General features: G+C 42.3%; 6 protein-coding genes across 16 annotated transcripts in view; 3 read left to right on the forward strand and 3 right to left on the reverse strand.

The window, feature by feature from the left end:
* ndc1 (NDC1 transmembrane nucleoporin) overlaps window positions 1-14,283 on the forward strand; it is a 28,488-nt gene extending 14,205 nt beyond the window's left edge. For 2 of the 4 annotated variants that reach the window (XM_055642226.1, XM_055642229.1), the window contains 6 exons: window positions 463-578; window positions 2,675-2,725; window positions 6,195-6,258; window positions 11,694-11,794; window positions 13,513-13,673; window positions 13,867-14,283. In XM_055642226.1, coding sequence (XP_055498201.1) covers window positions 463-578; window positions 2,675-2,725; window positions 6,195-6,258; window positions 11,694-11,794; window positions 13,513-13,673; window positions 13,867-13,930 — 557 coding nt within the window. In that variant the 3' untranslated portion in view covers window positions 13,931-14,283. The remainder of the gene's footprint in view (window positions 1-462; window positions 579-2,674; window positions 2,726-6,194; window positions 6,259-11,693; window positions 11,795-13,512; window positions 13,674-13,866) is intronic. The other 2 variants (XM_055642227.1, XM_055642228.1) reach the window with 2 other exon arrangements.
* Window positions 14,284-16,791: 2,508 nt separating this feature from the next.
* On the reverse strand, window positions 16,792-19,722 carry LOC129700677 (uncharacterized). 2 transcript variants are annotated; one of them, XM_055641257.1, is made up of 2 exons: window positions 18,506-19,722; window positions 16,792-17,841 (listed from the first exon to the last, which is right to left on the reverse strand). In XM_055641257.1, exons 1-2 carry the CDS (start codon window positions 18,959-18,961, stop codon window positions 17,791-17,793), a joined length of 507 nt encoding a protein of 168 aa, XP_055497232.1. In that variant the 5' UTR covers window positions 18,962-19,722; the 3' UTR covers window positions 16,792-17,790. The 2 variants fall into 2 exon arrangements, with proteins under 2 accessions (XP_055497232.1, XP_055497231.1); XM_055641256.1 differs by having other exon boundaries at window positions 16,792-17,844.
* A 12,578-nt stretch (window positions 19,723-32,300) lies between these two features.
* On the reverse strand, window positions 32,301-59,957 carry yipf1 (Yip1 domain family, member 1). 4 transcript variants are annotated; one of them, XM_055642238.1, is made up of 10 exons: window positions 53,724-53,806; window positions 50,651-50,809; window positions 50,295-50,299; window positions 47,532-47,612; window positions 46,884-46,971; window positions 44,113-44,229; window positions 41,174-41,340; window positions 38,909-39,091; window positions 37,286-37,395; window positions 32,301-32,824 (listed from the first exon to the last, which is right to left on the reverse strand). In XM_055642238.1, the coding sequence occupies exons 1-9, from the start codon at window positions 53,752-53,754 to the stop codon at window positions 37,294-37,296; spliced, it is 933 nt and encodes a 310-aa protein (XP_055498213.1). In that variant the 5' UTR covers window positions 53,755-53,806; the 3' UTR covers window positions 32,301-32,824; window positions 37,286-37,293. The 4 variants fall into 4 exon arrangements, with proteins under 4 accessions (XP_055498213.1, XP_055498210.1, XP_055498211.1 ...); XM_055642235.1 differs by lacking the exons at window positions 50,295-50,299; window positions 50,651-50,809 and adding an exon at window positions 59,803-59,957 and having other exon boundaries at window positions 53,724-53,800; XM_055642236.1 differs by lacking the exons at window positions 50,295-50,299; window positions 50,651-50,809 and adding an exon at window positions 59,799-59,910 and having other exon boundaries at window positions 53,724-53,800.
* A 236-nt stretch (window positions 59,958-60,193) lies between these two features.
* On the forward strand, window positions 60,194-70,572 carry dio1 (iodothyronine deiodinase 1). Its single transcript, XM_055642239.1, has 4 exons — window positions 60,194-60,804; window positions 66,317-66,460; window positions 67,492-67,691; window positions 68,552-70,572. The coding sequence occupies exons 1-4, from the start codon at window positions 60,474-60,476 to the stop codon at window positions 68,615-68,617; spliced, it is 741 nt and encodes a 246-aa protein (XP_055498214.1). The 5' UTR covers window positions 60,194-60,473; the 3' UTR covers window positions 68,618-70,572.
* Window positions 70,573-70,637: 65 nt separating this feature from the next.
* On the reverse strand, window positions 70,638-80,605 carry hspb11 (heat shock protein, alpha-crystallin-related, b11). 2 transcript variants are annotated; one of them, XM_055642241.1, is made up of 5 exons: window positions 80,374-80,605; window positions 77,208-77,314; window positions 71,894-71,962; window positions 71,750-71,793; window positions 70,638-70,857 (listed from the first exon to the last, which is right to left on the reverse strand). In XM_055642241.1, exons 1-5 carry the CDS (start codon window positions 80,469-80,471, stop codon window positions 70,750-70,752), a joined length of 426 nt encoding a protein of 141 aa, XP_055498216.1. In that variant the 5' UTR covers window positions 80,472-80,605; the 3' UTR covers window positions 70,638-70,749. The 2 variants fall into 2 exon arrangements, with proteins under 2 accessions (XP_055498216.1, XP_055498217.1); XM_055642242.1 differs by lacking the exons at window positions 70,638-70,857; window positions 71,750-71,793; window positions 71,894-71,962 and adding an exon at window positions 72,565-75,199 and having other exon boundaries at window positions 80,374-80,504.
* On the forward strand, window positions 80,535-102,467 carry lrrc42 (leucine rich repeat containing 42). 3 transcript variants are annotated; one of them, XM_055642230.1, is made up of 8 exons: window positions 80,535-80,675; window positions 83,709-84,186; window positions 88,633-88,764; window positions 90,654-90,772; window positions 95,144-95,232; window positions 96,382-96,495; window positions 98,115-98,190; window positions 101,600-102,467. In XM_055642230.1, exons 2-8 carry the CDS (start codon window positions 83,720-83,722, stop codon window positions 101,851-101,853), a joined length of 1,251 nt encoding a protein of 416 aa, XP_055498205.1. In that variant the 5' UTR covers window positions 80,535-80,675; window positions 83,709-83,719; the 3' UTR covers window positions 101,854-102,467. The 3 variants fall into 3 exon arrangements, with proteins under 3 accessions (XP_055498205.1, XP_055498207.1, XP_055498206.1); XM_055642232.1 differs by having other exon boundaries at window positions 80,535-80,657; XM_055642231.1 differs by lacking the exon at window positions 80,535-80,675 and adding an exon at window positions 81,788-81,978.
* Window positions 102,468-102,791: the final 324 nt, after the last annotated feature.

Consider the following 102,791-nt stretch of genomic DNA (forward strand, 5'->3'; position numbering starts at 1 on the left):
CATTTAATTTTACATTTGGAACCATTATTTAAATAAACAAGCGAGGAAAAAACAGAACCCGAGTAATTTCAGTGGTTTATGATTTAGAAACATAGAAAATAGGTGCAGGAGGAGGCCATTCAGCCCTTCGAGCCAACACCGCCATTCATTGTGATCTTGGCTGATCGTCCCGTGCCTGCCTTCTCCCCTTGATTCCACTAGCCCCTAGAGCTCTATCTAACTAATCCAGTGATGGTCCACTGGATTTGATCCAGTGTTTCTAATTCTTAAGAACTTCAATTTTACATACAGCTTCGCTAAGGGCAGTTTGACCCCTCAAGGCTGTTCTGTCACTTAAAAATATCATGGCTGATCTGTTTACATCCCACTCTACATATTTTTGTAGTTTGACTGAATTGCTGATGTTATTGAGGGTTAACATTGCTTATGTTTTCAGAGTATTAACAGTGCTTATGTTTTCAGAGTATGTGGCAAACACAAGTCAATTTGCTGGTCAGGCTGCAAAGGTTGACAGCAGATCTCCTGAAGTAACCAAGCACAGTCCTATTTCAGAATGGATACTTCAAAGACAAGAACAGGTAAAGGAGCTCTATTTATTTGCAAAAATATTAGGACTATGCTTCTTGTGGTCGGTCATCAAATGAAGACATTGCATTTGTCAACCGCACTAATTCAATCTGCACTTTATGCTAAGTTAACTGGTACAACCTGCAGCAGCTGTTAATCTTTTGCAATCCAGTAATTTTGTACGTTTTACAAAAGGTACTGTATTGTAGGTTTTACAAAATGTACTGTATTTTTCTTCAATTGAAGCTGGGTTCCCTGTTATGAGAATACTTTGCTCGTAGATTTAGACTAATTAGTGTTATGCAAAACTTTCAAATGAAACACTACCTGGAATGCAATGTGACGCTGAATTGCTGGACAAGTGGCCACTTGGAAAGGAAAACAATGTCGGAGGAGCTTTGGTTTTACCAGTACCAAAGTTGTACTGATAACTACAAGTAATACTGATAACACATTAATTTCCATCATTACAGTAATAACATAACTCCTAATCTGTGCATAATTGTGGGTATAATTTACAAACACCCTACTTATAACTACTTAATAATCTCCTTGAAACTGCCCATTGCTGTCTGGCTCAAACCATTCTGTTCAAGTTCAAGTCACATTTATTGTCACATGCACGAATTGGTACAATGAGATTTGAGTTACCATACAGCCATACAATAAAAAGAACACAATACACGATATAGTTTAACATAAACATCCCCACACAGCGGAATCAACGTTCCCATTGTGAGGGAAGGCAATAACGTTCAGTCAAATTTCTAGCATTTTACATGAGCATTTCAGCTCGCCATTGTGTGCCATATTTTATTTTTGCTTTCTTTCTTAGAATAGTTTGAACTCCAACTCTGTGTTAAATTATCAAGTCTGTGTTGGCAATCTATTAGAGTTGATCTGTTCATATATTAAAACAAGCCTGCACAGACAAATCTTAACCAAGGAAACAGACCGACCAGTTGGCAATGGCCATATTGTCCTTGACTCAATACGATGAAGATGAATTTTCATAGAATTACTGATGAGAAACACTGAAGTTGTCCATGTGAATGTTTGGTGTCTCCAGTGAATTATTGTCGCCTGACGCCACCATTCTCCTTTCTCACCCCACTCCCACAATCAAACCATTTATATTCTTCCTTATCAAATATATATTCTATCCCTTTGGAAATGAAGCACCTTGGTCACTGTCAGATTAAGAGCTCCTCTTCCCCGCCAACCACTTTTTTTGCTTCTTCCAGTGCAAATTTTTATTAACCATTTACTCGGTAGTGGAGATAATTTTGATTAATTTATTTAGTAATACCCATAAGTTCTTACACTCCTTTCCCTAGCTGCTCCGCTTTCAGACTATCATTACTTTAGCAGCTTTATTTCTGAGAGAAATTATCCTATAATTTCTATTTGCATATGTTTTTTAATATGTCAATAACATATCCTTTCTCCTCCCCCCCCCCACCTCAAATTCCCCTCTGGCTCTTGTATCTAATTGCTTAGTACATCTCTTCACCTTAGTCTACTTCCCCATTCTGTCATCTTGTAAACGGGTGACTAGTCTCCGCTGTTGCTCCTCCAGCTTTTCACTCCATCAAATGTGCTCTCATACTCTGGTAACAGTCGGGTAACATTACCAAACCTTGGGCTTTAACAGCAGCAACTGGTGATGTAGCAAGGAAAATGTATTTAGACTAAAAATCAAAAGCAGATAGAAGAGCATATTTTAAGAGATATGATGCTAATTAGGGAAGCACCTGGTCATTCTGTGAAGATTAATTGCATGGTTGCTGTCATGCATGTTAACGTTTTCAAAAGGGAATAGGGCTTGGGTTGCTTAGTGGGGACTTGTTTTGCAGGGTTCATACAATAGAGATATGGGTGGGGGGCGGGGATGATGAAGTCCCAGTGGTGTGTGTCCATTGACCTCAGAATGCTTTCTTGTGTTATTTGGTTTGTCTCATTTTATATTCTTATTCCTTATATTCTCATATGAACTGCAATTGTATCTCAACTAGGAACCAAACTCTAAGGACTAACCTAAAATCCTAAGCATGAGTTCCATACCACAAGATGTATTAATGTTGCTTTGAAATGTTTATTCATTTAGGTCAAAACTTTTGTGTTGAAGCGGGGCCTGGTAATGTATTTATTTAACAAGGTACTGTGTTGAATGTCATTTTTAAACCACATCAACAGCATGTCAGATTATGCCTTGTTGAAAATCTTGCTCATTGCTTGATGCTTTGCTCACCTGCTAGTTTTTTTATGTTGAGCTCTTATCCTTTTGCTTCTGCAGCATTTTAAGTAAGAAGCCTCTTGCATCGGTTAGATATATCTGGCAGACTTGGTTGCACTGTTCTTAGGATCTTTTCTTGGGATTGGCTTACTAAGGGCGAGCTCTTTTTCTTTTCAATTAATACTGGATGGTGTGTGTGTCCAGCTTATTTCATTGGGGGTGAAGTAGATTCAGGAACATGACCTGCAATTGTTTATTTGTGTAATGTCATTTTGGAACAAAATGATAAATACAAATCTCATATTGTGCATTGTCAGAACAGCTTTTGTTCACATTTCATTCTTTATAATAATCAATTGTTGTGATATAATATTGCTATCTCTTCTGCGTTATTGCATTGGTTTCTCAAGGATGAAATAAAATCTAAAATGGCCTTCATGCAATAAACACTAAATTTCAGATTTGTTTGATGGGTTGTTAAAATTGACCTGGAGTTTGCATTGAGAATGGCATTATGGAGCAAAACTGATGGCAAATTCTGAGATGCACATGTGCACGGTTATTATAAAATCTGGAAGTTGCTGTTAGTGATTCCCTTCTCTTCAACTCTCATATTCGGCAACAATTGGTAAATTCGTAAGCTGTTTAGAAATTCTTGACTGGTGATAATAACTGAAAATGTTATGCCTTGCTGACTTGGGTTTAATTGTGTTTTAATGGTATAATACAAAGGCAGAATTGGTTCAATAAGTTTATTTTGTTCACATTGATAGTTGTTCTCAGCATGTAGCAGCTGATCAACCTCTGATTCCACAGACCTGAATGCAGAATTGTTGAGCTAGATTTCTGGCATTACAATAACTATCTTTGAGACCAGCATAATCAATAAGCAATGGGATTGGAGATTTGTTGGCATTTACTGTTAACGCAGATGAGTGATAACACATGCTGAGTGAGTGATGCTCTACCTAGAGCTTTTCAGCGTACTGCATCCAGATCCAGACAAATATGAAACATATCTGTATAATTTAAAAAATCACTTTAAAAAGCAACATTTCTCTGTAAATCATTGCATTCAACGATTGGCTCATCCATAGTTCCAATGTACAACCTGGTGCTGGATTAAAAGTAACTTTGTTCAGAATATATAGTGCACTCTCTTACCTAATTGATGAAGATGTATTTCATGTTCTCCAGGATGCTGTCTGACCCGCTGAGTTACTGCAGCACTTTGTGTCTATTTTTTGTCCAAAATATCAGCTCCGTTCAGCCTGGCCCTGGTATATCTCTGATTTTTAATCATTCCACATTTGGCAACTGTGGTTTCAGCTGATAGGGCTCTGCTCCACACTTGATACAAGATGCTATTTATGGATTGTGCTATGAATCAGCCAGGTGCATTTTGCCATATTAAAAGCACTTTTCTAATGCAGTTGTTGTTTGTGATAAGGTCTCTGTGACTAATTCTATTTAATAGCTCAGTCAATTATATTCCACTCCGAACACGCTCAAATTTGAGCAGGTACCGTATTTCCCGATGAAGACGCTATTTTTACCCAAAAATAAGGCACGAAAATTTACTTTCGTCTTGGAGGACAAAGGTTAGGTTGTTAGCCAAGATAGATAAACTTGGCTATCCCTCAGTATAGCAACATCAAGAACGATGTTGCAGTACTGAGGGATTGCCAAGTCTATACCTCATTGCTGGCAGCTAATGGGAAGCGGCTGTAAAAGGACAGCGCCGCTGGGATGTGGGAAGCTCACCTCTGGCAGTGCTCTCCATCTGAACACCTCCCTCCTGCCGCTCGCCGGCCCCGCCTATGTCAGCCGCTTCCCGTAAATCCTTAAATTCCTACTGCCGCTGGGAACAGGACATGGCCTCACTTGCTGTGCTGGGTGACACTGCATGGCATTCAATGCCCGGTCAGGGTCTTTCAATGTAAATTTGCATGTGGACAGGCTTTGGGTGTGTGTGGCGGTTGTCAGTCAAGTGAGAATAACAGGAAGAATAAGAATGCTGCTGGCTTGTCAACAGAAGCGCACTAAAGCAGTTGGTATTAGATTTGAAATTCTCGTTATCCCTATTTTTGACCTGGCTCGGAGACCGGACAGTGAGGGGACCAACTCAAGAGCAAAGATCATAGAGCAGAGCGGGTCAGCAGGCGATGGATAACAGGACAGAGGGCGGTGAAGTTTACTCCTGTGTCAGCGCGAGTAACTTCAATTGGTCCCTCAAACTAGTATTGTCATTCAGTAAGATCACAACTGATTCAACTTGACCTGTTTTTCCCACCATCTCTCCACTTGCCATCACCCTCCACCCCCCCACCCATTCAGTCATTCAGAATGGAGGAGATCTGGAAGCTTTGGGCAAATTGAAGTTACTTTCATTCTTTTTTTTTTGAGAGTGAGAAATTCTATGTCTCGCCAGCATTTTTTCAAAATTTGGCAACTCAAAATGGGGATGCGTCTTCGACACAGGTGCGTCTTCATTGCCGGGAAATACGAGTACTTAAATATTCGGAAACTGGTTTATCGATACTCTTTGCTTTGAATGGTTGCAAATAATATTCAGAAATAAATGGCTTTTAAACATGTAGCTGAATACTTTTAATATTACAAAGAAAGACATGGAAAGACTGGAGTAACTCAGTGGGTCGGGCAGTATTTCTGGAGAACATGAATATGTGACATATCGGGTCGAGACCCTTCTTCAGACAGTTTGTACGTGGGTGGGAAAGAAAGCTGGAAGTGGATGGGCAGAACAGAGCATGACCAGCAATAGGTGAACACAGGTGATGGATTTTTTTGATAACCAGATTGTTGGACAAAGGCTAGAGATGAAAAGTCAGTTGTGAGCACAAAAGCGTAAAGAGTTGTGAATCATGGAGCTCTTTGAAAGTGACTTTTCTTTGGAACTTTCAACGTGATATTCTTCATTCAACCCTTTCAGGCAGCTGCATTAAACTTGAAATATTTGGCTTGAGTTAGGTACAAGGCTTTGTCTGCAGTTGACTTTAAATCTGCAAATTATAGAATTTGGTTTGTTACCAAAACTCATCCATGAAAAAATCATGCAGTGCATCCATATTTTGAAGAATTAGTTTGTGTCGGAACTTGAAAATATTCTTTAAATTGCATGTGATATAGTTATCTTAACTTGGCTTCTTCCATTATGCATGTATAAATTTTTGAGATGAAATGCATAATTAGCAACTTTGCAAATCAGTAAACTTTATTGAAGTGATTCAGAGTAATAGTTCAAACTTGCAGCTTTAATGACTTTGGTGCATGTGTGGCTGGCACTGCATGGCATTTCAAAATCTCAGCTGGCCTAATTTGTCTTTAATTCTATAAACGGAGATTAGATTTAATTGCATTTTCTTTTCAGCTTCCTGAAGCTTCAAGTCAGGCCTTGTTTGCGAACAGTCAAGCACATATTTGGGCACTTGAAGGTAATTGCTTTTTTGGGGATATGTGCATTTTTGCTTCTAATCAATGCTATTGTGTTAATTGTGAAGCAATTACATAAATAGTGTCGCAGTCAAGGTGAGCTATTATTTCTACTAAGAAGGAGGTAGTGAGCTACCTCGAGTAGCAGTTATTATTCCACTAAAGGTACTACCGTGATGCCACTGGGTAAGAAATGCCATGAATTAGACATGGTGACAGGTGAGAATTGACAATATTTTCAAGTCAGGACACAGTATGACTTTAAGAAGACCCTGCATTCTCACACACCTGCCCACGTCCTCCTTGGTTGGTAGACGTCAGAGGTTTAGGAATTATATTGCCGGACTTTGCCTTCTTTGTGATTGCATCTATGTACGGAGCCCAGGACAGGTCATCAGAGATGTAAACATCCAGGAATTTGAAACTGCTAACTGTTCACCACCAACTCACCAATGAAAACCAGTGTGTAATCTCCCAACTTTCCCTTCCTGAAGCCAACAATTAGTTCCTCTGTCTTGTTGATTTTAAGCAAGGGCTTGCTGTTGTGACACCACTCGACCATGTGCTCTATCTCTCTCCTGTACACTGACTAATCACACCTGTGAATCGGCCAACTACAGTGATGGCATCAGAGGATTAATAAATTGTATAATGTAACAAAGATAGACACAAAAAGCCGGCAGGTCGCGCAGCATCTCTGGTGAAAATGTTAGGGTTGGAAGCCTTCTTCAGACTGATTGGACTAGGGAGAGTTGGTGGAAAACTGGAAGTGGAGAAAAACAGGACAAATCTGGGCTGGTATTTTTTTTCAGGCTCTCTCTTGTCAACAGTCAGCCGATCAGGGAACCTCCTTGCCCGAGGTCATCTGTTGACGGCTCCAATATGTCCTGGTCTTTCTTTGCTTCCATTTTTTCCCCCCACTCTCCCTACTGCAATCAGTCAGAAGAGGGATTCTGACCCAAAACGTCACCTATCCATTTTCACCAGAGGTGCTGCCTGACCGACTGAGTTACTACAGTATTTTGTGTCTGTAATTAATGAATGATGATGGTTGGAGCAGTACTTAATCAAACAGTCGAGAGAGAGAAAGATTGAAAATCTTCTATATCAAACGCTTATGGGAGTTTCCTTCTGAAATGACTCCATTCAGTCACTATTCTTTCTCAGTTTCAGCCTCTTCTATACAGTTTATTTTAATCATTGTAATGCATTATTAATCAGTCCTTCCAATTCAAGCTCTGTACAGATGAGACATTGTCACAAGAGGAGTGGCTTACATGCTGGAGAATGGAAGAGTCACGGTCTTAAGACTGGATAAACCCTGAGGTTGTGGAGAAAATGTGGTCCAGAAACCATCTTAGAATACCATTTTATATATTGTATAGCAATGTCGGGGCAATTTTGATTGTTTGCAGCAGTGACACCAGGAGCCAGTGATGATGCAATTAATTATTTGGGTTAAAGGTTAGCAGCAGGCCGGAAAATCCAAACAGGATAGATGAGGTCCAGATGGATTAGTGGCCGATGATCAGTGTAGATTTGGTGGGCCTTAGGACCTATTTCAGTACCATATATTTTCATGACTTAAATGTAAGACCAAGTGTTTCTGTTTAATACTAACATGTTAAACTGTCAAAATTAAATACTGAGCCTGTTTAACCAAAGCCAAATACATGCTCAGCTCATTTGCTATGGAGAGTTGTGTTGCTTTTTTTTTTTTTTAAAGCTATCAACTCAAACAATCCCACTAATAAATTAAAAATATTCTGATCAGAAATGTAATGTGGGCATAATTGGAATACAATTAGTGGAGTGGGCAAGGTTGCATATTCCCTCTGCAAATAAGGAAGCTATGGTGTTGATTGTAATCGGTGAATATTCTACTTTTTAAGGAGGAAGGTTTAGAGTATTATTCTCGGTATATTATTAATGCTCAGGTGGAGCAGTGTGAAATCTTTCTAGTTTGTCCTTTTTTAGTCACACCAGCAGCTTCAAAAGCCATGGCATGCAAGCAGTGGCAGATGGAGTGATATTAAATGGTCCACTCACTAGTTCTGTGTATTGCAGTCATGCATCAATCTCACTAGGAATGCAGCATCTGTTGGTTTCGACTGCAAACCCACAAATTTAAGGGATTACTTAACTGTACAAGATTTTCAGATGCTATGCAACTGTCACGTGTTAAGTCAACTATTTAGAACAGAGGTAACAAGAAACTTATTTCTTCAGAGATTTGTAAATCCTTGTATGTGTAATGTATTAGTGTGTTATTAAGATAATCCAGGTGATGTGGGTGAAGGGTGAGGTAAAATATCAGCCAGGAACTTATTCAATATTTACCATGCTCGCAGGATTGTATAGCCTGCTCCTGTTATTGAGATCCTAATCCTTGTATCTTGTATCTAGTTTAGGCTGGAACTGATCATGCCAGTGGGGCATCAGCTCTTTTTAACTTCACCAACTTGCCTACAAACTGCCCTGTTTTAATTTTGGGTTCCTGGCTTCCTGTTTACTTTTCCCATTGCCCACTCGTCCCACAGTATTGAGCTAAGGTATAAAATGGTCTATTAAAGGTTACCAGTGAAAGAAAATGTCCCCAATGTTGGGGTAGTCCAGAACCAGGCGTCACAGCTTAAGGCTATTTTTCACCCAGAGAGTTGTGAATCTGTGGAATTCTCGTCCACAGAAGGCAGTGGAGGCCAATTCACTGGATGCATTCAAGAGAGAGTTGAATATAGCTCTTGGAGCTAACAGAATCCAGGACTATGGGGAGAAAGCAGGAACGGGGGACTGACATGATAATTGAATGGCGGTGCTGATTCGAAGGGCCAAATGGCCTACACCTGCACCTATTTTCTATGTTTCTATTTTCAACCATTCCTCATCATGGTCTTGAACACACTTTTTCTGGGTTCCTCCATGGTAACTAAATAGCAGGACCCTGTGTATGACAGACCTTTGTGCAACTTCATGCTATGAAATGGTGATTCATAACAAATTCCATCCAACAATCAAGGAAAGATTGATATCCAGTTGAATCACAGCCTGAGATTTACTGGCTATTATTACTTTTGAGGTGTATAAATATTTCTGAATGCCCCTGACATTTAGAAATATTCAAACTTCCTTAAAAAATGAATGAATAATTTAAGATTTGAAAAATATATTTTTAATTAAATGCTTAAACATTAAAGTAAACCCAATTAAAAAGTTCTGATACTGCTTTGCATTGCAACTATTTCTCATTGAAATGAAAGGACTTGTTCAAATCGTAGGACTAGTTCAGCAGTGGTTCAGACAGCAGATTATTTAATGTAAATGCTGGAAAATTGCAACATATTCACTTCCCAGTATCAGAGTCAAAGAAACCCCTACATCAACATTCTACATCCACTTGGTAACCCTGATCTGTCTAAAACCAGTATTAAAACTTACAGCAGTTTGGCATGAGGCTCCTGGCACGTTTGGACCTAAATTATCCTACACAAATAAGACGATAATACAGGTGCACAACCTTTTATCCGAAAGCCTTGGGACCAGACACCTTTCGTAATTCAGAATTTGTCGGTCTTCGGAATGGAAATTTTTTTGCGTAGATTTTAATGTCTGGCTCAGTGGTAGAGTGCTCGGCTCATATCCGCAAGGTCACGAGTTTGCGCCTTGATCCCGGCAGAAGAAGTCGGAGCGGGGCTGGGCTGGGCTGCTGCTGGCTGTGGGTCTCTGGGATCTCTGTGCTTGCGGTGGGCCTGGTGTTCGACGTCCAATTGGTCCTGACGTCTCCGGTGACTGCACTGACCTGCAGCCATCGCCGTCGTGAAGACAGTACAAAGCCCCCGCGCCGGTGCAATGAGCGGGGAGCCGGAGAGGGGAGGGAAGGGGTCACACACATGGCCGGGAAGCAGAGGGGTGTAGGTGGGGTGAAACTGAAGGGAGCGACAATCTGCTGCTGCCTGCACGCTGAGTTTAAAAGTTCCCACGCAAGACTCACGATACACTGTGTATCGTGTCTACCGTGGGAACTTTTAAACTCAGCGGGCAGGTAGCAGCATATTGTCAATTATTAACCCTCCTGCGCAATATACTCTCACCTTCTCTTTTATGAATGGGGATTTAGTTCCCCTTTCTTCGAGGACCGACCGGAGGTTCCGCTGTCACCTCTGCGGGCCGCCCTCGGTGAACGTCCTGTCTCCCTGTCCCTGGGATAGTAGGGGGCGATCAAACAGCACAATACCCCCCTCCCCCTCCAACTCCAGAGGAATCCGCTCCCCGATGGGCCGCTACGGCGACAAGTGGCAGTTCGCCCACAGCCCGAGCTGCGCCACCCCAAGAACAAGAAGTACCTTCCACACTATCAGCTTCGGCCCATACACTGCGTGTTCCTCTGATGTTGGAACGGGGCTGGGCTGGAGTTGTTGATCTGGGATCTCCGTGCTTGCAGTGGGCCTGGGGGTCGGTGTCCCGATGAGAGGGCGCAGCTCGGGCTGTGGGCGAACTCCCACTTGTCGCTGTAGCGGCCCATCGGGGAGCGGCTTCTGGTGGTCCTGACGTCTCCGGCCAGTTTGCAGTTTTCCTCTGGAGTTGGAACGGGGCTGGGCTGCTGCTGGCTGTGGGTCTCTGGGTTCGCCGTGCTTGCGGTGGGCCTGGGGGTCGGTGTCCCGTTGGTCCTGACGTTTCCGGTGACTGGCACTGTGCTGCTAGAATCGCCGACGTGAAGACAGTGCAAAGCCCCCGCCCCGGTGCAATGAGCGGGGAGCTGGAGAGGGGAGGGAAGGGGTCACACACATGGCCGAGAAGCAGAGGGGTGTAGGTGGGGTGAAACTGAAGGGAGCGACAATTTTCTGCTGCCTGCACGCTGAGTTTAAAAGTTCCCACGCAAGGCTCACGATACACTGTGTATCGTGTCTACCGTGGGAACTTTTTAACCCAGCGGGCAGGCAGTGGCATATTGTCAATTATTAACCTTCCCGCGCAATATACCCTCACCTCTTTTATGAATGGGGATTTAGTTCCCCTTTCTTCGAGGACCGACCGGAGGTTCCGCTGTCACCTCTGCGGGCCGCCCTCGGTGAACGTTTTCAAGGACCTTTCTTCAAGGACCGAAAAAATGGCCGCTATTCGGAGCTTTTCGTTATTTGGATCGTCGGATAAAAGGTTGTGCACCTGTACTACTAAATATAAAATTATTTTTCAAAGCTTAATTACACTTGCTTTATTTTGAGTTTGTTGGTTTTTTTCCAATTCTCCATCAGTTTAGACCAAGAATATTTTGTATATAAATTTGCCACACTGCTGGTTACTGAGACTTCTAATTGACAATCTAGATGAAATGCATTTTCTTCCTGCCCGCCCCCCCCCCCCCCCCCCCCCCCCACCTGATCATTGCAATATCTTATTTAATCGTGCATAGATTTAATTTCATTTATCTCTTTGTTTGCAGCCATTTCCCATCTTGTGGTAGCTTCATTTACAGAAGACCGATATGGTGTAGTGCAGACAACACTATCATCTATTCTGTGTGCCATGCTCTCTCTCCAGGAGGTGAGAATCCTTTTGGTTCTTTATGTGCCATGTGTTCTGCCAACCACGGTCCACACTTGAAATACTTGCTCCGTGCGGTTGAGTTTATCATGGTAAATTGTGAGTAATTCGAGATGTTTAGCATAACTCAAACTGTGCCACTATTTGCAGCTTCATATACTTCTCCCTCTCTGTTCTAGTGAAATCACACCTAGCAGGGATGATACAAGTCCTAAGATTAAATTACTAGACTATCCACATTAACAATGTATTTATGTCAATTGGGACCTCAGAGTTGAAATGCAGTTTCTGCTCCCAAGGGCCTGGCGAGGCAATCTGTTAAGTTTCCTATCATATTATATAGTCAACTAATTGCAACCATGAAATTCATTTTCCAGTTTGATCCTTTGATTGTCATCTGGGAGATGGGAGTATCTGTAGGCAATGAGAGATTTAAGCGAGTTATATTTTGTCTTTAGTGTCACATTGCAGTTTGTTTTTCAATCAATTACTTGCATTTGTGTACTTACCAATGCAAGATGTATAAATGACCAGAACTTACACACTTTGAACAAGTGTCCACTATCCAGGCATATGCACCAATTGCAAGACATTGTTCCCAAGAAGATGTATCTTTAGTCCCAGTTTGATAATCACAAAATATGTGGTTTATTTAGTATTTGGTGTGACTCCTCTTCACTGTACCATGCAACAAGCTGCTCTCTATGTATGTGCTTTTGCAATGCTGGTATGGAACCTGCTTGGCCCAATTGCATGTCTGATGGTCACAGAGTCTTCAGACCAATGCATCAATGCTGAATAAGATGTCCATCAGAGCGCGTCCCACAAGTCTGGGTTCATCCCGTATTCATCCAGACTTTTTCTCTCAATGTACCAGTTCAAATGTCTTTTGAATATTGTAATAGTACCCGACTCTACAGCTTCTTCTGACACCATGTTCCCTATACCGATCACCCTCTGTGTAGGTGAAAAAAACCTGCTGCCTCATTTTAAATGTTTCCCCCTCTCAATTTAAACCCATGTCCTCTAGTATTAGATTTTTCTACCCTGGGAATAGATTGTGACCATCCATGTTATGATTTGATGTAGTTCTGTAAGATCACTTCTCATCCTCCAGCAAAGATACACGAAAATTGGGTTTTTTTTTGTTTGGATTGTTATTATAAGAGGGATATATGTGTACATTTTAGAACATATGGGTATATATCTTTTGTGACAATTATATATAGTTACTTTGAGTGTGGACCAAGCCTGTCTAGCAATAGACAGACACACAGCAGAGAAAAAAATGAGTGCCTCCATTTTAATACTTCAACTTACCAGCTATCCTCCAGCATCTACGAAAGTGATACTAGTATAAGATGATCATATCCCTCTGTTATAATATTTGCATTTCTCACAGTACCTGGTTAGTTTCACCTGGAATTATATTAAAATTGTCAGAATATTTAGTATGAAATATTGGAATATTATGAAAGAGCCACACATTAATGCAGTGCAGCTTTCAGTTTCTGAGTACATTGCAAACTGTAAAATGCAGCAATGGAAAGAAAAATCATTGTTTTAAATTAACATTACATCATATCTCAGACTCAGCAAATGTCCTTTGGTTGATTGGAATGTTTATGTTTTCTTGTAGATAACCCTGATTCATCAAGTTCCATTAAAACCATCTGCCTTATTATTTTGAACTGAACTTATTTTATTTTTAAAAACAGGCTGTGGACAAACATTTTAAACTACCTCATGCATCTAGCAAGCCAACAAGATCTCCTGGTACTCTCGTAGATTCTTCTTACAAGACTCTGAGATTTGCCCTTCGCGCCACCCTGAAAACTGCAATTTATAGAATAACTACCACCTTTGGAGACCATTTAAAGTAAGTCTATATTTCATATATGTCCATTTCTATAGGATACTTCAAGATGCAATTGTACAATTTCTCTCTGGTCTTGCTAGATACTTTTAAATTAATTATTTATTTTTGATTTTAAATGAAAATCCTTTGATTCAATTTATGTCAATTTCCTTCTCAAACTATGTGTCGTGTTTAAATATATTCTTATTTTCAGGGCTGTACAACTTTCGTCAGAACACAGAAAAAGGCTGCAGCAATTTCTGGAATACAAAGAATGAAGTAATTGAAATCTTCCAGAGCCAATGCTCACAAGGTCAAGACTATAACACACTACCAGCATTCTGTCTTTGTTCCATAAGCTCCTTTTTATATTCTGGCAAGTGAGGGATTTTTTTTTTTGATTAAAAATATGATGAATAATCCTAAGATTTCCCTGTTCATGGGAAGAGACTTCTCGACATTTGGTAATTTTGTACATTTTTGCAGTAGAGAGTGTATGTTTGTAAAGGACAACTGTTTTGTATTTCTTTTGAAATGCTGTTTGGAATTTAGCAAGGTTATACTTGAGGTTCTAATAATTTGAGGCTGCTGTATCTATTCATATCTCAATAAATGTGGTGTTGACATTGAATTTCTGACTGTTTATGCGTTAAATTAGATTACCGCCACAAGCCACAAGAATATTGGAAATACCTTGAAAGGCAAAAAAAAAAAACCCCCAGATAAACTGCTCTAAATCTGGAAAAAAATAAATGTTCAGTCTCTGTGGAGAGTGTTTTTTGTTGCAGAGAAATATTTGGATGGAGACCAAGTGAAGTGATTATGGCTGAGAAGGTTATGAAAGTTGACCAGTATTTCCTATTTGTATTGGAACCGGCAGTAATATTAACTCCGTTTTTCTCTCTCTCCATGGATGCTATCTGACCTGCTGAATATTTTCAGCATTATCTTTTATTTCAGATTTACATAAATTCTGGTTTTCAACTTCTCATTCATTTTCCTCCGAGTTACATCTTTTGCAATCAGTTCACCTGTGATAGACTGGACCCAACTTCTTCTCTCAACTGATACCACCATCTGTGTCATTCAGTCTCTCCTGGTTATTTTCAAATCAGGCATTTTTCTCTAACCCTTTCCTTTCTCTGCAACTTAATATATATTTGATTTCTGACTTTATCTCGTACCTATGAAAGGTCTCAACCTAAATAATTCTCTCTAAATAATCTGAGTTTCCAACATTTTCTGTTTTAATTTCAGAATATTTTATTGTATATGAATCTGTTCTCTAAATACTCAGATCAATACTTGCTCTATGTAAACAATGGCTGTTATCCACTTTTAAATGCAGTATCTAGCTGCAAATGTTCACACAGAAAATGGCCTGATTATTTTAACATATTTCTGCAGTGAAAAGTAAAAAATATATATATATTAAAGCATGTTTCAGAAGGAACTGCAGATGCTGGAAAATCGAAGGTAGACAAAAATGCTGGAGAAACTCAGCGGGTCAGTCTGAAGAAGGGTTTCGACCCGAAACGCCTATTTTCTTCGCTCCATAGACGCTGCCTCACCCGCTGAGTTTCTCCAGCATTTTTGTCTACCTTATATATTAAAGAAGTTAAGTTTATCAAGAATAAAGTGGTCTGAATGTTCCCCATTTTCTCTGACTCCTAAAGGACTTGCAGGACTACAGTTTTCTTCAGAAGATTTGTTTTATATATGCCAATATCTGTAACCTTTAATTCCTGAGCAAAATTTGGCTTGCGTTTTGTTGAAGTGACTTTAACATTAAGGCCCAAAAGGAACAGGGCATTAGCCATTTTCTGATTATTAATATCTGCAATCTATACCTAATTTGTTTTCAGTTACACCAATGGCTAGATTCCAAATAAAGTACCCTTTGCAATGAAGCACAGCATCTTGACCTCACTGTGAAGCTTTTTTTAAATCTTTCTTGGCACGGTTAGCATTTCCTATTTTCATTCTAGTCTTCCCATTGCTTCAATGGGGCTGGTCCAGAACAAATTGCTGGTGATATTGATTTCTAAGACATTGAAGCTATCAACCATTTCTACCTCAGCACCATCAATGTATCCAAGGTATGTGTGCCGCTTGGTTTCATGAAGGCAATCACAATCTCCTTTGCCTTGCTGACATTAATGAAGAGGTTGGCACCAGGGCATCAGGTACTCAATCTCCTCTCTGTCCTCAGTCTCGTCATTATTTGATATCTGGCCCACTAACGGGGTGACTACGAATTGGGAAATTGTATTGGATTGGTATTTGGATGCAGTGTCATGAGTGTATGAGGTGTATAGAAAGATGCTGAGAACACATCCATGTGGGGAACCTGTGTGGAGGGTGATTTATCACCTATCGTCACTGATCTATTGGTCAGGAAGTCTAGGATCCATTTGCAAAGGGGAGTGCTCACTCTAAGTTCTCATCATTTAGCAATTATGCCTGTGATGATATTTGAATTTTAGACTCGCTGTTTCTGTTCATACTGTCCAAGTCACCGACTGCTATGTTAATAATAGTGAAAGACAGAATCTTAATTTGTGCCGTTGCAGGCATTGGTCATTCTGCTCAATTTAAAATAAAACAAAAGAAACTGAAAATGCTGGAAAACTGAAATTAAAACAAAATAGCAGGTCAGGAAGGATAAATATTTAATGCTTTGTCAAAATGGAAAAGAGAAATATTATTGTCGAATGTGGAATTGTTTCAATCATTATTGTCAAATGTACAGTGGAAAGCTTACTTGTTGTGTGCTATCCAGTGAGTTAAAATACTATACATATTTATAATGGAGCTGTCCACAATGTCTAGATACAGGATAAGGGGAATAAATAAAGATTTAAAAGAGTAGAGTGATTGTAATGAATTATTGTAGATCCGACGCTGGAACCAACATGTAAAGAGTCACCTGGCTTCAGTACCATCTTGGATCATCTGTCACATCTCAAGTATGCTCTTGAGATCTCTATCATCATCGTTGAAACCATCAACGGGCACGGTGCCTTACAATGCTATGTACGACAGTGATCGCAACTTCTACTGAAGTGTGGATGGCCGTTGGCTCGCTAGGAGCTCATCAGGTCTTGTTTTTTTGTCCTGCTGGGGGTCCCCCAGCTCATCCGCCCTTTGACAGGTCTTGTTTTTTTGTCCTGCTGGGGGTCCACAGCCCCCTCCTCACCTGGCAAACCAGGTGGGGGGGTTTGGTTTAGTCGCCGACTATCCGACCATGGAGCAGGTAGCACGAGATTACATGGTACCCGTGGCGGTGGGAACTCCCCCTGACCTTCTCTAGGAGAAATTGCAGTGAACCATAAGAAACTAGACCCAGGACACTTGTGAAAGAGTGGAGGGATGCACTCATATAATATAGTGTATATTATATCCCTATATAAGGAAGGACATGCAATGAAGTGGGAAGGACTGCAGTGAAGGTTTGGCATATTGGTTTGTTTGTGCTATGGGGGGAGATTAAGCAGATTGGCCTGTGCTCTCTTGATTTCAGAACCTCTAGTTCTTGAAAATTCTTGAGGCGTTTGGTAAGGTAGGTTTTCTAGAGCCAGGGGACATATTCTCCAAAGAAGGAAATGGCCATTGAGAACAGATGAGAAGGAATTTCCTCATCTGGAGGAGAGTTAATCTTTGGAACGTTGTACCAAGTGAGCTCAGTTGCCAAATGCATTCAAGGCCGACATGGATTTTTGTATGTAGAGGGAGTTGATGGCTAAAGGGGTGGAACAGTGTAAGCGACGCTGACGTAAAAGATCACCCACGATAGGAGCAGAATTAGACCATTCGGCCCATCACGTTCACATTGCCATTCAATCATGCTGATCTATCTCTCCCTCCTAACCCCATTCTCCTACCTTCTCCCCATAACCCCTGCGTTCACAGGTCGACTGAGTTTTTTTTTAGCATTTCCTGTTTTATTGACAGTGAAGGAGGTTGAGCAGATTTCAACCCTGATGTTTCCATCTTCTAATAAATTACTATCCCTGGAAAAGACACTGGACCGAAGTGCTGCACTTCAACGTGAGTTGTTGCATCGGCATGCGACCCAGAGGCAGAGAAGTAACAGCCCTGCCCTGGACAGTAGTCGCCTCCAGCATCTTGAGGACTATCAACAGACTTCCACCGTCACTTCTGGAGGTAAGTTGACGAATACCTTAGCCTGCTTAATAAAAAAAACATTTTAATTGGTCTTGATTTAAAGCATATTTATTTTGCAATTAAGGAACAAAATATAGACAAGAGGCATTTAAACGATTCCCCGTAGCCTTGCTGTAAACTACTGAAAGAAGAAGCCACGTTGATTCTTAGATGTGTCGATTTTGTAAATGTTTTGCACAGCATACATGCGGTCGTACACACGCAACAAATGTAAGCACGCATTTCTTAATGTCCGCGTAGAGCAAGATCTGACTATTTCGGCAATTGTCCTGCCATTATTGGTAGTGATTTTCTCTTTAAATTGCTTGGAATGAGTCTCAGTTTGGGGAAATTCTATAAATTGTAGTCGATGTTTTAACTGAAACGTCTCGTCTTTCTTTGCGAGTTAGCGCCGCCTGATTTGCCAACTTTAGCTTTATTTTCTCCGTTTCGCGGTGAATATCATGCAGGTTGGCCGCGGCGTCGGGTTTTCTCGTCTGAAAGCGCCTGTAGATGGGGATGGACGCGATAGTCTGGATGCATTTATCCAAAGTCAGGGGGCAACACTCTTTGCTGAACAGGGACTCTCTGAAGAGGCGATTAACTCGCAGGGTCTGATCTCTCTGAATCTTGGTCTCTTCCCACAGTTTCAACACCCGTTCATGTTCGTTGATCAGATTTCTCACCTGACTCTGTGCTGCCAAGAGGCGATCTTCCAAAAGCTTCCTGACATTCTCCGCCTGAACCAGCTCCGAAGCCAATTTATCTATTTCCTGGTTTAATCTGGAGTTTTCTTGCTGCAGGCTCTTACATCGTTCCGCCCTCTCCTTCAGTTCCTTCACCACCTCCTTGGTCAATTTGCTCGTCAGTCTGGAATCGGTGTCCAGTTGCAGCTCTGGTTGAAGCTTTTTGATGGTTTTATGCAAGTCCTTGTTTTCCGAGTTGAGCGCTTTGACCTTCTCTTTCAATTCGCGGATCTGCGACGCCATCGACGTCCGGATCACATTCAGTTTATCTCGGTTGAATTCCCCTCTCTTCGATGCTTCGTCTCGCTCTTTCCTGTATTTTAGTAAGAGTTTCTTGGTCTCAGACTTGGTCAGTGCGTTTCTCGAGCCCCGGATCTCCTCCTTTGGACTGGACATGTCTAATCTGACTGAGCCTGGAACAAACGCACACAAAATGATTCAACAACTATTGCACACCAAACCCTCCTAACTTTTGCACTAGTTTAAATCTGTCTTTATCCTGGTGATGTTTGCAATGAAACGCGCAATAGGTGTTATACAATCCCGCAATTCTTCAATCTGTTCAACGGTACAATGGACTAATCCTATTCCAATGTCAGGTGGGGCGAGAACTGGAAGGTGAAGTTTGTTTATGGCCGTCAATATTCCGACTAAAGCTATTGGTAAGGAATTGATAAGTACTTGAAAGGGTGTCTTTCCAGGGAATTGGGGAAACGCAGGAAAGGTTGATCAAACATAATTATTTCGAAGTCCGAATACACTAACTCTAGGGTAAAAGGCTCTGCTTCCCACTTTATGTAGATGAAGTGTTTGCAGATGCTGGAAAAATCGAAGGTAGATCTTGGAGAAACTCAGCGGGTGAGGTAGCATCTATGGAGGAAAGAATAGGTGAGTTTCGTGTCGAGACCCTTCTTCAGACTGATGTGTGGGGGTGGGGTGGGAAGAAGAAAGGAAGAGGCAGACACAGTGGGTTGAGGGAGAGCTGGGAATAGAAGGAAGGGGGAAAGCAAGGACTACTTGAAATTGGAAAAGTCAATGTTCATACCGCTGGGGTGTAAACTACCCAAGCATAATATGAGGTGCTGCTCCTCCAATTTACGGTGAGATTCACTCTGGCCATGGAGGAGGCCCAGGCCAGAAAGGTCGGATTTGTAAATGGTAGGGGGAGTTGAAGTGCTGAGCCACCGGGAGATCAGGTTGGTTACTGCGAACTCAGTGGAGGTGTTGGGCAAAGCGATCGCCAAGCCTACGCTTGGTTTCACCGGTGTAGAGCTGCTGACACCTAGAGCAGCGGATGCAATAGATGAGGTTGGAGGAGGTGCAGGTGAACCTCTGCCGCACCGGGAAAGATTGCTTTGGTCCTTGGATGGAATCAAGGGGGGAGGTAAAGTGACAAATGTAGCATTTCCTGCGGTTGCAAGGGAAAGTACCAGGGGAGGGGGTGGTTTGGGTGCGAAGGGATGAATTGACTAGGGAGTTATGGAGTGGCGGTCTCTGTGGAAACCCGAAAGGGGAGGAGATGGGAAGATGTGGCCAGCGGTGGGATCCCGTTGGTGGTGGCGAAAATGTCAGAGGATTACCTATTGTATGTGACGGCTGATAGGGTGGATGGTGAGGACAAGGGGGACTCTGCCCTTGGTACGAGTGGGGGGGGGGGGGGGGGGGGGGGGGAGAGGATGAAAGCAGAGCTAAGGGGTATAGAAGAGGCCCTGGTGAGAGCCTCATCTATAGTTGAGGAGGGGAACCCCTGTTCCCTAACAAATTAGGACATCTCCGATGAAGAATCAGTTTGTTCTCGACTAGTTACTACAGCGGTTTCTGCGTTGAGTTTCCGATGGCAATTTAGCACGTACGGGGCCCAGTCTATGTTTCTGTGCCCAATGATTTGCGATGACTTTATTTAACGTATAACTGGCTGAAAACAAATCGAATCTCAGTCAGCATAAGATAAGAAATTAGTTTGCATAAACTGAGGAAGATTAAACAATACAAATCATACTCATTTATTATGAAGGCTCTGGCTCTTAATCTCATTCCGTATTATCCCTCCCTCCCTCCACCCACCCACCCTTTGCTTCTCACACACAAAGGAATTTCTGATACTGATACAGAATTCAAAGTCCCAAAAACCCTCATATCAGTAAAATCAAAATCTTCAATCCCCGCTCGTGGACTGAAATAAAATTTACACCATTAAGTTACTAATCGAACAACTGATAGAACCATTTTAATTTTGCAAAGCTTTCCCAATTTTCATTCTCAGATATCTGAACCTTTAAAAAAAACAAATGGATGGAAAATGTCTCTTTTTTTCCTTGCAACCAAATTCTTTATCATGGATAACTTAGCGTTTTTTTTCTTTGATATCTTTCGTTAAGCGACCGTTCCAACTATTATGTGTTCATGTCGACACTACACAGTCTCCTAGGGATTATTATTTAATTCTAACCCGTTTCCGATCCATGGGATTCCTTGCCTATCCTTCGGCTTCGCTTTTATGAAGTTTTACAAACAAACGTGCTAACTCTTTCTGTAGATTCCCAACGCCAAGCGCCGAGCATTACACTTGTATATTAACTAATACCACAGCCTCCTCAGATAGATTTTTCTTGCGTCATTATTAAGCAGGCGACTCTTTAGAAGAGGAACGGTCAATATACGAAGAAAATCGCAGTTGCAAAATATTTTTTTCTTTAAAGGGATTGCAAAAGTGAATCTAACAAAAAGGGATTCTTTTTCTAATTGATCCCAACATCCCAACCGGTATCGCCTCTTATTTCACTATTCTTTATTTAGCCCATTTGAAATGTATATCAGGCGATGCACAGTGATATCTTTTTCAATTAATCCGTTCAAATCATGTAAAATCAGTAATGAGTAAATGAGAAAAAATCTTAAGTTTCCACTCATATTGCCCACCAGTTGCTCAGAGGCTGCAGTTGATACCTAGGTTCAGATGAATATATTTTTCCATGGAGGATCTGTACAGCCTAGACATTCGATCTATGGCGGTACATGAGTGAGCCAGGAACTGCTGGAAGAGTACAATGACATGCTTCTAGCTGGCAGCATATCAGACTCTGAGGAAGGGCAGCATCGCCCTAACCTACAAGCAGAAGGGGGCGATGAATGATACAAGGGATTGGGGACCCATCACATTGATGAATGTTGATTACAAGATCCTGTCTAAGGCCATCACCAACCCGGTCAAGTCTGCTCTGGGACGGGTGATCCACCTGTGCTGTACCTGGCAGGAAAATCTCAGACAGCCTGGTGCTGCTGAGAGATACCATTGCCTACGTGCAGGACAGACGGGTGGATGCCTGCCTAGTCAGCTTGGACCAGGAGAAGGCCTTCGAAAAGGGTATCATACACGTGAGGGAAGTGCTCTCCAAAATGGGCTTTGGGGAGGGAATCAGAAACTGGATCTGGTTCAGGAGGGGCTGAGGCATGTGACAGGAATTGGCTGGAGCGGATAGACAAGGTGGGGAAGGAACTGGAGTTGTGGAAGCAACTCTATAACGGGGGAAAATTTGGTCATTAGGTGCGAGGTGCTCTCGGGGCTGCTGTACTTGGCACAAGTGTGGCCTGTCCCTCCCTGCTACACCACAGGGATCACCCGGGCCGTCTTCCGCTTCATCTGGGGGTCAAGGATTGACTGGGTGCGACGGGCCACAATGCACAAGTCGGCAGACAACGGGGGTAAATGCGTGCCCAACGTTGCCCTCACCCTGATGGCCACCTTCGTGTGGGGCTGCATCAGGTGGAGCATAGAGCCAAGGCACGTGGGCACCAAGTGTCACTACCTGCTGAGGTTCTACTTGTCCCCGGTGTTGTGAAGGATGGGCCTGGCGCAGATGCCACGCATTGTGCCAGTCAGCTGGACATTGCCGCACAATCTGTCGTTCGTGGAAAGGTTCTTCCCGACCAACACCTTTGACCACATGTCCATCGGGCAGTGGTCAGCACGGAACGTCCTGCAGGCACTGCAGGGAAAGGACTCCATGGATCCTGTGGCGTGGTTCCCAGAGCAGACTGCCCAGCTTGTCAGGCGAAAATGCCTCATCACCAGAACTCGCCATCAAGCACCAAGACCTGGCTTGGCTGGCGGTGAGGGGAGACCTCCCAGTCAGATCCTTCCTGCACCATCGGAACCTCACTACCAGCACACGCTGCTCTCTGGATGGCTGCAACGAAGAGGAGACGGTGGCCCACCTCTTTGCAGAGTGCGGATTTGCATAGAGTCTGGAGAGGTTTGCACGGTTTGTTCCGAACAGCTCCGTCACAGAGGACTCTGTGATTTACGGATTGTTCCCAGGGACGCATTCAGAGACTGACATCAAGTGCTGCTGGAAGGCCATCAACTCGGTGAAAGACGCTCTTTGGTTTGCCCGAGCGTTGTTCACCACTCAGCAGAGCTAGATGTCTGTCGGGGAATGTTGCCGACTGGCACGCTGCAGACTGCAGGAGTACGTGCTGAGGGACGCACTGAAGCTCGGTGCAGACAACGTCAAGGCTCGGTGGGGGAGGACCACAGTCTAGGTTCCTTCCGCTGCTGGACATGGGGGGCAGGGTGTGGTGGCGACGCCCCTCAATAATAAGGGAAGGGATTCCATGCCAGTGGGCCACATGAGTGGCAAGGATGGCGGAAAAATGTTTGTAATTTGGGCAAGCAGTATTGAATATATGCATAGCCGCCGAGAATATCGGATGGAAGTTTGTAAGGATCATGTATTGTGTATATTTATTTCTCAATAAAGTATATTTTGAAATTTAAAAAAGTTTGAGACTTAGTATGCAGAGCCTCTGTTCCCATGACCACACCATCCTCACAGAGCCTCAGTCATACAGTGTGGAAACGAGCCCTTCAGCCCAATTTGTCCATGCCAACCAACTTGCCCCATCTAGTCCCACATGCCTACGTTTGAGCCATGTCACTCTAAACCTATCCTATCCACATACCTGTCAAAATGTTTCTTTTAAACGTTGTGATAGTACCTGCCTCAACTACCCCCTCTGGCAGCTCGTTCCATATATCTACCACACTTTGTGCAAAACGTTGCCCCTCAATTTCCCCTCACACCTCAACCCCATGTCCCCTGGTTCTTGATTCCCCTATAGGGTGATTTCACAAAAGGTCACTGGAGCGTAGATCCGCACCCACGTGACCGAAAATCTCAAGTGGAGGACTATCATTTCTGATTTCTATCTTTTTTTTTTACTGTAAATCTAGGTAGCTGTGCCTCACGGTCACCCCGACTGGCACAATAAATTGCAGATCAAAACCTGGCCGTTTTCTATGATTTTAACAAGGGGAATAAAGTCCTCCACTAACATGTACAATCTCTAGCATGTCCTCACTTGAGATTTGGGGTGCGGATCTACGCTCCAGTGACCTTTCGTGCTCACCCTATTCTGGGTTATACTGGGTTTAGGTTTAATATTGTCTCTCGTGCTATCCAATACACCTCAGATACTCATCGTCTGATCAACAAGGAAAAAGTGCTAACCTGCTCAATCTCTCCAAAGAAGCATAGTAATTAGGTGCAGTAGCCAATGGAAAAAAGCCTGCATATTCATATGATCATGGCTGATCATCCAAGGTATCCCGTACCTGCCTTCTCTCCATACTCCCTGATGCCCTTAGCCACAAGGGCCACATCGAAGGTCTTAAATATAGCCAATGAAAACTACCCTCTGTGGCAGAGAGTTCCAGGAACCGTAGTATTTGCTCAGCGGGATACTACCGTACAAAACAAATGCAATCAAGCCAGCTCAAGTACAATAGACAGTGCAAATGGAAAAATACAGAGTGCACAATATATTTAAGAGTGTTTAAGAAGGAACTACAGATGCTGGAAAATCGAAGGTAGACAAAAAATGCTGGAGGAACTCAGCGGGTGAGGCAGCGTCTATGGAACAAAGGAAATCGTGGCGCGACACTTCCATGGACAAAGTCCACCGTCCGGAATAATGGGACAGCACCGTAGTTTATAGAAGGGCAGTTCAGAAGCCTGATAACTATTAACAATGACCGCAGGGACCTACGTTAACTCCGGCAATGCTTCCTCGGACTGAACACCGAGAAAAATATGCCACGGTTCATTGTTGCAAATGCAACCAGGATTAAAATGAGTTTCTCCAATTCACCGGAATTAGTCAACTGATCACTGATAAACTGGCGTGGTGGCATCAGACTGGGTCCGGAGAGTTCTGTTAATGAATGCTTTATTGCTAACACCGATTCAATTATTTTGATGCAATTTGGGAAAGGAAACGGCGTTCCTCCTATTGGAAAGATGTCACTCACGGTTAAATGTTAACTTTCACTTTCGAGAGTTCCCAATGTAAACATGTTCATTGTTTGCCTCTAATGATGCATTATCCCTCCCTCGGTGAGATGCGGGTCACAGTGGCCCCATGTTCACGGATGCCATCGGCATTTGCGGCACCAAGTACATCGCTCAAATGCCATTGATTTGCCATCAGTTATACATACCCCTTACCAGCCGCCTCTTGCATTACCTATCAGGATTCCCTTCTTGTTCTTTCTCCCTAATGCAGCTTCCCTATTGGGGTTATTAATAATTACACTTCTCACTGCGACCTCTATTTTCAGGAATCCTCCACCTTTTCTCTAATTCATCTCGGTCAGACATTTTCATTGTGAATACCGCGACTGGATGAGCCCCCTTTGCAATGGTAACGTGTTCAAGATCTGCTATTAGCTTTATCCCGTGCAGTCTGGTCACACCTTGCATTTTTATCCCGGGGCAACAACAGAAATCCAACTGTGCCAATCATCCATACAGCTGTACTCATTAACCGACAAGATGACGAGCCTAACTTCAGGATGCATTTCCCTCTCCCAATAACTCCAGCAAGTTCCATAGTTAATTCGCAATTATAAAATTCCTAACATTTCTTAATTAATTCAGCGTTTGACAGTTCAGGATATTGGTAAAGTCTGTAAAATGCTCCCTACACTTATATCGTTTATCAAAGGCATTTTGACATTGTTCTGCAAGTATCTTGTTTTTCAGCTTGCTGCAATAAGATAATTTAAAAACAATGAAAAGGTTTAAGTGCCTTCATACCTGTTTCCTGTGTGTGTTTCATCCAGAGTGTGAACAAAATGTTGAGGAAGCCAATTTGTTTGTGTGGACAGAATCTGTCAGCAATTACCTTCTGATTGATTGGATTTCATTGAATTGTCAATGGAAGATCTGACGCTGTTGGTATTTAACCTGTTCAGTTGCCATTGAGATAACAGAGCTCATCTTTTGCCACCCAGCTCAAATTGCAGCCATTAATCAAGATCCATTAGTTACAACACAAAGAATAATCGAGAGTAAAAGCAGATTATGGCTGCACCATAATCAGAGTTTAGTGGAACTGAAAGTCAAAAACTGTTGAATTTCTCGTCTCCAGCTCAATTATTCCCGCGTTGGTCATTCCGTGCAGTCTTTTGTTGGGTCGTTTAATATTAACTACTTATTCACATCATCTATGGGAAATAGCAAACTTCAATAACTTGTTCATCATTTTGGCAGTGAGGAAAATCTTCATTTCACCCACCTAGGAGACGGCTTTAATGCAATTTCAAACTCAAACTGAATGATATCTGAGAGAGGTACCCAGGATGAATAATTTATATAGCCTTGCCTTGAATAATGAGAAATCTTCCATGTTGTAATCCTGGGTGGTATGTAAAAGTGGAGCATCACTGACATCCCCAAATTACCCTGAACACGATGTTAGGATGTTTTTGTTCCAACAGACTCAATCGGATAGCCATGGCACTGTTAAGATCACGTAATCGACAGCGCATTACACACACCACAAATAGCCTGATATTTTGCAATTGGAGCAAAAAATCTGCGGATGCTAGAAAACAGAATCAAGACAGAAAACACAGAAAGTAGCAGTAAGTCAAGCAGATGCCAACTTATCAGATCAAAGATCCTTCATAAGAACTGAAATGCACGTACATTTTAAGTCGCCTAGATGAAACCTAGTACGTTTATAATGATCAGATCACGATATTTGCTGAAGGTTAGGATAAATATTGGCAAAGACCCAAGAACAATCCCCTCTTTAAGTGTGCTGTGGAATTCTATTTCTACTTGACATTATAGCGAATGGTTTCATTTCGCATTTGCAGAGTATCCTGACAATGTTGAATTACTTAAGGACTGCACTGAAGTGCCAACTTTAAATTTGGGACTAGAACACATACGACCTTTTAGCTCAGATGAGATTAATATCATGAATATATTACTAACATCTCTTTATATACACATACATACACACACACATTTATACACACAATATATATTAAAAAGTGGGTGGGAAGTAGTATAAAGGGCATGGTATTTCAAAATTGCCAACCAAAAGGTAATGAATCCCAAATCTACTGAAACATTCAAGAGAAACTTGTATTAGGTTCCATTTTCAAGACTTGATCTGAGCCAAATTGGAAACAGAAGCCACCTGCAACCCAATTACAGAAAATCAGTTCACATACTGTATGAACAAGCTCTGTTTCTGGTGTCCTATCTTGTTTCTCAGATGTATGTAACAAGTGCCACAATTTTATTCACAGAGGCAAGCATTTCTGAAAGCCCTATTAAGATATATTATAAAGCAACATTAAAACATTGTTTTTATTAGAATCTTATTGTCTGCAAATTACATTCAAAGTCGACAATGTTCAAGTAGTTAATTACTTAGTAACTTCAATATTTACCACACAGGCCTTTGAACCCCTTGATGTTCATGCCACCTATCAGATAAATCCCATCAGTCCCATTCCCCCTCCTCTCTGTAGCTTAATCTCAAGTAGCCATCACCAATCATTCTGATTGATCACCAATCATTCTAACTATTTCAGTTGTTATTTTTAACTTATTGAAAACAGATCCATTGCTTCCGAGTTTACCCACAAACAATTTAAAATCTCATTACTTTGACACAATAATAATAATAATAATAATAATAATATATTTTTATTGTCACTGCACATGAGTGCAACAATTTGGTATGCAGCTTCCAACCGATGTCAAAAAATAAATAAATAAATAAACTGTGCGACGTGACCATCTGAGGGAGACAGTCCAGGTGGGATGGGGGGCACTCAGCAGGGCTGGTTCAGAGCCGCTATAGCTCTGGGAATGAAGCTGTTTCTGAGTCTGGAGGTTCGGGCATAGAAGGCCTTGTAACATCTGCTGGAGGGAAGTAGTTCGAACAGTCCGTTACAAGGGTGTGAGGAGTCTTTATGGATGCTGACGGCCTTCCTGAGGCACCGTGTGTGGTAGATGCCCTCCAAGGCTGGTAGCTGTGTCCCAATAATCCTCTGCGCTCTGTGTACGACACGCTGAAGAGCTCTCCTCTCTGCCTCTGTGCAGCTGAGATACCACACAGAGATGCCATACGTTAATATGCTCTCTGTGGTGCAGCGGTAGAAGGTTGTCAGCAGCTGTTGGGGCAGACCAGTCTTTTTTAATGCCCTCAGGAAGAACAGTCATTGCTGCGCCTTCTTGACCAGGTGGACCATGTGAGGTCCTCTGAAATGTGAGTGCCCAGAAACTTAAAGCTGAACACACTCTCCACACTTTCCCCGTAGATGGAGATTGGGGCGTATTCTCCATTATGGGACCTCCTGAAGTCAATAATCAGCTCCTTGGTCTTGGAGGTGTTTAATGACAAGTTGTTACATGCGCACCAGTCCGCCAGGTTCTGCACCTCCGCTCTGTATTTTGTTTCATCACCGTCGGTGATCAGCCCAATCACTGTTGTGTCGTCTGCAAACTTCACGATGGTGTTGGTGTCGAATGCAGGAACACATTCGTGAGTGAAGAGGGAGTAGAGCATGGGGCTTAGTACACAGCCCTGTGGTGTGCCGGTGCTCAGGGTGATAGTGGAGGACAGGTGCGGGCCCAGTCTCACTGCCTGTGGTCGCTCCGTCAGAAAGTTCAGGATCCAATCGCATATCTGCGAGCTGAGGCCTAGCTGGTGGAGTTTGGTGGTGAGCTTGGTGGGGATGACCGTATTGAATGCAGAGCTATAGTTAATGAAGAGCATCCTTACGTACGTGCCCTGTCTGTCCAGGTGAGTCAGGACAGTGTGAAGAGCCAGAGATGTTATCCTCTGTCGATCTATTTGCCCTGTATGCAAATTGATGAGAGTCCAGTGAGGCAGGGATGCTGGATTTGATGTGGGAGAGGACCAGCCTTTCGAAGCATTTCATTGGTATTGTAGTTACGGCAACCGGGCGGTAGTCATTCAGGTTGGTGACTTTAGACTTTTTTTGGCACTGGCACTATGGTAACTGTTTCACACTCCATGTGATATGAATAAATGGCTGGTTATAGTGAAGGGGTGGGATCTGGCAATATCTTAGTTGCAGAACTGAAGCTGTGCTCTAGTACCAGCTGTATTTTCAGGGCCTTTAGGACACTAGTGTCAACACCTGGTAATGTGGAAATTTGTCCAGGTCTGTCCTGTTCCCAAATACATTTTCAGCTGTTCATCAATGACCTCCAGTCCTTCAAAGGTCAGAAGTGAGAATGTTTGTTGATGATTGCACAATGGGCTGATAAATGGCAAATAACATGAGGTTTAGGTTTATTATTGTCACATGTACTGAGATACAGTGAAAGGCTTTTGTGTGCTATCCAATCAAATCAGATAATATTAATCAAGCCAAACATGAGTAAGACAGGGAGAGTGAAGAGGAAGATATCAGAGTGCAGAATATCGTTTTTCTCAGTATTGTGGTAAACCAATTCCTCAGAAAATGTCTAATGTTCGCAATGGTAGATTGGAAAGATCAAGACTGTTCTTTAGCTTATGGAATGAGCATTCAGGAATCTGATAACCGAGGGGAAGAAGCTGTTCCCGAGTCTGGTGGTGCGTGTCTTCAAGCTTTTGTATCTTCTGCCCAATGAAAGCAGAGAGAAGGAATGACTAGGGGTGGGAAAGATCCTTGATTGTGTAGGCTGCTTTTCCAAGGCAGCATGACATGTAGATGGAGTTAATGGTGGGGAGTCCCTGGTCTGTGTGCTGGTCTGGGCTACATCTACAATGTCTGTAACTTCTTGTTGTCTTGGACAGAGCTGTTCCCAATCCAAGCTGTGATCCAATCCAACAGTTTGCTTTCCGCGATGCATCTGTCGAAGTTGGCAAGTTGGAGACACGCCAAATTTCCTCAGTCTCCTAAGGAATAGGGATGTTGATTTGTCAGTAGCTTCAATGGGGTTGGTCCAGAACAGACTGTTAATAATATTTACACCTCGGAACTAGAAGCTCTCAACCACTTGCATTTTATCACCATTGATGCTGATTGGGGCATGAACTGCATTACACTTGCTAAAGAAAACTTCCTAGAAAACCCCGGGCATCCCCTCCATGTAATTCTGGAGAGTCAAAAGAGCACTCGGAACAATATCCGGCTCCTCTCCCTGCGCTGTAGAAAAGAGCGGTTCAGGAGATCCTTCACCCCTCCAACTATTAGATTTTATAATGCGGACTGCTAGGCTGTAGGGGGATGCTTTTTGCATTTTTAATTGTTAATTATTGGTCTTTTTAGTATTTATTGCTCTCCGGTATAATCCACATTGTATTTTATGTATTTTCTGTCTGCTTTCGCTCTGAATACGTGGGTTTGTTGGTTGGAGGCTTCTGGACATCTGAATTTCCCTGAGGGGATCAATAAAGTATTTATTATTATTAAAGTCAGTAATTGTCTTGCTGAGATTATGGGGGAGGTTGCTATCCTGACAGCTTGTCACTGAGATCTCTGCCCCCTTCCTGTACTCTGTCCCATCATTCTTCGAGATCCGGCCCCACAGTGGTATCATCTTCAAACTTACACATGCAGTTAACACAGTTGTGAGTGTAGAGGGCTACCATAGTACTCGGTATAGTAGTTATTGAGTATTGAAGGGTCAGCAACAACCATTTCCGACGAAAGAGTCTAACCGCTACCCTTGACAATCCAAGGCATTACCAAAGCCAGGTTCTTTACCGTCAAGATCCTATCAGTTACCTGCAGGTCATCATTGACCAGGAACTCAACTGGACCAGCCGCACAAATACCATCATTACAAGAGGCTGGGTATGCTGCAGCAAGCAAGTCTGCTCCTGCTCACTGTCTGGATGGATGCAGCACTGAGTCTCAAGCAGCTCAATAGCATTCAAGACAAAGCAACTCACTTGATAGGAACCTTATTAACCAGCCATATATTCACTCTCCAACATCCCACAGTGGCTGCTCTGTGTACGATCTACAAAATACACTGCAATTACTTGCTCAGGCTGCATTGCGAATATCTTCCAAATCTGCAATCTCTATCATCAAGACAGGCAAAGATAGATGGATGGGAATTATACTATCTTCAGATTTCCCTCTGTCACACATCATCCTTACTTGAAAGTTTATTGTGAGTCTTTGTCATAATTGGATCTAAATCCTACAACTCCCTGCCCAAATACGGAATTTCTACCCCAGAAAGGGCTCATGACAGAAGCTCACACTGAAAGGCAATTGTGCTTTAAAATATGCTATAAATATTGGCCTTGTCAGAAAGTCCAGAGCCTGAAAGTTTTAAAAAAAAGTTGAGAGAAAGCAGGTTTTATATAATCCATATTATTTCTTCTCATAGATGTGTAGTTTGCCTTTTGATCTGTTCATCTATTTTTAGCCACATATTCCTAAATATCTTTCCATATTACTTCCCTATCTTTTAAACATCCATTTGCTTTTTCTTTGCTGGTTTGCGCACAAAACATTTTAAAATCTCACTTAGTTCAATATTGGTCAACTGATAAGCATCTTTGTTGGATACCGACACCTACTGTAATAAAAACTGGAAACAGACGACGGGTGTGGAAATAGAAACAGTTAACATTTCAGGCTGAAGAATCTTCATTAGAAACGGACAAGACAGAAAACAAGTTTGTTTACATTGCAGGAAGGGATGGATAGGAAAAAACAGAAACTCTTTGATACGAGTAACCCATCAACTAAATAATCACGCTTCCAACATATCCACATGACAACCTTGACCTCACCTTAAGAGAAATACTCTTTGTCCATGCCATTCTCAACCACCTTCCACAATTGAAAACCAACTTCTGATGAAGCGCCCTCGATCTGAAACATTAACTCTGTTTTTCCTTTGATAGTTGCTGACCAACCATCTAAATATTTCCAGCAATTTTTATTTCAGAATTTCAATTTCAATATCTGCCTTTCTTTTTTTTCAATCTGCATTTTAATTTTGTGTTCAGAAAGCCTTCTTCCCTCATACCACTGGTCACCTGTAACAGGTGTCAAAGATGGGCTGATGTTGGGGAAAGTGGAAAGTTATCTCTGGGGATCAGAGCAGAGCCTGAAGAAGTCAGGATGAATATTCTAAAGTTTATGGATCACTTTTGCGGATCGTCGAGATCTTCTGTATATTTTTTCTCCCAAGTGATTAAAAGGTAGGCAAGATTATAAAAGGGATTTGGAAAAGGAAAGTAAGTGTAATCTATAATAAATCCAATGATTGTGCATTTTTAGCTTGCTCTACATTTTGTTTCTAATCACCACAAACAAAAAAAGACATGACAAGATAAAGGAGGAAAACATCATGCAAATATTCCTTCTTTAATCCTGCCTGATTGAATTTTTGTTTCCATTCCAGGAGGCAATGGAGAGTCATTAAAGACACATCAATTCTTTTGCCCAAGAATGAACAATTCTTTAATTGGCTGCAGTAGTTTAAACACCTTGTTATAAAACCTGTAACTTTTCCTTATGAATGTAGTCTGCCGAGACCTTGAATCTCATCCTTTTGTCAACTACACAAGACTTTTGAAACATGATAAATTAACTTTTATGTACATTATGATTGACATTTTTGAATAAAGCCTGTTAAAATTAATTTTGTAAGGCATAAGCAAATTTAAACATTATTAAAAAGAACCAAATATCACAACCAAATATTTTTCCCAGACTTCATTAGCAAATTATGAAATAAATATTTACAATTGGTAACAAATATGTTACATTAGACAGTGGAAAAGTAGAACAGAAAAATCACAACAGCCGCAATGCACAAATCCCAAAACCTGGTTTAATTGGTTTGGAGCTCTACAATGATTTTTTAAATAAATCAGTATAGTTCTTTGTAGTCTGGTTAGATTATCAGTGTTACACTGGTTGTTTAGTCTGAAGAGCCTTTCCGCATACCAAGTTATTAGTGAACAAATCTAGAAAAAAGAAAAGGGAACTTTACAAAAAGGATACAGAGATCTGACATTCTAAGTTTTCATGCCAACAAAGATGCCCCATCTACACTGGTCCTACCTGCCTAAAATTGGCCCATATTCCTCCAAACTTTTCCTATCCATGTATAGTTATAATGTTATAGTACCTGCCTCAACTACCTCCTCTGGTGGCTCATTCCCACTAAACCCCTCCCATCCCTCTAACCCCCCCGCCCACCACCACTCCCATCCCACTAAACCCCTCCCATCCCACTAAGCCCTCCCATCCCCCAAACACCCTCCCATCCCCCAAACCCCCCCCCCCCCCCCCCCCCATCCCACTAATCCCCTCCGATCTTTGTACCTGACCATATGTCTTTTTAAATGCTGTTATACTACCAGCCTCAACTACCTCCTCTGGCAGTTCATTTTGTATACCCACTTCTGTGTGAAAAAGTGGCACCTCGGTTTACTGTCTTCCTAACTTTCCCCTCTTACCTTAAACCTATATACTCTGGTTCTTGATACCCCTATTCTTGGTAAAAAAACTCTGTCCATCTAACCTATCTATTCCCCTCATGATTTTGTGCATCTCTAAGATCACACCTCATACCCCAGGGAAATGTCCTAGACTGCTCAACCTCTCCCTATAGCTCAGACCCTCAAGTCCTGGCAATATCCTCGTAATAGCAGGGTGACCAAAACTTAAGACAGTACTCCAAATATGGCCTCACCAACATCTTGTACAACTGTGACATAACACCCCAACTTTGATATTCAATACCATGGCTGTTGAAGGCCAATATGTTGAAATTATTGTCTTTGGTCCCAAAAAAACAAGGCTAGAGGTGAGTGCTCAACTCGACTCAATTGCACTGAAAACCACAGACAAAGCCAGAAACCTTGGTGTAGTTATGGACTCGGATTTGAATTTTAACAGCCATATAAAGACCATTACCAGATCTGCCTATTACCATCTAAAAAATATTGCAAGAATCAAGGGATTTCTGTCCAAAGAAGACACTGAAAAACTTGTTCATGCATATATTTTTAGTAGGTTAGATTATTGTAATGGCATCTTTACAGGTCTCAATAAAAATCAATTAAACAACTGCAGCTTATCCAAAATGCCACTGCCAGAGTCTTGACCTACACCAAGAAAATGGACCACATTACACCTGTCCTTAAATCTTTGCACTGGCTCCCTGTGTGTAAGAGGATAGATTTTAAAATTATGTTACTGACCTACAAGGCACTGATTGGTCTAGGTCCAAAATACATCTCTGACCTACTTGTTGTACATGAGGTGCCTAGACTCCTCAGGTCTTCAGGGACAGGTTTACTCTGTGTTCCCAGGGTTAGAACTAAAAAGGCTGAAGCAGCATTCGGATTTTATGCTCCACACCTGTGGAACAAGCTCCCTGAACACCAGACGTGTGCACAGACTAAGCGCATTTAAATCAGGCCTAAAAACACTGTTGTTTACTATAGTCTGTCCATAACCCGACATGCAGGTAATCTTAACCGTCTAATTTTAACCCTTTTATGTGCTCTTTAAAATTGTTTTATTGTTTCATTGACGTTGTTTTATTATTCATACATTTGTCATATTGCTTATTTTGCAATTTTTAATTATTGGCTGTTTTATTTTTGCTTTCCTGTAAAGCACCTTGAATTGCTGTTTGCACGAATGGTGCTATACAAATAAACTTGCCTTGCTTTGCCTTGCCTTCAAAGCATTTTTAACCGTATACCTGTGACGCCACTTTCAAGGAACTATGTGCCTGCATACCTGAATAACTCTGCTCTACACGTCCCAAAGTCCTGCCATTCACCATGACGGACTTCCCAAAATCGAACACCTCACACTTATCTTCACTAAACTCCATTAACCATACCTCAGCCCACTTCCCCAACTAATCAAGATCCTGTTGTTTTTTTCCAATAACCTTCCTCGCTATATCCTACACCATCCACTTTATGAAAAGTCAAAGATGAGTTAATAATTTAAAAGTTGGTTTCAATAAATAACTTGTTTTACATTGGAAGCGTAGCAGTCGAGGAAGGTGAACTCAAAGGGCATTGCAACAGAGTACACAGATTAGGTTAAAACATTGCCAGAGTGAACTGTAATCAGAGTTTATGGCAAGGGGGGGTCAAGAGTTTATGGTAAGGGGTCAAGAAAGCTATGGATCAAAATAAAATCGGTTTATTCAAGAAATGTTCTTTACAGTTCCCCATTTTTGTATATTATTTCAAAAATATTTAAAATACAATCTTTCTCACTATTTTATGCCAGAAAATGTTACTAAAAGAAAAAATAGCTTTACAATTGCTTAATGAAAGCGTCAATGATTGGAGAACTCATCACGTGCAAGAAGTATACATGCAGTGTAGAGGCCAGTTCCAGAGTGCAAATTGTTGGAACTACTGCAAGTGGGGCAATGGTTGTTGTGGTTGCACTTCAGAGAAAAACTGTTGACTCGACAAATAAAACTTCGGCAGCAGTAAACCAAGCTAGAATTTGATGCGGGGAAATGACTGAAGTGTGACTGCGCATGAATTATGGACTTTTTTCCTCTCTGATATAATTCATAATGATGTAATGATGTGCAATAAGTGTGACAACTCTTGATGACTGGATTATTAATTAAATTATGATAGCTAGTTGGAAAGGATCATTTACAATTAGAATGATGACAGGCATTGCTGGGCAATGTGTTATTAATGCATCATATTGGAACTGGGAGGGAGGAGTGTTCCACAGTGGCAACATCTGCTACAAAGCTGATGAACACGAGCTGCAGACACGTCTGAGAGGGAAAATTACTTTGATACAGTAGTTAGTCCTTTGAAAATAGTCTGGTTAACTATTGTGGATTTGGTCAGTGGTCACAAGAACACAAGACCATAAGTGATAGGAGCAGAATTAGGCCATTCAGCCCATTAGGTTTACTCCGCCATTCAATCATGACTGATCTATCCCTCCCTCCTAAGCTCATTCTCCTGCCTTATCATAATAACCTCTGACACCCGTCAAGATGGAAGGTCAAAGAAAGAAAGGTGTGATTATGAACGAGGGAGATGCGAAATACAGAAAGTAGATTTGGAAGGGCAATTATTTCAAAAAATTCAAAACCGGCCGCGACTAAAAAGAGGTTGCCGTTTTAAAAATCAGTGATTTTTTAGTCGAAGCTGGTTGCGATGCTAGTTGAAGGTGGTTGCTGGAGGTTGCAGGTGGTTGCAGGTAGTGGACGGCAAGACCTTCCACTACCTGCAACCTCCGGCAACCACCTTTTTAGTCGTGGCCAGTTTTGAATTTTTTGAAATAATCGTTGGACATAGAAGAAGCGGAAACCACTTTCGACCATTAGGGAGACTGACAAAAATCTCCGGGAACCGCACGGAAACCTTGGGTGGGGCGCAAAGTCTCCAGAGGTTTCCGTTCAGGTTTCTTATGTGGGACAAGGGCATTACAATGCTTGCAGCACCAGAGACCCTCGTTTGATCCCAACTATGGGTGCTGTCTGTACGTAGTTTGTACGTTCTCCCCCCTGACCGCGTGGGTTTTCTCCGAGATCTTCCGTTTCCTCCCACACTCCAAAGACATACAGATATGTAGGTTAATTGGTTTGGCATATGTGTAAAAAAAGGTCCATAGCATGTGTAGGATAGTGTTAATGTGTAAAGATCGCTGGTCGGTGTGGACCCGGTGGGCCGAACTGAATCTCTAAACTAAACTACCAGGAAGCGAGAGGATTGGGTAGCTTTTACAAACCAACTAAAGGCAACTAAAAATGCAGTACAAGGTAAAAAGATGAAATATGAAGGTAAAATATAAAATATAGCAAAAGTTTATTCAGATATAGAGTAAAAAAAAAGGCAAGAGTGGAATTTGGACCACTGGAAAATGGCGCTGGAGAATTAGTAAAGGGAGGGGGGAGGGGGGTTGGCATCATTTATCACATCAGCCAGATTAGGCAAGGCTGGCAGTAGTTTCTCCCAGTAGTCTCTCCCTACAATTAGATTGTATGACAGTTCTGTGGATCATTTTTTGGTAGTAGCTTTTTTCTGTTATAGACTTATTTAAATTCTCGAATGTAAATTACCCAGCTACAATGACAGGATTCAGAGTTATGTCTCTGGATCAATGATTCATACTTCTGACTGCAAAATAGGTAATTTAATTATACGAATGGTTACTCCTTTCAATCCTATTGAAATTCACTTACAGAAATTTGAACCAGGATTCAGATACATTTGCATCAACTTGTGGCAGGACCTGGGATTTTATATTCACCACAGATCAAAAGCACACAGGCTCTGATGATTAACTAATAGGACACAAACTTGTTTTTGGATTCCAAGGTAGATTAAAGGTAAAAACAATCCAGTCTAAAATGGAATATATGAAATTCTATTTCTCCTCCCACTCCTTCCTTCCCAGGTCACGGAAATGCTGACCTGATAAGTTATGCACTATGGGTTGCCACAAGAGTTCCATTCCGATTTGGAGTAATAGTTGGGGAGACAAGAAGAGGTTTGACTTTTTCTGGTGGATCAAAGAAATATGCCTGTGGAAAAAGAATAAAAATATTTTAATATCATGTCCAATGGTATTTTTAAGTAAGTTCTTGCAAGAAAATACACACCTGATGTGTGCTCATAAAATGAAACTATAAAAAATGAAACTTTTTGGCTTCAGAATGAGGTTTACTAAAAGCATTCCTTTTAGCAAGCTATCATTGAGCAAAACCAAAAGAATATAAAGGATAATCCAAAAATACATGTAAAATCAGAAAATGCAAATTGAAAATAATACAAACTATACAAAAAATCATCAACTGGATGAAACGTTATTCCAACAAGGTTTTTGTGCTTCACACCCAAGAATACTTGTAAATGAAGCCCAATAAATAAATTACATGGTGTTTAAGAAGGAACTGCAGATGTTGGAAAATCGAAGGTACACAAAAAAGCTGGAGAAACTCAGCGGGTGCAACAACATCTATGGAGCGAAGGAAATAGGCAACGTTTCGGGCCGAAACCCTTCTTCAGACTGATCAGGGGTGGGGAGGGGGCGGGGACAAGAAAGGAAAAAGGAGGAGGAGCCCGAAGGCTGGGGGATGGGAGGAGACAGCAGGGGGACTGAGGAAGGGGAGAAGATAGCAAGGACTAACAAAATTGGGAGAATTCAATGTTCATGCCCCCAGGATGCAGACTCCCCAAGCGGAATATGAGGTGCTGTTCCTCCAATTTCCGGTGCTGCTCGCTGTGGTCATGGAGGAGACGGAGTGGGAGGGGGAGTTGAAGTGCTGAGCCACCGAGAGGTCAGCTTGGTTATTGCAGACTGAGCGGAGGTGTTCGGCGAAACGATCGCCCAACCTCCGCTTGGTCTCACCGATATAGATCTGCTGACATCTAGAGCAGCGGATGCAATAGATGAGGTTGGAGGAGATGCAGGTAAACCTCTGTCGCACCTGAAACGACTGCTTGGGTCCTTGAACGGAGTTGAGGGGGGAGGTAAAGGGACAAGCGTTGCATCTCTTGCGGTTGCAAGGGAAAGTGTCCGGGGAGGGGGTGGTACGAGAGGGAAGGGAAGAATGTAAATAAATTACATACTTGGTTAAATTAATGAAAAATATTACACTTTCAAAAGATGGAATGAGAATTTGAAAATTATTCCATGGTATATCAGGCATTCAGTTTCTCAATTACAGATCGCTCAATACTGGAATCAGCCTTTGCCTTTCTAAATCAATTCAAGAAAAATAAACAAATAAATAGATATATACAACTATCCAAATACATACATATTATATTATAGAAATCTATAACTAAAATGAATCCCGATTTATTTTTCTTTCCTAACGTGGAATTCAGTGGAAGAAAATACAAAACAATAACTTAACTTTTGTATAAAATCTTTAAAAAAATCAAAACATTATAGTAAGTTTAACAAAGTAAATTGTAAATAAAAACATAAATTGCTGAAAAAACTCAGCAGGTCAGAGAGTATATGTCAAAGAGAAACAGTGAACATTTCAGGCCGGGGACCCTTTATCAGAATTATAAACCCATATGCACCTTACAGCCAACTGCAAGCAGGGCATGAAGGATCAGAATAACTACGATAGTTGATACGGCAATTCTCCGGTTATCATCCCGGACAGCTGGCCAAAAGGTCATCACTAGCACGGTGCCCGAAAGGCACATGGCCAGTACTATTGTGAGCCAACGTACTATCTCACTTGGAATAATCCACAGCATCTGAAATGCAGAAACAAGGGAAGTCAAGACTAGCAAAAAGTGTTACATACTTACAGAAGATCTATGCCATCATAGAGCCAAACAGCATGGAAACAGGCCCTTCAGCCCAACTTGCCCATGCTGACCAAGATACCCCATCTAAACTAGTCCCACCTGCGAGTCTTTGGCCCATATCCCTCTTAACCATTCTTATCAATATACCTGTTCAAATGCCTTTTAAATGGTGTTACAGTAGCTGCCTCAACTACCTCTTCTGGCGGCTCATTCCATATACCCACCACCTTCTGTGTGGAAAAATTTGCCCCTCGGGTTCCTATAGAATCATTTCCCTTACATCTCTGTCCATGTGGATTTTTTTTTCTCTATCTTTGCTTAAAATTAAAGGCTTATTAAAAAGTTTGCATACCTGTATACTACTTGGCTCCCCTAACCAGCTTTAAGCTCTGGAATGCTTGTTTGGCTTGGTATCTGCCAATGCTATTTCCACTTTCAGACTCATCAGTGATTTATAAAACTGTCTTGATATTTAATCATCTTCATTTGCCTGAACATACTAATTTTGAACATAACGGATTTAGAATTCCTTGGTTCCAGATTAATAGGTCACTGCGTAGTGCTAATAATTGGTCATAGGTCTATGCCAAGCATTTCAGTACTTCCGAAGACATTTGAAATGACCTTAAATACAGCATTCACATGCTGTTCCAACACAGCACGAAAAAACTCAGGGGGTTTGCGGTGGGATGGGGGACAATTTCCTTGTTTCCACATTCCTATTGCTTCTTCCATGGAAACAAAATGTAATGGAGAAATAATTAGATCTCTTTCATCCATGCAGTTTCAGCAGTTTTATTCTAGCTATTATATTGTTTCATTTAAGGAGGAAGTGATATGAATGCAGAGAAAATTAGATGGTATGTTTAATGGGAGCTTGATGCGTCTCACAGACTCCGTGGGCTAAAAGGTCTGTTTCCATGCTGATAATGATACGACTCCAAGAACCTCTGACATGAAGAATTGCTCAATAACACAAATCCAATACTTTGAAATTTCTGATTCAGAAAAATATTGACTACATGTGCTGAGAAACACTTCTTTCATGTAACTTAATAACTTAAATAAGTGAATTTTTTGCCAATATGTCTCAGAAGTGTGATGTTGCACAAGAGATTTTCACTGCGATTCCTCAGTGTATTATTGCTCGCTCATTGTTGGCAACAACCTTGCAGTGCATCCCACATCTTGTCAGGCTCCTCTTCTTGCATTACGTATGTTATTTTGTCCACAGCTGGCATTAACATAATGATCCATTTCACTTTCCTTTTTTCCTACAACATTTACAAATAGCCTGGTTCAACTCTCCAGACTGAGACAAACACGCTTGTTTGGAATTTGAATCATCTATCTACTGTACCGAAAGACCGCAAGCAGCATCCAAACCATGAAAGTAGTTGGTTGGTGAAATGTCTCTGGGACCATCTAATCCCTGCTCTAACTCCAATTAACTCTCCAAATTTTTCTTCTGCATCTCCTTCACATTTTTGTTGCAGCACCTCTGAGACAGGTCATATACAGCTTCAACAAAGAACATCACACCTGGATCCAAGAGACCGTACTTCTTCATAGATACAAAACCATAAAGCTAACAATCTTTGCTGCTTTACTTAATTTAGAGATACAGCAGGGAAACAGGCCCTTCAGCCCACCAAGTCCGTGCTGACCAGCGATCACTCTTACACACTAGTTCTATCCTACATACTAGTGTCATTTCCACCAAAGCCAATTAGCCTCCAAATCTGCACATCTTTGGGATGTGGGAGGAAACCAGAGCACCCGGAGAAACCCCATATGGTTACAGGGAGAATGTGCAATCTCCGCACAATCAGGCGCTATGAGGCAGCTGCACCACTGTGCCATGGATGTTGATATTGTAACTAATGTTTCTCTAAGCAGTTCTATTTCTCCTAAATTCCAAATGTATATTTTACACATATTTTCCTCCAGTACTTGTGAGTTATGAGTTATCACACCACCCCAATGAACTTAAACTAACACTAACTCCAGGATCAAGGTCATACTTACTGCAGTAGGAATATAAATAAACAGTGAGTATCCATAGACACACACTATCTCCAGGAACGAATAGGAGACAATGTTCATCACTTTATTGTTTCGCCACATCAGAAAGCCCCATAGTCCAAGAGGAATGAGCCAAGCATAGGTGTAAATTGCTGTGGCTGCTATCGAAACTACAAATTAAAACAAAATTATGCTCCAATATCTATTATAAATTCATTTTGAAAACATAAATACAAAGGTTTTAAGCAATAAACATAGAAATAATTATAATACTGCCATTGGATCTGTTATGCTTCTTCTAAATAGTGGATATGCACATCTCAAATTACAGTTGCATGATTTGGTCCTAAACATAATCAGGAATAAATATTAAAAGTACCAAAAATACCATTTTAAACTTTACGAATAAGAGCAAAATTTCTTCCAATGAACCATTTGTGGCACTAAATACTGAGCCACAATTTGGTGCCCAGTCTCACACATCTAGGCTAGATGTGGCAGGATCATCTGCACCCACAAGACCGTTTGCTGTTTGGATCTCACTGCTGCCCTTGAGCAGTGTTGTGCAAGGTCAAAAGGCAAAGCCGAGAGAAGCCCCAGTCAATACTGTCAGGTCCATATGTTGGAAGATGGGCAAACCTAGGAATTGCCAGAAAAAGAACCGAGACAGAGCAAATACAGTTTTAATAGATTATTACTAGTGCATTGGCATATATTATTGTGAAGAAAATAGGTGAGGTAGCAGATTTTTTGCTGCATAGAAGAGGGACAAAGTACCAAGTCCATACGTACTAGTTTTCAACTACTCCTTTGCTGTTCTACAAATCATTTTCAGATATTATCTATAGCACATGTAAAAGCGATTTAGATTTTGTTTCCCCGTTATAGCATTCTACATCCAAACAACAATTTGCACATCATGATTTTAAATCTATTCTTTCTAGTCAAGAGAGACAAGAAAGTTTAATCATCATATGTAACAATACGGAACAATTAAACTCTCTCTTGTAGCAGCACAAGAGGTTTGTATGTACAGTACTTAATAGATAACATGACAAGTAAACTAGCTCAAAAAGCTCAATAAATAAAATAACCCAACATATTGCAAAATTAAAGTCCCAAGTGCAACCAAGACAATTCATAGTTTGAAGTTGTGTTAGTGTTTGTAGTCATAGTCAGAGTCATACAGCACGGAAACAGGCCTTTCGGCTCAACTTGCCTATGCCGAAGAGGCCCCATCTACTCTTGCATTACCCGCCCGCATTTGGCCCATATCCCTCCAAATATTTCCTATCCATCTATCTGTCCAAATGTTTTTTAAATTTTGTTGTAGTACCTCAACTACCTTCTCTGGCAACTTGTTCCATATCGCCCTCAGTGTGAAAAAAGTCCCCCTCAGGTTGCAATTAATTCTTTCCCCTCTCACATTAAACTTCTGTTCCCTGGTTCCCAATTCCAATGTGTTCAGTAGTCTGACGGTTGTTGGGAAGAAGCTGTTCCTGAACCTGGACATCAGGGTTTTCAGACTCATTTTCCTTCATCCTGATGACAGGAGTGAAATGAGAGCATGGCCAAGGTGGTGTGCATCCTTGATGATGTTGGCTGCAATTTTGAGGCAGCACCTCCTAAGGATCTCTTCGATGGTGGGAAGTTGTGATGGACTGTGCACTGTCCACCACTTTTTGTGATCTCCTTCAATCCTAGGCATTCAAGTTGCCGAACCAGGCCGTGATGTAACCAGTCAATATGCTTTTCACTGTACACCTGTTAGTGTTCGAGATAATTTGTCGATGTATCGAATCTCCCCAATTTTCTAAAGAAGTAGAGGCATTGATGGGCTTCTTCATGTTTGCATCAATATGCTGGGCTCATTACAAAATTTCAGAAATATGCACGCCAAGGAACTTGAAGCTGTTGACTCTCTTGACGAAGACAGGTTTGTGGCTCTTCAGTCTTCCCCTTCTAAAGTCAATAATCAGCTCGTTGATCTTACTGGCGCTAAACATTGTACTGGCACCATTCAATCAGACATCGATCTCCTCCCTGTAGAATGACTCATCATTATCTGTAATTCATGCAAGAACCATGGTGTCATCTGCAAATTTAAAGATGGGGTCGCAATAGACAAATAGTGTCTATAGGTTCTTGCTGAGGTTGGAGTGGATATGTGCCATAACTAACCTCTCAAAACACTCCATCACCATGGACATTAGTGCCACTGGTCAGTAGTTATTGAAGCAGGTCATCTTACACTTTTTGGACATTGGTATTATTGAAGTCCTATTAAAACAGGTGCTAACCTCAGACCTCAGTTATGAGGCTAAAAATGCCCATAAAAACTTCAGCCAGTTTGTTCACACAGATTTGGAAAACCTGACCAGCTAAACCATCGTCCAGATGCTTTCAGAGGGTTCACTCTATCAAAGGATCTTCTGATATCAGACTTGGTGACTGAGATTGCAATACCATTGGGGGGGGGGGGGGGGGGGGCTATGGGGTCCCCAAGAATATAACTACTTTCCAATTTAATTCACCCCCCCCCCCATCAAAACCCTCTCTCTATTGCTATCAATATCAGTGCCATTAACGCCTTTTGTTTTACAGTAGATTCCTGAATTATGCAAGGAAATAGACCTAGTTTCTTACAGTAATCAGATTCCATCTGCAAATGACAGCGTGTCCAAGAAACAGTTTATTGACCTGTGCCAATTCCGTTGAGAGTATATTACTGAGAAATGTACATAATGCACCTGGCAATGTCAGTCGTGCTGCAAATTAATATGCAGCATGTCATAGTGGAGGCTGTCAAAGCAAAGGAGTGAAGAACAATTTCTCATTATTCAATAGGATAACAGTGTGATATGCAACATTGTGCTGTGCCACCTAAAGAATATGCTTTAGCTAAAACTTATTTCTATACCAAATAAGTATTTCCCTCTTACCCTTATGGAACTCAGGAACATAACGATAACCATGCTGGCCACGATGAGTCAAGAAATTGGCAAGGTTTCCACTTATTGCTATTGCAAAAACTAGAGTGGCACAGATCCAAAAGGGACCTGAAAACAACAAATGTTCAAAAATAGTCTTACTTTCTTCTAAATAATAATTAACACTAACACATCTGTAGATTCAAATATGGCCTTGCATCTTCATAAATATTACAGAACAATTATTCAGACACAAGGAACTGCAGATGCTGCAATCGTGAGTGAAACAAAGTGCTGGAGTAATTCAGTGGGTCAGGCATCATCTCTGGAGGAAAGGTCTGGCAAGTGATAGGGGTTGGAGTGCCAAATGGGTGGAGTAAGTGACAAAGGCTAGAGAGAAAAAAAAGAAACAAAGGGATGTCAGATAAGGAGAGTAAAGGAGTGAAATGTAAAACCAGGGGAAAGAATACAAGAGGGGACAGGGAGAGAAAGAGGGGGGAGAGGAGTGGGATAGTGGGGAAAAAGGGGGCCAGGGTGTTACTTAAAATTTGAGAATTCAATGGTCATCCCATTGGGTTGTAAGTTACCCAAGTTTGCCTGTGACCTCACTCTAGCAATGGAGGAGGCCAAAGACACAGGTCAATATGGGAATGTGAAGGGGAATGTGAATGGCACCAGGAGATCCAGCAGACCTTGGTGGACCAAGCACAAGTGTTCGGCGAAACAGTAGCCTAGTCTAGACTTGGTCTCTCTGAAGTAAAGGAGGCAACATCGGAGCACCAAATGCAATAGATGAGGTTAGAAGAGATGCATGTGAACTCGTTTCATCTGGAAGGGCTGCTGGGGTCTATGGAAGAGGGTGAAATACAACATGAAATACAACATATATATCTCCTGTGGTTGCAGGAGAAAGTAGCTGGGGAGGAGGCAATTTGGGCGGGAAGGGATGAGTGAACCAAGATGTGACTGGGGGGTAGGATCACGTTGAAAGTGGCCAAAATGCCAGAGAATTAAGTTTTCGATGTGGAGGCTGGCAAGATAAGATTAAGGAGAATCCAAAGATATTTTGAGTTTATTGGGAAAGAGTAATTATAGGGTTCCTCAGAAACCAAAGACACGAATACTAGGGAACGTGGAAAGTTAATAACGATGTCTTAAGCATAGTCCTTATCATCATTGAGGAAGTGCTGAATGTGCTTTTCCTAATCTCTTACCTCGACAGAGATGCGATTTTTTCCCATATCGTACCTCTGTCTGCACTGCGGCCTAACATCGAGTATTTGGCGGCCTTTGCTGGAGACAGATTTCGAGAGCTACACTGTGGGTGCCTATGGGACTTTAACATCGCGGAGCCTGCGATCCCTTTGCCAGGGATCGACCTCAGAGCTACAACCGTGAGTGCTTGCGGACTTTAACATCACGGAACCCGTAGTCTCTGGTTAACTCCAAGCCGCGGGAGTTTCGACCGCCCCAAGAATAAAGAGGAAGAAGTTTGGACTTTTTTGCGGTCCATCACAGTGAGGAATCCCTGTGGTGGATGTTTATGTTAACTTTTGTGTAGTTGTGCGGCTTGTTGCTTTTTTTTTTCGTATGGCTATATGGTAATTTGCATATCACTGTACCTTAATTGGTACATGTGACAATAAAATACCTTTGAAACCTTGGTTAGGGATAGTCAGCATGGTTTTGTGTCACGGATTTGATTGTTGTTTTGAAAAAGTAAGTTGATATGGGCAAGGCCATCGACATAATCAACATGGACTTCAGCAAGGCCCTTAATAAGGAACTGCATCGTAATTTAGGTTACATGGGATCCAGAGAGAAGTAGCTAACTGGAAACAAAATTTGCTTAATGGTTAGAAGGAGAGGATTGTTGTGTTTAGTTGTTTCCAAGACTGAGTGGTGACGAATGGTGTGCCTAAGGGAGGGATAACCCTCTATTGCCAGACTCTGAAGTCATGTGCAAACTGGAAGACCAGCACCTCATGTTTTGTTTGGATAGCCTACAGTCCAATGGTATGAATATTGAGTTCCCCAATTTCAAGTAATACACCCATATTCTCATCACCCTGAAACCCCCCATCCAACCCTCACCCTGGTGTGCATTTTTCCCCAAGTATCTCCCACAACCCTGCTCCTTTCAACCTCCTTTGTATGCTCATCTCCCATTCCCATGTTCCAGTTTCCTTTTCATCCCCCTTCTTATCCACCCACTCCCACCCATATCCCTTCCTCTGGCTTTCCACTTCACTCCACCTCTTCCCCTTTCTGGCATCCTTTTGCTCTTCACATAGACTTTATCACTTACTCCACCTATCTGCTAATCAACCCTCCCGCAACTGTGTCCACCTAACATTTGCCAGACTTTGTCCAACCCAACCTCTTTTTTCCCCCAGTTTTCTCTCCCCTAATTCAATCAGACCAAACAAAGATCCGAATCCAAACAGTCGCCTGTCCATTTCCGCCACAGATGCTGTCTGATCTACTGAGTTCATCAGCACTTCGTTTTGTTTTTTTTTTACTCAGGGCGCTAGGAGAATTCTTGTTTTTACTTTTGAGAATTGCATCCTTGCTTCCAGGTTTCAATTTTATTTCCATAAGGTACAGTATGCAAATTATTTTTTTCCAAATACTTTATTTCAGTCAAAAACAGTGATTTTTAAATAATGTATATTAATATGGGTGGATGTGTACAATTTAAAAAGGAAAAAATATATATATTTGCGTTTAAATGGTTACTTGAAAACAGACTTTTTCTCTGATAATTATAATAAATGACATACCATAAAGATCTGGATTACTGCGGATATACAATCTTACAAAGTTTTTGCCAGGAAGTGGTAAAAGGGAACCTTTTATTCTGTCCAATACCTATTAGGCAGAGAAGAAAATTAAATATCAATTTAAATATTGTTCTATATCAAAATGCTCAACATTTAAATGTATTAGCAAGATCTAAAACAAATCTGATTCCTCAAATGCTGAGATAGATTACTTCAGGCACAATGGAAACTGGGTTATCAGGTTTGAATATAGCAGCTTGTGCATTCCTTATCAATGAGTATTTGAACATTCATGTTGCCTGCAAGAGATTTAAAAAAGGACAAGGTTCGGATATCTGTGATGTGCAAATTTCTGCTGTGACTTACTTCTATAAATCTCAAATAAGGAATGGTAATTTAGGATGTTGGAGTTTTGGGTAGGCATATCAGAAAATTGGCATCCCATAGAAGCAAACCATAATGCAAGTCAATATTAGAATAAAAATAGAAAGGGTAGATTAAAAATATATAATATTAAATGCACTTGCCAGGCTTTCGCGAGCCCACCTCCCTTCCAGCTTTGTAAATCAGCATCTGCACTTCCTTTTGTCCCTATTACTAAATGTTACTGTTTTTATTACTGTAGAAGGAAGTAAATTCTGTACTCACCTGAAAGGTGTCAACATCAAAAAATGTTTGATAATATTCAAAAGTCCAAAAGGGAGCACTCTTCTTTTGTCCTGCAAGTAACTAAGGAGAACAAATGTTAACCATAAACTTGATTAAAAATATTCTAATTGTTATTGGCCGTGTGCGCGACTTTGGCACCTTTGAGCGGGGAGGGGTGCAGGATTAAAATGCCGTTATCTCCTGCCTGTCGGAGTCGAACTTTCTCAGGCTGCTAAGCTGCTGCAGAAAAATCGCTCCGACATCCGTTCTCGGAAGTTTAAAAAAAAAGCTAGACAATTTATTTGTTGGAGTAAAATAAAAATCTACTTCTAACGCCGTCAACGGGACGGATCTCACGTAGGGGGCAAAACGTAAGGCAAGTCGTTTATTTTACATATAAACTTGCTTCTTAGGATTACTTTCATCCAAATTTCATCGGCGAAAATGTGATTATGGCCTCATACGAACCGGCAGTGTTTTTCCTGCCGATATGCGGTTCAAATTCACTGCAACCGCAACGTTCCAATCGATCGCGTTCCACAAAATCTCACTCGCAAGATGATTTAAATGCTCATTAATTTACGGGAATTAAACACTAAATTCCTTCCATTGGGCCTATAAATTCATGAGAATGAGATTTAAAAATCATGTTATATTGTGAATTCTTGTGTGAATGTTATTCGGACAGGCTATTTAAAAATGTTAACCTTTTAAGAAAAGGATAGATGTTTAGATCTAGTAATTTAATTTTGTAATTAGCTACAATTAGGTAACTAACTAACTAATTATATGCTTTAATTTCAGGTCATCCAAGTAAGATTGTTTCATATTTGTTTCAGAATGTTTCAATCTATAATAACTGAAAATTTCATTCAGTTCTCTTAATTCTTAAGAAAGTTATGGGCTTTTGACTGTCTTCGATCACAGCTTTTGAGTTAAGTCAATGGAAAAGCAATAGGGAACAAGATGCTAATTTCAGAGTATGAAAATGGCCGTAGCTTTTTTAATACTGAAGATATGAAAGTGAATTAGGTGTCAAATTAAACTTATTTTTACGCTTTATCTAATGGGATAAATTGCAGAATCTCAACATGTTCTTAAAATCTCAAAATGTTGTAACATTGCTACAATATTACAATCTTCCTATATTTTTCCTACTTAAACAAACAAACAGATCCACCACATTTTTGCAGTGTAACAATACAGAAAAGAACACCAAGAACCAAATGAAGAGGTAAACCGTTGGAAGATCACAAATGTTTCAAAGCAATTAGATGCTTTTCCAGAATGGAATTTCACTGAAGATTTGATTGTTAAGACTGTAATAGTTAATAATGTAATCCCCATTACTAGTCATGGAGTGATACTGTGTAGAAACAGTCTCTTCGGCCCAACTTGCCCACACCGACCAACAATGTCCCAGCTACACTAGTCCCACTTGCCTGTGCTTGGTCCAGATCCCTCCAAACCTGTTCTATCCATGCACCTGTCTAACTGTTACTTAAATGATGCGATAGTCCCAGCCTCAACTACCTCCTCTGGCAGCTTGTTCCATACACCCACCACCCTTTGTGTGAAAAAGTCACCCCCTCAGATTCCTATTAAATCTTTTCCCCATTACCCTGAACCTATGCCCTCTGGTCCCCGATTCCCCTACTCTGGGCAAGAGACTCCGTGCATATACCCAATCTATTCCTCTCATGATTTTGCATACCTCTATAAGATTACTCCTCATCCTCCTGCGCTCCATGGAATAGACCCAGCTTGCACCCTCTAGTCCTGGCAACATCTTCGTAAATCTTTTCTGAATCCTTTCAAGCTTGACAATATCTTTCCTATAACATGGTGCACAAAACTGAACACAATATTCTAAATGCTATCTCACCAACGTCTTATACAACTGCAACATGACCTCCAAACTTCTATACTCAATACTCCGACTGATGAAGGCCAAAGCCTTATCCATCTGCGACTCGACCTTCAAGGAACCATGCACTTGTACTCCTAGAACCCTCTGCTCTACAACACTACCCAGAGGCCTACCATGTATTGAGCAGGTCCTGCCCTTCTACGACGTCCAAAAATACAATACCTCATACTTTTTTGTTTTAAATTCCATCAACCGTTCCTCCATCCACATGGCCAATCGATCCAGATCGTGCTGCAATCTTTCACAACCATCTTCACTATCTGCAAAACCACTCACTTTTGTATCATCAGAAAACTTGCTAACCTTGCCCTGTATGTTCTCATCCAAATCATTGATGTAGATGGCAAATAGTAGCTGGCCCGCCCAGCACCGAACCCCGAGGCACACCACTAGTCACAGGTCTCCAGTCCAAGAAGCAACCTTCCACCATCACCCTCTGCTTCCTTCCATGAAGCCAATTTGCTATCCATTCAGCTATCTCTCCTAGGATCCCATGCGATCTAACCTTCCAGAGCAGCCTACCATGCGAAACCTTGTCGAATGCCTACTGAAATTCATGTACACATCTACAACTCTGCCCTCATCGACCTTTTTGGTCACGTCTTCAAAAAAAATCAATCAGATTTGTGAGACATGACCTCCCACAAACAAAACCATGCTGACTATCCCTAATCAGCCCATGCCCATCCAAATGCCTGCATAACCTATCCCTCAGAAGACTCTCTAGTAACTTTCCAACTACAGATGTTAAGCTCACCGACCTAGTTCCCAGCATTTTCCCTGCAGCCCTTCTTGAAAAGAGGCACATTTGCCACCCTCCTGTCTTCTGGCACCTCACCTGTATGTAAGGACAAATCGTAAATTTCAACCAAGGCTCCCAGATATCTGATCAGGCTCTGGAGATTTGTCCACCTTCATACACGACAGTACCTTCAGTACTTCTTCGATGGTAACACTGACTGCTCTCAAGCCATTTCCATTGACTGCCCCAAGTTCCTCAGTCCTACGGTCTTTCTCCTCGGTAAATACAGAGGAGAAATAATCATTGAGGACCTTGCCATCTCCTGTGGCTAATATTTTACATATTATTGAAATATCATAATTATATACTTTTTTTATGGCAGGGGTGGGGGAGTAACATAAATTGATCGTATTGCTCAATTCCCATTACAAAATTGCTTACCTCAGCCTTTGTCAGAGTCTTCGTTTCCCAGCAAATCTTCATCCTCATCTCTTCCTACCCCAGCTGATGGACCTCTCTGATTTTTAGGTTTATCATTAGGATCTGTGATGCTTATTGTCGTGGCATCAGGATTTGCTGCCAACAGGTTTGTAGCATCATCAAACTCTACATTAAACACACATGAAGATAATAGTATCAACGTATTATATATAAATCAACTGGACACTCGTGCTGCTGCTGGAAAATTCATTGATATTGATGCTGTATAAATGGATGCTGTTGTGCCAATTAATAGACAATAGGTGCGGTAGTAGGCCATTCGGCCCTTCGAGACAGCATCGCCATTCAATGTGATCATGGCTGATCATCCCCAATCAGTACCCCGTTCCTGCCTTCTCCCCATATCCCCTGACTCTGCTATTTTTACGAGTCCTATCTAGCTCTCTGTTGAAAGCATCCAGAGAACCTGCCTCCACCACCCTCTGAGGCAGAGAATTCCACAGACTCAGCACTCTCTGTGAGAATAAGTGTTTCCTCATCTCTATTCTAAATGGCCTACTCCTTATTCTTAAACTATGGCCCTTGGTTCTGGACTCCCCCAACATCGGGAACATGTTTCCTGCCTCTAACGTGTCTAAGCCCTTAACAATCTTATATGTTTCAATGAGGAACCCTCTCATCCTTCTAAACTCCAGAGTGTACAAGCCCAGCTGCTCCATTCTCTCAGCATATGACAGTCCGCCATCCCGGGAATTAACCTTGTAAACCTACGCTGCACTCCCTCAATAACAAGAATGTCCTTCCTCAAATTAGGGGACCAAAACTGCACACAATTCTCCAGGTGTGGTCTCACTAGAGCTCTTTACAACGGCAGAAGGACCTCTTTGCTCCTATATTCAATTCCTCTTGTTATAAAGGCCAACATGCCATTCGCTTTCTTCACTGCCGGCTGTACCTGCTTCCTTACTTTCATAGACTGATGTACAAGGACCCCCAGATCCCGTTGTACTTCCCCTTTTCCCAACTTGACGCCATTTAGATAGTAATCCGCCTTCCTGTTTTTGCTACCAAAGTGCATAACCTTACATTTATCCGCATTAAACTTCATCTGCCAGCATCTGCCCACTCCCCCAACCTGTCCAAGTCACCCTGCATTCTCATAGCATCCTCCTCACAGTTCACACTGCCACCCAGCTTTGTGTCATCTGCAAATTTGCTGATGTTACTTTGAATCCCTTCATCTAAATCATTGATGTATATTGTAAATAGCTGCGGTCCCAGCACCGAGCCCTGCGGTACCCCACTAGTCACTGCCTGCCATTCTGAAAGGGACCTGTTAATCCCTACTCTTTGTTTCCTGTCTGCCAACCACTTCTCTATCCATGTCAGAACTCTACCCCCAATACCATGTGCCCTAATTTTGGCCACTAATCTCCTATGTGGGATCTTATCAAATGCTTTCTGAAAGTCCAGGTACACTACATCCACTGGCTCTCCCTTGTCCATTTTCCTAGTTACATCTTCAAAAAATTTAAGCATGATTTCCCCTTCGTTTATCCATGCTGACTCGGACCGATCCTGTTACTGCTATCCAATCTTTTATAATTGACTCCAGCATCTTCCCCACCACCGATGTCAGGCTAACTGGTCTATAATTCCCTGTTTTCTGTCTCCCGGCTTTCTTAAAAAGTGGGATAACATTAGCTACCCTCCAATCCACAGGAATTGATCCTGAGTCTATAGAACATTGGAAAATTATCACCAATGCATCCACGATTTCCAGAGCTACTTCCTTAAGTACCCTGGGATGTAGACCATCAGGCCCTGGGAATTTATCAGCCTTCAGTCCCATCAGTCTATCCAACACCATTTCCTGCCTAATGTGGATTTCCTTCAGTTCCTCTGTCACCCCAGATCCTCTGGCCACTACTATATCAGGAAGATTGTTTGTGTCGTCCTTAGTGCAGACAGATCCAAAGTACCTATTCAACTCATCTGCCATTTCATTGTTTCCCATAATAAATTCACCTTTTTCGGTCTTCAAGGGTCCAACTTTGGTCTTAACTATTTTTTTCCTCTTCACATACCTAAAGAAGCTTTTACTATCCTGCTTTATATTCTTGGCGAGCTTACCTTTGTACCTCATCTCTTCTCCCCGTATCGTAGCAGATCATTAAATTAATAAAGGGAGCCATGGGCTATATAAAAATAATTAATTGTGACAGCCATTAATTTATTAAATCTATCTATTCTGTCATTGTTCCTCCCTCAACAAACACAAACTATTTTCATCAGATGGCTTCAAGCATTTCGTGCATTTATCAACGTTAAATAATTTCACTCTTTGAAGTAGATATTTTTCAACTTGCTACATCATCTAAATATTGAGTAATTGTACAGTATAATAAACTTAAATATGGGTTGCAAATCAGCTCAGAGGAGAGGGAGGGAGAGAAAGCAATAAGTATATAGAGTTTTGAACCAATGAACCAAAAATCAAGTGGCCACAAATGGTAACGGTGTGGAAACATCAGGCCAATGTTTGCTTTTAAAAAGGTAGGTATATCTGGATCACTCATGTCACCTGTGGGGTTTTCCCATGCTAAAATACATTGTGTGGAAGCTCTACACAAGTATTCCGACGCAACAGGGATCCAAAGGACCTAGAGGAAATCAAGACAGTCATTGGGAGAATTGCAAACCTCTCCACATTAGGGGTCAGAATTGAAGGCCGGTTTCTGAAGCTGGGAGGCACCAGTTCTAATGATTGCACCACCAATGCTCCCCACAAATCGAGAGCTACTGTGAAAATTGTTCTTTAATACGACTGTGGAATTAACCATTAATTTAAGTTTTCAAAGAGGATGAAGATTGTATTGATGAGATCATCTTTTTAAGGCGATAAAGGTTTCAACCAATAATACTTCAGAATTAGCAGACAGCAATGTTTTCCAAGAGAAACAATCAAAACGAATTTGATTAATAATTTTACAGAGTACTTTCAAACCATTTGAGTGGGAACTCAAGAGCTACTGTGCAAATATCACTGTATTAGAAAATAGATCACAAATAAAATTACCTTGAAACTGTAAATCATCTGCAGATGCCATTTGCTTGATTGTAAGAGCTGTCAATTTATGAACAGATCTTTAGTTTCTATAAAATAAAACTGCTGTCATATAAGAAATAGATTCAGCTTTCTGAGAGTAGATGCTTCATTCAAATTAAGGCTTTGCCACAAAGCAATGTATTTACATCAAAACAAAACACAAACCGCTGGAGGAATTCAGTGGTCCGGCAGTGTCTGCAGGGGGAATGGACAGATGACATTTCGGGTCAGGATACTTCTTCAGTTATTCACTTCAATACAATTACAATGTTTCAACAGCAATTGTTCAAAGGAAAAATCACTAAAGTTAATATAAAAAATTAACTGTGATATAAATTAGTACGAGACACTTGTGTTTTAATGTTAACACCATGAACACCACCCCAGTCCACTGTCCCACCCTGTCTGAAGTCCTCCACCATAGTCCCCTTGCCCAAAAAAACCAACATCTCCAGCCTCAACGACTACCGGCCAGTCGCACTCACACCAGTGGTGATGAAGTGTTTTGAAAAACTGGTCCGGGGTCATATCACATCACTTCTGCCCCGAAGCTTTGACCCCCACCAGTTTGCGTACAGAGCAAATAGATCTACAGAGGACGCTGTAGCCACAGCTCTCCATGCTGCACTGTCTCACCTGGAGCAGCGGGGAAGCTACGTGCGGATGCTCTTTGTGGACTACAGCTCTGCTTTTAATACCATCCTTCCCCACAAACTGGTGGACAAACTGGGGGACTTGCACACTCCACCTGTACGTGGATAAATAGCTTCCTGTCGGGTCGCAGCCAGAGAGTCAGAGTGGGCCATCATACATCCACGGCCCTCAGCCTCAGTACCGGCTCTCCACAGGGCTGCGTACTGAGCCCCCTGCTCTACACCATCTACACACATGACTGCACCCCCGCCCACCACAGCAACACCATTGTCAAATTTGCGGATGACACTACGGTGGTGGGACTCATCTCCGGGGGGGACGAGTACGCCTACCGGGATGAGGTGGAGCAGCAGACAGTGTGGTGTGAAGAAAATAACCTGCTCCTCAACACCTTAAAGACAAAGGAAGTAATAATAGACTTCAGGAAGAACAAAACGGACATGGTGTAGTGCGTGGGTCTCAAATGAGGCAAGTAGTCCGCAGTTTGAGAAGCACTATACTTTATTTCCTCCCGGTTCAGGGGAAGACGAAACCAGGGAAAGATGGCACCCAAACCCTGCCTTTTATACCCTCCGGCTAAGGACCGCCTCCGGACTGCACCACTCCTGTGCCGAGGGGTTCGGCAGTATAATGGGACGACCCTTAGGAGCCGCCACAGGACCCCCCCCCCAGAACCAGAGGCACAAAACGCACCGGCGGGCGCACGACCCGGCCGGCACGCGTGCGGAAGACAGCAGATCCCGGGGCTTGCGGGGGCGTAGGTGGAGGGACAGGTCGAGGGGCCGGCGGGAGGACAGGTGGAGTGACAGGTGGAGGGAGTCGTGAGGGGGGACGCCCTCGGGGCCGAGGTTGAGCAACCAGCACCGGCTGGTCAATGTCCAGGTGCGCCGGCTTTAAACGGTCAATCGACACGGCCTCCGGCCGGCCCCCCATGTCCAGGACAAAAGTCGACTGCCCGTGTTCCAGCACCCGGAACGGGCCCTCGTACGGCCTCTGAAGTGGCGTCCGGTGGGCATCACGGCGCAGGAAGACGTATGGGCAGTCCGTGAGGGCCATTGGCACGTGTGGGCGAAATGACCCATGGCGGGATGTCGGGACGGGTGCGAGCCTGCCAACTCGCTCGCGAAGGCGTTGAAGGGTGGAGGAGGGCGTTTCCTGCTGCTCCGGCGCCGACGGCACGAACTCCCCGGGCACTGTGAGTGTCGACCCGTACACCAGCTCCGCCGATGATGAGGCCAAGTCCTCTTTGGGAGCGGTCCGGATGCCCAGCATGACCCACGGCAACTCGTCCATCCAGTCCGGGCCGGTGAGCCGTGCCTTCAATGCCGCCTTCAGCTGCCGGTGGAACCTCTCCACCAGACCGTTAGCCTGCGGGTGGTAAGCCGTGGTGTGGTGCAGCTGCACCCCCAGCAAGCGAGCCATGGCTGACCACAGCTCGGAGGTGAACTGTGGCCCCCGGTCGGAGGAGATGTGCGCCGGCACCCCGAAGCGAGCAATCCAGTGCGCGGACAACGCACGAGCACACGTAGCCGATGAGGTGTCAGCCAACGGAATGGCCTCCGGCCACCGCGTGAAGCGGTCCACCATGGTCAAAAGGTGGGTGATGCCCCGGGACGGTGGAAGGGGCCCCACAATGTCCACGTGGAGATGGTCGAACCGCCGGTGAGGTAGACCGAACTCCTGGAGAGGTGCGCGGACATGGCGCTGGATCTTTGCTGTCTGGCACGGGATGCAGGTGCGAGCCCAATGGGCAACTTGCTTGCGCAGACCGTGCCACATGAAGCGAGCTGCCACCAGTGCCGTTGTCGCCCGGATTGATGGGTGAGCCAGTCCGTGGATGACCTCGAACACTCTCCGGCGCCAGGTGGCAGGGACGATGGGGCGCGGCTGACCGGACGACACATCGCACAGGATTGTCACACCCCCAGGACCGAGAGGGACATCCTCAAGACGGAGGCCGGAGATGGCAGTCCGGTAGGTGGGCACCTCGTCGTCCGTGAGCTGTGCCGCCGCCAGAGCAGAATAGTCCAATCCGGGCGCCACCTCGAACACGGCATTTATAGCAGGGCGGGACAAGGCGTCGGCCACCCGGTTCTCTTTCCCCTTGACGTAGCGGATGGCTGTGGTGTACTCGGAGATGTAAGCCAACTGCCGCTGCTGACGTGCGGACCAGGGGTCGGAAACCTTCTGCAGGGCGAAAGTGAGCGGCTTATGGTCGGTGTAGGCGGTGAACGGGCGGCCCTCCAGGAAGTAACGAAAATGGCGCACAGCCAGGTACAGAGCCAGGAGCTCACGATCGAACGCACTGTACTTGGTCTGCGCGCGGTTGAGGTGCCGACTGAAGAAGGCCAGAGGCCGCCAAACTCCGCCCGTCAGCTGCTCCAGTACAGCACCAACTGCCGACTCCGAGGCATCCACAGTGAGAGCAGTCGGGGCATCTTCCCGCGGGTGCACCAGCAGCACGGCCCGAGCAAGGGCCTCCTTCGCGCCGTCGAAAGCTGCCTCCGCCTCGTGGGTCCACTCAACGCTCTTCTGCTGCCCACCCGCCAGAAGTTGATACAGGGGCCGCATGATGTGGGCCGCGGATGGCACAAAACGATGGTAGAATGCCACCATCTCCTTTAGGAGGGTAGATGGCCGCCGGTCGCCCAGGCCACCCATATGCAGGATCCTACCTGCCCGCTCCATCCTACTTAGTCCGTAAATTTGGAGCAGGAGTTGTTTCAGGCCGAGATATTTATCATTGTCCGGGGGGGCTGCGAGGAAGTCCGATACTTCTTCCACCGCATCCTGGTCGAGGGCTCCCACCAGGTAATAGAAGCGGGTGGCATCGACCGTGATGCCCCGCAGGTTGAACTGGGCCTCCGCCTGCTGGAACCAGATGTGCGGCCGTGTGGTCCAGAAGCTGGGCAGTTTCACGGAGACCGCGTCCAGAGATAGGGTCGGGCTGGCGTGTGCGGAGGTAGGGCTTTGTTCGGTCTCCATCATGATGCCAATGGAGCGTCGGGGGTCACCAATGTAGTGCGTGGGTCTCAAATGAGGCAAGTAGTCCGCAGTTTGAGAAGCACTATACTTTATTTCCTCCCGGTTCAGGGGAAGACGAAACCAGGGAAAGATGGCACCCAAACCCTGCCTTTTATACCCTCCGGCTAAGGACCGCCTCCGGACTGCACCACTCCTGTGCCGAGGGGTTCGGCAGTATAATGGGACGACCCTTAGGAGCCGCCACAATGGTACCATTGACTATCAGAGGGGACTGTGTAGAGAGGGTGGCGGATTTCCGCTTCCTGGGAATCCATATTGAGGAGGACCTGACGTGGAGCGTGAACACCACTGCGCTGCTGAAAAAGGTCCAGCAGAGACTGCACTTCCTGAGGGTGCTCAGGAAGAATAACATCACTCAGAGACTGCTGCTGTCCTTTTATCGGTGCTCCATTGAGAGCATACTAACATACTGTGTATGCGTGTGGTACACCAGCTGCACAGCGGCTCAGAGGAAAGCGCTCCAGAGGGCCATTGACAACGCCCAGAGGATTGTCGGCTGCCCTCTCCTTACCTTGGAGGACTTACACAGTTCCCGCTGCACCAAAAAATCCCAGAATATCATAAAGGACATTTCCCACCCCGGACACTCCCTGTTTGAACTGTTGCCGTCAGGCAGACGGTACAGATCTACAAGGACAAGGACAAATAGACTAAAAAACAGTTTTTACCCCACTGCTATAAAAGCACTAAATGTAGCCGCCAAGGAACGCAGGGGCGATACAGACTAAGGGACTGTGGTAACTGTGGAATCGACAGAAGGATGGAGGGTTGGGTGTGTATGCGTGCTTTGTCCGTGATATTTATTTAGTTGTTTATCTTTAATATTTTACCTTGTATGTATCATTAGCTTTTAGAAATGTTTGAATGCTGCACTGACTGGCTGACATTTTAAATTTCGTTGTACATGGTTCATGTTACAATGACAATAAAGAAACTATTCTATTCTATGTGCCTATGTCATAGTCATACAGCACAGAAACAGGCCTTTTGGCCCAACTCGAACATGCTAACCTAGATGCCCAAACTAAGCTAATTCCATTTGCCCACAATCCTCTGAACTTTTCCAATCTACGTACATGTCCAAGTGTCTTTTAAATGCTGTTATAGTATCTGCATCAACTAATCCTCTGGCAGCTCATTACACAAGAGAAGAGTCAATAGTATTTTGTTGTCATATATCCCAAAACAGAACAAAATACGTTCTTGCAGCAGCACAACAGATTGTAAACATAGTACTCTGTAAAGACCATATATAAACAAACATGCACCACCCTCCGAGTGAAAAAGTTGCCCATCAGCTTTGCATTAAATCTTGTCCCTCTCACCTTAAACATGCATCCTCTTGTTTTTGATGTCTCCACCCTGGGTAAAAGATTCTATGCATTCACCCTATTGATTCCCTTCATGATTTTATAGACCTGAATAAGATCACCCTTCAGCCTCCTGCACTCCATGGAAAAAAGTCCATCCCTGCCCAACCTCTCTCTATAGCTCAGGGCCTCAAGCCCTGGCAACATTCTCAAAAATGTTCTCTGCTTAATGACATTCTTACTATAGCAGAGTGAATAAAACTGAACACAGTATTCTAAGTGTGGCTTCACCAACGTCTTGTACAACTGCAACAAGATGTCCCAACTTCTATATTCAATACCCCGACTAATGAAGACCAGTGTATCAAAAGCCTTCTTGGACACCCCTATCTAACCGTGACACCACTTTCAGAGAACTATGTGCCTGTATACCTATCTGGTATATTATTACAACTCTAGCTTGCTGTAACATCAGGTAAACAGACTGGTTACCCACACCAATTTTATATGCAGACGATTTTCACACAATAATAAGACTGTAGCAAATAGATTCTAAACGTTAGTGTCTGCGCCTCATTTGTGTTAGGTAAACCAATCTTTGCTGGACAGAAAGGGGGGTCTTGATAACGAGAAGGGAAAATGCCTTGGTTCCTGCCTCAAAATGCCTCATTTCACAAAGCTTGCTAGAAATTGAGAGGGGGAGGGCATTTGATGAGGGCAAGTTTCTGCGCCACTGTGATGCCTTCACAGTTTTGACAGGCTCCTTGTAAAACAGTCTGATTGCCCACGAAGAGGAACCGTAGATAAATAGCGACCACGAAACAATCGGGATGAGGGGTGGGTGCCACAGGTTCCCACTGACCCTAATGTAAAACCCTCTGTCCAGGAGGGGTAATATAGCAAATGATGTCAACTTGTACCATAGTGATAGCCCGGAGAAGGGGGGGTAACCATGGCGACCACTAAACCCCTAATAAACGCCCCCCTTTTGCCAGGGAGTGCGGACCTGCCTCACGGCGGACAGGAGCTCACTCACTCACGTCCAGTCCCTGCTAGCAGCCGGCCGCGTCGTTGTTCACCCCCCTTGCCTGTGGCCCGAGGTCCGGGGGTCGAGCCTGATCTGGGTCGGGCCTGGTCTGGTCTGGTCTGGTCGGGCTCCCTCACCGTACAGGCCGCGTCTGGACTCGGCCGCAGCGACTCGTCACTGCCAGCTCCCCGTTAAAGGCATCGTCCCCACGTGGACTTTAATACGCCGACAAATATATGTGCCTGCAAGCTCCAGACCCGAATCGTCACCGCATGTTCCCCAGAGCCGATGCCCGACCCGCTGAGTTACTCCAGCCGTATTGTGTCTTTAAAATATATATATATATATATTCCCCACCTTTGCACTTAATGTCAGCTGGCGTACTATGCAAACGACGGATTAGCTGACGATAAATTCAAGACGAATAACAATATAACTACTTTATTTGGGTTCTACTGCTTTACATTTATACCGATCAAGTTGTACCAGAGATTCCACATTCGTTAATCTTCAATACATTCATTTCGATAGGTAGAATATTGTGAAATCCACGATTCGTTCAATGCTTTCGCCGAATCAGGTCTCACGGATATGATGCGTTTATTGGACTGGCAAAAGACATATAAATACTTTGGATGGGCAGTTCAGTGTTCCATATAGGGGAGTTTGGGCTGTTTCGTTGACATGGGGAAATTAATCGTGTACCTGGAGACTTTGTTTCTCATGGTCGTTGTTTGTCTAAGTACGTTATTTGGTAAATTTATGAGTCTTCTTTTTCCTCAAACTCTGAGGAAGATTGTGTTGAAAGCTGGTTTGAAAAGCACCATGACTCAAAATCCAAAATTCAAATATGAAGATTGGGGACCAACAATTTTCACTTTGGAGTTCGTGAAGACCGTGTTTAAACATCTATTAGTGAATATGGGAGACGAGGCTTTCAAGGGCGCCTTTGCTCCCAATACACGAGTCATTGACTTCGACAACAAAGAACATAACGTGCTTGATTTCTTGAAGGGTATGTATGAATTACACGTAACTGCATCAAGAGTAAACACGTTCATGTTTCCTTTGAAATTCAACAAATGTATTTAAACTATCGAATTCGTAATTTAAAAAAAAACGAATTATTTGATGGTGCAGGTAAAAAATAAATCGAACTTTTTTAAAACACCAGTCAGTGCTAATAACGTTTATTCAAAGGCAAACATTACATTATATTTCGGAGGGTCAAACAAGAATTAACATTGCCATGTTTTGGGGCATATTGACAAGCTGGAAGGAAAACAACCCTTGCGTTTTGGTGATTCTAAATGCGTGCAATGTTTCATATTCGAGATAAGAATTCAGCCTTGTGCAGGCATTACATAACTGACGAAGTGACACCACCCACTGTGTTTTATGTAATAAACTGCTGTTCGAGAAACGAATATTGTATCTGTTGACAGCAACCACCATTTAATGTAATTCTGGCAAACCCACCGATAAAATACAAAAGCAGAATGTAGTTTTGCTGCTTTTAAACAGTGGAGTTATCTGTGTAGAACACGTTTTAAAATGAGGGCACACTAGCAATTAGGCGATAGAGCAAGAAAGGTCGTCGCGGAATTTCAAAGTTTAGATCTTTAAACTGGGATAAGGGCTGGAGAAGAACAGAGAAACGGGGAGTTGGAGCTAGTGGTTTCATTCAAAGTTGTGAAACTAGTTCTGTTAAAGTAAATGTGCTCCCAGTTTACATAAAATGCAATTTGTACTAGGATTCAGACCCCAGGCTAATGGGTTCACAGCACGGAAACTGTCTTTTTAGCCGAATTTGGCCAATCTGCACGTGTTTTGCCAATACCCTTTCCATATACCAAACACCCTCTTTGTGGAAAAGGTGCCCCTCAGTTTCCTATTAAATCTTTCCCTTCTCACCTAAAAGACTCCATCCATCTATCCTGTCTATTCTGCTCATTCCTTCTCTCCCGAGATGCTGCCTGTCCCGCTGAGTTACTTCAGCTTTTTGTGTCTATCTTCGGTTTAAACCAGCATCTGCAGTTCATTCTTACATATTCCGCTCATGATCTTGTCTACCTCTGTAAGATCACCCCTTATCCTCTGCACTCTAAGGAGTAAATCTTAGCATGCCCAACATCTCCCTATAGCTCAGACCCTCAAGTCCTGGCAAAATCCTGGTAAATCCTCTGCACTCTTTCCAGTTTAACAACATCTTTCCGACAGCAAGGTGACCAAAACTGAAGACAATACTCCAAATGTGGCTTCACCAACATCACAACTATAACATAACATCCCAACTTCTGTATTCAATATATTATGTTTAAGAGGGAACTGCAGATGCTGGAGAATCGAAGGTTACACAGAAAATCTGGAGAAAAACTCAGCGGGTGCAGCAGCATCTATGGAGCGAAGGAAATAGGCAACGTTTCGGGCCGAAACCCTTCTTCAGACTGATCGGGGGTGGGGGTGGGTGGGGACAAGAAAGGGAAAAGGAGGAGTAGCCAGAAGGCTGGAGGGTGGGAGGAGACAGCAGGGGAGCTGAGGAAGGGGAGGAGACAGCAAGGACTAACAGAATTGGGAGAATTCGATGTTCATGCCCCGGGGGTGTAGACTCCCCAAACGGAATATGAGGTGCTGTTCCTCCAATTTCCGGTGCTGCTCGCTGTGGCCATGGAGGAGACCCAGGACAGAGAGGTCGGAGGCGGAGTGGGAGGGGGAGTTGAAGTGCTGAGCCACCGGGAGGTCAGCTTGGTTATTGCGGACCGAGCGGAGGTGTTCGGCGAAACGATCGCCCAACCTCTGCTTGGTCTCACCGATATAGATCTGCTGGCATCTAGAGCAGCGGACGCAATAGATGAGGTTGGAAGAGATGCAGATAAACCTCTGTCGCACCTGGAACGACTGCTTGGGTCCTTGGACGGAGTCGAGGGGGGAGGCAAAGGGACAAGTGTTGCATCTCCTGCGGCCGCAAGGGAAAGTGCCCGGGGAGGGGGTGGACCGAGAGGGAAGGGAAGAATTGACAAGGGAGTTATGGAGGGAGCGGTCTTTGCGGAAGGCAGATATGGGGGGAGATGGGAAGATGTGGCGAGTAGTGGGGTCACGTTGGAGGTGGCGAAACTGACGGAGGATTATTTTTTGTATGTGACGGCTGGTGGGGTGAAAGGTGAGGACTAGGGGGACTCGGCCCTTGTTGCGAGTGCGGGGATGGGGAGAGAGAGCAGTGTTGCGGGGTATGGAAGAGACCCTGGTGCGAGCCTCATTTATGGTGGAGGAGGGGAACCCCCGTTCCCTGAATAGTGAGGACATTTCAGATGTCCTGGTGTGGAACGCCTCATCCGTGGAGCAGATGCGGCGTAGACGGAGGAATTGGGAGTAGGGGATGGAGTCCTTACAGGAAGCAGGGTGGGAAGAAGTGTAGTCCAGATAGCCATGGGAGTCAGTGGGTTTTATAGTGTATGTCGGTTAGAAGTCTATCACCTGCAATGGAGATGGTGAGGTCAAGGAATGGTAGGGAAGTGTCGGAAATGGTCCAGGTGTATTTCAGTGCCGGATGGAAATTAGTGGTGAAGTGGATGAAGTCAGTCAGTTGTGTGCGGGTGCAGGAGGTGGCACCAAAGCAGTCGTCGATGTAGCGGAGGTAGAGGTTGGGGATGGGGCCCTGGTATGTATTGAACAAGGATTGCTCGACGTAACCTACAAATAGGCAGGCATAGCTGGGGCCCATGCGTGTGCCCATAGCTACACCTTGTATTTGGAGGAAGTGGGAGGAGTCGAACGCGAAGTTATTGAGGGTAAGGACCAGCTCCGCTAGGCGGAGGAGAGTGTCAGTGGCTGGGTATGGGTTGCTTCTCTGGTCGAGGAAGAACCGGAGGGCTGTGAGACCATCGTGGTGGGGGATGGAGGTGTATAGTGATTGGACGTCCTGGTGGCCTGGTGCTCGTCAGTGGGGTCATGGTCCAGGGGTAAGTAGGAGGAGCACCAGGCCACCATCTCCAGCACCATCACCAACTTCATCCACTCCAATGCCCTACCCGACCGAGCCTCCAACCTCATCGTTCCCCAGCCCCGCACAGCCCGATTTTACCTTCTCCCTAAAATCCACAAACCTGATTGTCCCGGAAGACCCATTGTCTCCGCCTGTTCGTGCCCCACCGAACTCATTTCCAAATACCTTGACTCCATCCTATCACCCTTGGTTAAATCCCTCCCTACCTATGTCCAAGACACCTCACACACTCTCCGTCGTCTCCGCGCATTCAATTCTCTAGGCCCTCACCCCCTCATCTTCACCATGGACGTCCAATCACTATACACCTCCATCCCCCACCACGATGGTCTCACAGCCCTCCGGTTCTTCCTCGACCAGAGAAGCAACCCATACCCAGCCACTGACACTCTCCTCCGCCTAGCGGAGCTGGTCCTTACCCTCAATAACTTCGCGTTCGACTCCTCCCACTTCCTCCAAATACAAGGCGTAGCTATGGGCACACGCATGGGCCCCAGCTATGCCTGCCTATTTGTAGGTTACGTCGAGCAATCCTTGTTCAATACATACCAGGGCCCCATCCCCAACCTCTACCTCCGCTACATCGACGACTGCTTTGGTGCCACCTCCTGCACCCGCACACAACTGACTGACTTCATCCACTTCACCACTAATTTCCATCCGGCACTGAAATACACCTGGACCATTTCCGACACTTCCCTACCATTCCTTGACCTCACCATCTCCATTGCAGGTGATAGACTTCTAACCGACATACACTATAAACCCACTGACTCCCATGGCTATCTGGACTACACTTCTTCCCACCCTGCTTCCTGTAAGGACTCCATCCCCTACTCCCAATTCCTCCGTCTACGCCGCATCTGCTCCACGGATGAGGCGTTCCACACCAGGACATCTGAAATGTCCTCACTATTCAGGGAACGGGGGTTCCCCTCCTCCACCATAAATGAGGCTCGCACCAGGGTCTCTTCCATACCCCGCAACACTGCTCTCTCTCCCCATCCCCGCACTCGCAACAAGGGCCGAGTCCCCCTAGTCCTCACCTTTCACCCCACCAGCCGTCACATACAAAAAATAATCCTCCGTCAGTTTCGCCACCTCCAACGTGACCCCACTACTCGCCACATCTTCCCATCTCCCCCCATATCTGCCTTCCGCAAAGACCGCTCCCTCCATAACTCCCTTGTCAATTCTTCCCTTCCCTCTCGGTCCACCCCCTCCCCGGGCACTTTCCCTTGCGGCCGCAGGAGATGCAACACTTGTCCCTTTGCCTCCCCCCTCGACTCCGTCCAAGGACCCAAGCAGTCGTTCCAGGTGCGACAGAGGTTTACCTGCATCTCTTCCAACCTCATCTATTGCGTCCGCTGCTCTAGATGCCAGCAGATCTATATCGGTGAGACCAAGCGGAGGTTGGGCGATCGTTTCGCCGAACACCTCCGCTCGGTCCGCAATAACCAAGCTGACCTCCCGGTGGCTCAGCACTTCAACTCCCCCTCCCACTCCGCCTCCGACCTCTCTGTCCTGGGTCTCCTCCATGGCCACAGCGAGCAGCACCGGAAATTGGAGGAACAGCACCTCATATTCCGTTTGGGGAGTCTACACCCCCGGGGCATGAACATCGAATTCTCCCAATTCTGTTAGTCCTTGCTGTCTCCTCCCCTTCCTCAGCTCCCCTGCTGTCTCCTCCCACCCTCCAGCCTTCTGGCTACTCCTCCTTTTCCCTTTCTTGTCCCCACCCACCCCCACCCCCGATCAGTCTGAAGAAGGGTTTCGGCCCGAAACGTTGCCTATTTCCTTCGCTCCATAGATGCTGCTGCACCCGCTGAGTTTCTCCAGCTTTTCTGTGTAACCTTCTGTATTCATTACCCTGACTGATGAAGGTCAGTGTGCCGAAAGCCTTCTGGACCACCCTATTTACCTGAGATGCCATTTTTGAGGAACTATGTACCTGCAATCCTGGATCCCTCTGCTTTACTACACCTTGGCGTCTGAATAGTGTTTTTTGAGTTTCTTTCCCATGCCTAACTATATATCTTCTTTGTATTCATGGAATCAGAGCACATTTGCCTCTGTCTTGTATTACCTCTTAAAATAAGTTAATTTATTAACTATCTTCCTCCATAACAGTCCTGTCTGGGTTTTACATAAATAAGCAACCCCACCCAGCATACGTTTTATCTAACAAAATCCTGTTTGTGAGATGAATTGTATGTGTTGTCCTCAATTGCTGCTTCATGTAATTTAGGCAAATTCACTCAAAATATATAGATGTTACCAAGCTGAAATTTGCTGGCCTTGAGCAATGGATAAGTTACTAATGAATCTACTGTCATCACCCTTTTCTTCTACGTCTACTAGAACAAGTCAACTCGTTATGCAAAAGATAAATATATTTGTTTTTTGATTACAATCTTATCATGCATTATTTTCAGTGTGCATCCAATTTTATCTGCTTTGGCAGATAATAAACTTGAATTGTGTGTCCACTTCTCTCTTTCTAATATATTCAATTTTTTTCCAGATAACCGACCACTGGTATTGAGTTTTGGAAGCTGCTCCTGACCTCCATTTCTTTTCAAGTTTGACGAGTTCAAAACACTCGTCAAAGACTTCAACTCTGTAGCTGATTTCCTCATTGTCTATATTCAGGAGGCACATGCCACGGGTACAAATACATTCTCAGCAACGGGAAACCTTTCTGTGTTTGTTAAGTTCCCATTATATCATTTAAAAACAGTATATTCAATGTGTATGGAGGTATATAGGGCAGTGAAGAAAGCTTTTGGCATGCTTGCATGAATCATCAGGGAATTGAGTATAGAAGAAAGGATGTTGTGTTTCAGTGTAAAATACTTTGGTGTGGCCCCTCCTGGAGTATTGTATTTGGCTCTAGTCACCCTGCTATAAGAAAGATGCTATTAAGTTGAAAAGGGTGAAGAGAAGATTTACAAGGCCAGGCCAGGTCTTGTAGGCCTGAGTATAGGGAGAGAGTGGGCAAGTTAGGACTTTATTTCTTGGGAGTGCTGGAGGCTGAGGGGTCACTTACAGAGGCCCATAAAATCAAAAGGGAAGGCAAAAAATAATTTGCCCAGTGATAGGGGAATCAAGACAATGCGCCTAGATTTAAGGTGAGAGGGGAAAGATTTAATGTGGACCTGAGAGACATCTTTTTCTCACAAAGTCTGTTGGCGTTACCAGCTGTAGAAGAAGTAGTTGAAGTAGTTGTAATCCATTCCACCTTTTTTGTTTTTTTTTTGATATTTGTAACTCTTTATTCTCTCTTTCTCTCTTTTTCTATATTAAAAAAAAACACTAGAAGCAGAAGTAATCGACAATTGAAAATTTTAATAATGTATGTGCTGTAATTGTATGACTGATGTATATGAAAAGTTTTTTTTTTACTATAATATGTAACTATACTTTATAGTATGTCTACTAATAAAAATATTATTTAAAAAAAAAAGTAGTTGAGGCAAGTACAATAACAATATTTATAAGCCATTTGCGTAAGTACATGCATCGGAAAATCTAGCGAGAGAAATGCTGGGAAATGGGCCAAAACATAGATCAAATTACATGGATTTTCTCTGGGTTCACCCAGATCCCAAAGACGGGTGTGCAGGTCATTTGGCCTCTGTAAATTGTCCCCAAGTGTCATTTACATTGTTTGCTTAATTTTATTGCTATTTGTTCCAGATGGCTGGGCTTTCAAAAACAACATGGATATTAAAAAACATCAAACACTAAGTGATCGTTTCAATGCTGCAAGGATGTTACTGAAAGAGGAGCCACCCTGTCCAGTGGTTGTAGATTCTATGGATAATATGACCAGTGCTAAATATGGAGCAATGCCAGAGAGACTATATGTGGTGCTCAATGGCAAAATTATTTACAAGGTAACTAAATATCCTGACATTTAGAGATTACTTGCAGGCTAAATTAATTTTTACTTGAAAATATTAACTTCACTGCTAGACTTTTATCTGATATTTTGCTTCTATCCAAGTACAAAAGAAGACTAAATCGTCCAAAATTTACACCATTCATCCACACTCACCTGTTCCTGAAGACTGTAATCTAATATTGATTAGCTAAGTTATAATTTCACACTCATAAGTCTGTTAATTATCCAGTGCATCAATGCTATCATTGGCTCTGGTCTGAATATTTTGTCCACTTTCCTTAAACAAAAATATGCTTTCAACTCTCTTGCTCTGAGGAGGGAAAATAGCCGGGCCATGGCTGCTCCATAGACAAATATCAGCCATTCAAACTAGTTAGATTAGACTGTAGATTAGATTTCTGTACATGCACAGAAAAAAAACTTACTAGACTTTGATTAAAGCTGCTATTTCCATATTGACAGTCTTTTTAATCCAAGACAAAAGGTGCCTGAATGAATATAACAGTTTACTGGTTCCTGTACATCAATCTAGTTTAATTTTTCTTAGAGATGCCAGTATGTCATACCAATGTTTACCGCCACAAAAAAGTATTGCATATTAATAATATGAATCGCTGTCTTTGCCATTAAAAAAAATTCTTATGAAAGGAAACTTGAACTAAAAAAGATTGTGGTTTAAAGGGAATAATTTATGCTTGCAGCAATAATAATCATCAATTCAATGTTATTGATAGAAAGAATCGTATTTGGTTAGCTATGGGTCTAAGACGTGGTGAATCAATGCACTTTCAGTCTTTTTCAAGAGATAATGTTTAATTTATCACTGTACCTCTATATTTTTGTACATTCCAGGGTGACAGGGGACCTTGGGGATACAATCCAGAAAAAGTACGATTAATATTGCAAAACCAAAGTTAAGCCACTTGCTGGCAGAATGTCGTACTGTTGTATTTACAGAGGAAGATTCTGTGGAATACGTGAACAAATGTAACCATGAACAAGTCAGACTAACTTCCTTTTCCATATTTTTGATGATTTTCTCAGTTTTTAAATTGTTACGACTGGGAGCTGAAAAATTGAAATATGGAGGAAAAATGACTTGGTATTTGGTTAATGTTCAGGTTTCAATACAGATGGTGCCACTTGTATGTTTAACCTGTGAAAAAACTTCTGTTGTGCTTGAGGGATGGGAATCTGGTGGTGGGATGTACTTCATTAACAATTGTGACTACACTAACATTTTCATAGAATGGGACTTGTTTCCTGAAATTACATTTGATTTGTGTATCCCTGCATTCCCATTGCTGAACTAGGGTACTGTTCGAGTCCAAGAAAATAAGAGCCAGAACGCGAGAACCCTAGAAAAAACTAAGTCATGCAGCCCTTTGAATCGGCTCCTTCATTCAATACAATTGTGGCTGATCCATTATCGCAAAAGTTCTCATCCTCTCCCTATATCTTTTGCTGCCTTCTGCATCCAGAAATATATGCGTCCTCCTTGCATATAATCAAGTGATTTGGCCTCTACTGTCCTCTATCATAACAAAATTCACAGATTCATCACCCTCAAATTTCTCCTCGTCACAATCCTACGTTTTACCCTGTATCTAAGACAGCGACCCACTGAATCAAAACACCCCAGCCAGGGGAATGATTCTTCCCACATCCAATTTGTCTAATCCTAACGATTCCCTTGCATTCTTCTTTAACTCCAATGACTACAGGCCTAATAACCTAATTGTTCTTAACACAAAGATGTGCCTATCTGAAATCAGTCTGGTGAACCTTCACTGCACTCATTTATGGCAAGGATATCCTTTCTTAGATATGGAGACCAAAATGGAGACCAAAAATTAGATACAATACCTTGGTGTGGTCTCACCCAGGCCTGGTATAATTGCAACAAGATATCCTTGCTCTTTAAATCTTTTCTTAAGAAGCTCCTTAAATCTTCCTGCCTAAGGCTGTAACTACTTGCTGCATCTGCATTTTTGCTTTTGATAACTAGAATACAAGAACACTCCCGTCTCTTTGTACAATAACACTTCCAAATCCAACACAATTTAAATAATTGGGTGGTACAGTGGCACAGCGATAGAGTTGCTGCCTTGCAGCGGAAGAGACCTGGGTTCAATAATGACTGTAGGCACTGTCCAGATGGAGTTTGTACATTTTCCCTGGGACCACATGGGTTTTCCTACCGTGCTGTCTGTTAACCAATTTTCAACCTATGCCATTACTCTCATTATGATGCTCTTTCATTTTACACAAACCTTCAACTTTATGAAAGGCTTACTGAAATTCTATGCACAGTGCATCCACAGCTTTCTATTTTCTACTGCAGTTTATTTTGAGGATGTAACTCATGTTTGTCAAATATAATTTTCTTTCCAGAAATTCATGTAAACTTTGTCTAATTGTGTTGATATTTTCCAAATGTTGTAGCATTTTACCTGATTCTGATGTTAAGCTAACTGAACCCTACTTTCATATTTGTTGTCTCTATCTTTTTTTCCAATTTTTTGTATTGTCCATCATTTATCAGCCAAGATTATTCTGCTTCACTTGACATTTAATTGTAATTAAGAAATGTAGAATGTCAGCCACTGCAAGTACAATGAATTTAGCTGTACTGTTTATGAAGATTACAGCCAAAATTCTAACTGTAATCTAATGTTTTGAAGTGTAGCTAGGAGCATTTACTTTGGTGGTTGTTTTTTTAAATTCTCAACAATTATTCAACTGTAGTTTTGTACATAGTCATTGTACCAAACAGAACATTTAAAGTTATGAAATGTTTAATACATTTTATCCAAACTCTGTTTCAGATTTGGTTTTAAGCAAATTTAAAATAAATGTCTTCAATTTTGAAATGTTGTGAAATCTTATTCAGATTTTGATCATTCTTTCCAGAGCCTCCAATGAAGATTGCAATGTTGCAAAGAAAAAATAATTTATTCACAAGAATAATTACAATAATTTTTTACATTTATAAATTCGAAAAATTGAACTGTGAAGGCCAATTTTGTTAACAGTTGTGCTCTGTTGCCTTAAGTGAGTTCCTCTGTACCTTCTATTGTCACCTTGTGCACTGACACAAAATGGTCGAAACCTGATTTAATAACAAATCGTAGATGTGTTGCCCTTGTTCCATCTAGCTGCAGAGAAAATATATAAATAAATCAGTTTTTTAAGACGAAAAGCTACTGCTACAGAAGTAGCTTAGCTCAGAGCACTGACCCAAGTGGAGTAAACTACATATTCGACTCCTAGTCATTTAGTTTATTAAAACTAATATGACCAAAGAAACAAAATTTGGTTTGATGTCTGCGTTAGGTACAAGCAGCCAAGAGTTTTTGTTCATGCAATGAACTCCACTGGAAAATTCTTGTGCAGAATAAAAACAGGCTAGACCTCAGATTTGTCTGCAGCCAAGATTATGGAATAATTACAGAAGCAAGATTCTGAATGCTGATGCGCAGCAAAGCCTACTTTTCCATATAAGGTACTAAAAACAAACTGGCTTTGTAAATGAAATAATGAAATGATACCATTCATATTAATATATAAAAAAACACTTAAAAACATTGTACAGGTCATCACCACTTTCCATGAGGTGGTTACTATTCTATAAAATGCTCTGCATCGCCACTGCTTGCATCAAGTAAGTGAGTTGAAAAATAATTTATGAATGCTTCCCCCACAAATTCTGTAAGACCAAATTTTATGTTTTCACTCATTAGCTTCTCATATTTTCTTGAAATAGATTAATAGATTTCATTCAGCTCACAAATCTACAATATCAGAGCATTCCGATTAATCTCATTCTCCACTTTTCCTACAATCTCTTTTACATGCCTATCAACCCGCCACCCCTAACTCATAGCTTGCCCCAACAGTACTTTATAGATCATGAATGGTTGTGGCTAAAGGGCAATTATAGTCAGTCATTCATAACCTGTATTTTGCTTATTACTTCTCTATTGAATGCCCTACCTCTAATCATTCCATATTGAGCAATACAATATTTGAGATAAAATATGTACTTACTGTAAATTCTTCCAACTGAAGCTGTTCCTCAGAGCGCTCAAGTTCTGTTTAGATAAAAGATATCACCAGAAGATGAAACCTACCACATAACTTTTCTGTAGAAAGTCCAATGAGTTAATTCAAAAGTTTACTGAAAATTCTTACCGCTCTTAGCTAAAGGTTCAAAGTCCACGGGATCTTTTTCTGTACTTTTCTCAATACTAAGTCTGCGGACTAGAATAACAAATCAATTTGAAATTTACTATTTTGTACGATCTGAGATTGTTTTAATCTGTTTTGCAAGTTAATTTGTTACATGCTCACCAATAGTGAGATATGGATCATATCCATCTCAATATCAATTGTTTATTCACCATTCCATAAATTAAAAATACAAGTAAAGTTAATTATTAATTAACTTTAATAATTAAAGTTAAACAATGTTCTCTGGTCTTCTCACCATCCCCCTTTGCTTCGGTAAAATAGGCAGATGGTGAGGCAAGCAGATGGCTGCCTAATCTCGAGCTCCTGATGGCAAGTTTAAAACTAGCCTCCCTTAATTCACTAATTGCCACATAATTCGCTGTAGTCTGTATTGGAATGAGTGGGGAAGTGACAACTAGAAGTCAAAAGAAACGTGACGGATGAGAAAGAAAGAATTCACCAGAGATGTACAAAGCTCAAAGCTCAAACGATGACTCGACAGAAACCATGCGCTCAATGTTCCACAGTATCAGTAAGGAAATACGTGACTTCAGGGCTGAATATAAAGTGGACTTACATAAACTTAAAGAAGGCTCAAAGAAGACATGAAAGCCGATCTCAAAGATCTGAAACAAGAAATTTACCATAAACTTCCTGCTAACTCCAAACAAATCAATGCCCACGAAACTAGACTAAACAAAGCAGAGGCACGAATCGAAGTGGCTGAGACAATTGGCATGGTGATGAAAAATGTGCTGATTAAATCTATGAAAAAACATAAAGTCATGCAAGAAAAACTGACTGATTTGGAAGGACGGTCTAGACGATATAACATTCGCAACTATAGCGTACCCGAAGAGAGAGAAGGCAAATCCATGTCTGAATTTGTGGAGCAATTTTGAAAAAACTGAACTCGCAATAACAACGGACACCAACATACGGATCCAGCACGCGCACAGAGTTTTGGCTCGCATACTGGAACACAATGCACCACCTAGGTCTATAGTGGTAAATTTCCTGCAGTTTAATACCAAAGAAATGGTGTTGGAAAAGGCCTGGGGAAAGAAGATAAAGATTGACGGGCGACGTCTATCATTTGACCACGACTATGCAACGATGGTTGGCCAGAAGCGCAAGGCATATAAGGGAATAAAGAGGGCCCTGAAGGAGAGAGGTGTCCGCTTTCAGACCCCGCTGGACAAGATGCGCATTCACTGGGACTCAGGAACATGCACATATCATAGTGCACAAGACGTTGCGCATGAGCTGAGGAGGAGAGGCTACTCCGTGGAGACAACAGATTAAAGTGCTGAGGAGCCGGCGGACCCAGAGATGGAGCGTCTTCTCCAGGCTATGATTTGGCAGAGAGTTGGAAAGAGGAGCGAAGACGGGAGTGAGACAGCAAGAGAGCGACTACAGAAGTCTGAACAGACCCCATCCAACTAGCTTTTATTGTGTCATCACTTCTTTTGGACTGGAAAATAAGTGCTATCGGATGACGTTGGACGATACTAGGATGCGTGAAATGGAGTGTTTCAAGAGGGGCCCTCTGGGAGGAGGTTTTCCCCTCTACCTGCCAACGGGGACTCAGGGTGGCAAAGAATCACCATTACTTGGAAGTTAACTGTTTCCCCTTTTTTTTTCATTTTCTTTATTTGGCACATGTTGTCCAGGTGTTCAGACCTGCACAGTTCCGAGTTATCTGGAGATTTATGAATGCAATACAGGATTAGGTAAATTAAATGTCACATAATACTATTAAATTGGTGTCACTCAATGTAAATAGGATGAATAATCCAGTTAAAAGGAGCAAGGTCCTGGCTTAACTGAAAAAAAAGGCTCAGGTACTATTTTTACAAGAAGCCCACATGCCTCAACAAGAATATGATAAATTAAACGCTTTTAGAAAGGCATTTTATAGTTCCTACAAAACTAGCCAAAAGAGGGGAGTGGCTATCCTTATCACAAATGCAGTCCAATTTGAATGTCATAAAGAAGGGACAAGGAGGGAAGGTATGTATTATTTAAAGGAAAGCTGGAAAACAAAGTAGTGACACTGATCAATGTATATGCCCCCCCCAGAGAGTACCAAATGTTTTTTCAAACCTCTGTTTGACATTATTGCTTTAGAGACTGAAGGTATTGGAGGGGACTTCAATGTGGTCATGAATCATAATTTGGATACAACAAGCCTAAAAAAAACCTAAGATGCATCTGACCAAGTTTATTAACACATCAGTGCAGGAAATGGGCCTAATTGATGTTTGGAGAGAACTTCACCCTTTAGAAAGGGACTACACACACTATTCAGTACCTCACTCAGTCTACTCCAGGATTGTCTACTTTTTAATGAATACGGGTGAAAGTCACAGGATCACAGTGTAATATTGGGGTTGCAGATATATCTGATCACAGTGCGATCAGCTTGACAGTACACCTGAATAGTAGAAAAATAAATACTGTTTGGAGGCTCAGTGTGGATATTTTGAATGGTAAGGCAAATGTGGAACAAATAAGGGAAGAGATAAAAAGGTACATAGAAGAGAATGATAATGGGGATGTGGATCCTGTAAACTGTGGGATGCTATGAAGACAGTTATATGTGGAAAGCTGATCGCCCTGACATCATCACAAAAAAAGGCCCCGCTAGCTACATATGAACATAAAGTAAAAAAATTTAAAGAATTGGAGAAAAAACATAAAAACACACAGGATCAATTGGTACTAAAACAGATTAAGGAAATAAGGGGGGTGATAGATGAGACCCTCAGGGGAGATATCGAAAAAAGGGCAAGACTTGTAAAGCAGACCTATTATGAAGCAGGTCCAAAAACAACTCGACTCCTGGCCAGACGCCTGTGCAAACAGCAGACCTCTAATACAATTCAGAAAATAAAAGATCCTAAAACCAATCAATTATCACATGAGCCAGATGAGATAGAAAGAATATTTGAAGAGTACTATAAGAAACTCTATTCCAAACCACCATCAACTGACGAAAGGACAATGAGAAGTTTTCTTAACTCACTCGACCTGCCATCCATTGGTGAGATACAAAATAATACCATTACGTCACATTTTACGGTTAAGGAGCTGGAATCAGTAGACTTAAGTCTAGTAAATCACCAGGCAGCGATGGGTTTGCACCAGAATGGTACAAGGCCTTTAAGAAAGAGCTAACACCTCTGCTCCTGTCTTGCTTTAACTGGACCCTTAAAGAGGGCAGGGCTCTCCCATCATGGAAGGAAGCAATTATTACCATTTTACCTAAGGAAGGCAAAGACAAAGAGCAATGTAAAAATTTCAGGCCACTCTCAATTTTAAATGTAGACTACAAACTATTTACCTCAATCATTTGCAAAAGACTAGAGACTTTTGTACCAGATCTGATTAATGAAGACCAAACTGGATTTATTAGGGGGCTTCAAACACAGGACAATATTAGACGAACCCTCCACATTGTGGATAATGCTCATAAAAAGGATACAAATATGGTCCTGGTCAGTTTAGAAGCAGAAAAAGCCTCTGATGGTGTTAGTTGGGTATTTTTACATGAAGTACTAAGGAGAGTTGGTTTCAATGAAGATGCAATTCGGTGTATTAAAACAATATATCAGGAGCCTACAGCTAGGATTAAGGTAAATGGAAACCTATCAAAAAGGATCCAGTTAGAGAGGGGCACAAGACAAGGATGCTGTCTTTCTCCTACTCTCTTCATTTTGTATGTTGAACCCTTAGCACAAGCAATAAAGCAGAGAAAAGACCTGCAGGAGTTCAAAATAGGGGGGAAAGAACATATAATTGGTCATTTCGCTGACGATGTCATTATTTTTCTTGAACGACCAGATATATGTCTCACAAATCTAATTAACCTATTTGAAACATATGGATACTACTGAGGGTATAAACTGAATATAACAAAAACACAAATTCTTTCATTCAATTATTCTCCATCCCAACAAATCAGAGATGCATATAATCTGAAATGGAATTCAAAAACGATGCAGTATCTTGGTGTAACTATAACCAAAACACTTTCCAACATGTTTGAAACTAATTATAACAAAATTGAAGAAAACATCAAAAAGGATGTTGAAAATGTCCACCCTTCCTCTTGACTTCAGTGCCAGAATACCAATGGTAAAAATGAATATCCTACCTAAACTACTATATTTATTCCAATCTCTCCCAATTAATGTTCCCCGGGACAAATTCAGCCTGGGATAAGATGATCTCTTGATTCATTTGGAATAGCAAAAAAACAAGAATAAAACTAACAATCAATCAACTGCCGAAAAGCAAGGGTGGAATGGCTTTACCAAATCTGAGGAAATACTTTTATGTAGCTCAGCTCAGACCTCTGGCTTGTTGGTGTCGACCTGATTATGAGTCTCGATGGAAAGATATGGAAAGGGAGATACAGGGTTACCAGACCCAGATTTTGGTGAGAGACAAATATCTGAGAGGGGCTTTGAGACATGCTATGGATCCAATAGTAGCATTTACGTTAGAAATATGCAATGTTATAGTGGAAAAATACAAATTAAAAAGAGGGGTTCACGCATTGAAGTGGTTTGCATATGACTTTCAAAGTTTAAGCCAGAGGTGTATGTTTCAAAATTCAAAGAATGGGCACAAAAAGGCATAACGGCAATGTATACAGTTTCAGAAAATGTCGAGTTTATGAGCTTCCAAGATTTAAAGTCAAAGTATGGTCTCGAAAACAAAGTCTTTTTTAGATACTTGCAATTAAGAGACTACTTTACAAAAGGGATATGGCCAGAACTAGATGAAATTTCAAATAATGTGATCAAGGTGATTGTGCGAAACATCTTTACTATGGGGAAACTGACAGATTTCTTGAGTCAAGGAGAATTCATTTGGGAAGATCTGGGAAAAATGGACCGTTTATTTGAGCCATGACACCAACTAGATAAATGCCGAGCTAGATATGGGAAGACTGTGTTATATAGAACTAGATGGTATTTTTGTGCAAATATTGAAATATCTCCAGATAACTAATCAAAGTATTTTTTTTATTTTATTTGGTAAATGAGCCACAATTTTTTAATCCAACTTTTTAATTTATTTACTTCCCCCCCCCCCCTATTTATTGTTTTATTTATTTTGATTGTTGTTTTTCTTATTTTGTTTTATTTATGGTGATGGTGTTTTGTATATATATCTGTGAAAAATCAATAAAAACTTAAGTGAAAAAAAATAGGCCTTCCATTGCAAATCCTTAATTATATAAAGTGACAAATAAAGATCTTACCATTATAACAGTGAATTTTCACACAACTTATTTTTATGAGCTCAGGAAAACGTAAAATAAATTCTTGTGGGAACATTCCTGTTGTGATCCAAAATGTTTCTGTATTCCTGTGAGTAAAAATATGAGAAATCATATCTATTCTAAAAATCAGGGTTTTTGTTTGCAGTTTCCTTTGTTAGAACAGTACAGCACAGGAACAAGCCACTTGGCCGACAATGTTTGTGCCAAGTTAAACTGATCTTATATAGCTCCACATGATCCATATCCCTCTATTTAGTTTATTGTCACATGTACATAGAAACAGTGAAAAACTTTTTGATGCATGTTAACCAGTCAGCAGAACAGAGTTGATCGTGAGCAGGTTGAGTTGATGGAGTCATCATTGCAGGAGCAAGGTGACAGGGGGCTATTACTTGAAATTGGAGAATTCAAAGTTTGTGCATTCCCAGCAAGTGTGAGATGTTGCACTTTGGGAGATCAAATGTTAATGGCAATAATGCTAACATCTCCCAAGAGATGTGGCAACACAAGTAGATAGAGTGGTAAAGAAGGCATATGATATGCTTGCTGTCGTAGGTCGGGGCAATGAGTGCGAGAGGCAGGACGTCATGATGCAGCTTTATAGGCCTTTGGTTAGGCCGCAGTTGGAGTCGTGTGTGCAGCTTTGGTTGCCCCCTTACAGGAAGGATGTAGAAGGTTTGGAAAGGGTGCTTAGGAGATGTTTACCAGAATTATGACTGGATTAGTAGGGGTATTAGGTATGGGGAGAGGTTGGACAGACTGGGATTGTTTTCTCTGGAACACTGGAGGCTGAGAGGAAACCTGATCGACAAATATAAAAATTATGAGGCATAGATAGGATAGACAGTCAGAACCTTTTTCCCAGGACAGAAAATCAAATACTGGATGGCATAGCTTGTAGGTGTGAAGGGCAAAGTTTAAAGGAAATGTGCAGGGCAATTTTTTTTTTACACGGAGGATGGTGAGTCAGTACGGGCTGCAGGGGGTGGTGGTCGAGGCAGATATGATAGTGGCATTTAAGAGACTTTTGAATATATATATATATATGAATATGTAGGGAATTAAGTGATATGGATTATGTGCAGGTAGATAAGAGATGATCATGTTTGGCAGGGCCTGTTCTTGTGTTGCATTGTGCTTTGTTCCATTTTCTGATGAACATTGACAAACACCAGGCCAACATCTCCCAAACCATCATCAACCTTTTCAACTCAAGCAGTCTACCCACCACAGCCTTCAACTTTATCTAAAGTTCTCTAAACCCATGCTGCCCATTTCTATCCCTTGCCCAAAATCCACATGCAGGACTGTCCTGGTAGGCTCATTGTCTCTGACATCTACTTCATATCTACTGACAGCCATAACTACCTTAACTTCACCACCTCCCACCCTGCTATCCTTTACTCTCAGAGAATCCACATCCTCCATATCTGCTCTCATGCTTGCACCTCAGGACATCCGGGATTAATTTTTCTTCATGTAACGTGGGTTCCCCACTGCTGTTGTGGATGGAGTTCTCACTTGTGTCTCCTCTGTATCCTGCAGTTCAGCTCTCGTTCTCCCTTCCTCAAGACAGAACATGGATAGAATTTATCTGGTTCTAACCTTTGACCCCACCAGCCTCCACATCCAACACATCATTCTCTGACAGTTCTGTCACCTTCAATGTAATTCACCACCACTCACAAGTTTCTGTCCCCATCCCTTTCCATTTTTGATGGCGACTACTCGCTCCACAACTCCTTGGCTTGGCTCTCCCCTTCCCTTTGTACCCGTGTCCTCCTCAGGCACTTACTTTTGCAACCACCAAAGACGCAACATGCATGGGTTTCTCTGAGAACTTCCTCCCACAGTCCAAAGACATGTCGGTTTGTAAGATAATTGGCTTGGTATAAATGTTAACATTGTCTCTAGTGTAGGATAGTGTTAATGTGCAGAAATCGCTGGTCAGTGCAGTCTCGGCTTGCAGGGCCTGTTCACGTGCTGTATCTCTAAACTAAACTAAAATAAACTCCCGTTCCCACTCTAACGTAGCCAAAAATGCTGGAGAAACTCAGCGGGTGAGGTAGCATATGTGCAGCGAAGGAATAAGTGACCCTTCTTCAGACTGATGTGGGGGTGGGGAGAAGAAGAAAGGAAGAAAGAAAGGAAGAGGCGGAGACAGTAGGCTGTGGGAGAGCTGGGAAGGGGAGGGGAAGGAGGGAGAAAGCAAGGATTACCTGAATTTGGAGAAGCCAATGTTCATACCGCTGGGGTGTAAACTGCCCAAGCGAAATATGAGGCGCTGCTCCTCCAATTTGCGGTGGGGCTCAGTCTGACCATGGAAAAGAAAGGTCGGATTCGGAATGGGAGGGGGTGTTGAAGTGTTAAGCCACTGGGAGATCAGGTTGGATAATGTGAACTGAGCGGAGGTGTTGGGCGAAGCGATCGCCAAGCCTGCGCTTGGTCTCACTGATGTAGAGCAGTTGAGACACCTAGAGCAGCGGATGCAATAGATGAGGTTGGAGGAGGTGCAGGTGAACCTCTGTCGCACCTGGAACGACTGCTTGTGTTCTTCAATGGAGTCAAAGGGGGGGGGGGGGGGGGGGGGACCCGACTAGTGTAGTATTTCCTGCGGTTGCAAGGGAAAGTGCCAGGAGAGGGGGGGGGGGGGGGGGGGGGGGTTGGGAAGGAAGGGACGAATTGACCATGAAGTTACGGAGGGAGCGGGCTCTGCGGAAAGCCGACAGGGGAGGAGATGGGAAGATGTGGCCAGTGGTGGGGTCCCGTTGGAGGTGACGAAAATGTCCGAGGATTATCTGTTGTTGGTGATGAATTGGTGACGTTTTGGGTCCAGACCGTCGACAGATTCTCAGTCTGAAGGGTCTCAACCAAAACGTTGCCCATTCCTTATCTCTAGAGAACAGCTGCCTGTCCCGCTGTTACGCCAGCATTTTGTGTCTATCTATCACCTGGCAGGCTTTGCGCCTCCACCTCTTTTCCAGCTTTCTCTCCCCTTTACTAAAACCAGTCCGAAGAAGGGCCCCAACGCGAACCGTCGCCAGTCCACGGCTTCCACTGTGTTTTTGCTCGCGGTTTGCAGCTTGGCAGCAGCCCCCTGAGTTTCCACTCTCCCTCCCGGGGCCCGATCACGGCCGTTTCTCACCCATCCACAATGTTCTCCGGTGGGTGTTTCTCGTCGCCCGAGGTAGCGAGCACCAGCTCGGTCCCCGCCGCCGCCGCCGAACCAAAGTCCCGCTTCATGGCCTGTCCGCCGTTACCACAACAACGCCTCCCTTCCGGTCCTCCCCAGAACCTTTCCCCAGCAGCGACCAACGTGCGGGGAGCAACTCCGTGGACATCAAAGATCTTTGGTAGTAGACACAACAAGCTATTTGAGCCGACTAATGTGTGAGCCCCCCACTCAGTTTCACAGGGAGATATCCGAGGGCGAGTGGCGTCTGCAAGGTGAGAAATTAAAAAAAAACAAAAACAGAATGGTCTCTTCATACTCAATTCTGGTGTCTCCTTCCAGAGTGTGACTGCGAGCCGTGGCTCTGCTCGCAATGGCCGTCCCCAGCTCCCAGTCACAGGCGAGGTCCACTCGCATGGACCCTTTCCTTTTCCCTTTCCCCGTCCCACTCCTCTCGCTTTCCTATTCCTCTCCCCTTCCCACTTCTCTCCCCTTCCCACTCCCTTTCCTTCCAATTCCTCTTTCCTTTCCCCTTCCCACCTCTTTCCCTTCCCATTCCTCTTCCCTTCCCACTCCCTTTCCCCTTCCCACCCCCTTTCCCCTTTCCTCTTCCTTTCCTTTCCCCTTCCCACTCCCTTTCTCCTTCCCACTCCCTTTCTCCTTCCCACTCCCTTTCCCCTTCCTTTTCCCTTTCCCTTTCCTTTCCCCTTCCCATTCCTCTCCCCTGTCCTCTTCCCACTCCCTTTCCTTCCCATACCTCTTCCCTTTCCCCTTCCCACTCCCTTTCCCCTTCCAATTCCTCCTCCCTTTCCATTCCTCTTCCCATTCCTCACAAACCAATGACATGAAGGTTGAATTTTCTAGTTTCAATTAATGCCTTTTATTTTTGGTTATTTTTATCTCTCCTCATCCACCACTGGTCCTCCCATTTTGATTTGCTTTCCCAGGCCCCCCTCCCCCCAATCACCTATTTTCGGCTCCCTCCTGCTTCCATCCGCCTCGTACCCACACAGTTTTCCCACCAGTTTCCCCTCTTTCGTTTGGTTCCAGCTGACATTCATCTCGCCCTTAAATGATTCCCATTCTCATCCGAGGACACAAAGTGCTGGAGGAACTCAGCATTTCTGGAGAACATGGATAGGGGACGACTCGGGTTGAGATTCTTCCTCAGCCTCATTTTTATGAACACCCTCCTCCTCCTCCTCCATAACAACATCCACCTCCCCTCTCCACTCTCAGTCCTGATTAACGTTCTTGACCTGAAACACAAACACTTATTTTCCCTTCCATAACAGAGGACTTTCTGATTCTCAGGTTGTTTCCCTGGGACACATTTAGAGACGGACATCAAGTGCTGCTTGATTTCATTAACATTTATCCTTTGCTTTCCTGCAACTTGTTGATCTTCCAGCACAATGTGATGTCCGTCAGGGACTGTTGGTGACACACATTCAACACTGCAGGAGTATGTGCTGACGGATACACTGAAACGTGTGCAGCCAACTGCAAAGCCTTTGCAAATCTAACGTTCTTCCTCTGGCAAGGGAAGGGATATCACCCGAGGGTACCACATGAATGGCAAGGGTGTTTTCTTTAAAGATAGGTTTGAACACTACCGAATATGACACTGCTGAATGAATGTATAGATACTGAGAATGTATGAAGTTTTTTTGCAGTTTTTGATTTATATATATAATTATATATATATAATTTTATTCTCAATAACGTTTATTTTTTAAATTGAGAAAGTTATTTTCCGTTCATAAATATTGTTGATCCGCGGAGTTTCTCTGTAATTTTTTGCTTCAGATTACAGCATCTGGTTTCTTGTGCAGCCATGAAACATAGTTGGATGCTTTGCAGTCAGCTAGTCAATGAGTCAATTAGTAGTGGCGTGGGAGATGCCATGGCAGCAAATAATTCACAGAGGTTTCAAATTCACTCATCAGATGATGATTGACCTGGCTTGACCAATTTATCCAGGATATTGTGAGCAGTTGGACCTTGCCCCCTAGGAGTCAGTGACAATGCTTAATCTCTTGAGATGTTGCTTGACCTATCATAATTTCAAAGTTTGATTTTCCTCTGCATCACAAACAGTTTAGTTTTGAGATACGGCATGGACACAGGCCCTTTGGCCCAACGATCCCCATACAGCAGCACTAGCCTACATATTCAACACTATCCTACACAAATTAATCTACAAACCTGTACATCTTTGGAGTTTGGGAGGAAACTGGAGCACCCGGGAAAAACCCACGCGGTCACGGTTAAAACGTACAAACTCTATGGACAGCACCCTAGTCAGGATGGAACTCGAGTCTCTGCCGTCGTAAGTCAAGTCAACTTTATTTGTCACATACACATACAAGATGTGCAGTGAAATGAAAGTGGCAATGCCTGCGGATTGTTCAAAAACTACAGAACAGAATAGAACAGAATCAGTATTTACATGTTAGAAAATAATTTTTTACAAAAGACACAACACAGTAGTAAATTAGTTCAGTAAATTAGTAAGGCAGCAACTCCACTGCTGTGCCACCGTGCCATCCCTGAATTGACTTCTCAGTTCTTGATTTGATTTGGCCATGAGACATAGCCTATGGGAGAAGTTCTTGTGCAGTACTCCACAAATCTTACGCCATAGTGTTTAGTATAGGCTGCATAGAATGTTGGTTCATTTTCTCACGGTTGCAGGTGACCACTGGAAAATCCAAGTCGGTGCAACTATTTCAGAAAGGATTCACAGTAAATCTGTGCATGAAGATGGGGAATTGCCAAATACTTGTAGGACTGATCGCATGGAACAACCAGATGGGATCAAATTCACCAGAGAATATTATTCTTAAAAGCTTGCCTTGAAATTTGGTTACCAATTTTTTTGAGTTTTGTGCTTGAATGCCAAATTTAACAAAATTAACAAGCTTGGAAATACCCAATAAAGTGCTGCTAGTGCATTTGTACAGCATGTAGTGCAATTGTCTTACAGCTCCAGCAACCTAGGTTTAAATTTTACCCCTATTGGTGTGGAGCTTGCACATTCTATTTGTGATTACATAGATTTTGTTAAATGTCCGATGACATGCTGATTGGTAAGTTAATTGGCTATTTTAAAATTTCTGCTGGGAGAGTGAGAGAGGAGTTATCGGGTATGTTGTGGCAGAACAGATTGCAGGGGAATAAGTGGCAGAATGGAACTGAAGGGATTACTTTGAGAGCCAGCATAAACTCAATGAGCTGAATAGCCGTTTGTTTATTAAGTAAATATATAACATGTTCTAATAGATTTTTGTCTCTTGCTTTTTCAGATTAAATTCCAATGTCTTTACTCACCAATGCAAGTACTGCACTTGAAGCTGGACCCATCTATGTACGTGAACAGGGTCAACTGCATCTTTTAAATGGTGCTTCAAGCTTGAAAGTGACCACTGGAAAACCCAAGTCGATGCGACTGTTTCAGAAAGGATTCACAGTAAATCTGTGCATTGAAGATGGGGACAAGCCAAGTACTTGCAGGACTGATCACATTGTCTTCACTTACACAAAAGAAGGAAATCTTCGCTACTCTCCAAAGTCACTTTTTGACGTGGTGCTTGCTTTTATAGCTGACAATATTCAGCATGTTGATTCGCTCATTGGCTTCCCAGAGCAGATTGCAGAGAAACTTTTCACTGCGGTAGAAGCAAGAAAGAAATTTATTGACCCCAGCACCAGCACCATGGCTCTAATTACATTCGGCAAGGCCTACGGAAGTCTTGTACTTCAGTCCTTGTGTTTACGGGAAAGGTACAATCTCTTCTATCTGATCTGATGTAGAACGACATTCTACATTTCCTTATCGTCTGCTTTGATCTGTCATTTTCACACCTTGCCCTTCTATATCTCTAGACTCCCTCTCCCCTGACAGAGTGAAGAATGGTCTTGACCTGAAACGTCACCCATTCCTTCTCTCCAGAGAGGCTGCCTACCCTGCTGACTTTCTCCAGCATTTTGTGTCTATCTTCGGTGTAAACTAGCATCTGCAGTTCCTTCTCACACCTTGCATGTGATTCTGTCCAGCCCATGGAAACAGTCTGACCATTAATTATTGACCTGTATATGTATTCAATCCACAGATGTTGGGTAACCTACTTTGATCCAACATGTTCTGTCTGCTAGTTTTGCTGAAATTAGTCATGGGATGGGGAGAAATGAGCTGGAAGCATTCCAGTGATGATGCTGAGCGCTGCCCTGGAATTTATCTAATTTGAGAATATTTGACTGTAATTTGACAACCCTGGTCAAATAATCTGATGATACCCAATGTCTGATGCGTAAAGAATAACAATCTCACCATCCCTTCATTTGAAAATTCACCTTCAAATATTCAAGTTGATTAGAGTAAAGATGTTTCCTTGTAGTTTAAATGCTCCTTTATGTACTCCTTTATATTCTCTTGTTGTCCAGTGGTTATTATACAAACAAGTTGGTCTGGAAGTTTATTGTTTACCAATAACAACTTCCACGCATACCCTTTCTCTTGTCCACTCCATTTGCTTTCTCTCAGAAAGAGCTCTCCTAACACCTAAAAGGGCAGGTGGTTAATCTACCTCTTATGCCGTTGTCCACTTAGGAAACCTGAACGGAAACCTCTGGAGACTTTGCGCCCCACCCAAGGTTTCCGTGCGGTTCCCGAAGGTTTTTGTCAGTCTCCCTACTTGCTTCCACTACCTGCAACCTCCAGCAACCACCTGCAACCGCCGGGAACTGCACGGAAACCTTGGGTGGGGCGCAAGGTCTCCGTTCAGGTTTCCTAAGTGGGATAGGGGCATAAGTTTGTCAGTTACCGAGTTGTTGGGGCGCACATGCAAATTTCATGGTGGCTCGAAATTGACACAAAATGCTGGAGTAACTCAGCGGGACAGGCAGCATCTCTGGAAAGACGGAATGAGCGATGTTTCGGGTCGAGACTCTTCTTCAGACATGTCATGGTGGCTCCTTTTGAAGCAAAATGTAAGCTTGACGTCTCCCTGTCATGATTTGGGTAAGACTAAGGATGCATTCAGGCCTGTCTCTTTCTGCCTCTTTGGTGTCATTCTAGTTTGGTTCCCATCACTGAAGATTGGAATACAAGTTGTACCAATGTTCTCTGCAAGTGCTTAGAATCTGAAAGATTGTATGACCTGGTTGTAGGTACTGTTATACTGCACCTGAAGCCAATGTCCAAATCCTTAATACTGATGAATTTCCTTATTTCATTTCAAATATATACTTTATTCATAATGTATATAATTAATACAAATTGGTACATAATATTTGCTCTCTATTAGAGGTGTGTGTGAAGTGGTTTTGAGCAGCCTTCCCTCCACACCTCAATTCCATCCATGTAAAGTCATATTGAGTTTATTGTCATATGCATACATGAGGTACAGGTACAATGAAATTCTTGCTTGCAGCAGTATTACAAGCACATAGTTTCAAACAAAACACAAAAATATAAATTAAACGTTAACTACACATAAATTCTACAAGATAACCGAGAAATATGCAAAAGCAAGACACAAGTGCAAAGTGCGATTAAAAAATGAGTCCTTGGTAGTGCAAGAGGTGTTCCATTGCCCAGGAAAGATCAGGGTGATGCAGGTTAGGTCAAGAACCATGTGCGCCCATTCTCTTTGTTTTACTTCTCCATTTTGCCTCACTTCCATTGCACTGTGAGGAGCTCCACTGCTTGTAATTGAAAGAAAATCTGCAGTAACAATTTCTTAAAGTAACAATGTCCCAATTATGTGAATCTTCTTGTGATTCCTGATTTGCCATAAAGCACAATGAAAATGGGTGAAATCCAATCCCTAGATTAATAATAATAATAATAATAATAATAATAATAAACTTTATTTCAGAGTCAAGGTCCACCAGACAAGGGACAACATTACAAAAATATATTGCATATAAAAACATCATAAAATACATATAAAATCTTAGTATGTCACTTATAAAAGCATCGTAAATTATATATTTAAAAAAACCCATAATACATGATTTAAATACAGAATAAAAAAGAAAAATCAGTGTCCTACAACGAGACAGTGAAACCAGTGTCTCTTCAACTGGGATTCGTAGCGTGTAGTGCTAAACCTGATGTTTGACAAGGCCACGGTATAATTACATTTTTGGAGTCATTTATCCTGCAAATGAATGTATACATATGATTTCTTAGGATAGCTTCTAGAGTGCTGACTCCTGCAGCCACAAACATGTTACTAGCACTACATAATCTAGGTTTTCTTAGCAGTGTTCTCATGGCATCATTATAGGCCACCTTTAGTCTCTGCAACCTTGTCTTTCCATAGTTCGACCACAGGTGCGCAGTATAGAGTGGCGTGCAATATGCTCTAAACAGCGACATCTTCACCACATCTGTACACGCACCAAACTTACGCAAGAGAATATTCGCCTGTACATACAGCATACATCGTTGCCTATAAATATCCTCATCATTTGTTCTGTGATAAAATGCCCATGATATTTTACCTTATTACAGACACTAAGATTATTGTCAGATTTTAAAATCAGGAAATTTTAAACTTTATCCTCTGGTTCTACAGATCATAACAGCACTCTTACAAGCATTATATATAATATCATGTTCCTCGCCATACACAGAACATATAGTAAGGAGCTGCTAGAGACCAGCGCTAGATGGACTAAAGACCACAAGATCATCTGCATACATAATATGTTCACTAAAATATTATCAATCATGCACCCAGTATTACAGGCTAATTGTTTGGACAGATCATCAATACAAAGATTAAAAAGGACTGGGGCCAAAATCCCCCCTTGTCTAGCACCATTGCTAACCCAAATGGGGCTGAGACTATTGCCACATTTTATTTGCATAGTCTGGTGGGCATACCAGTAAGCCAGAATTCTCACAGTGTATATAGGCACCCCTCTTTGACTCATTTTAATAAACAACTTTCTGTGATTAACACGATCAAAGGCTTTGGAACCATCAATAAAGCACATAAGAATTGAAGATTTTTTGCCTCTATATTTGTTTACAAAATCATTGAAGGCATATATTGACGTCAGTGCCATGTTTAGCTTGAAAACCAAACTGGTTTTCTGTGGAGTTAACAAACTCATTTACTCTATCCAGCAGAACTGTTTCTAATACTTTAGATAATATGCTGGCTAAAGCTATGGGCCTGTAATTATTTAGGCTGCCTAGTTTACCAGCTTTGTCCTTAATGGCCACACTAGTAGAACAGAAAACATTTATGCTGGTAACAAGCCATGAGTCATAAAGCCAGTAAAATAAATAGCAAGAAGAGGAGCTATCCTCATACTCGCATACTTAAGATGTTCTGCAGAAATATGATCCAAGCCACTTGCTTTATTGTTGGACAGCTTGTTCATGGCATGATACACCTCATGTGACATGATCACCATTGAGTCATTACTCTCAATATTGTCCACCCTATACAAATCACCTTGGACACAGTTGAATAAAGTGTTATAATGTTGTCGCCATAACTCCGCGATAGCTGTTCCGGAGATTCCATCTACAGTGCAAGAGATGTTTTGCAACTGTTATGAGCTCTCACTTCTTTCCAAAAATCAGTAGCATTGTTACTTAGCAGCTTCTTAGCCATGGAATCAGCCCTCATAGCTTGCTCATCTTTACAGATGAAGCGAACAACATACTTATATATTGCATTAGTGCTCAAACACAGGCCCCTGTCTGGGTGTACCTGCCATAGCCCATGATTTAGTAGCTTCTCAGGCTTCAGCACGATACTTGGCTACATACTTATTCCAGCCAGGCCTGATGTTATGTGTTTTATTTTTAGGGTGTCCCAAAGAGTTTGTGTTCCATTCCTCAATACTGCCAGTCTCAGACAGAGCTAATTAAACTTAGAAAAAAAAAGAATAATACCATTACAATAAGTTGCTTGGGTTTAATTTACAAACCGCAACTGGGAATGTTTTGATAAATGTTTATGCATTTCCTGATGAACTTTAGTGAAAATGAATCCAAAGAATTAAACACGTAGCCAATCTTTGCCTTAATTCAAAGTAAGTAAATTGTGAAATGTTACCATGAAATCTGTATTGCAGCTGACCATCAAACGTTTAATAATTGCATGGTGCTGGAAAGCTATAATTTGAACCACGGAAGGTGCACAGATCTCTTGCGTTTCTAGAATGTGCAACATTTTACAAGTTGCCTTATTTTCCTTGCAGAGTTACGTTGGCATCAGAAAGGTTGAAGGAAATCCAATCTTTTTGTGGTTTGAAGTGTCTGGATCTGTCGAGCTGCAAACTGGGTGATGACCATGAGCTGTTGAGGCACTTGACATCTGAATCCCTCATGAGGTAGAGTATGTGTTAATTGCATTTATTGTAAGTAATTATCAGCAATTCCATGCAAAATATTTTCGTTCATAGAGAGCTATAGCATGGAAATGGATCGTTGGGTCCATGGAGTCAATAACGATCACCACCAATCCTGCTTTAATCCCATTTTTTTTACTCTGTAGTTTTCAGTGTTTGTTTTCCTATGTCATGAACCTTGTCATTGGTAGGGAGGTTCTACTGCAGTTGTACAGGGTCTTGGTGAGACCACACCTGGAGTATTGCATACAGTTTTGGTCTCCAAATCTGAGGAAGGACATTATTGCCATAGAGGGAGTGCAGAGAAGGTTCACCAGACTGATTCCTGGGATGTCAGGACTTTCTTATGAAGAAAGACTGGATAGACTCAGATTGTACTCGCTAGAATTTAGGAGATTGAGGGGGGATCTAATAGAAACTTACAAAATTCTTAAGGGATTGGACAGGCTAGATGCAGGAAGATTGTTCCCGATGTTGGGGAAGTCCAGGACAAGGGGTCACAGCTTAAGGATAGAGGGGAAATCCTTTAGAACCGAGATGAGGAAAACATTTTTCATGCAGAGAGTGGTGAATCTCTGGAACTCTCTGCCACAGAAGGTAGTTGAGGCCAGTTTGTTGGCTATATTTAAGAGGGAGTTAGATGTGGCCCTTGTGGCTAAAGGGATCAGGGCGTATGGAGAGAAGGCAGGTACGGGATACTGAGTTGGATGATCAGCCATGATCATATTGAATGGCGGTGCAGGCTCGAAGGGCCGAATAGCCTACTCCTGCACCTATTTTCTATGTTTCTAGGTCATAGTAGTCCCTAAGATAAGATAACTTGGCAGCAAATTCTACTACTCAGTCACAAGGTCTCTGGTGCAATAGTTGCTTGCCATATTTATATACAACACAAGACCATTTGGTGCATCGAGTGTATGCTGGCTCTTCGAACATTCTCATCAGTCACATTCTCCCACTTGATTCCTTTAATCTCTCCCACAGCCATCGTTGGCCATTGATAAAGGGTAATGTTGCAGCATTATTAATCACATGAATAAACCTTCAGTCAGCAGTTAACTGTCAATAGAAGTTGCATTAGCTGTCTATGATGTATCCTGAGTAGATTCAATACTTTGGAAGCATACTTAAATGGTACCTGAATCCTCAGGGCTCCTAGCATGGAAGCAGTGCTTCAAAGAGTGATCTTATTGATGGACAAATATTGAGCATAATTGAGGGAATGTGCTTTACTAGAAATTACTCCCCAGTTCTCTGAATGATTTATTTTTACAGAAGTTCAGCAACTGAGGCATAAAACAAGCCTCAAGCAGTATTGAAATTGACGTGTATTTCATGCCAACAGGAGATTCTTGCTTTGATGTGTTTTATTTAACTAACAATTTATGCTTCCAAGGCCTTTAAGTTTACTTAAAATATAACTTTCTGCAATGATTTTTAAACCTAGGTACAACCTGTCGCATCCACTATCTAGAATGTACGTCATGAAGTGCTTATTTTTCATGTTTAAATTCAATTCCCATCGGTCTTGCTGATGCAGTCAGACTTGAAATTCGTGGCTCGTTTCTGGTCCATAAAATCAAAGTAGTTACATTTCTATATTTGTCATTTGCCGGAGATGATACAAAATGCAAATTCAGAGCTTACAACCCTTGCTTCGCCCAACTTGAAAATCCATTTTTCCTTTGTAAATGCCAATTATCAATTATTTTTGTGTAGGAAAGAACTGCAGATGCTGGTTTAAATCGAAGGTAGACGTTTTGTGCCTGCTATCAATTCTTTTTGGTGGGATGTTCACAAGTTATTAAATGGTATCTTGTTTACTTTCCTTTTCTTCTCCATGCTAACTTTCAATCTACTTCTTCTCCCAGTCTCACCACCTTGTACCTCGGGGATAATGGCCTGTCTGACTGTGGGCTACAGAAAATGACAGCACCTGTACGAGTGTTGAGGAGGGGTTTAGGAAATTTGGAAGTACTGGATCTGTCTGGTAAGTTTATGGCCAGTCCTCATAATTGACATCTCGTATTATAAACTAACATATAAGCCAGGGATTACTTACTTAAAGCACTGGAGAAATATCATCACCACTGTCTTTGCAAAATCCTCAAAATCTGCCAGGAGTCTGTATTTCATCGTATTTCAAGCCCTGGCAGATTTTGAGGATTTTGCAGAGACAGTGGTGATGATATTTCTCCAGTGCTTTAAGTGAGTAATCCCTGGCTCGGAAGATTACAAGGGGCTACAAGTATTGCCGTTTTGCACTGTACCACAACTGTGCTAGGTATGAATTCTTAATTTTAAAACAATTTTATCCCAGACTGCCAAAGCTTTTGCAGGTGCACCAATAAAAATTATGAATTTCATTTTCAATAGCTCCTGAGATATGGGAAGTGGTTCATGTTTTTCAGGGATTTATACTTTTAGGCAGTATTGTGCGACAGTGTGAGTTGTTAAGGACCATTCTCTCATATGTTTCAGTTAAAGAACAGATGACGATGTGCAGCTTGGCCTCAACATATGCAGATTTAAGCTGAAGTGACCTTGGTTCTGGAATGGTGGTTACAAAGGTTGAAGAGTTTCCTCTAGCTCCATTCTGATAGCAATCTTGTTGAAAGTGTGCTGCAGTATTTCAGTGAGAAAGACAGGTATTAGGGTGATTACACGGTTCACTAGTCTGCATTAAAATTGGGTCTGTTATTTAGTTTAGTTTGCTTTAGAGATACTGACCATTGATCATCTCTACCATAGTTTTATGTTATTCCACTTTTGCATCCTACACACTAGCATCAATTTACAGAATCCAATTAACCTCCAAACTTGCATGTCTTTGGAATGTCTCTCTTGGGTGCAATACCACCGAACAAAGACTGACTTCAAGACAGGTTGATACAGTTGCTTTTATCTATATAAGGGAATCAACATATTGTGAATCAATAATCTGGTCGAAGTGATAAGATTTTTTGGATGGTGCGGTAGAAAATTGTACCGCACACAATGATAATGAAATTCTCTGGTCATCTCTGGCCTGGGATTACTTTCAACATCATAATCCCAACAAAACTAATTTCCAAACTCCTGGACCAAAAGTCAAAGTCAATTTTATTTGTAACATGCACCCGAAGGTGCAGTGAAATGAATTTGCCAGCAGCGATGCACTTAAAAAGAACACACAATACACAATAAGATTTAACACAAACATCCACCACATCATTCTTCACTGTGGTGGAAGACAACAAAGTTCAGCCAGTCCTCCTCCTTTGTTCACCCGCGGTCGGGGCCATAAACCCTTGGTAGTCGCCGCTACGGATGGCTGGATGTACAGGCCCTCTCGTCGGGATGATCAAAACTCCAACGTCGGGACGGCCAAACACACTCCGCGGCTAGGAGGTCCCGAATCGGCACTTTCCTACCGGCGACAGCGGCTTCAGGATGTTATAGGCCGCAGGCCGGCGGTTGGAGTTCTTCTCTGGCGATTCCTGGCAAGGGTTCGCCCTGCTTCGCGATGGAAAAGTCCGCGCTGCGCCTGCTGCTGATTCTCCGGGCCCAACTCCGGGAAAGGCCGCTCCAATCCATGCTGTTAGGCCGCGAAGGAAGCGACATGGAAAAAGTCACCTCTCCGTCGAGGAATTGACCGAAAGCGTTTCCCCCCCTTATTCCCATCACCCCCCACACAAGACACACCAAGAAACACTTAAACTGACATTAGACACACCAAAAAAACCCCAAAAAAGTTGAAATAACGAACACGCTGCTGGCAGTGCAGCAGACTCGCAGTGCCCCCACTGACCAAGTCTCAGAACCACCTTTGAATCTGGATCCTTGAGTTCCTGACCCGTAGAACACAATCAGCGAGGATAGGTGACAAAATATCCTGCATAATTCTCAACTGGATGCCCCATCAAGCTGTGTTCTCAGCTCCTTGCTGTGCTCCCTAGACACTCACGACACTGTGGCCAGATTCTGCTTCAACTCCATCTACTGGTTTGGAGATGACCCCCCGTAGTATGCTGGATCTTAAACAATGATGAAAGGGAGTAAAGGATGATGATGGAGGGAGCCGAAGAAAAGCATGATCTCGTGCCTTAACAATTACCATCCAGTGGCCTTGACATCCACTATCATTAAGTGTTTTGAGAGGCCGGTTATGGAACGCATTAAATCCAGACTACCAAGCAACCATGATCCACTGCAGTTCGCCTACTGCCACAAGAGGTCCATGGCTGTTTAACAGACTACAGCTCTGCTTTCAATACCATGGAACTTGGAGTCAGCACTCACCTCGACAAGTGGATCCTCAACTTCCTGACCAACAGACCATAATCCGTGACAATAGGTGACAAATCATCCTCGAGGATAATCCTCAACACTGGTGCCCGCAATATTGCATTTTCAACCCCCCTTCTTTAATCCTTATACATGAGTATGCAGCCAAAAACTAACCCATCTCAATTTACAAATTCACAGACAACACTGCCATAGTGGGCAGGTTATAAAATAATAATGAGACAGAGTACAGGAAGGAGATTGAGGACCTCGTAACCCGATGCTAACACAATAACCGTTGCATCACAGCCTGGTTTGGGAACTGCTCCATCCAAGACCACAAGAAATTGCAGAGAGTTGTGGATGTAGTCCAAACCATCACGCAATCCAATCTCCCTTCCATTGACTCCATCTACACTTTATGTTGCCTCGGCAAGGCCACCAGCACAATCAAGGATGAGTTTCACCCCAATCACTACTTCTTATTCCCCTCTCCCATCTGCAAGAGGTACAGAAATGTGAAAACACTTACCTCAAGATTTAGGAACAGTTTCTTCCCAGCTGTTATCAGGAGACTGAACCAACCTATCACCAACTAGAGAGCGGTCCTGATTTACCATCAGCCCTCAGGCTATCTTTAATCAGACTTTACTGGACTTTTAACTTGGACTAATTGTCATTCCCTTTATCCTGTATCTGTGCACTGTGGACAACTTGATTGTAATTGTGTATTGTCTTTTCGCTGACTGAATAGCAAGCAACAAAAGCTTTTCACTCTACCTTGGTACATGTGACAATAATAAAATAAAATAAAATAAACAAAATGAGCCACAGCTACATCCTGTGGCAGCTTGTTCCGTATACCCACGGTGTGGAAAAGATTACATCTCAGGTCCCCATTAAATGTTTCCCCTCTTCCCTTGAAGAACACTAAACAACTAAAAATAACCAACAAGCATCAGTACTCCACATGCCAACAATATTGGGTGGTTTCCATGTCAACAAACATCAGAGGGCATGCTCTTATGCCTTTCCTATCATAGCTGAGGAGTTCAACAAGGCTATTTTAAAGAAATTACTTCCAATTTACCACCAGCATGTGTCCTGCAGCACCAGAGGATCAAACATCCTCGCCCATTGCTGTTCCACCAATAAAGTTGACTAACACTTCATCCCTTGCCCTCACTTGGGAAATCTGACAACCTGGCTGTGGTCCTTCATCCTGCGTAAAGACAGCAACAGAAAAGTGAAGCTCCAGTGGTGAGGACTGCCTGGAGCAGGTTAAAGGAGGCAGTGGAACGACTCCAGCATTGCTTGGAGTCGGTAGATCAAGCGATGTTATGGACTCGGCAATGGGCCTGAACGAATACAGCAAGGTTGTTGCCGACTTCATAAGATCCATGATCTCCAAGTTCATGAACAGCTTCTTCCCAACAACCTTCAGTCTATTGAACACAACAATCACCAACTAAACTGTATTGGTTGGACTATGGACTTTGGGCTTTTTTGTTTCGCACTTTATTCGTTTTTTAAATTTATTGAACATTTTGTTTTTTTTAGTATGTTATTTATTGAGCACTGTTCACAAACCTGTTGTTCAATTGCAAGTAATAATTTATTCCATTTCGGAACATATGACAATTAAACAGTCTTGACTCTTAAAGGGAATATGCAATAAAGCAAAATTCACCACCTGGAATACTTTTCAGTTAACTTAAAAAAAATTCACAATCTCCTAGACCAAACAAGTGATATCATTTTGGAAGTGAAGGGTGAAGATTGACATGTCTTTATTTAACCAATTATTTTCTTATTTTGAAACTATTTCCACTTGTGCGGAAGAGCAATATTAAATAATTTTAAAATAACGTGCTCACTAAGAAATTGAATGTTAATTGAGATGGAACTTCATAATTCAAAGATGGTACAAATGTGGAAAGGGAATAGTTGAGATGATTACTATTTAAGAATAAGATACGGTATTTAATTACAAAGCATTTAGTTTGCAGTTATGGCAGGAAGATGTTTTAATCTGCAGTAATAACCTTAATCAGAAATAAGTTGTTACCGACATTGTTGTTTATTTTCTAAACAGGTAACCCTAGAATTAGCAGTCATGGTATGCTATACGTGTGTTGCTTTTCAAAGCTGAGGGCACTGAATATCTCAGGAACTGGTGTTACGGTGAGGATTAATGATAAGTTTCCCATTCATCTTATTGCTGGCACAGTGGTTTTCAAACCAAACTGACCCTATTTATACTCTATTGTTACAGAATTTCATGGAAATTAGTCAGATTTCATAAAGCACTTTGTTTATTCGCCATCATAGAATGCATGGTGGATTGGCAACAAAGAACATAGTTACATTTTAATTAAATAAAGTAGTGATAAATAATGGGCCAAAACCTACTCACCTCTAGCTGATAGTTCCACACAAACTCTCCTATCTTGTTGGCCAGCTCATCTCTATGCTCTATGTCAGATTTATGAGAAGTGCATTGGCACATTTTACCACATGCAACTATAAATACAAATTTTTGCTTCTCAGGTAATCTCTTGTTTTCAGCAAGATACAAAATGTGTGAGCTATTTATCTATTTCTGATCTGATATCTTCTTGATATTATTCTTCTTCACAAATTTATCCTACAGTTCTTAACATTTTTGTTTATTATTTTTCTCATTCAATATACCCAATGTGTGGAAAAACATGCCCCTCATGTTCTTATTAAACCATTTCCATCACACTTTAAACCTATGGCCCTTTAATTCTTGATTCCACTACCCTGGGGAAAAGACTGCATTTACTATCTATTCCCATCATGTTTTTCTACACCACCATATGATCACCCCTCAGTCTCTTGTGCTCTGAGGCGTAAAGTCCAATACTTCCCAACCCTTCCCTTGAACTCAAGACTCAAGTCCTGGCAACAGACTCATAAATTTTCTCTGTTCTCTATATAGGAAGTTGACCAAAACAGAACCGAATACTCTAAGTGAGGCCTCACCAACATCTTTGCAATGGTAACATAACATCCCAACTTCTATACTCAATTTCCTGACTGATGAAGACCAGCGTGTCAAAAGCCTTCTTCACCACCCTATCTACTTGCCACAGCACTTTCAGGGACCTCTGTACATCTGGATCCCTCTGCTCTACAACATTCCCCATGGCCCCACTGATCTCAATCCCCCCCATGTCCTTCTTGGTGAATATGGATGCAAAGTACCTTACCTATATCCTAAGACCAAGCATAAATTCTCTTACCTTCTCATTATACTCTAGTTTTTGGTATTAGTTTTTCATTATTTTAACTCTCCTTTTATAACAGCCCAGTTGTTCATCAATTCAACTGATTCAGAGCAAGTTGTCGTTGTTTCCTGCTGGAGAACCTCTGGAGGAGTTTCAGCATTCCTGCTGCAAGACAGAGGGCTGGGCAGAACAGGTACTGAGTGTGGGAGAACGTTTAGTTCTCTAGATGTGAGAAATATGAGCTGATTCAAAACATCATTTTTGAAGACTTCAATGTTTTGTGGTTCATTTCTGAAACTATTTCACTTCTGTTCTGATTAGTAGGTTGAAGAACTAATTTTACACATTTTTTAATATACCAGAATCTTTAAGTAATAATTTTAAGTACTCATTGCAAATCCAGAGTAATGTAACGCAAACCTGGAGTCCAAATTTATACATAAAAATTCTTTAATGTCCACATTTTGATTAAACTTTTCCGGCAATCTTTTCTACTTGTACAATCTTTTCTACTTTTTCTTTGAATTTTGAAGTTTTTGGTCTTTATCTTTTAAGCTTTCATTTGAAATATTTTACTTTGTTTTACATTGCCAGCCCACCCAGTCTCCTGTTACTGTTTGTTACAGGGCTCCCATGAAAAACAAGGCTTTCCGAGCTTTGGCTTATTGCACAAAACCACTGTCAGCTCATATTTAATACACTTAGCAAAGCTGTAAAATGCTGTGGTTTCTCTTCTTACAATGTTTAGGATATATTGTTTGAACAGGGTAGAAGGAATGTATCCAGAGCTTAAATTATTACAGCACCTGAGCCAGGAGCTCTTACTAGAAAGTTCCTTATGTTCCATTGATATTGACAATTTCTCAAGAGCTGCCTCAATACCACAGAAGAGCCTTTCATTTAAATTCTCCCTTTAATATTTGAATTAACCTTAATTGGGTAATTTCCCCTTAGGGGGCACCAAATGTAAGGTGACATATTTGCAATATTGAACTTCTCAGAATGGGATGAGAAGCAATAGAATTTGTTATAAAGTCTGGGATTTTGCATTAAAATTTGCCCTTTTAAAAAATTCAGCAATTTGTTTGTGTGTGTGTGTAGTATTGCTTCATTTAGATTTCACTTTAGAGGTAGATCTCTAAACTCGAAAGTAAAATCTAAATGAAGCAACACTACAATATCTGCAGCTTGTCTGTGCTGACTACCGATCACCCCGTGCACTAACACTATCCTACATACTAGGGCCAATTTTACATACTTTTCCATAGCTAATTAACCAACAAACCTGCACATTGTGTGGTTTGTGTGAGGAAATCTGGAGAAAACCTACACGGTCACAGGGAGAACGTGTAAACTCCATACAGACAACACCTGTAGTCAGGATCGAACCCGTGTCTCTGGCCCTGTGAGGCAGCAACTTTACCGCTGTGCCACCCTAGAATTTCTGAATAAAATCTCTTCTTCCACAAAGAATACGCTGGTGGTGTTACTAGATGAGCAACTTGAGATTCCTGAGACCGTATACAACCATTGTGAAGGAAAGATCAGCAAGCTTGGCAATTTGTGAGCTCTCGTTGGAAAGACAAGATGGGAGTTGGTCGGGATTGTTGCAAGAACTCGGCCAGTTCATTGATTGCTATTTGGAAGGGGTATAGATCACCAACTGCATAGTCTGATTTGCATTTAATTCAATTGCACAATACCTCACGAATTTTACATGCCCTCCAAAGTGACTCGGCAAACATTTTGATTGTTAAGTAATAATTTCATGTACTTTTTCAGTTTAATTCTTGATTTTTTTTTGCACTTAAGGTGGTTTATCAGTGGGAACGTTTGTGTGAAAGACAGCACGAGAAAGTTGGCTGCAGAACTGTCGCACAGCAATTCTGTAAGTTGCTTGGAAGAACCTAGCTATGAGAAACATTGTGGAATCATTTCAGATCTGCATATCTACTTGGACTATTCATGTCAATTAGCGCATAAACCTCTGTTGAAAAAGTGCAACATTATTTTTCCCATTGCTTATCATTGTATCCTCTGAATGAACAGGAGGACTTACAACTTCACATAAGATTCCCAATCGTTTATATGGTGAATATATCCACAGTTCAGTATTTTAAGAACATAGGAAGTAAAAGTAGGGAATTGTGACCCATGCATCCCAAATCCTTTAATATCTTTAGGCTATCAAAAATGTATAAATGTCGGATTTGAATGACAATTGACTGGGCATCAATTGAAGTTTGTAGTCGAGAATTCCTAACGTCTGCTACATTTTCATGAAGAAGGCTTTCTTATTTTCACAACTGGAAGATATTTTTAGACAACAACTTCTGTCCTGGATTTCCCAACTAAAATAAGTAGTATCCGCCAGTCTACTACTTCTTCTTGCGTATGGCGTGCACAGCCTAAAGTTGTAGGACAACTTGTTCTATTTGATCTTACTTGATTGTGCACGCCAGGTTGATTGCTTTCGTCGAAACAGGTGGACCACGTGAAGGTTGCAATCTTCCACCCCCATCAGTCTACCATATCATGAAAACCACAATCAGATCTTCAATTCACTAAGATTCTCTCTTCTACTCCTTTCTTCTTACACAACTTATTTTACAATCCTCATTGAATTGTTTCTGCAGCCAATCAGCCCAGTTGCCTAAATAGTGGAAACAAGAACTGTGGATGCTAGTTTATCAAGGAAAGATAGAAAATGCTGGAGTAACTCAGCTGTATGGAGTACACTAACTTTTTGGGTTTTCTCCAACATCCGAAAGATGTGTGGGCTTGTAGGTTAATTGGATTCTGTAAATTGTCCCCTAGTTTGTAGTGAATGGGATAACATGAATGCGTGATCGATGGTCGGTGTGGACGCGATGGACCGAAGGACTTGTTTTCATGCTGTATTTCTAAATTAAACTAAACAAGATTTGAAACAGAAGAATTAGAGAGTTGTGAAGTTAGAGGATTGACAAAGTGTGAATTGTACAGGTCAGGGAAGGAATGTGGGACGAGGAGAGAGATAAGTGCATGCTAGGTGCATGGAAAACTAGGCCTCCGGGGAGGGGTGACAGAAAAGAAAAGCGGTGGGGGGAGGGGCGTAAGTTTGTGGGAGTGAAATAGGAGGCACGAGTGTTTTGTAGGAGATTACCTAAAGTTGAAGAATTTCATATTCATTCTATTGGGTTGTAAGCTACCCAAGTGGATTAGAATTGGAGGAACAGCATCTCTTATTTCGCTTAGGTAGTTTATACCCCAGTGGTATGAACATTGACCTTTAATTTCAGGTAGACCTTGCTTTATTCCTCTTTCCCCTCCCTATTCCCTTCCACAGCCCACTGTCTCCACCTCTTCCTTTATTTTTCCCTCCTCTCCCCCGACATCAGTCTGAAGAAGGGTCTCGACCCGAAACGTCACCTATTCCTTTCCTCCATAGATGGTGCCTCACCCGCTGAGTTCCTCCAGCATTTTTGTCCACCTTCAAGTGGAATATAAGGTGCTTTCTTTAGCTTGAAAACAGTGTTAACTCAATGGTAAAACTCAATTTTACCAAAGTTAATTAACCTACAAGCCTGTCGCTGTCCAGTTTGTGTATGGCCTCGTACTGGCAATAGAGGAAGTCAAAGACAGAAAGGTCAGTTTGGGAATGGGAAGAACGTTAAAATGGTTAGCAACCGGGAGTTGCCGCACGACTAGGCCGACTTAGCACAAGTGTTCAATAAAAATGGTTGTCGAGCCTATGGTTGGTCTCACTAATGCACAGGAGGCCACATTGGATGCAGTGGAAGAGGAGGTAGGATGTGCACATGAATCTCTGTCTCACCTGGAAGGACTGTCGCGGTCCCAGGAAGGAGCCGAGGGAGGAACTGTAGGGGCAGGTGTTGAATGTCTCGCGGTTGCAAGGAAAAATATCTGGGGAGGAGGGTTTAGGCGGGAAGGTGGTGACATGGGTGAGGAATCTATCTATGACAGAAGGGGGTAAATCTCTGCAATCTGTGTGAAGGGTCCCGACTTGAAACATCACCAATCCATGTTCTCCAGTGATGTTGCCTGACCCGAGTTATTCCAGCATTTTTGTCATACCTAGTTACTAAATAGTTCTGCTCTGGTTGCATGGTGTCATATTGGCTGACCTGTCATTTTGTACCATTTTTGTTCTGGAAGATGTTGCTTATGACTTGCATATCTGAACCATTGACATTATTGCAAATATCAAAAGATCCTAAATTCCCCTAGAGGTAACACAATTTATTGTGTAGGAAGGAACTGCAGATGTTGGTTTACAACGAAGACAGACACAAAATGCTGGAGTAACTCAGTGGGACAGGCAGCATCTCTGGAGAGTGACGTTTCGGGGCGCGTCCTTTCTTTCAGAAACGTCACCCATTCTTTCTCTCCAGAGATGCTGCCAGTCCCGCTGAGTTACTCCGGTATTTTGTGTCCATCTTCAGCACAATTTATTATGTCTTTCAACCTAAAATGCTAACTTTTTTCTTTGTCCTGTATTCTACTTTGCCTCATCCTACTATTAGTCAGTAATTACAAATTGTGACTTTCTTGAGATCAAGGGTGTAATGTTAGCGACATGTCAAAGATTTGAAAAGCTATAGGACTACATTTCCTGAATTCATGCTGTTTGGCATATTTTCATTTTCCATGTAATTTATAAGAATTTTCTTCCAATTGTTACAGGTCCCTAGTTTCTTTTTTCCTGTTTATATATTAGCACAAATTGGCACATCGCTTGGTAGTTACTACCAACTCTTTGTTCAATTACCAATAGATAATGCTGTGCTGTAGGAGCCATTGCAATAAATGTTGCCACATTCCATGTTGGTCTATCAGGTTTAATTAAATATGCAGGTTTTTTTCTGCTTCTAAGTGATAGGTCCTTGGGAAGTAATTCTGCAGTTACTTCCTGCCATCTAGAAACTCTCCATAAAACCAATTTGAACATGCAAGCCTAGCACTGAATGTCAACAGGTTGATTGTGGATGGTAACTGAAGAATGGCTGTCAGATTCCAAGCTCAGTTGATTTTATTCACTGCCTTAGCTCTGATTGACTAATTCTTGTCCCGCTTCTATTGGAGTGCAATACTGTCCGAGATGCAAGAAACTACGGATGCTGGAACTTTGAGCAAAAACCAAGTACTGGAGGAATTCAGTGTAATATCCATGGAAGGAATATGTTTCGGGTCAGGACCCTTCTTCAGACTGAGATGTGACTATCCGTTTTGTAAAATAACTTGCAATTCTATTTATGCTTCATGATATTTGCAATCAAATGTTCCTTTTTTTTTAGATGGAGTGAATAAATTCATCAATTTAGACGCTGATGGATTTTCAAACACTGAGCAAATAAAGGACACAGTCAGATTGCAGTTTCACAGAAAACCCAATCAGGATCTCCCTGTACAGTCGCCCATGAATTCTACAATTGGATCCAGCAAAAGAGGTACTGACCGAGCTAAGGAAATTGGTTGTTCCTCCCCTCCTGCGAAATGCAAGCGAGCCGAGTTGTCCTTGGATGATTGGGATGTGCTAAATTGTTACTGAGAAGGAAGTGCATTTCCCCAAAAGAGCGGTTTCAGAGAAAGTGTTTGTAAAGGATTTTGGTTCATTAGCAAAGCGCAAGTAACTATCACAACTACTTTAACGATTTCAGCATTCACTTGATTGTCATAGCAGTTTACCATGTCTCCAATCATGTTAATCGATTTTGTTTTGGAATTAAACTGATAACTGAAAGCATTTTTTTTTTTTTTAATGTACACGTTGAATCTTTTCAAATCCCTGAACAATATTTATTTTATTCTAAGAGTGCCTCTACTTGCTCTTTAATTTTGTGTGAAATTTACTCAACGTGTAAAGTATGAGCAACCTATATGCTTTAAATTTCATTTTTCCCCGAGGCCTGATCTGTGTTGCACTCATCCATTATGGTTTAGTTAACATCAGAATGTGTTGAGGGAAGAAGGAACAGGTACCTGAAAGAAGGAAGACTGCTTCTGTGTCGCGATGCGTCATGAAATGAATCTTCGATGCTCTGTAGAAGTTTTTTTTATTCAGGAAATCATTGTTCAGAAACCTTTGAGCCCATTTTCATTCTATCTTGTCACGGATCAACATGTATTGAGGGCAAGTCTAATAAAACTATTTGAATAAAGGCATTTGGGATTAGACTATTTTCTGAAAACACTAGAACATTTCCAGATGTACAAATCAGTCTGTAACTTGGTTCTGGTTAAGATCAATATGGACTAAACATTGAAGAGAGTTTCCAAAGTGAATAGACCTTCTAGTGGTTTAAAATGTAATTGTGTTGGGAGCATAGCATATGGGGCAGTAAAACATTCTGTAGCATAGATAAAACCATGGCCCAGCCTATGCAGGCAACCATCCCACTCTGTCGACTTTAAATTGTCACAAGGCGACTAACACCTCATTTGGGGACTGAGTAAGTTTAGCACTTTCTCTGAATAAATGAAAAGTAG

This window comes from Leucoraja erinacea, chromosome 10 (assembly GCF_028641065.1).
Source record: "Leucoraja erinacea ecotype New England chromosome 10, Leri_hhj_1, whole genome shotgun sequence".
In the NCBI taxonomy this organism is placed as follows: Eukaryota; Metazoa; Chordata; class Chondrichthyes; order Rajiformes; family Rajidae; genus Leucoraja; species Leucoraja erinaceus.

Coding starts and splice junctions, on each gene's coding strand:
- LOC129700677 (XM_055641256.1), bottom strand. CDS start 18,961: ATGTCCAGTCCAAAGGAGGAGATCCGGGGCTCGAGAAACGCACTGACC. Junction 17,845..18,505: donor TCTTGGCAGCACAGAGTCAG/GTGAGAAATCTG, acceptor TTTTTTATTAAG/CAGGCTAAGGTATTCGTCAA.
- hspb11 (XM_055642241.1), bottom strand. CDS start 80,471: ATGAAGCGGGACTTTGGTTCGGCGGCGGCGGCGGGGACCGAGCTGGTG. Junction 71,963..77,207: donor GAAAATTCACTGTTATAATG/GTAAGATCTTTA, acceptor TTGTTATTCTAG/TCCGCAGACTTAGTATTGAG. Junction 71,794..71,893: donor TGAACCTTTAGCTAAGAGCG/GTAAGAATTTTC, acceptor TTATCTAAACAG/AACTTGAGCGCTCTGAGGAA.
- yipf1 (XM_055642238.1), bottom strand. CDS start 53,754: ATGGCATCTGCAGATGATTTACAGTTTCAAG. Junction 44,230..46,883: donor CAGTAATCCAGATCTTTATG/GTATGTCATTTA, acceptor TGTTGTTTTCAG/GTCCCTTTTGGATCTGTGCC. Junction 37,396..38,908: donor TGCTTGCAGTTGGCTGTAAG/GTGCATATGGGT, acceptor CTTTTTCCACAG/GCATATTTCTTTGATCCACC.
- lrrc42 (XM_055642230.1), top strand. CDS start 83,720: ATGTCTTTACTCACCAATGCAAGTACTGCACTTGAAGCTGGACCCATC. Junction 90,773..95,143: donor GGAAGTACTGGATCTGTCTG/GTAAGTTTATGG, acceptor TTTTCTAAACAG/GTAACCCTAGAATTAGCAGT. Junction 96,496..98,114: donor CAGAGGGCTGGGCAGAACAG/GTACTGAGTGTG, acceptor TTTGCACTTAAG/GTGGTTTATCAGTGGGAACG.